Genomic DNA, 121,796 nt, shown 5'->3' on the forward strand with positions numbered 1-121,796 from the left:
GGTTGAACTTGGTCATGAACAAGAATTAATTTCAATTTTTTCCAGAAAGTGCTGCATGCCGTTCAGTGTCCTTTCCCCTAGAGCTCCAAACTGGAGTCAAGGACACGAGGGTAATGAAGTCCATAATTACGACTGGCTTAAGAGGAAACAAACTGTGTTACGAACGCCTAGGGTGGACAGCCACGTCATTTAATTTAATCTGATTTTTTTTCAATTAAAAAAAATTAAAGAATTAAAGAAAAAGACCCAAAAACCTAGCAAACGTGAAGCTTCTGAACCTCTCCTCCCTCCCCCTCCTATTCATCTATAGCCACCGTCTCCCCACAACCCTTTCAATCGTATTAACCCATTGTTTTTTACCATTGAAATTCCTTCCTTTGCATTATAAAAGTGCATCTACCATTGAATTCTTTTCTTTGTTGCTGTGTATCCTTTGTTGCAGACTAATCAACAGAAAAAGTGTCTGTTGTTCAATTTTAAACCAAACTGTTTTTCATGACGAAAAAATAATGACAGATGCTCTTAATCACCAGTAAATATAGCGAAGAACTTTGATTCGAGGGTGATGGGGAGACGGTGGCTCGGAGGAGTAGGGGAGCGAGGAGAGCGACGGAGGTTTTTAGGGTTTTCTATTTTTTTTGTTCTTTTCTATTTTTATAATTCTTTTAATTGATAAAAAAAAAAAAATCAGCTTATTTCAAATTATGTAGATTTTCACTTCGCTTTCACATTAAATTTGTGACACAAATAGGTGATAAAAATAGTATTATTCGATTTATCATGTTGTATTTTTACAATCAAGGGACCATATTAATTACATGGCATATATAATATAACCATAAACTTTTCACTCAAATGGTTTTATGTGTAAGTAGGGCTTCCCAAGTGAGCAACACTTTGTTTTTATGTTATATCTTTTCCAAATAAACGAATGCAAAGTATCTGTTTTCGATTGTGGAATGACACTTCAGATTCTTACACACTACGGAAGGATACTTATATGGAGCACAGGGACAACACATATGAGTGATATGCAGCACAAATGGTAGTTAGAATTTTTTTTCATGCGAATTACTTTGCCTGATTATTATGAAAAAAATTGAAGTTACGTCATAAAACTAATTGTCAATAAAAACATGTAGCTCGTTATAAGAATATGCAAGTTGCATAATTTTTCAACAACACTTCACATTCTCACTTATTTATACAAGTTCCACGGAATCTAAACTTAAAATTCAGCTCTTCATGTTGGTTGAATCATATTACTGTATTGAGTTGAGAATATGAAGATTAAAATTACTTGAAACCATATTATATATGGTACATCTATATTTATCTAATACAATACAATACAAGACTAAAATTTGCTACCAATTGGGTAATTTTCCCTCGCATTTTCTTTATACAAAAGGAAATTAGGTTAGCTCCCGTTTACTTTTGGTTGACCTGCCATCCATTATACACATGTTTCAATGGAACATGATGGACAGTTGGAGTGCAAAATATAAATATGCTTTATAGAAGTATATTATCAAAGTACTCGATTGATCAGATGCCTTAAGGCTTTTAAGAACTATCTAGTTGGCCATACTTTGTACAAAGTGTAGACTATGAATGATGAATCTAAGTGCCGAAATCAAACAAAGAAAAATCATCTCGCTATGTTGAGAAAGCATGCATGCATGCATCATAGAAGGGCAGGGGGGATTGTACGTACTGTTTCAATTGAAGCATGGGGAACATATAAAAAAGGGATGATTCAAGGAGAGGTTCTTCTGCCTGAAAACGTGAGGAAAATATATGTTTCACCATAGATTACTTGGCAATATGGAGAGTAATTTAATCTTTTATAAGCTCAGGCAAGATCCCTCCTCTTATCAATGTGAAACTCATTCTCATGCCCTCTCACGTGTGACGAATTTTCAAGCCTAACACGTGGACAATACAATGGAGTGACGTGGAGCATGTGTGGTCGTTTGGCTTCACACGCAGGTCAACTTGCTCTGATACCATAAAGTGTTGAGGTTCTACCATAAAACAAATTAAATATAAAGAGTACATCAATGTCTTATAAACTCATGCAAGGTTCATTCTCCTATATCATTCTCAACAAAACCAATTAGGGCCAAAGAGGGGTAGGACCAGAAAGTGGAGTAGTCGGGCCTAAGAATTTCTTGGACTCAAGGGAATGGTAATTAAGAAAAGAAAAATAAAAAGGGGTTTTTGGATCTAGGTCTAAAAACATAGGTAGTTTTTGGGACTAGGTCCACTTATCCAATTACATATTTTGATATCAATTTTGCCCCTTCAGATAAAAATATTTAAATTCTTTAATTTTTTATTATTTATTCAGTTTTTAAATTTTGAATATTTAAATACTCAAACTAAAATATTATCTAGTAACTACCTACTATTTATGAAGAAAACAAAACCGATATAATCTAGTAAATACCTACCTATTGTATAGGAAGAAAAATGCTTTATACCTACAAAGCAAATATAATCTACCTGCAAAACAAAAATAAACTACCTATTGTATTGGAAGAAAAATGCTAGGAACCTACATGGCGGAACATAGAAATATAAATATGATACAATATACCTTCATTAAAGGAACGAATTTGGAGGGAAGAACACAAAAATATCACCCATGAAAAGAAGAGACAAAAAAGAAGAGGATTGATAGAGGGAATTGTTTGGAAGAAGGAAAAAAGGTGGGATGAAACAGACTGGGGGTTGAGGTGATTATATGGCTATAACTAATCCTACAATTAAGGGATTAGTTAAACGACAAATAATCCCATAATTAAGAAAATTTGTGTATTTATTACAATTCGTAAGCCTAAAAGGTAAATATGGTACAAACCACAAATAAGCATACGTGAAATCTTAATTATTGGACCTATTTCAATGAAGTGGACTAATTCTACTAATGGCTCACAAAATTGTATCTATATCAAGTTATCCCAAAAAAAAAAAAAAAAAAAAAAAATTAGGATTCCATCCTTTCCTCACAATGTTATTTGATTGAAACCTTATTAGTTTTCAAATTTTTATCAAAGTCCTTTGACTTTGTCCACGATCACTATTTAATTTGCCAACTCAACATTTTATATCATTTTTTTTAAATAAAACAACCTAAAATTGAGTGTTTATCTCCTAAATTTAAGGCAATTAATTATCAATCTAAATTTATTATATTCTTAAATGTTACATTCTATTTCTCACTTTCTTTCTGAAATCATCTCTATCTATTCTTGTTTCTTTGTCTTCCCCATAGTTCCAACTCCCTGTGTTGTGCAACACCTCCACTTAGTACAGTCATCAATTTTTTTCTTCTTTTTAGTTTTTTTTTCTTTTAAAAGAAACTGATATTAATATTTGTTGTTTAATATGTGGTTGTCTACACTTATATATCACAGGTACAATTAAGTTTTTCTACACATATTTCTTTGGGTGCAATTTTCTTTTATTGGTTAAATTTCATTATATATATTCTATGTGTACAATATTTTTGGGTTGTTTTAGTATATGTTCCACATAATATAGGTACATTTCATTTGGTTGTTGCATTTTATGTACCCATATCCCTACATATCATTATATGTGTATTGTTTTTGGTTGTAAAATGCATCCATTTGTCAATAGATCACTTTTGGTACATTTTATCCATCTTTTATGAGGATTATAGGTAGCTTACGCATACTTTCATGGGCACTATATATGTTGGAATGTATATGGGTAATTTGTTTTCATTGATATGAGAATGTATTCATGTGGAGTTTGCTATTAGATTCTTTTTTTTTTTTTTTTTTTTTTTTTTTTTTTTTTTTTTTTAAAGAATGTCTCCATGTTTTTGGGTTTGAAGAATTTATCAATGTTTTGTGGTACATTCTTTTTGGTTGATTTGAGAATGTATCTATGTGGAGTTTGTTATTAGGTTCATTCCCATTTTTTTTTTTTTTTTTTTTTTTAAAGAATGTATCCATGTTTTTGGGTTTGAAGAGTATATCAATGTTTTGTGGTACATTACTTTTTTCGGTGATTTGATGAATGTACCCATATGTATCAATAATTTGTCTTATATGTACATAATTTTTTTATGGCAGACCATGATCTTGTAGTGACTTCTAGTTGTGGACCAGCGTTCTTCCTAGGCTAGTGGTTAATTGCGCTAGCATGATTTCTGAGGTTCTGGATTGTGAGGCTGTATTGAAGATGGCGAAGATTCTGATCATGATGATTTTTAAGTTTCTAATCTATCTTTAGCATTTCAAATCCCACAAATTATGTGTTTCGTTTAATATTTCATAAATATAGGCAATTGCAAATTATGATTTTTAAATTAAAAATAAAATAAAATAGGTGACATGTAAATACATTTACTACTAGTATGCTGAGGTGTACAAAAATCAAAGACCTTCATAAAAAACTGAAAACTAATAAGGTTTCAGTCCAAGAAAATTGATGATTAGGAACCGCATACAAAGTGTCTCTTAAGAAAATAAGCTAATTTTGTACCTTGCCAAATTATTGACTGAAAATTGATGTAATATATACTACCTGATTTAATATTTCTTCAAGACGAAAGAACTTGGACAAATTAATGCCTCATGACACTAATTAAAGACGGGATAATATTTGTATTCTTCTTTAAGGACTCCTACTTGCAAATAATATATCTTTACAATAGAAATTTCATAATAAGAACCATTCAAAATCTTAATCCACATTCAAAATCATGTCTACAAAAAATCATTGGAATGTGATATCATCATTCCTCCAAATATATCATATAAAACAACGATAAATATACATTATAAATAAGGAAAGCTAATGAAAAGAGCTTGAAAACTTTGAATTTTAACGACATGGACAAAATAAAGGGTAAAATGAATAGTATCAGGATTAACTTCTTAGTGTAAAAATGAGGTTTTTCGTTACGTGCCCTAATGCAAAAAAAAACCAAGGGAGTCTCGGGGAGACGGGTGATGATAACTTGGGATTCGCTCAACCAGGGGCAACGGAGGCTCGCTCACGTCGCTAATTGTGGATTCGCTCACACGACCAAGCCAAATGCTTGATTTTAGAAGGAGAAATCACTCTCTTCAAATGCACAAGGCAAATACAATTTTAATTCATTCAAGTATGTCATTCAAGTCTTTCTATAATATTTATAAACGTTTACCAATTAATAGACTTTAAGTTTTCATGACACCTTTACAACTCCCAAAATAACTTAACAAATTCCTAAGGAATTAAAATACAAAACCTTTGTTATTCCAAAGCATGTTAATGGTTTAAAATTGTTTTCTCTAAGTCTACCTCCCGCATCATGAACAGTATCGATAACTCATTTTTAAATAAATGAGGGGAATGAGAGAGGAAAGCAAGCATTATCTTTTATGATCTGTAATCATATTATCAATTAATGTTTGAAGAAGAGAGTGGCTAAGCTTATTGTAAAACGGGGCAGGGCCCGTAATTATTATAACAGGTATTATATTTGCTGGCATTGCTGCGCTGAAGAGTGAAGAGTGTGGATGGTGAACCCAAATTAAAGAAAGCAACTGAGGTACATGTATGGTAAGTCGATTAGTTAATTTAAGTATCCATGTGCAAATCGGAAAGGGATCCTCTCCGGATCTTTTTCCACCTAATTTATTAAGTTTGTGATCCGAACGGTTGAAATTTAATTCAACGGTTACAAATATGAGGTCCTTCTAAAAATTATAATAACTGTAACCATTTGATCATATTTCAACGATTCGAATCTCGAACTTAATGGATTAGGTGAATCCCTTTCCGTGCAAATCATACCTAATCGTAAAATTAGCAATAAAATTTTAGGTTCAGACGAAATGAGTACATGGACTTTTATATTAATAAAAATTAACACAAAGAACGAAAAAGAAGATTCGTATTTTACTTTTAAGTTGAAAGTACCTAGCTGTTGATTGCAAGTACCTACTACTTGCATCTTTTATGGGAAAATGTGTTCATTGAAGTCATTGATCCACAATCTGTTGGCTTTTTATTTTATTTTGAATATTACTTGCATCTTCGGAAAATAGGATTTTCTTCGCTTCAAATTCTCTTCTTATTTAGTTTTTCCTATTTTGACAGTGACAATTAAGTCCGTCAACATCTTGTATTGACTTCCTTATAAAAGAGAAAGACAAAAATGAGATCATGAGAGTGGGAGGAGAGGGCAGGGGAGGAGATTTGGAAGAGATAGAATTCTACTACATAAATAGACGATTCATATCAATATGTTACTTAATATTCATAATGTTGATTTATCCATATATTTAGATGCATAAATGATTTCTGATTCTCATGATTTTTTGTAGATGTGATCTTCAAATAAAGATTAAAAAATAATTAAAAGTGTTATAAAGCTAATTAGTCAGAATAACGTGTTTGCATAACAAAGAAACTTAGAATTAACATTACAAGCACAACTCTAAACCCTGCACAAATATGGTTTTTTAGGGGATGATTACTGGCGCAACGCTAGTAAAATACAGATAACTAACTTTACATGGATTCATATTATGCCATATCTAAATATAGGAAAATTAACTTAACAGTTATGTATGATTTTGTAGATGTAGAGTTACGCCTACGTCAGTCAATCAAGACTATGAGTCCTGAAGTTGAAACCGCCCTCTACATAAATTAGATTATTTTAGTACCTTGTTAAAAAAAACATATATAATGTCTTGGGAGTAAAGTGACACTTGTATTAATTAATCGGATTAGGAAAAACATCAATTTCTCTCAAAATTTCTGAATTTCTATTTTAATTCATATAATATTATATTCGTACGTTATCATATCGATCATTCTCGAGAATTAGGGCTGTCTACACCTTTTTATGTATTTACCAATAATAACTCTGCAATCTCATTCGATCTGGATCACTTAACGTACAATCGATCTGCTTATTGCTCGAAAGATCTTTGAGTAATCGTGTTTTCTAAATTTTTGCACCTAAAATTTTACAGTAGAGACAAAGCAGCCGCCCCTCCTCATTCACCTTTGGAGCGACATGGGCACGCGGGCCACATAAAGTGCATGTGGCCTACGTACTGTCCTCTACGTTAGTAAAATATGAGCAATTGCATGCGACAATGCGAGTGCGTTGCATAAAGATAAAAGTGACCTAAGTTAATTTTGTAATCATACATAAAAGCTTGAAGAAGATTATCTACATTTATTATCCTTAATTTATATGTTTGTATTGTTTTGCTTCACTAATAGGCAGTGCAATGACACTTTTGTGATAACCATTACAAGGTGATTCAGTAGTTAGGAACAAATTTCAAATCCGAATTTTACACGTTATGTTCTGAGTTTAATTTCTGATGCTGGTGAATTATATGATAGTTGTCACATCCCAACTCAAGCCTTCACCACATCCTGGGATCAACTCCACCGTAGCACGATATTGTCCGCTTTGAGCCCTGGCCACGCCCTCACGGTTTTGTTTCTGGGGCCCTCACGGTTTTGTTTCTGAGAACTCATACGAGAACTTCCCAGTGAGTCACCCATCCTAGGATTGCTCTCGTGCGAACTCACTTAACTTCGAAGTTTCGATGGAACCCAAAGCTAGTGAGCTCCCAAAAGGTCTCGTGCTAGGTAGAGATGAGAATATACATATAAGGCATTGTGTGACGGCTAGCACGCCTTGATTTTGATCGGGGTGTGTCAGTAGTGGCTAGAATGATGCTAAAATGTCTTTGTGGGTCTTTTCAACCTTCGAAAAAAGGACTATCATGATGAAATCACCAACTAGTCTCATTTTGTAAAGAAAATGGGCAATGACACTTTTGCGACTGATATATGTTGTGTGGTTATGAGTGAGTATGTAGAGTTTATCCAATCCACGTACTTTCATGAAATCAGTAGAAATAATATTGGGGGCTATAAGTATGAAAAAGGCTACGATGTATAATCTTAGTGAACAAAATAAACATAAAAATATAAATTATAATGTCACTAAAACAATGAAATAGCTTTAGTAGCATTTTTTTAATTGAATATTGAAGTAGCTTTAGTACGTTTTGGCATGATGTAAAATCATATACTATTGCTTATGATCATGACTTAAAGAGTTTTTAATTATATATGCAGAAACACAAACAAGACACTTTACTTTTTTTTTTTTTTTTTCCTTAAACAAGTATCAACCTTCAGTCAAGAGTTGTGGCTTGATGCTACACAAGGTACGACTTTACTCTGAATATAGTATGGTGCCCGGATCAATTAGTAGTAAATTATTTTGGAATTAAGATATGGTAAAGAATACGTAAAGGTCGGTACTATATATAGGCGATAAGTTAAACTTCTGCAGATGACTAGTGCAAAGTTGCAAAACAGGTCACAGGGATGTGATGTCGAAAACCAATCGTTCAGGATGAGGCTTTCTATTTTAAACTATATAAAACATTAAAACTGTTGGCAGGAGATTTAAACTTGGTGTGTAAGTGCATCACACAGCCACTTTAGAAAGCTTTTAAATTTAAATCGGTTCCTTTGCACACATGGGACTGTTTTGTTCCTCTGCACAGTACACATAGCATTTTCAATGTTGAGAAATGAGACCTGGTGATAATTAAAGTTCAAACCTCACCACTAAGAAACAATCTTAATATATTTTATCTCGCAAAGTATCGTTTCATTCAACGTGAAACTAGCTTAGCGTTGTATGTGGATTTTCTTCTTTTTTATTAAACAAAAACGAAAAGCTAAAGACTAAAGAGGGAATGAAAGTGTATGCTTCGGTGTTTATATGACAAATAAAAAGATCAAGTTTTGGAGTCCTTGTCAACCTGCACTACCGTTCAAGCCAGTAGTGATTCAAACAAATTCCTATTGACCAAGTGCATGCGCAAGCAACTAATAGAAAATGGTAAGTTTTCTTTAATTAAGTGCAAACCAGCTGGTAGGCTTGTTGCAAGGACAAATATATCGTCAAATTAGAAACAAAGCAACTGAAAAATAAAAACACTTAGAAACAAAGCCAGAAAAAAGAATGAACAAAAAAGTTGTTCGACCCAAGGCTGCTGGTTGTTATGATTTCAACATGGCATGGACTAGATTAACCTTAGAAAGTATGATGGTACGAGTGAATTTTATTGTTTTTCGATCTCTTCGTTGTTGAGAATATTAGTTACACCTAATTAGATGTAGGTGATTAGGGAAGACATACTAAACCTTGCCCCACAAATGTTTCTAGTACATATAGATAGAAACTAGTAAAACTAAAAAAAATTATAAACAAACATGCAATGCAAATACAAAATACAACTATTTAAGTTGCACAAATCTAGTTTTCAAAGAGGTAAAGTCAGTAATTGCTGTTAGTGTCTGAAAATTCATTTTTCGAAGTCGATTTTGATGAATATCAAACATGACATTTCTTGTTCTGTTGTGGAAAAGTCAACACCATATGAATAAATTCAAAAGAATGAAGAAATGAAGAGGTTTATAGAGAGGGGTTGAAGTAGATATGTAGAGAGAGCAAGAAAAAGGAAAATTGTATTCTTATTTAATGATATTCAAATCAGTCCAATACGAGGTACAGTACAAGCATATATATATAGTAACACTCCGCCTAAGCATTAAGCAAAACTCTCTATCAACTATCTAACAGTAATACTCGTGTTACATGGTTTAAATTTAGGATATCTGGGTCTATAGGGTTAGTCTTTTCACTGTCATTGTTAAATTAAATTGGTGTGTTTGTTGTTTCTAGTTTTTTTGCTTCGCATGTATGTCTTAGTTTGGTTTCGACTATCCTTATCTTATTGGTATTCTTTGACAGAATAGATATTTATAAATATTTTGCATATCATTTTGATGCTGGTAATGTGTTGTATTAATTGTTGAACACTTCTGGGTGATGATTTTGAAATATAACTAGTGTTGGCTTTTTGTCAAGCATTTTCTTCATTATGAGATGAAATTTAAGGTCATTTTCTCTGTACTAATTGACTTCTCTTCACCTTTCTTGTTGCACAATTCTTTATGTAGCGGTTATTATAATTTTAGTTACTTTTGGTTGACAAATTAAAACTTTAGTTACCCTAACAAAGGAAGAAGAATAGTGGGATTTTAATATAATTAAATTTTTAGTTTCAGGAGAAATGAGTGTTAGATATTTATCAATAATCAATGACAAATATATATGAGAAATGCTAAGGAGACTATCTCAAAGTGAAGCTCTCTATAAACTCTCTGCCACATATGTTGTTGGCACAATGTTTTATAATTTTGGCACAGAAATTGTGCCCTAAACATGAGGTAACGAAGAGTCTATGTAGAGTCCCACTTTTGAGAGTCTCCTTAGTATTTCCCAATATATATATACACACACACAAGGATATATATATATATATATATATATATATAAATTCGAATATGAAAATAAACAATAAATTGCAACTAAATATATTGACAAAGTATGAATAAACAAAATTAATATCAAACATATAAAATGAAGATCGAGACTTGCGTATCCGGAAGGTTCTTGAAACAAAAATTCACCTTTACTTTGTACTTGTAGTTCTATAAGCGTCTGCTTCACTAAGATTCAACAAATACAAACTAAGATTCCAGCACTGGAAAACTTAGTTTTTGGCATATTTATTTATGGTTCTCTTAGTATGCTTAGTATTAGAAGGAAGAGTGATTTGTGATTTGAATGATATGCAGATGCATGTATTTATAGAAGTCATATACATGTTCACAACATATATGATTTTGGGAGGCAACTGTTCAACATAAAGGGTGTGTGGCTTCATCCTTTCCTTAGACTTTTCCAAACGTTCTTAGATTTCTTTGAAAGAATTAGTCCGTTGAAAAAAAAAACGGATTAATTAAAATCAGAAAATAATTTAATAAATTAAAAACTAATTATTGAATTTAATACTAAAACTGGAGCCCAAGAGTCCATCTTTTGATAATTAAATATATTTTAATAATATATATAATTATCACACCCCAAAGCTCAAACCCAAGATTCAAGTCCAAATTTGCTATCTATAGTCCATCTTTTTAATCACTTGGTAATAGAGGTGGTTCGGTATGGCATTCCATACCGAAATTCTTGTCCCAATTCCCAAACCGAAATTTTCGGGAATCTCAAATTCAATACCGATCCCAAACCAAATTTTCGGGAATCCCAATTTTCGGAAATCCCAAAATAATTTCGGGATTTCGGGACAAATCGGGAATCCTGAAATGCTTTTGGGCTTTTGGACTAAAATTTGGCATATTATGTTTTTGGGCCTAATCTACCAATTTGTTGTTTCTACTAATCTGCCAATCAAATGGCAAGACATGTTTCTACTAATTTGTCCACTGCCCACTGCACAAATTTGACATAGTTTCATAAATGAAGTTTCAATCTGCCCACTGCCCATCTATGCACAAAGTTTCAATCTACCCACTACACATGCATGCATGCAATAAAAATAAATTAAGTACCAAATCCAAAGACAAAAATAATAGTTACAAGCCAAGATTTTAAAATAAATAAGGTAACAAACCCAAAATCAAAAAAAATTAGTTATGAGCCAAAGTTTCAATAATTAAGTTACAAACCAAAAGCAAAAAAGCAAAGCTTAAAGTTTATAAATATTGTTGGCCTCTTCGGCCCCTTCGTCCCCTTGATCTTGTTGATGCTTGTGGTTGCTCCCTTCTTGTTGGTACTTGCACTCTTCCCCTTGATGTTGATGGTTGAGCCCTTCCCTTACAATGGGTGGTCATGGAGGTAGTGATTGATTTTGATGTTGTTGAACTTCAACTTGAGGTGGTCGAGGAGGTGGAGGTGGCATTTCATTTTCTTGTGTTGTATTCTCCTCACCTCCCAAATTAGCTGTGCCTAAAACAATAAACCACAAATCATTTACATTGAATTATAGTCTAATAGATAATAAATACTAAGAAAATAAAAGAGGAAATTAAATTGTTTACTTACTTCTTTCTAAGCGTTCAAGCTCTTTGTAGAAATGGAATTCGTCAAGTGTAAGCTCCTTGTAAAAAGAAAATTCCTTTCCTCTAAGTCAGTCACTAGTAAACACTAAAGCCTCAACCGTTTTAGGTGTTAAGGAAGTTCTAAAAGGATCAACAACTCTCCCACCAAGACTAAAGGCATTCTCACTAGCAACGGTGCTGCTAGGAAGGGCCAAAGCATTCTTAGCAACTTTACTAAGAGTTGGATATTGGGCACAATTTCCTTGCCACCAATCCAAAAGATTGAAACCCTTATATGTTAGGCTTTGATGTGGATCATTGAAGTACATATCCACTTCATTGGCTATCTCATTTTGTTGTGCCTCCGCTCTTTTTCGTTGGATCTTCTTTGTCATCCTTGAAGCAACATCAGTGTCTACGATCACACCCCCCACATCATCTAGTACAACACTTGATCTTTGCTCCACATTTGAGGTAGCACTACTACTAGTACTACTAGTACTACTACTACTACTACTAAGGACCACTCCCTCCTTGTATGCATTATACAACTCAGTTACATAGCCTTTAACCCTTACTTTCTTCTCCCTTATTTTGTCCCATCCATAGCCGAGCTCTTCTAGATTTGTCTCCAACATATCAAATTTGTACCTAGGGTCGAGTGCTTGGGCTACAAAGAGAATAGGATTCACCTTTTCAATGTGACCCTAATATTTGTCAAACTTGAGCTTCATTGAGGTAGCCACACTTTGCAAAGTGGCATTAGAGGCGTTTAAAATTTGTTCTTGTATCTCCACTTGCAAGGCAATCACCGTGCTAAGTATTAAGTGTGACGTTGGAGTAAGGGTTGCACTTAATGTCAAGGTATCATAAAACTTTTTAAGAAAGTGAGCAAAACTCATTGACCTTTCCCAATCATCCACCTCCGGATGACCCACCTGCTTGGCCTTTGTTGTCACCCCATCAACCTCTTTCGAGACCTTCTCTTTAAAGTAAGCAATAAAAGAGTCACACTTAATGGCCATCTTAGAGAATACTTCTTTAAACTTGAAAGCATTATTAAGCATCTCATACGTGACATTGCACCTTGTGACAACATCAAAAGGGATACTTGACATCCTATCAAATCTCAACAAGACACAATATTCCCTAAAAGACTCCAACCTTGCCGTGGATGAGTGTATAAACTTTACACAATTTCTTATGGCATCAATCTCACAACTAAGCTCCATCATTCCATCCTGAACTATCAAATTAAGGATGTGACAAGCGCACCTTATGTGCAAGTGAGCCCCGTCAAGTAAAAGAGTACCATTTGACTTGAGTCTTCTTTTCATGTATGCAATAACGGTGTCATTTGCACTAGCATTGTCAATGGTAATACTATACACCTTGTCTATGCCCCAATCATTCAAGCAAACCTCTAGACATCTTCCAATATCACCACCCTTATGAGAAGTAACTTGGACAAAGTTTAGGATCCTCTTATGCAACCTCCAATTAGTGTCCAAAAAAGGGACCGTGATGACCATGTAGTTTATCATTTGAATTGAGGTCCAAGTGTCAGTTGTAATACTCACTTTCGACCCCTCAATCACATTTTTTATTTTAGCCTTCTCTTCAACATACAACTCCAAAACCGCCGCCGCCACCTTATGCCTATTAGGAAGTTTGTACTTTGGATTCAAGTCACGAATAAAATCTCGAAAGTCCTCTTGATCAACCACCCTAAAAGGCATCTCCGCTATTATAATCCACCTCACACATCTCCTATCAAGTCTTTTTTGATTAAAAGTGTGAGTAACAACCGGACCTCCCATCCTCGCTTGTGTCAATGTAGTTGCTTCAGATCCACATTCTCAAAAAGACTAGAACCCGGGCATTTCCTCAAATGCTTAAGAATTCCTGTCATTCCATGAATTATAGGGTGTGCCAGTACTAAGAGTTTGCAATGCTTGCATTCGGCCATGAAAGATTTCTCCCTATTATTATCGGTGATCGTTACTCTCTTAGCAACATTCCACGCCGGACTTGAACGCTTTCTCCTATTGCCCTTTTTTTTCGAGGAGGACCCTCTCATTGTCTCACTACTTCTTCTACTTCTTCTACTTCCTCTTCCCCCTCTTCTTCTATTTGTTTAATGCAATATCCTCCTCCATATCCGGATCATCATCCTAACAATCTTCATAATAATCAGTATGCAAATAAGCTTGAGGTGAGGGAATGCCTAGTTGAAGGGTACCACTAGGTTGGGTTTGTTTTCGTTTTTCTAATACCGAGTCCATAGGTGTACTAGATTGACTACTAGACTCGTCCATCCTAACAAATAAAATAACAATGCACATTAATATATCACAACCACAGTTCAACATATATCCAAATTCCAATAAATAAATAAAATAAATGGTTCAAAAATCTGAGCATTCAACATAGAAAAAATATGGTTGTGAGAAAAAGAAATCAAAATATATAACAGAAATCAAATGAAATTAGCCTATTCAATACTTTTATGGCATCTGCCCAATCTACTAATTTGACATAATTTCATATTTCCATAGCATCTGCCTATTCAAAAGCAATCTGCCAATCTGTCTGTGCATAAATCTGAGCACAATAGCATTCAAAAATCTGAGCATTCAACATAGAAATATATTCAAAAATCTGCCAATCATGTCTTGTTTATGCTAATCTGTGCACAAATATGCCAATTAAATGGCAAGGCCCAGTTAAGTATCTGCCTAGAATATGCCAATCAGTGCATAGAATTACAAAACTTGATTTGCTATCAAACATTAAAGCAAGACCATGTATCTAAGATTCTATAGCCAAAACAAAAATATTACCTGACGCAACGTGTGACTAATTTGAAGTTTGAACAGGTGGAATGATTAACTCCTCAGTTGCTATAGCAATGCTAAACCTGCTAACACTTCTCCCTGAAGACAACCAGAAAATCAGTCAGCATAGATAATCACTTGTAGTAGTGCTTAATAATTTTCTTTATTGATTAATGATCAATGATAGCAGTTTAATTTATTACGTGTAAAGGTGCACCAATGAATGCTTAATTCAATGATGTGTGTGCAGGTGTGAAGAGATTTACTTATTGTTGCAAGTAAGACTCCAAGAAAAAAGAATAACTTCAATCTATTTCTCCAGAGTGTAAACTCAGAGGTATTATTCTCATTAAACCCTTTGTTAGTTAAGGTATCGCAACTAAAGTGCAGTTCATTAAGAATTGAGTTGAAAATCTCCACTTCCAAGCTATGATATTAGAGCCTAACAATTTGAACTAGCCATCTAGAAAGTTGAAGAGTTTCCCTGTATGTATTATGTGAACATGAAATTAATGGACTAACACAGTGGGGAAACCTAGTACCAACATTTTGAATGAAGCGAGCATGATGCAACCATAAACAAAATTAGTTTCTGTTTTTAAGGATATAATACATTTCAAGGCAAAGAAGCTTGCATGTCTCATTTTATGAACTTATGACTAAGAACAGTTACACTCGAGAATTAGACTACCAGGCAGGAATCATATAAGCTAAAGTAGCAGGAAAAATGTTAAGATGTGAAAGGTTAACAGGTGAAGGCATCGTGGGACAGTATATAATACATTCACCTAAAAATATTAGGATGCCCACCTCTAAAATGCGTTTACTAGCAAATGATAAATGTCCATTTTGAAATTCAGATCTTAGAGCTTTAACTAGATCAAGAGAACCTTCCCACAACTTTAATTCCCTTACAACCCGCCAAAACCAAATATATAGCATCACACATGGTGCCGCAGTGCATCATCAATAAAAGAAACGATTTTAAAAAAAGAATGTGATAAACTCAATCAAACATCATTTTAATTATTGAATATTTGAATGACTACTAACAAACAGATGAAATGGAAGAAATGTATAAGTTATTAACACACAAAAAAAAATTGCCAATGGCATGAATAAATTAGGCCATTAGCGAGTCTATAACCGGCCTCGAGCCCTTCAACAATCCCTACTGTCAAAACACTAAATTAATTACCTAATTTGGGTGAGAGTGAGACTCAGACTCAGTGTTGGATCAAGAGTTCTGTCTATGAGAGAAAATCGCCCGCGAGAGAGAGATCACAAGAGTCGTAGATGATTCGTGAAGGAATCGTGAAGGAAGGTTGGAGAGTTCTGTCCTTGATGCTTTGGCGTGGCGGTGGTTGGGTGGTGATTCGTGAAGGAAGGATGGGCCGCTGGAGAGTCAAGACAATTCGAAAGAAGGCTGCGTGGTGAAGGAAGGCTGGCGGTGCCTGTGCTTCAAGTTCGATGGAATTGGAATCAAGGGAACGAAAGTGAAATGGGGGATTCGACCTAAAAACAAATGAACGGCACATATTAAATCTAAAACAATGAACGGTTGAAATAATTCTCTTATAATTAAAAAATAATATATATATAATATTTATTTCGGTTCGGTATGGGAATACCGAAAAAATGAAGATGCAAAACCGAATCCCGTACCGAAAATTTCGGTTTGGTTCGGGATGACATACCGATAATTTTGGGAATTTTGGTTTGGGATCGGGATTTTTTCAGTTTGGTTTGGGATTTTTGGGATTTTATTCCAGCCCTACTTGGTAAGAAGAACAAAGTGTTAAAAAATATGAGAAATTTTTTGTGGTAAGCAATGTGGGACAATGAGATAGAGTGAAGTTTCTACTTAAAAACTTCAACAATGAGAAGGTCGAAATAAAAAGGTAAGTCATAAAGTTGTAAACATTTCTAAATATATTTTCGAGTACTTTTTGTGCATTAATGTTATTGCATGATGATATTGTAAGAAATGCGGTTTTATTTTCTATTGTTAGTGTGAAACAATGAGTCATATAAATTTGGCATGGCAAAGTATTTCCATTTATAAGTGAGAGATTTTAGGTTCGATTCTAGTTAAAAACGAATTTGAACCATATTATTGCTAACACATTGTAAGATTAAGCTCAACCTGTCTTTTCCTTAATAGATAATATCGTTTGTTAAAAAAAAAAAAAAAAAAAATTATTAATAGCACGGATGCTTGCACCCTTATCTCTTCGGACCGTGTACAGTTTGGTCCATTTAGGCCCATATATAAGAGAAACCCAAACAAAACTTATTAAGAGAAAACAATTGTAGAAAGAGAGGCCGGAGATAGAGAGAGTAGTCAGAAGGGGATTTAGGGTTAGGGTTTTTTGAAGCTGTTCACTCAGTTGCGATGGAGGAGATAACTGAAGGCGTGAACAATATCACTGTCAATGCCTCCGATTCGCACAAGAAGAACCGAATTCAGGTATCGAATACCAAGAAGCCACTATTCTTCTATGTAAATCTTGCCAAGGTAAACCCTATTCTCTACCCTGTTCGTAATTCTCTGCTTATGTACGGATATTTACATACGAATACATACATCTATGTATACATATGCTTGTATGGCTAATTTGCTTTCTGGAATCATAGTTCATTTATTTCTATAAATCATATGCTTATGGCACTTTATTGATTTGCAGAGGTATATGCAACAGTACAATGAGGTGGAGCTCTCTGCTTTGGGAATGGGTATGACATTTCAGCTGTTTCCATCTCGTTATGCTGTTGAACTTATAACTCTATTTGTGTCGATATCTGTGTGTTGTGTGATGTATCAATGTACTGGCTGTGGACGTTACTCTGAAATCAAGGAAACATTCAGGTTCCTAATCAAGTTGTGGAAAATAACTGGAATGTAGCCTAATTTGTTTGTATAAGTGTTGGTTGGGTTCACTCCATTTGACAAGTTGAGCTATTAGTTTCTGCACAATCCAACATTATTTGCTTTTTTTTTTTTTTTGTCTGGTTAAGGTGGAAAGAGAATGTTTATTAATTTGTTGAGCCATTCTGTCAGTAATAACCTTCTTTCAAGTAGCGAGAAGTTGAATAGAAACATTGGAGTGTTTGATATTCCTTAGACTACTCTTTCAGATTGTACATGCTCGAATACACAAGGTTGAAGGAATTCTTTCCTTTGAGGTGGAGCTTATATTTCACTAGATGTCTTTATCTGGAAAAGTAGTCTTTTGGCTCCTTCCAGTTTGGTGGTTGCTTATGCTTTGGTTTCCTTGCTCATGTTTATACCATGGTTATCAAGGAAATAACTCTTTACCATTTCAACATATACTTAGAAACAGAACTACTTCTGATTGGGACCTAGACAACGCTTCTGGTAAATCTATTTAGTTGGTAGTTGCAAGGGAAAAATGGAAGTGTTTAGTGAACAAGTTATCTGAAGTAAAGCTATGCCAACTAGAATGGTTACTTCTAAGTTAGAGTTTATGTTGCAGAATGTGATTTCCAACTCCCCTACCCACTCCCGAAACAGGGGATTATGAATCCGGCCAAATGTTGCATTCCCAGCCCATTATTTTGCAATATTTGGAACGGAGATGTTTTTATCATGGATGTTGGAGTTCTTGACTAAAGATTTGATTTGTTTAGTATTAATGCTGATGCAAGGACTAATTTCTCATGTACCATTGCAGCTATTGCCACAGTTGTCACAATCGCAGAAATTCTGAAAAACAATGGACTGGCTGTTGAGAAGAGTGAGACTTCTATTTTCCTTTTCCACCTTTCAGAAAAGAAACTATCAAATTATTAAATTTACTTATATTATGGAATGTAAATGCAGAAATCATGACATCGACTGTTGACATAAAGGATGATTCTAGGGGAAGACCGGTGCAAAAGGCCAAGGTATGTCAATATGATATTTAGAATGAGTTTTGAATCCCATTTGAAACATGTCTATTTCGATCTTCTTAAAGAATAAGTCAGATGTATAGCAGTGAAAGAATGGAGTGTTGAGTGGAGAGATCCTTTTGCACTTATTGTTGCCCCTTTGGATTTGTTTTTCATAAACATCAGTGTGCACTTATATTGTTGGGCTATCTGTCATGTTAAAGTTGTTATCTGTACATGCCAGACTGTATTGGTTTTTAGAACGGCAGATATGTGGCATGAACGGCAAAATTATGCGGCTCATAAGTTGATGCACTTTTTTGGTGATTGCTAATTTGAATAAGGAATGTTTACTGTGTAATCGATCATGTATTTATCTGTTGGCAGTGTGCCATTGTGTGAGATTTAAGGGAAAAACTTGTCCATTCTACGTGTATTTTGAGTTTCATTCTACCAATAGGGATATCATTTCATATCTTCTGTCTGGTTATTTGCAGTTATTTATGACCTTATAGCAAAAACCTTTTTATCAAATTGTATCTTGGTATCTATTTAGTATAGGACCTATAGTTTGTTTTCTGACTTCTTCAGAAGAGTAGTACCTTATTTGTGAGGGCTTCTAGATCAAGTCGTAGAGCACTTTACGGTCACATTCATGACAAGAGATTGGAGTTCTTCCTGTCCCCTACCAAGTATTCCATATTGATTTATTCTTTTGGTTTTAGATTGAGATAGTACTTGGGAAGTCGGAAGACTTTGATGACTTGATGGCCGCTGCAGCTGAGGAGAGGTTGATTGCAGCTGCGGAGGAGCAAAGCTGAAAAAGGTTCCTTGTTCGGGGCTTCGCTTACAGTGTGTTTGGCTTGAATTATGTACTCTAAAGTTGGTTCTGGAAATAAATTTTGTTTAAGTATATTATTCAAGCATAGAATATGTTATGGAAAAGGCATTTTCTATATGCTATAACCTCTTTTCGTCGATATTTGTTCGTTTGATTGCTTTATATCTGTAGGCTAAGCTGCTCGTTAATGAGATTAGTATTTTTAAAAGTCTAATCAAAGACGCATAAGCAAGCTAGAATAACTGCATTAACAGGTAATCTTTGATTTACTTGCATTTCGGTTGGGTTGATTTAAATGCATTTCCTGGGGTGGCCAAGAAAATCGGCTTGCGGACCAAACTGGCTTAAAAAAATTTTGGTTTTAGTAAAATAAATGCATGTTTTATGATCAATCAATTTTTTGGTCAGAAATTATGATCCATCTGAATTACATGAATTGTTGCATGAGTCGAGCAATTTATGCCTCCTAATAAAGTTTTAAAAGGCGCTAGACACTCGTCAGGCTGGGGTCTAGGGCTTACTAGGGCTTAGGTGGGAATTTAGGTGGATTTAAATAATTTTATTATAAATTATATAAATTAATTAAATTTACTACATAATATATAAAAACATTGAATAATATGTTAGTTTTTAAAAAGAGTAATATGCACGTAATTGACGGTCCAACGCTTAGGCGCCACCTAGATTGATTTTTAGAACATTGCTTGCAAATGTTTAATGGACAACAACAATTGGTGTTCTATGTACAAGGGATAATATTATTTTTTTAGAAAAAAAAAAATTAGGATCTCATCCCTTGTTTACAGTGTTCTTTAACTCAAATCTTATGTGTTTTCAAATTTTTATCAAAATCCTTTGACTTTTGTCCACGTCAACATTTGACACACCAACTCAACATTTTATATTAATCTATTATCTTTCTCAAATCGAACCTGAAATTCGGTTGTTATATAATTTATTATACCCATTTCTACTTTATGTAGATGACACATTGATTGTATTTTAGGATATGTCTAGAATTGAAGAGTTAAAGATGCAACTGAGTAAGGAATTCAACATGAAGGATCTAGAGGCTGCACAAAAGATTGGAATGCGAATCAGGAGAGACAGAGAAGGGGAAAAATATGGTTGTCACAAACAAAATATATTCAGATTATATTGAAGCATTTCAATATGGACGGAGCGAAGCCAGTGTCCACTCCATTAGCAACTCATGATCAGTTGAGTGCGCGAAAATGTCCAACAACAGAAAAAAGAGTTGGAAGAGATAGAAAAGTGCCTTATGCAAGTGCAGTAGGATGCCTCAGGTATGCAATGATATGTACAAAACCTGACCTAGGTCAAGGATTAAGTATTGTTTCAAAGTATGTGGCGAATTCAGGAAAGGAGCATTGGTTTGCTGTTAAATGGATTCTTCGTTACTTGAAAGGTACAAAGAGTCTAGGAATCTTGTTTGAAAAACAAGAAAATGAAGCACGTGTGCTAGATTATGTGGATGCTAACTACGAAGGAGACTTTGACAAAAAAAAAAAAGGTCCACTACAGGTTACGTTTTGGTTTGTGGTGGAGGAACGATCAATTGGAGAGCTACTGTTCGGTTAATTATAGCATTGTCTACTACTGAAGCGGAGTATATTACGCTAGCAGATGTTAGAAAGGAAGCAGTTTGGCTTAACGGTTTAACAAGAGAGTTTGGAATTAGTAAAATTTCATGGTGATTAGATGTGACAGTCATAGTGCTATTTACTTAGCAAAGAATCAAGTGTTTCATGGGACATCGAATCATCTAGAAGATCGTTGTCATCGGATTAAGTACTAGGTAGAATCGAAGGAAGTTACATCGAGAAGGTTCATACAGCAGAGTACGCTTCAAATTACTTGACTAAACCAGCTACAGTAGACAAGTTCAAGTATTGCTTGAACTCGCTTAGATTTTACAACATGCAAAAGATTGGACATAGCACCTTCTCACTTAAGGTGCGTTGAGGCAAGAATAATTTTGCCAAGGTGAAAGTTCTTGAAGTTTTAGGAGTTGCTTCAATAGGTTTGAAGATATTATGGGATGCAGTAGTCATCTCTTGGTTTTTGACTCATCAAGTCGGAGATTGTTGTGATTTGGCTCGTCAAATATCAAGGCCAAACAGATTTAAGTTTTCAATTAGTGTTAAGAAAAGAGAAAATGAGTGTGCACATGTTATATCCCACAGGAATTGGGAAATAGTTTTTTTCTTTGTAATTCCAATCATTTTAGGATTAGGAAATGTGCTGGTTTTTCCTATTTTAAAGGAATTTAAGAATCATATACTTATAAGGTGTATAATCATCAGTTTATGTACTCTAAATAGACTTGTTGGAGGTTGATTATTTACATGCATAACAAAGAGAATAGAAGGTATAGAGTCAAAAGTTCTTGTAACCGTGTTGTTATTCTCTATAGTGGAGGTGATCTCTCAAAAGACATCACATGAGAACTACTGGTAGAACTAGGTCTAATGAATGGTTCTATTTTTTGTTAATAGTGGTCTCCAAAAACAGTCACTATTGGCAAAACAGAAACTGTAGAAACCGTGTAAATATTCCAAACAAAAGCACCAATATCGCAATTTAACTTAAAAGAAAGCCGGGGGTGCAATCCGATCCGGTCTCTCGATCTTACGGCAACACGAAGACAAGCAAAATCCACAGTGACACTGCTGCTTCTTCTTCTTCTTCTTTACCCACTCACCAAAATGTCCCTGAGATCTCTCCCCTCTAAACCCAAAACCCTTCACTCTATCTTCCACTCTCTTCTCTCACCCTCCAAACCCAACGCTCACCGCCACCCCTTCTCTTCTCTCACCCACCACAACCCGCCATCTCCACCATCACCGCACCTGGTAAGCGAGTTCTCCCGCATCCTCAGCGACCACAGGAACCCTCACCACGACTTGGAGCTCTCCCTCAACGCTTTGTCTACCCAAATCTCCACAGACTTGGTTGAGCAAGTTCTGAAACGCTGCAAAAATCTCGGGCTTTCTGCACACAGATTCTTTCTTTGGGCTAAAACAATTCCGGGCTTTCGACATAGCGCTGAAAGCTATCACATTTTGATTGACATTTTAGGAAGTAGCAAGCAATATGCTGTGTTGTGGGATTTCCTCATAGAAGTGAGAGAGTCCAAGTGTTGTGAGATTGGCCCGGAAATTTTCTGGCTTATTTTTCGGGTTTATAGTAGAGCTAATTTGCCTCGCGATTCCATTCGAGCTTTAAATCGAATGGTTGAGTTTGGAATTAAGCCCAGTGTTCATGATCTTGATCAGCTTCTTTACACATTATGTAAAAGAAAGCATGTCAAGTATGCCCATGAATTTTTTGATAAAGTTAAGAGTGGGTTTGAGTTGAATGCGAAAACTTATAGTATTTTGATGAGAGGTTGGGGAGACGTTGGTGATTCGGATGAAGCACGTAAGCTATTTGATGAAATGACTGAACGAGGATGTTTGGTTGATGTGCCTGCGTATAATAGTTATTTGGAGGCTCTGTGTAAAGGTGGGAAAGTTGACGAGGCGTATAAGATATTTCGGGAGATGGGGTCCAATGGAGTTGAACCGGATGCTTGTACCTATTCGATTTTCATTCGTGCTTATTGTGAGGTGGATGATATTCATTCAGTTTTTAGGGTGCTTGATAGGATGAGGAGATATAATCTTTTGCCCAATGTGTATACTTACAATTGTGTTATCAAGAAATTGTGTAAGAACGAAAAGGTGGAAGAGGCTTACCAACTTTTGGATGAAATGATTGAGAGGGGTGTTATGCCGGATACGTGGAGTTACAATGCAATCCAGGCTTATCATTGTGATCACTGCGAGGTTAATGGGTCTCTCAGGCTGTTATCTAGAATGGAAAAAGACAACTGCATGCCCGATCGACATACTTACAATATGGTGCTTAAGTTGCTAATCAGGATAGGAAGATTTGATAGGGCAACTGAAGTTTGGGAGAGTATGGGGAAGAGAGGATTTTATCCTTCTGTTTCAACATACTCTGTCATGATTCATGGCTTATGCAAGAAGAAACGTAAACTAGAGGAGGCTTGTAAATACTTTGAGATAATGATCGATGAAGGTATACCGCCATACTCTTCTACTGTTGAGATGCTGAGTAACCGGATTAGGGGCTTAGGGCTCGTCGACCATATTGAGATACTTGCAAGTAAGATGGAACAAAGCACTTCTTGCTCAATACAAGAGTCGGCAAACTTGATGAGAGGTAATAAAGCTTATGTAGCATCAAGAAGTGTAGAGAGTGACTTTGAAAGTGACTGATGAACCAAAGGTCGAGTATCGGATAAATTGTTAGGTGTAGTCCCATCCTCAAGCTACCACATCTCGATTTGTCTATTAATATAGGTATCTTTCTCTTGCATGTCTTTTTGTATAGGCATGCTCAATGAAACTTTTGTTAATTGGTATGTAAACTAGTGTTGCTGTTATGCTTTGGTGGTCAGTCTTACAGCTTGCTGGCAGTTACGAATCTTCCATGATATTTTGCTACCTAAAAATTTGTATATAATTTGAATCCCCTGGGTATAATCATTGCAATACTCTTGAAAAGATTATGCGGCTCTATTTGAATGTGCATGTGTATGGCATTTTATTGATTTGCAGAGTTATATGCAACAGTACAATGAGGTGGAACTCTCTGCTTTGGGAATGGGTATGACATTTCCGCTGCTTCCATCTGTTATCCATTGAACTTATAAGTCTATGTGTGAAGATATCTGGGTGTTGTGTGCCATATCAATGTATCTGGTTGGACGTTACTCCGAATCATGGAAACATTGAGGTTCCTAACTACGCACTGGAAGATAACTGAAATTTAGTGTAATTTGTTTGTATACGTGTTCGATTGCGTTCACTCAATTCGACAAGTTGAGCTACTAGTTTCTGTACAAGCTAACATGACTTGCTGTTTTGTGTCTATTTGTTATTATCTGCATTAGGTGGAAAGAGAATGTTTACTAATTTGTCGAGCCATTTTTTTGTACAACCTTCTTTGGAGTAGTGAGAACTTAAACCTATCTTGGGTGTTTGACATTCCTTTGATTGTGGACTATTTCAGACTGTAGGTGCTCCAATACACCAGGATCAAGGAACTCTTCTTTGAGATGGAACTTATACTTCAACAGCAGATGTCTTTATCTAAAAAGTAACCTTTAGTTGCTCGTTACAGTTTGGTGATTGCTTATGAATCCAGTCAAATTCAGCACATTCCCGTTCCTTTATATTTGTTTTCACTTTCCAAATCCTTTTTTATTTTATTTAAATGAGTGAGAAGGCAATTTGGTCGATTAGGGAAGACGTTGCTTTGCTTGAGGCTTGGATGCCTTTTAGTCAACCCGGTCACGGTTAGAGATTGTTGAAATAACTTTCTTTCCTTAAAATGGATGAACTGAGATGAGTAGGGAGGATGGAGGAGATTTGGTGTGAGTAGATGTGGTGATTTGAAGGGTTTTTATGGAGAAATAAATGATCAGAAGATTGGATAAGGACACATGACACTATATGAATGGTCGATAATTTTATCAAAAATATGGATATATATTATTAATAGATAATGACATATGGCTAGACAAGAGCAGTTAAAAACTTAAAAATCTCATTAAAAATTTAAGGCAAATATGACACGTTGATCCAAATTTTTTTGACGATAGAACTATTATTTGAGTCATTTTATAGAACAAACATTACCACGAAGGGGGAAAAAATAGCACACCAACATAAATAGAAATCTTTAGTATGAAAACCATAAAAACCAAAACTTGAGTTCGTGTAGAGAAATTTTTGTTGCTCCTTCTGTGTTTTGTTACTTTCCTTCTTTTCAAGTAGCTTTAAAAAACAACTTAAAGATAGTTTTTAAAAACTACTATGGAAAGGACTAAACTTTAAAAATAAGTAGGCTTATAAATTATTTACCAAACAGATTTTCGTGCTTAATTCTAAAAGCAAAGCAGTTTTTTAGAAAATGTATAAATTAAAGTAGACTACCGCTTTTTAAAATAAATAAAGAATAAAACATAAAAATAAAGAATAAAAAAGCATAAAGAAAACCGGTGCGCATTCCGGTCTGGTCCGGTCCAAGTTCCAAATCACCGTCACTGACATCCTCTCTCGATTTTATAGCACAACACGAAACAGGCAGATTCCAGAGTGCTGCTTCTTCTTCTTCTCCGCTCGTATTTCTGAGTGCCATTAAAGAGATATCCAAATCGAATCGGCAGAGTTGAGAAATGAGATGGTGGCGATTTCAGTGAAGCCCGCCTTCATCGTAGGAGTCCTCACACTCTCTCTCGTCCTCGCCGTCCTCCTCTTGTCGTCCCCCACTTCCCCTTTCTACAGAACCCCTCTCTTTCTCAATTCACCCATGTATGTGTTCGTTAGCTCTTCTGCAACTACTTATTCTTTTACTTTTTTTATCTTTAAATTTTCGACTGGTTTTATTGGTTCAGAAGTTGCAGGAAAGTTTAGATCTTGAAGAGTCTTCATATTGTATGTATGAGAAAAGAAATAGAGTCAAAGGTCTTCCATGTTTTTGTTGTATTAAAGGGTGATTTTTTTTTTCTTGGGTTTGGTATATTTGATGGTGTCTGAGTTGGGTTGCTGTTAAAATCTGAGAAACGAGAATTACGATGTGATTCGGGACTCGTTTGAAGTGTGGATTTGCGGTTACTTTGGGACAAAAACTGCAAAAAGTATGAGTTTCTGATTGACTTTGTGAATGCAGGAGCAAATTGGATATATGGAGTGTTGGGAGGATGGTAGAATGGAGACCTTGCAAGTGGTGGCTACAAGGACACCTCACTGGTACATTCCAACTTATTTTGCTTCCATTGCATTTGGCTTTTCTAGCTATAGATTCGTTCAGCCCGCCCGCCATTGGGTTATTTAGAATCTTGGATTAACAATGAGAAACTAGAGTTAGCAAGTAGTATCTCTATGATGGTTTTGTGGACTTTGTATGGGTTTTGTTTGTTATGTTAAAATGTGGACATGACAAAATTTTCAAATAGTTATGATATTTGACTGTGATTGATGGGAATAGAATTAGGATTGAGGTGAGGTGACTGCGTAGTTTTTTGATATTCTGAGTCAATCTTAATTAACTATCATTGCAGACAATTGCATTGGTTTTCTGCAGCTCTGCCATCAAAGAGTAATGGATTCATTCGAGTGGATTGCTATGGGGGCCTTAATCAGATGAGGAGAGATGTGAGTGATTGAAGCAACTTTTTGATTGCTTGTATATATGCTCGATTTTACGTTGCCACTTTGCTAAGCCTAAAATTATTTATGTGGAGTGCAGTTATGTGATGGTGTTGGTATTGCCCGTCTTTTAAATGCAACCCTGGTTCTGCCAAAGTTTGAGGTGGCTGCTTATTGGAACGAATCTAGGTAATCCGTGTTTTACATATCATTTACCGTGTGACGTCTGGAATATAACCTCCTGACATTCTCAAAATTTTGAATGAGGACATCCTTTAATATTTTTTTGAAGCAACCAAACAAATTTTGCTGTACTCAAACAACGTTATGATGTTTCTGGTCATGACCCCTTGCTAAGACTAAATGGCTACTCCACTCATTGGAAGATTTAGCATCTTTTTCATTTTTATTTTTTTGTTTGTGCAAACAATAACTTCATTTAACTCTTTGGTTTCACCTCAGTGGTTTTGCAGATGTCTTTGATGTCGATTACTTCATTCAACAGTTGAATGGATTCATCAAAGTTGTCAAAGAGCTGCCATCAGAGATTTCATCAAAAGAACCTGTCCATGTAGATTGTAGCAAACGAAAGGGCCAATTTGATTACATTGAAAGTGTTCTTCCAGCCCTGTTAGAGCATCATTATATTTCAATTACACCAGCAATGAGCCAAAGACGGGATAGGTATTTAAATATGCTCTTTGTTCTCTATGGGAGTTTGGGATTACAATTGAGTACTTATTACTGTGAATATCTACCACCCTTTTGGTGAAGGCCAATATATGTGGCCAAAAGCTTGTCATGAAGGTGTAAAAGTTTACCAAGTCTACCTTAGTTTGTTAACCTAGGGTTGTTAGAAAATTAGGTTTTATTTCTTGTTTAGTATCTTGCCGTTCAAGATTTGGAATTAAATGTTGATTAGTTATGTGAATTTGTTAAGCTTATTTGGTTCATGATCAGAAATAAAGTTTCAAAAACTAAGACACGGTCCAGAAATCTTGATTTTTAACATCTAGAAACAAGTTTTGTATTGCATAAAAAAATATTTTTTGGGATTTCAAAACTATAAAATGTAGTTGTTATGAGCTTCAACCATAGGGCTGAGCCTTGGAGCTTGAGGCATAGAATTTGGTGCCGGGTCCAAGGTCAAAGGTTTGAGATTCAAGGCGCGGGTCCAAAGACTTTGACTGAAGACTCAGTTTGTGGCTGTTTCGGACAGTAGTTTGCGACTCAGGTTTTAAGTCTAGGGCTGAAGTTTGCATCTGGGGCTCGAGGACTAGGTCTAGAGTCCCACATAGCATGGAACTAGCTTTGGTTTGTGGGGCTTGAAGAACGGGTCCAAATTTGGACTTGGAGGACTCGGCGCCTAGGTAGGACATGTCACAGGGGTAGGAGCTTGGAGTTGAGGTCTCAGGCTTGGATGTCAGTTAATTTTGGAGGGTGTTAATATACACATTGTTGGATGTATAAATGTACTACATTGTTTAGTTTCGGCTCTGCCCTTGGAGCTCGGGCAGAGTTCTCGTCTCTGGTCTGGAATCTGAGATTCCGGGCCTAACTGAGTTTTCTGTGGCTCGGGAACGAAATCCAGAGTCTGGGCCTCAGGCCTCAGGTCTATAGTGCATCATCTTGCCCAGTGTCTTGGTGTTTGGGGGCCAGAGTTCAATTCTGGTGTCCATGTGTGCCATAAGGGCTTGGGCCCAGGTTCAATGTTTGGGGACGGGACTTCGTATGTGATGTTGGTGTTTAAGTTCTTTGGTACGATCTTTTAGAAAATGTCTTTATTATGTTTTCAGGATTGCATGAGGAAATCGTTTTTTAGATTCAGTCTGCCAACACTATTGTGTAGATTTCTTGTATCTTTTTTCTTAAGAACAAAAAGTTATTTCTGGGTCCTAACCAAACAAACCCTTTTTTTATTTTATTTTATTTTTTTTATGGTTTTGACTGTGTAAACAAGTCTTTGACGTTTGATGTCTAAAAACTACAAAGTTGGCATTTTGATCTTACTGTTTGCTAATACTTAAGATGTCTTCTCCTTGTGTAGGTATCCTCAGTATGCAAAAGCTTCACTTTGTCAAGCTTGCTACAGTGCATTACGCCTCACTAAATCCTTGGAGAAGGCGGCCTCCGAGCTTCTTGAAGCCATACCCAAACCTTTCCTCTCACTTCACCTTCGTTTCGAGCCTGATATGGTAGCTTACAGTCAATGTGCATATCCATACGTTTCTCCTTCATCCATTGAAGCCATTGAGGCAGCGCGAGGAGATAGAAAACCATGGACCGGAGAGCTTGCCCAGATTTGGAGGAAACGAGGGAAATGTCCTCTTACGCCTAATGAGACAGCCTTCATACTCCAAGCGCTATCCATCCCAACGAACACAAATATTTATCTGGCAGCTGGGGACGGTCTAATGGAAATTGAAGGGTTAACTTCTGTTTACACGAATGTAGTTACCAAGTCTAGCCTTCTTAGCGGTGAGGATTTCAAAAGCATGCATGGGAACACGAAAGCAGCGTTGGACTACTACGTGTCGATTAATAGCGATTCCTATATCGCAACATATTTTGGAAATATGGATAAGATGGTTGCAGCAATGCGAGCTTTTAAGGGCTTGTACAAGACACTTTTCTTAAGCAGAAGAGCTTTTGCAGAGTTCACTTCTCAAGGTTTGAGCGGGAAGGAATTGATGGAAGCTCTATGGAAGGCCCACAGAGATGATTTTGTCATGGGGAAAGGATCAGCTTTGCCGGATTGCTTTTGTGAGTTCAAGTTATGATTTCTGATGTCAATTTGATCTTTGCTTTTCCTTGTATTGTATTATTCCCCTTAAATTCTTTTATGTAACTGCTATTAATAATAATTGGGTGTTATTGGACCACCACATAGTTCTATTTCCCACGCACATTATAATCTCACCCATTATTAAAGTTAAAAAATTAAAATGTGTTGTAGCCTATTTTATCTGACAAAGGGAATAGGGCCGGCGGCAAGGGTAGAGAAATTGAGAGAGATGTGTTTGTAGAATTGTAGGGGAATGTGTGTTATCCCTCCTACATAGTGCCTTTATTTATAGTAGTAAAAGGAGAGAAGAAATTCCTTCATCCCCAAGGAATACAAGTTGTAATAGGAAATGATAACTAGAATCAAATCTAATATAGGAGTTACACAATCACACTTAAACTAGGAAAGTTTACAATACTCCCCCTTGAGTGTGTAAATACTCAAGGTAGATTTAGCATCATGCAGAAGTTGAAGAAGTCGACTTGTCGACACTGATTCTAAGGAACAACGCTTATTCTCAATAAGGTATGAACTTGCATTAAGAAGGTCTCACTAAAAAAACCCTAAGGCTATGGCAAAAACCCGAGTAGGGACAAAATCCATAGTCTAAGGAAAAATGCGTGAGAACTGCAAGGTCAAAAGAACGTCTACGGAACATCATCAGGGATATGATCAGCCCAAGGTGGGTGCCTCGTTAAAACCTAGTTAGGTGGCAAAAACCCAGTGGGAAAAAAATGCTCCTAATCGTAGGGAAAAAAAGTACATTAAGATTAAGCAAGTATCTTCAGGATACTCTCCTTGAGTTTGACACAGTTCCAAAGAGAAATAGCAATGTTACAACTTAGAAAGTTTACGCATACCAATTTTATGAACAAGCTTCTGAAACGTCGTCTTCGGTAGTGATTTGGTGAAGAGGTCGGCCATATTGTCTTGTGAACGGATTTGCGTGACTTTAATCTTCTGATGCTCTTGTTGTTGATGTGAAAACAAGAACTTTGGCGCAATGTGCTTGGTGTTGTCTCCTTTGATGTAACCTTTCTTGAGCTGTTCAATGCATGTTGCGTTGTCTTCAAAGATTGTCGTTGGGACATCAACGGTGAGATAGAGATCGTAGGAGCTTCGAATATGGCCCACTACTGCTCTTAACCAAAAGCATTCCCAAGTTGCTTCATATAAGGCGAGAATTTCAGCATGATTAGATGAAGTGGCAACTAAGGTCTGTTTAGTTGACCTTTAAGAGATTGCGATGCCTTCAACGGTAAAGACATAACCTGTTTAAGAACGCGCCTTGTGTGGATCAGATAAAGTATCATGCGTTAGCGTAACCAACAAGGTGAGAATCGACTCGAGAAGCAAGGGGTACGACATCACTCGAGGATCCATAGGGATAGAACAAGCCTAAATCCGTAGTACCCTTAAGGTAACAGAAGATGTCTTTCACGCTAGTCCAGTGTCTGCGTGTTGGTGCATTACTGTATCTTGCCAAAAAATTAACAGCGAATAAGATGTCGGGTCCAGTGCATTGAGCTAAGTACAATAAAGCGCCTATCGCACTTAGATAAGGAATTTCAGGCTTCAAAATCTCTTCATATTCCTCTTTTGGACGGAAGGGATCTCGTTTTGCATTTAGCGGTCGAATGACCATAAGAGTACTCGAAGGCTTCGTTTTATCTTCATTAAAGCGGCGCAACACCTTCTGGGTGTAGTTCGATTGATGTACTAGGATTCCATCTGAATAATGCTTTATCTCGAGATCAAGACAGTATTGAGTTTTACCTAGATCTTTCATCTCAAATTTCAACTTCAGGTGCGAGGCAATTCTCGCGAGCTCTTCAAGAGTTCCAATGAGATTCATGTCATCGACATATACTGCAACAATTGCAAATCCGGAATGTGACTTCTTAATAAACACACAAGGGCATAGTTCGTTGTTCACATATCCATGACTAGTCAAATACTCACTCAAACGGTTATATCACATTCTTTTAGATTGCTTCAAATTGTAGAGTGAACATCTCAGCCGAATTGAGAGTGTGTTCTGGGGTTTGGAAATATTTGAACCAGTCAATGTAAGTCCTTCGGGAACTTTCATATAAATTTCCGTATCAAGATCCCCATAGAGATACGTAGTTACTATGTCCATTAGCTGCATACTCTGTTTTTCGAAAACTACCAAACTGATAAGGTAGCAAAAAGTAATCACATCTATCACGTTTGAATAAGTTTCGTCATAGTCAATCCCGGAGCGTTGTGAGAAGCCTTGTGCAACAAGATGAGCTTTGTAACACATAATTCGTTCTTCTCATTACGTTTCCGAATGAAAACCCACTTGTAGCCAACGGGCTTCACATGTGGAAGAGTACGAGCTACAAGTCCAAACACCTTACGTTTCACAAGCGAATCGAGTTCGACTTGGATTGCTTGTTTTTAGTTTGACCAATCAGTTCTACGTTGACATTCATCAACGGAGCGCAGTTCAATGTCATCTCTCAACATGATCTCATTAGCTACTGCATATGCTAATGCATCGTCAACAATCATCTCATTTTTACTCCATACATCATCTAAGCTAGCATAATAGATCGAAATCTCACGATTTTTGGGAGGAGGATTCGTCTCTTCAAGGACCCTTCCATAATCTAGAATTTCCTCATAAGTTGGATAGAATGAGTAAGCAATAGTCAGATTCACAATAGGCTATTCAGGACTTTGTGCCGTGGATTTCCTCTTCTGGGGGTGTGAATCCTTTGAACCAAGAGGTCTGCCATGCTTTTGTGTAAGGGCAGATGATTGGCTAGCCGCTAATGTATGTGGATCACCAAGATTGGCGTCCCAAGCCTCCAAGAGGGAAGTTCGTCATACATTTGGTACATCTATCTTTGCAGGCGTATTCGCAGCTGGAATATGTGATCTTGTCATGCGCGCTAGATCGTTGAAAACATCTGGCATGCTCTGAGCTATGCTCTAGAGATCTAATATGCGCTGCACTTCAGTTTCAGATTAAGCGGTGTGGGGATCTAAATGAGACAAAGTGAGGATCGTCCACGATAATTCGCATCGTTCTTCAGGAACGTTGACGTTCTTATCTCCCCCTAACGACGGGCAGATTGTTTCATAGAAGTGACAATCCACGAAACGAGTGGTAAACAGATCGTCTGTCAAAGGTTCTAAGTAACGAATAATCGAAGGAGAATTATATCTGACATAGATTCCCATCTTTCGCTGAGGTCTAATTTTTGTACGTAAGGGCGGCGAAATCAGCACATATACCACACAACCAAAAACGCGTAGATGCGATATGTCATGTTCGCATCTGGTAACCAACTGAATAGCATTACATGGTTGTGTCGCAACAGGCCTCAGGCATACTAACTTTGAGGCGTGCAATATTGCATGGCCCCAAGTAGGGATCGGGAACATGGTACGTATGATCAACGATCGAGCAATCATTTACAAGCGCTTAATGAAAGCCTTTGCCAGGCTGTTCTGGGTGTGAACATAGGGTACAAGATATTCAACTTAAACCCCAACCGAGATGCAATAGTCATCAAACGTTTTAGATGTGAATTCTCCAGCATTATCTAATCGAATAGATTTGATCGGATAATCAGGGTGGTGAGCCTTGAGCTTGATAACCTGAGCCAACAGTTTGGAGAATGCAGCGTTTCTTGTGGACAACAAGCACATGTGTGACCAACGTATGAAAGCGTTAACCAAAACAATAAAGTATCTAAATGGTCCACAGGGAGGGTGAATCGGTCCACAAATGTCCTCCTGAATCCGTTGTAGAAAAATGGGAGGATTCGAACAAATGTTGTCATAAGAAGGCTTAGTAATAAGCTTTCCCATAAAACATGTTTAACATGCAATTCCTTGGATCGAACCTAAACTTCGGGTTAGTGGATGCCCGTGTGATGATTGGAGGATACAACATATCGCTATTCGTCCAGGATGTCCCAAGCGATCATGCCAAAGTGTAAATTTCGTGCACGGTCCCAGTTGTAGGGTCGGCCACATAGTGGCATTCTATGGGGTGTATGGTCGTAGTATATAGACTACTCGGGATACGCTCCATCTTCTCTAGAATACGCTTTTAGCCATATTCGTAGAAAGTTATGCACATAAATTCAACTCCGTTTTCTACGTGGGTTTCAGCATGGTAATTGTTATCTCTAATGTCTTTCAAACTTAACAACATTCTTTTGAAACATGGAGAATAGAGTGCCTCAGAAATGGTCAAGATTGTACCATTGGATAACATTATACGTGCCTTACCGTATCCTTCTATTAGGTTGGATGGGCCTGAGAGGGTTGTCAAAGTTGCATTCTTAGGTATGAAGTTAGTGAAATAGATGCGTTCACGCAAAACTATGTGCATGGTTGCACTATTTGCCAAACAACTAACTTCCCCACTAGTCATACCTAGAATGAAAAATTAATTTGAATCGGTCACATGCATAAAAGTTCTAAAAACAAATATCAATTCAAAATAATTTGATTTATTCAAGGATGGTAATTAAGAAAACTTAATATCCAAAAACAAATCACCAACAAATAATCCAAACATAAAGGAAAATTGTTCAAAAATCAACCAAAAAACAAAGGGGAGTTCAGCCATTAGGTGGAATTCGGCCCGATTGTGCAATTTTAACTAACTAAAATTGTTTATGTCTAAGATTCTAATCTTCCATGGGGGTGGTATCCTCTTGAAAGTCAGAAACCTCCATCTTTGTAGTCTCCGGTTCGTCCACTTGCACGAAGTTTGATTCAAACTTCTTACGACGAGAATGATATTCAGCTACAACCTTCTGGGGAGCTTGGCAAAGAAGGGACCAATGGTCCTTTGAACCACAGCGATAACACATATCCGCATCCATGGTTTTAGGTGCTTTGCCCTTATTCTTGAAGTTCGGGGCCTTGGGAGTGAGGTTTGAGCGCTTCTGGGCTTTGTTTCCTCATTTGGATGGGCCTTGACTCTGTTGACCTTCGCGGGGTGGCTTCTGGCCGCCCCTACCACACCTCTTTTGGTGTTTTGGACGTTGGTTTGTGCTATAGTGTGTTTCAGGCACAGTAGTCGCTCCAGTAGGTTGAGCTTGATGATTCTTCATAAACAGTTGGTTTTGCTTTTCAGCGAGAAGTAAAACAGAGATCAAATCCGAGAACTTAGTGAACTTTTGAGCTCTATATTGTTACTACAGGACAATATTAGAAGCAGATAAGGTCGAATAGGTATTTTCCATGAGATCCTCTTCGGTCAAAGTTTCATTACAAAACTTGAGAAGTGATTGGATTCAACAAATTTTAGAATTATATTCATTCACAGACTTAAAGCCTTGGAAGTATAAATGTTGCCAGTCATCTCTTGCTTTAGGCAAGAATATGTCCTTTTGGTGATCAAAACGATCAGCCAAAGCGACCCATAGTGCATGTGGATCCTCTTCAGCAAGGTATTTAGTTTGCAAGGCGTCATGGATGTCTTTGGATAAAGATCATAGTAGTGGCTTTTTCAGCTTCGCCAACATGATTGTTCGTCTCTTCTTCAATGGCGAGACACATGTTCCTATCACAAAATAGATGGACAAGATGTGATGAGTGTAATGGAGAAAAATCAATCCATTCACATAGGAGTAGAACATACAGGTTCTAATAGACATGCATTGGTTTAATTTTGCATGAAAAAACTTCGGGTTTTCATGGGTGATGTTTTTAAAGAAAACTTCAGGTTTTCAAATAAGGCATGTTTATAAGAAACTTCAGGTTTCAAAATAATTATGAACTTCAGGTTCATATGTTCCTACAGGCAAACACAAATATATACACAAAAAGATGCAACAAAAATATGCAAACATAACTTCGGGTCTATAGTTATAATTGGATTAAGTATTTGGACTTCGGGCCAAAATTTAAAGTGTGGTGAAAGAAAAAATATAAAACCCAAATTGTCTAAAAGTATGAAACAATGAAGCTCGAGGCCCAAAAATATAAGCCAAAGCCCATGGGGGGCTGAGCAAATTTGGTCCGTGTGACCAGGCCCAAAAATTGGGCTAGGGTTTCTCGGGTGCAGGTTTCTCGAGTGCAGGCTTCAGGCTTCAGGCCAACTGGTTAAGCCCTAATATTAATAGTGGGCTGCTGGCGTAATATAGTACACTGGTTGCATAAAAGGATTCGGGCCAAAAGGGTGGCCTAAACGGGGGTCGGATCATGTGTGATGCGATACAGGGGAACATAGATGCGCCAGCAGAGCTGGGATTTGGTGTGGCACACAACGCCAGGACAGTATGGCCCCTCGGGCCAGTGTTGGGTCGAGCCAAGGATTGGGCCGCATCATATGAGCCCTGTTCTTAAATTTTTTTTTTTGTTCTGCGGGCCGAGAACGTCAGCCCAAAGATTTGAGACTTAAGGTTTCAACAAAAAAAAAAAAAAAAAAAAAAAAAAAAAAAAAAAAAAAAACACCCAAGTTGGAGCTGGGTGCAGTCACCGGGGATGAAGGCCAGTGCAGCCACTGCAGGCGGCCGTGTTTTGGGAAAAATTTCTCGATACAAGGTCATAGGTTTGACGGCAAGCAAGTTCTGGGGGATGGAGAGAGTACCTCAACATCGGGGAAAAAAAACCTAAGAAATTCAAACTGGAATTTCACCCAAATTCAATGAAATTTCTTTGGGAAATTCAATGCTATTAAATCAAAATTACGATACCATGTCGGATTTGGTCAGAAAATTGCACGGCTAAGTCGTGGTCTCGCTTTAGGTGATGTGGATTTTCTAGGTTTGGACACTATACGCGTCGGGTTTCAAGGGAGCTTGATGCAATTCATGGAAAATATCAAATTCACATAATTTAACAATTATGAATATAATGCATACACAATTTATGTAGAATCTAAAATTTGAAAAATATAAAGTTGGGTCATGCATTATAGTGAATGTTCATACTATCAGGGTTGCAAAAATATCGAGATAAAAAATGTACAAATTCAACACTTGTAGTCCTTGTTGGGACGTGCGTGTAGCAGCTTTTCGAGTGACGGAACTGACTGCATCATGAGTTTTCTTCAGGGTCACCTTCTCAAAGACTAAAATGTACCCTTTAGCATAGCTTAGCCTTCTCGGTAATCAAGCATAGTAACTGCATTCATCATTCCACCTTCTATAACCTGATATAAACACACAGATTCAATCAATTGACGAGAACAACGAAACTAATTCAAGTAAATTTACTTCTCTGTACCGTTTTATGTTACTTTTTAATTGATACAAGGCCTTTTAAGTGCACATTTTCCTTTAGCGCATCACGCAGATACTCTTGGAAAGTTTATCGGATTGCGAATCATTTCTAGACTCATGAACACTGTTGCTTTGTACGGAACAAACTAAAGCGACTGATCAGGCCTCCTACGTTCTTATCAGTTTATGAAGCCATGAAGCGATGAGGCCATGGAGCTGTGGAACTTTGGAGCCCATAGTTCGCTATATCATTTGTTTGTTACCTCTATGTTCTTATCAGTTGATAGAAGCTATATGACTACAAGTTTGTGATTTACAATGATGTTATATGGATGCTACCGGGAATGCTAGGAAAAGTAAATAGGATTTTTCATAACCTTAGGTTTTCTTGTGTCGTATATGTTTATTTTAAGGGATATTTTGAATGTGATCCTTAATCCTTAACATTCTTTGATTAAAACCTTAATAGTATTCAAAGTTTGTCAAGATCCATTGACTTTGTACACCTCATTATATTACTATTAATATTAATATTTTTATAGTTTTGACATTAATTGTTTGATATTTTATGAGATTTATAATCCTATAAATTTAAAATCCCTCATTATAATACTATTAGAAACGGTCACAATAAAAAAATTGGTACATTTCACATATAACAAAGTGGTACATTAATAAAGAAGAATGGGTACATTATAAACAAATTAGGGAACAAATAAAAGATTAAAAATTATGAGTACAAATGAATTTTTAAAAATATAGGTGCTAAAAGAAATTAATACATGGGTACAAAATAAAACTAAAAAGAAAATACTACAAATTAAAAAAAAAATGTTGCAAATTAAAAGTGGGCACACTAAAAATAGAAATATATGATACAAAGTTTAGGCATAAAATATAAATATACCATATGTAATTTTTCTATCATTTGTTAAATATACAATGTCACGTGACGGTATACACATGGGTACAAACACAAATAATACTTTAAAAAAATATGAGTGCAAAAAGAAACTAATAAATGGGTACAAATTAAAAATGAAAAGAAAATTGGTACAAATAAAAAAATATTTGCAAATTAAAAATAGGTACAAACTAAAAATAAAAATGTATGATAAAAAATTTAGCCATAAATATAAATATACTAATTGTAACATTTTTAACACTAAAGGAATATACTTAAAAATAAAAATATTTTATTATTTAAATAATTAATGATGTTATTAATACCCAAGGACCTTGATTAAAAAAATTCAAAATGAATAGGATTTTAATCAATGGAGTAACAAAAAGAAGGATGTGAACCTAATTTTCCCTTATTTTAATTAATTGTCTTTTTCTTTTTTTCTTGTTGATTTTAGTCTTAGTCAATCACTCAATTATTCAATTCAATTTATCCTTTGTTTATTTAATTATGTCTAGCGTGATTAGTTGGTTAAATTGGTATTAAAGCAATCCTTGTGGGATTGACCTTGTATTTGCACATCTTACTACAATGGATTCGTGCTCTTGCAATTTAATTTAGTTTAAATTAATCTATTATTTAGGTTAGTTTAAATATAAATCAAGTTGTTAGTGTTGTTGCCAAGAATTGCCCCCTTAATCTTAATTGTGCTTTACTTAATTTCATTTTTCCGTTTTCCATTTTTGTTTGTGTAGTTCTTTTTTTTTTTTTTTTTTGTTTTATCTTTATTCTTTCTTTCTTTCTATTGTGTTACATAAAAAAAATAAAAAAACACGGTAGTCTTCTTTTTTGTCCTATTCAATTTTTAATTGAAGTCCTTTAGTTATTTGGAGTCTTTCTGTTTGTGTTGAACTTCGTGAGTTATTAGGAGTGTAGTCTTTGGTTTAATTTCTCCTTTTAGTCAAGTAGACCTTGTTTTGTGTTGAACTTCGTGAGTTACTAGGAGTAGTAGTCTTTGGTTTAATTTCTCTTTTCTATTTGGATTGGCAGATATAGAATGATCTTAATAACGTAATTTTTCATCAGCAGACTCTTTATCCTACAAGGAAACATATCATTGCTTCAAGCGTTGGTCAAGAGTTTTTCAAAGCTAACTATAGGGCGTTTTCTGCTAGAACCCTGATAATTTCCCAAGTGGCATCCTCCGGACAAAGGCTTTGTGAAGCTTAACTTTGATGGTTCTGTCAGCAATATCAAGGCTGGAGCTAGTTTTGTGGTTCGAAATGAAGAGGGCTTTGTTATTGGAGTAGGGGCCTTCAATTTGAATGGTGCAACAATCAATGAAGTGGAGGCTAGAGCTTTAGAGGAGGGTCTCACATATATGAAGAGGAAAGGCTTTAACAAGGTTCTTATTCCAAGCTCAGCATTGGGACGCTTCAAGGGACTATTGAACCTCCATGGAATTTTCGCACTTGCTTAGATGACATTAAATGGTTCACTTCGGCTTGTTCGTCAGTGATTTGGAAGCATACCTTCACGGAAGCAAATTTTCTAGTGGATGCCTTTGCTTAGCAGATGCTTATTAGTAGCAATAGTCATTATTGGGAGTATTGTATTCAATTTTGATCGTTCTGCCTTCTTATTCAACTCTTTAGGCAATGTTTATAAGCGTGGTTTCTCGTTTTAATGCATATTTTTTTCCTATAAAAAAATCGGTGCATTACTAGGATCCGCACAACAAAACATTTTAAAAAACAATTTGACATGAGATTTTTTTCATATGTCAAAATTGGCAACAGACAATAGATTTGTCAATCCACATAGAATTAGCATATCTGTGGAGCTTCAGTCTACTTAATTTTGCTCGTTCTGCCTTCTTATTCGTTAGAGATGGTCTAATCCATATACGTTAGACCAAACCTGAACAAGAAATTTTTATTTTTGGGTGCTCGGAACATAGGTAGATACACTGTATGTCCTTATACAAGTGAAGGGACACTTGAACAAAAAAAACAACTTCTACTATTGTATAATAACATATGGCGTACCTGTATTCAACACATTGACAAATCTCTTCCAAATTTGTAAATCATATGATGTGTCACATTAATCAATACTTAAATAATAATCCAATCATCAACAACCATGTCATATAGTTTTCAAAATTTGGTTTAAAAATTTGACCTCTCTAACATTACAAAAGAAGTTAATAATATGGGGCGCTTTGATATAGATGCCTAATTTTTTAAATTTTGAGATTAAACGTTCATACTTTTACATTATATTTGGATGAGAGAATTAAACTTGAAATTTGGGTAAAAGTCAGAATTTATAAATTGACATGCATCAATTCCCTTGTTTGGATTCATAACCATAGAAATTTAGAATTTACGCATGAAAAAAAATTGAAATTTGGGACCTCCAATTCCCAAGCTCAAATTCCATGTAAATAAGTAGGGCTGGTTTTGTATGAGATACCGAATAGAAAAATCATGTCCCGATTCCCAAACCGAAGTTTTCGGGAATCCTAATTTCTAGACCGATCACAAACCAAATTTTTGGAAATCCCAAATTTTAGGAAGCCCGAAATAGTTTTGGGCTATCAGGCAGTCAAGTAGCCAGGTTTTGGTGACAGAATCCATTAGAAAAGCAACGTAAGAAATATAGATTCCAATAAAGCCAACTTATTTGATCAAGGAGTAACAAAAAAAGTAAGAAGCAAAGCAAAAGATAAGTGTGAGAGAATGTATGTTTGTGCATGTGCCCATTGTGGAGCCAAAAATAATCGAGATAAATATGGAGGCGACACGTGGATTCTAGGGTAAAAAGATAAAATTACCCTTGTTGAATATCAGAACTCCTACGTGCGAGCAGTGGACAATCAAGGTCAAAAGTGCTCAAAATAGGTAATTATTCAAAACTTATTTCATCCATCCTCATCAAATCTTCCCCACAAGGTAACCCCCAAATCATTCATTTCAAATTATATTAATTAGCTAATTAATTGATTTATTACCCAATTAATTTATTAATTAGCTAATTGATGGTGACTAACACCAAAAAAAAAAAAAAAAAACCAAAGGTGGCCGGTTCCCACTTCTCCAAAGGGGGCCGGCCACACCCCTATAAATACTACCTTGTTTTCTCCAAAACCCAAGTTGAATTCTCTTGCAAAATTCTCTAAATTCTCCAAACACTTTTTTCTCAAAATTCTAACTTTGGCATTGGAGGTTCTTCGGCCAAAGGTGCTATTTGTTTTGTAGGTGCAATTTTGTCCAAGAAGAAGAAGACGGAAATTTGCATCCACACTCATGTGTTTTTCTGTGTGAGAAACTGTAAACAATTATAGAGATAATCAATTCTAGGAGATCAATACTACTTTTATAAAGTATAATGAAACTTGCGTCCTGATCTCACTTATTGAGAATGCATACATTTCCCCATGATTTAGAACTGTACAATCTTGAAGTTAATGAAACTTCCACCTATAATCAAATTAGCTTTCTTTTAAGTAAACTAGACAGAACCTTACAAAAACAAATGATGCAAGCTCCTAAACATGCATTCTCACCAAAAAAGTTTGAATTGCTGTCAAAGGTAAATCATAGTCTGCATAAGAAAAGATATAAATGCAGGTAGAAAATAATGAGGCAATGTCCCATAAGAAACATTCAACAATAATGGAAATACACTGCCATGCATGAATTAAGCCCTGTCATTATCCAACAACAACAACAACAATAATAAAGCCTTTTCCCACTAAGTGGGGTCGGCTATATGAATCCTAGAACGCCATTGCGCTCGGTTCTGTGTCATGTTCTCCGTTAGATTCAAGTACTCTAAGTCTTTTCTTAGAGTCTCTTCCAAAGTCTACCTAGGTCTTCCTCTACCCCTTCGGCCTTGGACCTCTGTTTCGTTGTTGCATCTTCTAATCGGAGCGTCAGTAGGCCTTCGTTGCACATGTCTAAACCACTGTAACCGATTTTCTCTCATCTTTCCTTCAATTTCGGCTACTCCTACTTTACCTCGGATATCCTCATTCTTAATCTTATCCTTTCTCGTGTGCCCACACATCCAACGAAGCATCCTCATCTCCGCTACACCCATTTTATATACGTGTTGATGCTTTACCGCCCAACATTCCGTGCTATATAGCATCATCGGCCTTATTTCCGTCTTATAAAATTTTCCCTTGAGTTTTATTGGCATACGACGATCACACAACACGCCGGATGCACGCTTCCACTTCATCCATCCAGCTTGTATTCTATGGTTGAGGTCTCCATCTAATTCTCCGTTCTTTTGCAAAATAGATCCTAGGTAGCGAAAGCGGTCGCTCTTTGGTACTTCCTGGTCTCCGATTGTTACCCCTAACTCATTTGAGCCTCCATTTGCACTGAACTTGCACTCCATATATTCTATCTTTGGTCGAAGCCCTGTCATTATCCATAGGCGACAATATCAATTCACTGATACCGAATTCAATCATTGCAGCAAATAAAGATTATGAGTTAAACTCACAAATTAGAAAATAACTTAGCCACTCAAACTCACGCCACCAGATCCAAGTTCAACGAACAGCATACTTCACAGACAGTACTGACAATCCAATTACCAAAAAACTATTATAACAAGAACAAGGCACTATCATTCCCTGGAGTAGAAATTCAGTACAAATAAATTGTTTATGTATGAAAAAGAAAGACCAAAAGGCATCAAATTTATGCTTCAATTGTGACAGAAGAGAAAATTGGCAGGGTTTTAGCTCAGTCCCTGAATTGGGATTTTGATTTTATCTCCAAAAGAATCAAATTTGACAGGAAATTCCCAAGTGCTAAATTTCACAAACCCTAATCTAGAATTCAAATCCTAAATTAAATTTCAAGCCCTAAATTAAATTTCAACCCCTAAACCCTCAATATACTGTAACTTACAAGTGCTAAATATAAATTTCACAAACCCTAATCTAGAATTCCAACCCTAAATTAAATTTCAAACCCTAAATTAATTCCAAAATTTACCTGATTTGGGGGAGAATCAGTGCACAATGCATTGGAATCTGGATGAAGAAGTTGAGAGAGAGGTCTGAGAGGTGAGCGGTGCCGGTGGCTATGGCTCTGCCTCTATTTCTTGATTTGTGAAGGAAGGCTCCTCCACTGTGAGGGATGAGAAGTCGAGAGAGATTGAGAGAGAGATCTGAGAGGTGATAGTCGAGAGAGAGGTGACTTAGGTGAGTCACTTGTGTGGCCGAATTCAAAAACGGAGAGAGAAATCAGCAAGGAGGGTGGTGAGGTACTAAGGTTTGAGTTTGAGGTGAGAGAGAGTGAGTGAGTATGTCGAGAGACAGAGAGAGAGTGAGCGAGTTCTGAGTAGTTTGATTTATATTTTAATCTCAACTGAATTCGGCGGCTGTTACAATTCCAAATATATATTTAAAATTAAATTATATATGTAATTTTTTATTTCGGTTCGAGTTCGAGATTACTGAATGAACGAAAATTTGAGACCGATTCCTGTACCGAAAATTCGGGATCGGTTCGGTATTGGGTACCGAAATTTTCGGGATTTTCGGTTTGGTACTATTTCTTTTCGGCTTTGGGAATTTTTCGATTCGGTTTGGAATATTTGTATTTTTTTTCCACCCCTATAAATAATTGTTATTGCTCAATTTCTATAATTAAGAGTTTAAAAATAACAAATTCCGTATTCAATTTCATTATTCTTTTAGATTAACCAAATAAGAAAATTCACAAATTCTAGAAAATAAACTCCCTTCATTTTGAAATTCCCTAGTAATCTTAAATTTCTTCATCCAAACATAGTGTTAAAGTTTTGATTAAACATCCTCCTACAATTTAGGTGCCACATATGTATTAGAAGTAGCGTTTTTTATAATGAAAATTACCCCACTTCCCATTATATTTAATTTACGTTTTAATTCCTAGATATTATATCAAAACTCCTAAAATCTTGTAGATAAATATGCAGTATTCAATTTCAGTGAAGAGTCTTTCAAATTACCACATGAAACGTGATATATGCTCTTCTTTACACCAATGCTTTCAAACGAAATTTCTATCGTAATTCAATATAAATTTCCTTCTATATTTGCTAGTGATTCAGAGTTTTTTCAATGTTTATTTCAAATATGTGCATTTGAATTCAATCATGTGAGTATTTATCATTTTTAGCCAAAATTGGTATTTTAATATTAAGGTTTTGATAGCAATGACGGAGTATGATTTCACCCATGGTTTATTTTCTTTCAAGAAAGGGAACTTATAAATTCGATCTTAACATGGAGCATATACACTTTTTAATCGATTGCCAATAAAAATAAAAAATAAAATTTCATATGTAAAAACTTTCGACTTTTCAATGCCGCAGCTGACCATATATTCATCGGCTTGTTCTACATGCCCGCAACTGGTCCCCGACCTTTTCCATCCCCTTCCTTTTGAACAACCATGCAAAAAAATTGAAAGGGTATTAGGTTCTAGATGGTAATTAGAATTTAATTTAGAGGGTATATAAGTCTATTCAGTTGAGTTTTTTGCTATAATTGAAATTTTTTATAAAAACTGACATTTATGAATTGAGTAGCCAATTTTGGCTATAAACGATAAAAAACCTTATTAGTAGAAGAAATTGTCCATTTATTTCGTTTGGATGCTTTTCTATTTGTTCTTTGTTTAGTGCTTTTGATTAAACTTATATTTCTTCTTGGTATATATTTAGTACGTTATTTTAATAATTTTTTTGGTACATATTTGGTACGTTTGTATTTCTTTTCCCATGAAAATCTAAGTGAAGAAGTCTACCGATTTCATTTATTAATGTGGATATGGCTTGGAAGAGTCCCGTTTGTGATGGACTCGTAAACAAGTAAGGGCACTTCCGTCTCCAAACAACAGCCTAACAGCTTCACCACATTGCGATGGTTGAGTTGTGAAATCAAAATTACCTATTTAATAAAGTCCGCATTTGGTACGTTTATATATATTTTTGGTACGCTTATATTTATTTAAAATATATATATTTGGTACATGACATATATTGTCTGGTACGTATTTGGTACGTTTATATTATTTAAAAAATATATATATTTGGTACATTACATACATCGTCTGATATCTTAAAGAACATAATTTTGTATACTTAATGAATAGAGTGAGTACTGCACGTTAATGTTTATAGAGACTACAGCAACAAGCATAGTTAATTCAGACTTCTTTGGTTTATCACAAACAACTGGGCAATTTTGCTCTTTGACTTCCTCCAATTTTTCTTTTTCCATATCCGTAGCTGCAAAAAAAGAATCAGCAACTTCAGGAGGGATTTTAATGCCATTCCAAATAGAAAAAGTGCCTACAAAATCTAAAAACTAATATTATTTGCAATTTGAAAACTAAGGAGGTAAATATCAGTTTTATCTTTGAATTTTAAAATTCAAAAAATATACCCCAGAAAAATACCGAATAAAAAACTCTCTCCACAAACTAAATCGACAAATTAGAAGGCAAAAGATCATAGCTTTTCTCTCTAAAGTACTAAAAAAATGCAAGGCATTCTAATTTTCTCTATTATTGGGATGGAAGTTTAATTTTGTTTCTCGTATTGGGAAAGTGATCCTACTTAATACCCAAATCATATTCGGTCGTATTTCCTTGTTCCAAAACTACAATTTCAACTCAATAAAATTTTAACAAGTTTCCCCCGATTTTTGCCCTATAACTAGTGATTATGGGCGAACTAATTCAAATTTACTTCTCATTTCATGGGACAATACGTGTAATCTTAAACATTTAGGAGGATTTGGAGTTAAGAATAGTGAATATTTTAATCAAGCAGCTTCGGGAAAGTACCTTTGCTGTAATTTTTTTTGTTTTCTTTTGTGAACAGAGGGGCTCCTACAAGATCTGATAAAAGGTCTGATTTAGCTGTTTGGAAAAGAATACTGATTGGTTGTGATTTCGACCTCTAATTTGTTCATCAGATGCAAATTTGATTTTGAACCGTACAAGTTTCACGACATCACAATATTGAAATTTACAAAATTTATGGAAATCTATCAAAATCAATGATAAAAAACTCACAAACTCTATTTAAATCCACCTAGAATTCACTTGAAATACACATGGAGCTTATAAAACTGAATTAAACTCCTCCAAACTTTAAGGCTTTATAAATCACTGAAATTTACTCAATTGAATATAAGGAAAACTAAAAACAAAGGCTACAAAATTTTGAGTTTTGACTATGAGGACAAAATAAAGGGTAAAGTGAATAGTACTAGCTTTTCGTTAAAGTTCCCATGAATATACCCTTCTTAACTAATCAAGTGTTATATGTTTTTAACTTCCCAACATAGTTTTAATCCTGAATATTGCTACAGTCAGTCAGCCACCCATTCAAGTACGAGCGATTTAGTCAGTCCTTGAAGGTTGGCAGAAAGATTATGTTCTTACAAGTTAAGCTCTTTTTCTATTAATGGAGTTTCCATTGACCAAAAAACTGAAGCACGACTTGTTTGCATCATCCTGCTTTTATCTGTGCACAAACATGAACATCCTGAGAATGTTGTTTGGGTTTGAGGTTACAATGGTTTGTGTTTGTTTATCTGTATGTCATCCCTGCATTGATTGCGGCCTAGCTAGCGTCACCAAGTTGGTCATCCGGCGCCTTCATGGAGGGAGGGCTAAGAAATCCGGTACACTTGGAGGTTTTTTGTTTTCCTTCTTTGGGATTCGGTGTGGAAACTCTTCCCAAATTGAAGATTATGGCGGAGAATATGGAACCAATCAAGAAAGGCCATAAGAGAAGGAAAAAAAAAAAAAAAAAACAAATACAAAACATCCAGATCCAGCAGCAAATATGGAATTGCTCAAGCAAGCCTTCAAGGTAAATACTGAGATTTTCTGCTTTCAGTGGTAAACTGCTGTTATTACTTAAACTTCAATTCACACATGTGGTCACAGACAGACAGGAGACCGCCGAGCAAAAACGAAATAAAGAAAAAAATACAACACAGAAAGAAACTAGTTGCCACTGCTGACCAACAGATATCAGTTTTACTAAATAAATAAAAACTTCGTTACTTTTCTTCTTCCTATGTACTAGCTCGCGGCTAATTCCACTCTTTTCAGTTATCATTGACCACTCCCTTGTTTGAATGTTGCACATAACAACATCTTCATTCACACGCAGATACCAAACATCCTTGTTATTCGGGTCCACACTTGCCATTATAAGTGGATACGCATTATTGTGGTACATTTCGGGGTCCAAGGAACAAACCCTGTGTTCACTCAAACACAATTTCCCATCTCCTTGATTATCTTCTTCTTTCAACTCCCAAACATACAAAGTTCTCCTGACAATGTCCAACTCATACATATGCAGACGCCCTCCACACTGATCACCTAAGCACTGAATGGAGTGTTTATCCATAGGCTCATCAAATACAGTGAAACGACATTCATCATCAACACTGCTGTCTTTACTAGTGATAGTGATGTTATTGTCGTTGAACAGATCCAACCCAAGAACCAGAAGACGGCCCTCAACGTGATTTGACCAATACAACCTTCTGTTGCAAGCAAAGCCAAAGCGATCAAACATAACATGATGAAGTTTTCGCGGGCATGATATTAATGACTCTCTCCATTCTCCCGTCTCAAAAGAGAATACCTCTATTATAAACTTATCGGAGGTAAGTTCCTCATCACTAGGAGGAAGAATTCTAACAACCTTGCACCTGTACTGAGCATTAAGCTGCACGACATGTCGTCCCTCCTTATCGCCTTCCTCGTAGTTATAGTAGGGCACATCGCAGACGAATCCCACGTGTGCAATCTCGTTGCATCGGGCAGGGGCAGGAGGAAGCGCAACCCAGCTCAAGGTGTGTGGATTGCATATGTAGTACGAACGAGCAAAATATTTGTGGTCGGAGCACAAAACCAAATCATTATACGTCCCTGCCACAAATGGACCTTCTTTCAATCCGTGGAAACTCTTGAGTCTTTCAAACATCGGAGTTAGCACCCTTGACGATGACGATGATGACGATGATGACGACGGTGTCAGTCTAGAAAGTAAATCTTCTCCTTCCACGCTTATCAGAGTGCGTATGATTGGCGTTTGCTTATCAATTTGGAGACCTAGAAAGCGGCCGATGAAATAAGATTCCGAGATGAGAGTGTGCCAACGCTTGGACACGCACTTGCATTGAAAAACGAATCTATTGCTTGAAAGCCGAGAAATTATTTCCGCCAACAAAGCATCGGGGATATCAGCAATATGAGTAGCACTCATCACTTTTGATGATGGTGATGTTTTTGATAGTTTTGGGCGGACATATTCAGAGACCGGTGCTCCAACGGACGACTGGGATCTACTTCTTCTTTTCATGGCGGCACAAATATCTTTAAATCTACTACGACCTCCCTCCTGTCTCTACGCTATGTTATATAGTGTTTCAAAGACGCACAAAAACAACTAACTGGGAATATAAAAATCTGAATAGGAAACGACTTAATTTCCGAAAAGAAATACAAAAAGGGGGAAAAGATTATAAATTGGATTTGTGTTTAACGTATTTTCTTCTTCCTTAAAGTTGATATCTATGGGGACTTCTTAATCAGTTAGGACTTCTTGTTCCACGAGTATTGTACTTCACCTTTTTTTTTTTATTATTTTTTTTTTTTATAATACGACCATATATTTTACAGGGAGATGGAGAGTTAGGCTAAGCCACACAATAAGAACCTAAATCAGTTGTACTTCACCTTTCTTACTCTCCAAAGGAAATTGTGGTCATCTACCATTCGATGCTAATACGATGGTAACGGTAGATTTGTATTTTGTATTTTTTCTCTACCGTTGAATTAAATCCAACGGTGAGTGACTACGGGACTCTTTGATGTATATACAAAGCCTTTTCGGATAAATCAAAAGCTCTTTTAACCAAGTTTGGCAAAAAAAGTTGAACTTACAAGGGCTTTCAGAGGAAGCAAGCAATTGCAAGTGGATTTCCAATAAGCGCTTAAACTTTTACTTTAGCAAAATTTCAACCTTCTTATTTATAAAAGTACTCGTGAGAAAATCACTTGCAACGTGCCAATTTACATATTCTAAACCTTATGCACTAGATTTTGTTAAAAGAGACACCAAAGAATCCTGTCCCTCATAGATTTAAGATTCCTATTATGATTCTGTGATTGTATACCTATATGACAAGTATTGTTGTCTTGCACCTTACGAAACATATCTGTATATATAACACTCTTGTGTGATTGATATGATTATTAAATTTACAATTCTATAGATTTAGAGGATGTAGTCAACTTAAGATTTGAGAGGATTTTAATAGATTTTGATAAGGGATGGATTTCATAGGATTATATAGACTTCTACAAATCCATATGGATTTTGGAAGATTCATATAACACATTTCTATGGATTTTGATAGATTTTGCAGTGTTAAATCTTGACCGTCAAATAAATCAAATGGCAATAAATGTACCTAGGTCATAAATCTAAAAAATGAAGCTGCTTTCTATGCATGCTCTGGAGCTGCATTTCACGTTTCCTAATTTGTCAACTAGAAGTATCAATTACTTTGTATACATTAATCAATTTCATTACTCCATTGAATTGCAAGAACTCATGTTAGTCCAGTCTAATATATATGACTAGTTGACCGGTTAAAGTCCAGCAATAAAAGTAGGATTGTTGTGCACTAGAAATCCCAATTCAATGCCAATTCCAAATTCCAATTCCACACCAATTCCGTCTCGCCCTAAACCTCTCGCCGATTCATGCTTTGATACCTTGGTTTTGTTTTGCACTAGAAATGCTACAATCAGTCGTTTAGGTTTGTTTGCGCCGGTTTTATTAAGGCATGGGGAAAACCCATAGACTAAGGAGAAAGGTGAGAAGTATGCATAATGTCTAAAACAAATGTCAAACATGAAGAAAATAGTGACATCCTCAACAAGAGCTAGTATTCTTTTCACTTTTCACCTACTCATTGTGAATCTGCAGAGCAATTGACACGATTTTTTTAATCATATGAAAGTGACATCCTGGTTCATCGATGTTCAATAATTTGTATTACCACCTCAGTTGAATGGAGCTTTGAATGGACAGCTGTCACCCAAAATTGTTGTAAGTTCATTATGCAATGGTTCTCCTCTAATGCTGTAGTTAACCCTTTTTTTATACTGCTGGGTAATTAGCGTCTATGATTTTGATTGTTTGTTCAATGATTTCAGATTTGGTGGTGAGGAACAGAATGGTCAGGGAATAATGGCAAAGTGATCCCCATTAGATGTCATAAAATGCTTGTATGGGTAATTTAAAATATTTAATATTGATGAAACAAGTATTTTAATAATTAATTTTACATATATTATCAGATGCCGTTGATTATATGAAGGCCTATAACTTATGCAGCTTCGGAGTAACACATAAGAATATAAGATTTGCCATTGGATAATTTATTTAGTTAGGTGCTCAACCATTACAAACCGAGCGTAGTGACGTTCTAGGATTCAGATAGCCGACCCCACTTAGTGGATAAGGCTTTATTATTGTTGTTGTTTAGGTGCTCAACCATTAGTTGATCTTAACTCGAAACTTTGGTGGTTTTGAACTACTAACCTCTGGGAAATAGTAAGTGTCGTTCTTATGTCGCAAACTTGCCACGTCTTCTCGACCATTTTCTCAAGCTCTTAATGAACCACAAGATTAGAAACATATAGGGTTTATATTGCACTGCAGAATGCATAAGAAAAAAAAAATTGATGATTAACATAGTACATGCTGAATGGATGGAAGGTAAAACGAAAATTTATCTGATGTGGCCGGGGAGTGGCTTGAGAATACCCTAAATTTGGAAGATAGATAATAGGATATGCTTTTCAAACACTAATGAAAAAATGGTGGCTCAAATGTTGCTTACCCACTTGTGTATATCTGCATGCTGTTTTTATTGTTGTGTATGTTTACTTCATACATATCTGCAATTTTTCCTCTTCCTCTCACACTTTATCTTCTTCCTTCATCTCTGCAATTTTTCTATTTCACCTATGCAATTTTTCTACAATTCTTTTTGCAATTTTGTGCAATTTTTTCTTCATGGCAGAGAAGGGGAATTGGAATTGGGTTGTGAAGGAAGAGGAGTAAGAGAGAGTCGCGGAAAACAAGATTAGAGGAGTATTGACAAAAAAAAAAATAGGATTGGAGGAGAGAGGTTAGCTGGAACGGAAAAGAGAGAAGAATAAAGTGGAGAGGAAATAGGATTGGAAAGACACGAAGGGGTGCAGCTGGAGACTTTTGAGTAGTTGGGTTTTGGGATAATCTTGACTTTTTATTTTAACTTCATTTTAGTAGATTTATGATCTAGATACATTTATCACCATTTGATTTATGTGCATTCCGGGGAAAAGAAATAGAAGTTGAAAGTCTGAAGAGGATGAGGAGTTGCTGCATCATGAGCTGGATCTTGTCCTTCCGAAGTTATTACGCTTGTATGCTTGGCATGAAATCGTAGTTCTCTCTTCAGCTCCTGGAATTTGAGTGTCAGAGGAGATGCGAAGATTGTTTTGATTGCTCTAAGTTATCACACTGATTTCTCACCAAGTGTTCTGCCTATCCAAAATTTTCCATTTCTATCTCCGTTTGGTTTGCGGAATAAATTCTTTGAGAATGTAGGCTTGTTTGGAATTTCATAACTCATAAGCACTATGGTATAGTAGTATTTATCTTCATTTGTAAGTGAGAGGTCTTAGGTTCGATTCTCGTAAATGCAAATTTGAACCAAATTATTATAGCTAGCCCATTATGAAACTTAATCCACTCTAATATCTTTAATTTAAATAATATCGTGTGTTTAAAAAAATGTTGAAGTTTTTATTAAAACACCAAGTGCTTCCTAAAGAAGCATACTGAAGTTCTTGAAGCACTCAAAACTGCTTGAAGAATCAGTGCTCAGAACTGCTTGAAAAAGCATCTATGATCTATGTTCTTATGCTAAATGTAATGAGTGGTGTTTTTTAGTTGTCAGAAACCGATTGGGTGTGGACTTCCATGCCATATTGCAAGCTGCATGGAAGGAATTGTTCAGTTAAAACGTGGCACGTGTTGTATAAACACGTGTCATTTTTTTAACCTAGACAATACTTGGACAAAAAATTCGAAAGTTAAGGTTTGCCAATAAGACGTATTCTCGGTTAGACGATCTTGAACATGTGTTTTGTCCAACCGCTCAATAGGCTGCTAGCACACACTCTTCACATAGATTCACTTACAACATATTATCAACGGCTATGCAAGTGTGGATAGCTGATATGCTTGTCGATGGCTCAATATTAGGTATTCGATCATGCTATGTAGCGTGACAAATAAACCTCATTTGAGAAACGGATGTCGTGTTGAGAACAATTTATATAGAAAAAAAAATCATTGTGGCATGTTAATTCAATAATATAATGTTATTTAGGTAAAAAAAAAAAAAAAAAAAAAAACAAAAAAAGAAAACTTTCACATGATATTATTAAATTAAAACGCTAATGAAATTGTGAACTCATTCCATAGAAGTCCTGTATACGGAGTTTCGTGGAGACTTTTGATATCCAAGAGCATTAGGATTTGAAATGAAAATTATTGGGGGTGTAGTCAAACTTGGAATTGGAAGGATTTTAAAAGACTTTAAAATCTTAGTGTAGTCAACCAAATGATTTTAAAGGATTTTTAAAATTCATGCAAATCTGAGTGTAGTCAATCAAGATTTTAATAACTATTTTTAAAGTCCATCCAAATCTAGGTGTATTGAAAATTTAAAGATTTTGTAGGATTTCATTAAGTTGTGGATTTTGTGGGATTTGAGAGCAAGAAATATATATAACCAAGACCAAATAGAATCCTACCTCACATCTTAGGATTTCAAATCCAAGAACCTCTCCCACTTCCTCTTGCACTTTATCTTCTTCCTTCATCTCTACAATTTTTCTATTTCACCTATGCAATTTTTCTACAATTCTTTTTGCAATTTTGTGCAATTTTTTCTTCATGGCAGAGAAGGGGCATTGGAATTGGGTTGTGAAGGAAGAGGAGTAAGAGAGAGTCGCGGAAAACAAGATTAGAGGAGTATTGACAAAAAAAAAAAAAAAAAGGATTGGAGGAGAGAGGTTAGCTGGAACGGAAAAGAGAGAAGAATAAAGTGGAGAGGAAATAGGATTGGAAAGACACGAAAGGGTGCAGTTGGAGACTTTTGAGTAGTTGGGTTTTGGGATAACCTTGACTTTTTATTTTAACTTCATTTTAGTAGATTTATGATCTAGATACATTTATCACCATTTGATTTATTTAACAATCAAGATTCAACGTTGTAAAATCTATCAAAATCCGTAGAAATCTGTTATATGAATCTTCTCAAAGTCTTTCAAAATCCATATATGGATTTTGCGGAAATCTCATAATCCTATGAAATCCATCACTTAACAAAATCTATTAAAATCCTTTCAAATCCTAGGTTGACTACACTTAGCGCCTTTTTGTTGAAGCGAAAGCGTGCAGCGATTGTAAGAACAACTCCAGTATTGCAAACGCCTCCTAGGGCAACTCACTATTGAATCCCCCAATGAATAGTAACTGCCTTTAATAAACAGTAACTGGATTTTGCATCTCCATCACTAAACTGAATAGTCATGGCAATAGGTAATAAAATATTAGTATTTTTTATTTTATAAAATAATACAAAAAAAAATTATTTGTAATTTCGGATAAGATTTTTAATCGTTCTTGTTGCATCACATGTCACTATCCGAAAAGGCAATTTTTGGTGATAGATTTCAAAGAGATTTTTATCCAATGCCGTCGTGCCACGCGTCGTTACCTTTTCATAATCGTTAAGGATAGATTTCCGATAAGATTTTTAACCAATCACATTGCGCCATGTGTCACAATCTGTTTACAATCTTTGAGGATAGATTTCGATCAGATTTTTAACGAATGATAGCATGCCACGTGGTTTTATCTACAACCTAATCATTTCTTTTTCCTCCATATAACTCACCATCCATCCTAAGAAATTATAAATCAAAATCAAAATCTCTATCATTATTCATAGTTTCTACTTCCTTCTTACAATATCTTCTTCAAGGATGTTGTGGGAAATCGATGAGCAAGAGAAAGAATTGTTTAAGTAAGGGGAAGAAATGTTCAATCTCCAGCTAGAACACAACGTAACACCTTCAACAAGCGTCCAATTTGTACCTGCATCATTAGTCATTTTGTTGGAAACCAATTGGATTAAAACTTTGAGAGAAAGATTGGAATGTCGTTGAAAGTATTGGAGAAAATATGAAATTGTAGTGTAAGGTAGAAGATAATGAGAAGGTATTTATAGAAAAGTAAAATCAAATTTTTTATTTTTTTAATTTTTAAAATTTTTTTCTGAGTTTTTTTTATTAATTTTTTATTGACTTAATTAATTTCTGCCATTGGATTAAAAAAAATTTGAAATTCAACCCTCTAGATTGTGTCACGTGGCACAACGGTAACATTTCAGAATTAAAAAAAAAATTAAAGGTAAATAACGTGGACTAGGGGTGGGCAACGGGTCTAGGAACCGCAGGTCTGGGCGGGTAATCGCGGTTCGGGGCGGTGGTATTTACGGGGCTGGGCGAGTCCAAATCTATAGAAGCACGGGCCCCCGCCCGGCCCGTTTCTGAAAGCGAACGAATGGAATTTGCAATCTGGATGGGATTTGTTTATCGTCTCCGAGTGACCTAGCCGTCCTTTTTGTATTCCCACTCCTATCTCTCCTTGCAAACCATCACCGATTCACTACCATCGTCATCCATCATCACTGTCGCGACTATCACCACCCCATCACCGTCGTAGAAGCTCCAGGATTTCACCCAGAAAAACGGAACCCTCTGCTTCGGCGGAATTGGAGTTGGGGTCTCCGTCTCCAAAGGCAAGAAGAAGTTTTTGGAAGATACCCACAAGATTGTTTCTTGCTTACAAGGCCAAAAATCAAAGAAAGTAAAAAAATTTGCTCTCATCATTTATGGGTTTTGCTGTAATTTTATTTTTTTGTATTACTTTCTTTTTATGTTTTAATTGATTTTGTTTTTGGTGCAAATCTGTAGGCATTTTTTGGGGTGTATGATGGACATGGTGGGAAGAAGGCTACACATCTGGTCGTAATCTGCTTAGTTCTGCTATGGATGGTGTGTTGGAGGAGTCGCAATGGTGGTGGGGAAGCGAGGAGGAGCAAAGGCGGGGTTGTTAAGGGTGCTGAGCTGGCAACAGAGAGAGGAGGAGGATCAAGGGAAAGGCCCAGTAGCGAGGGAGGTAATAATGGTGGGAAACAGGGTGGGTTTTCGTGGGAAGGTGAAGGCGTTGGAGGAGACGCTGGGGAGGGAATGAAGAGGATGACGAAGACCAGATAGGCGTGAGTGAAGGCTTGGACCCGTGGGGACCCATAGGAACTGGCCCGTTTCAACGGTCCGGGTTAGGTCCGGATCCCATTTTGAAAAATCCAAAACCCGCGCCCGCCCCGCCCTGTTTTATTTATAAGCATGTTTGATCCGGTTCCTTCAATTTTGGGCCCGGCCTGGCCTATGCCCATCCCTAATGTGGACCGTTGATCTCAAATCCAACGGACCCCAGCGCCTAAAAAGTTGTCGGGGACGCGTGCGTGTTTTGCACACGCCTTTTCCAGCTTCACTTAACATGACCAGAATAATTCTGACATTTTGTGGTTATGTTTATTGCCTCCTTTTCCAGATAAGAAAAATGCACTCAAACAAATTGCAACATGTAAATGATTATAATGCTTAGGATTTAGGAATTTTAGCTAAAGCTTTCTTTGTGATTAAACAGTAGGCCATTTCGAGGGCGTGTCACGATTACAAAGATCAAAGCTCACCTCTCCAGTTTCCCCTGCCATGGACTGAAAACTGCCACCAATAAGCTCTATCCACACTCCTCTAGGCTTCTTGAATAGACTTTATTGGCGCCTCTTTTCTGTTCAGCCCTGCCCTGGGAGTTTGATTTTGAGTGTAACAGGGAGTTTCCATCCAGATATACACGTGTATTTTGTTGTATTGTGACGGTATACCTCTAGAGCAGTGACGGTGTAGACATCGAAATTTCGGTGAAATGAATGTTAACCAATAATTAAAATTTCAACGCTCACGTGTCACATAAATTTTACATGTAGCGTGTGACTCAACGAAAAATCGAAATAAATTGGAAAGGTCATCAAATAGGACACGTGTCAATATCTGGCAGAAATGATTTATTTCATCTGATTATTTAAATCCAAAAAATCAAGTTTTGGAATTCTATAAATAGGAGGCCAAGGCATTCATTTCCAGGGGAGGAAAAAAGAGAAAAGAAAGAAGAAGAGAAAGAAAGAAGGGAATTTACATTACACCAAAACCTTGAAGCCTTGAAACTCTAAAGCTCTCAAGCAAATCCCGAAGGATCAAGAAAACATTCTTCGTTCTTCGTCAAATCCTCCTTCAAGATCAAGCCCCAACGGCCCTTGAAGAACTTCCACCAACTCAAGATCAAGCCCCGACGGCCCTTGAGGAAAGTGTTCATCGTTCATCATCCATTCATCCTAAGATCAAGCCCCAACGGCCCTTTGGATCAACAACCTCAACAAATCCACACATACACTCAGTCTTCAAGATTAGGCCCAAAAGCCCTTGAAGATCCGTTCATCCATCAACCTTCAAGATCAAGCCCCGACGGCCCCTTGAAGAAATCCAGACACCCAGTCTTCAAGATTAGGCGCAAAAGCCCTTGAAGATCCGCTCATCCATCAACAACCTCAAGACATCTGTTCAGTCTTCAAGATCAAGCCCCGACGGCCCTTGAAGAGAAGTGTTCATCGTTCATCATCCGTTCATCCTAAGATCAAGCCCCAACGGCCCTTTGGATCAACAACCTCAACAAATCCACACATCCAATCAGTCTTCAAGATTAGGCCCAAAAGCCCTTGAAGATCCGCTCATCCATCAACCTTCAAGATCAAGCCCAAAAGCCCTTGAAGATCCGTTCATCAACTGTTCATCCCTAGATCAAGCCCCGACGGCCCTTTGGATCAACAGCTCATCCACAAACCTACACCCTACGAAGATAGAATCAGAGGATCAAATTACAAAGAGATTGTAACCCCAAAATCATTTAAACGTAAAATATATTTTGTACGCGTTATTCTTGTCTCTTGTTTTCAGGAATTTTTCGTGTTTACAAATTTGGCACGCCCAGTGGGACCATCTCTACCTCTCATCTCTATCCTCCAATCATCGAAAAACGCAAATGGCATCAAGAAAGGATCAAGCTGTTCCTGCAATCAAAGCAAAGAACAAGAACATCATCGCCGCAAGTGGTGATATTTCGGGCATCATAACCCGAAGTAAGGCAAGAGCTCTTTTTGCCGCAGCTTCCGCCCCTGCATTGACTCTGTCAAAGGAACAAGAGCACCTGAGGTACGAGCCTGTGATCACCCTAGCCTCGCTAAAGGCATCAAGGGGGGAAAGCCCGAGGAAATACTCAGAGTCCCTACTCTCCGACGCTGATTCGAGCGGCAGTACAACCATGCAAGTTATGACCACTGGAGCAACTTCAATCGAGGAGCAGCTAGCTCAGATGAATGAAGCAATCGCAAAGCTCACACGGACTGTGGAGGAGAAGGACTTGCAGATTGCCGCACTTGTCAACCAACTAGATGCGCTGCCCGACGTGAAAGTCGACCCAAATATTGGCCTATTAAAGAAAGAAGACGACGAAGAAGAGGAGCCACCAGTGGAGAAAGTTGAAGAGAAGCCAAAGCTAGACCAAGCAACGGCATTCATGGGATCTCTCTCTATCCAGCAGCTACAGGAGATGATCGCAAGCACTGTCAAGACACAGTACGAAGGAAGCTCGCATGACTCCGTACTGTACTCAAAGCCTTACTCCAAGAAGATTGATGCTTTGAAGATGCCAAGAGGTTATCAGCCCCCAAAATTCATGCAGTTCGATGGAAAAGGCAACCCGAAGCAACATGTCGCCCATTTCATTGAAACTTGCAACAATGCTGGGACAGAGGGAGACTACCTCGTCAAACAGTTCGTGCGTTCGCTGAAAAGTAACGCTTTTGACTGGTACACTGACCTCGAACCTGAGTCTATCAACAGTTGGGACCAGCTAGAAAGGGAATTCCTCAACCGTTTCTACAGCACTCGTCGTACTGTAAGCATGCTAGAGCTGACCAGTACGAAACAGTGGAGAGATGAACCTGTCGTCAACTACATAAATAGATGGCGCTCCTTAAGTCTGGATTGCAAAGATCGGCTTTCTGAAACCTCTGCCATTGAGATGTGCGTTCAAGGCATGCACTGGGGGTTACATTACATCCTCCAAGGCATAAAACCAAGAACATTTGAAGAGCTAGCAACTCGTTCCCACGACATGGAGCTGAGTATCGCTAATCATGGGAAAAAGGAGCCAATTACTAACTTCAATAAGGAGAAAGTATTCGCCCCAAATGTAGACAAGACCGGGAAGAAGCCCGCTAAGGAAGCTTTCACCGTCAACACTACCCCCATCAAGACCTCTTCTGCCCCCATCAAGACCTCTTCAGCGCCCATCAAGACCTCCTCAACGCCCATCAAGATCTCCTCCAAGAAGAAAGCGAAGGAGATAAAGACAAGTGAGCCTTCTCGCACCCAAGACAGATACAAGAACACCTTGAGAGAGTTGGAACAGAAAACGTACCCTTTTCCTGACTCTGACATGGCTGCCATGCTAGATGACTTGCTGGAAAAAAAGGTGATTGAGCTACCCGAATGCAAGCGTCCTGAAGAAATGAATCGCACAAACGATCCTAGGTACTGCAAGTACCATCGTATTGTGAGCCATCCTGTTGGCAAGTGCTTCATTCTCAAAGAACTCATCATGAAGCTAGCACAACAAGGGCAAATTGAGCTCGACCTTGAGGACACGGCCGCAACGCATACCACTACAATTGCGTTTGGATCGCTTAATCATGTGCCTCTCCAAATGACACCTGACCGTTCCCGTGAATGCTTAAGTTGCACGGCACCTCCTACACAACCATCACTGGAGAGAAGCGACCAAGATACACATGCTAATGATGAAAAAGGATGGATATTGGTAACCTACAAAAAGACAAGGAAACCAAGACCACAAGTCATACAGCCAAAGGTGGAACAAAGAAGAAATCACCACGGCCGCAACAATGCGAAGCCTAAGAAAAACATAAAGCATAATAAAACAACATATGCTAGGGAACCTATGGAGCAGGAGCCACGCATTCCCGTTTCCTTGCGTGAGTACTTCCCGAATGACTTTTTCCAACAGTGCACTACCGTGGCCTGTCACATGGTTGAAGTAGAAATAGAAGAGCCCTCAAAAGGCAAAGCTATCGCCACTGAGGTAGAAAAGACCCTTACACCTGGAGAAGGTCTGCCAACACACTTTAGCATCGAGGAAGCGCTACCATTGCCAAAAAAGATGCGAAGAGCACTAACAGCAGTCTTGGCAGGTCCCGACGACCACGAAGTGCAAGAAAGTAACGACGAAGGCTCGAAGCTTCAGCCACATGAATATGCCACATGTTGTGCCACCCATGACGTAATTAACTTCACTGACGAAGACCTACTGTTGGGATCAAAGCCTCACAACCGTCCTCTCTTCGTCTCCGGGTACATAAAGGAATACAAAGTCAACCGCATGCTTGTGGATGGTGGGTCGGCCATAAACATCATGCCAAAATCAACAATGACCATAATCGGCATCAAGGTGAATGAACTATCCCTGAGCCGTCTGCTGATCCAGGGTTTTAACCAAGGAGGACAAAGGGCGATAGGCATGATCCGAGTAGAGATGACCATGGGTGAGCTCAAATCAAGCACGATATTCCACGTGATTGATGCAAGAACTTCCTATAGCTTGCTCTTAGGAAGACCTTGGATCCACGCAAATGGGGTAGTGCCGTCCACCCTTCACCAATGCCTAAAATTTTACCGAGAAGGAGTGAAGGTAATCCAAGGTGATACCAAGCCATTCACCGAAGCCGAATCACACTTTGCAGATGCCAAGTTTTACATGGATGAAGAGACGGTACCCGAAGCCCTTCCGGAAGAGATCAAATCCACGGGCAGAGCAGCACCTAAAAAGCAGGAGTGGCAAGCCATGCCTAAAAAGCAAAAAGAGCAGGCCGTGCCATCTTCAAGCAAAGACGATGACGAGCTTGCTAAACCTGCAACAACCAAAGGGAGTAGGATGCCGTCAGAAGGACCGAACGCACCCATATTCCGGTATATCCCGATGTCAAGAAGAAAGAATGGTCAATCTCCATTCGAAACTAGAAAAGCCGACACACAGTGGCACACGGATAACGTGAAGTTGCTCAAGACGAATGCAGTTTTGCCTCTGACACAGCTAGGGGGTGCTAAGGCCGCAAGACTACCACAAGGCTTCATAAAAGCTCTACCAAAGAAGGTGGAATCAAGCTTTCTTCCAACCAAGAGGACCGAGGAAGGTTTCGACCCTAACGCCTACAAACTCATGTCAAATGCCGGGTACGACTTCGCTTCTTCTGCGGTGGTTGGAAAGAAGGTTTCAAACACTGTCAATGACGAAGAACGTAACCTCACCAAAACTCAAAAGAAGTTGAAGGAGCATGGTTACGGAGTTGACAACAACAAAGCCGGACTTGGTTTCACACCAAATGCACCTGTGATGATTTCAAACCAAGCGAAAAACACTAGCACTCAATATGTCAGCATGAGCATTAAACAAGACCAAGAAGAGCCTAAACCCTCCCCTCGGACGTCGGTCTTCGATAGGATGAGCCAGTCAAGCTCCAGAACTTCAGTGCTTAATCGCATTGGTGGTCAAGACCGAACCTCTGTCTTCAAGAGGCTTAACGCGCCGACATCCCAAAGCTCTGTTTTTGAAAGGTTGTTAAAGCCTAAGAAACAAAGCAACACAGTTATCTCTCCTCTGCGACGATCAGCTTCAGAAAGGTTTGAAGATAATGGGAAGCCTTTTGGAAAGAGGAAGACAACACCAAAGGAAGAAAAGCTCAATGGGTTAGGAGAAAAGGACGACGTTCGAAGCTTGATTCCTTCAAGGATGAAGCGCCAAGCAATCCTAGAGGTTGACACAAAAGGACCACTAAAGGTAAGGAGGCGCATTATCGTCCACACTGGCAAATCTTCATGCCAACAAACCCAAGAGAACGGCACTGAAGATGAAATCCCTAAGAAAGATGTCACTTCTGGCTCTTTCGACTCAAAGTCTTCACCTCAACCGCTGGGGGCATGCTCCAAAACCATGTCAGTCAAGTCAAGTGAAGATGAAGGATGGATTCATGTCACTCCGAAGAAGCTGCACGAGAAACATATGTCTTGTCCACAAGTTCACCAATCGGAAAGGGGGCAAAGCAGCTACCGTCAACCTTCAAAGCTACATGAAAATGTTGAGGATGATGAAATTACAACACAAAGATCGTTCATGCGGGATCTTTTCTTCCTCGAAGATGTCTTCAATTTCTCGATCAAGGCTCCTTGTTATGAAGATTGTGAGGAATGCATTTCGAAGATCGTTTCGAAGAAATTGGACAAGCAGCAACCATCTTGTCCACAAGTTTATCAGTCAAAAAGGGGGCAAAACAGCTCCTGTCAACCTCCAGAACCATGTGAAAGTGTTGGAGATAATGAAATTTCGACACAAAGATCGTCCATCCCCATCACAATGTGCGACCTCTTCCCAGAAGACTTCTTCAATTACTCGGTCAAGGCTCCTTCCTATGAAGATTGCGAGGAACGCCTCTCCCAGAACACCAGACAATCCTTATGCCGACAAGCTCGAGAAGACAGCACCGAATAGGAGATCCAAGATGTTTTCCACGTCACGATTCAAGAAGGTAAAGAAGACGAAATCCCCGAGGAAGATGTCACTGCTGCACCACCACAGCTTGAAGACGGAGGGCAAGCCACGATCGATGATCTCAAGGAACTCAACTTAGGTACAAGCAAGGAACCAAAACCTATCTTCGTAAGTACATTATTAAGTACATATGAGATAGAGGAGTATTATCAGTTGTTGTTAGAGTACAAAGACGTCTTTGCCTGGACCTACAAAGAAATGCCCGGCCTGGACCCTATCATCGATGTTCATCATCTTGCGGTCAGGCCTGGAACACGGCCGATAAAGCAAACTCAAAGACGCTATCGATCTGAGCTTATCCCACAAATCGAGGTCGAGATCGACAAGCTAATCGAAGCAGGCTTTATTCGAGAAGTGCAATACCCCAAGTGGATCTCCAACATCGTCATTGTCCTTAAAAAATCAGGACAAATACGTGTTTGCGTAGACTTCCGGGATCTCAACGATGCTTGCCCAAAGGATGACTTCCCCTTGCCAATCATTGAAATCATGGTGGATGCAACCACTGGCCATGAGGCATTGTCATTCATGAATGGCTCTTCTGGGTACAATCAAATTCGCATGGCCCTCGAAGACGAGGAACTAACAGCCTTTCGTACTCCAAAAGGTATCTACTGCTACAAGGTAATGCCCTTTGGTCTAAAGAACGCTGGAGCTACGTATCAACGCGCAATGCAGAAAATCTTCAATGACATGCTACACAAAAACGTAGAATGTTACGTAGATGATGTGGTGGTTAAGACGAAGAAAAGATCAGAACACTTGAAGGATCTGCGAATAGTGTTCGAAAGGCTGCGAAAATACAACCTCAAGATGAACCCGTTAAAGTGTGCGTTTGGCGTCACTTCTGGAAAATTCCTCGGCTTCATCGTCAAGCACCGTGGTATTGAAGTAGACCAATCAAAGATCAAGGCCATTCAAAGCATGCCCGAACCAAGAAACCTGCACGAGCTGAAAAGTCTACAAGGACGGCTAGCCTTCATCAGACGCTTCATCTCCAACCTCGCAGGGCGTTGTCAACCGTTTAGTCGCCTTATGAAGAAAGATGTTCCATTTGTATGGGACAAAGCATGTCATAATGCTTTTGAAAGCATAAAGAAATATTTGTCAAGTCCACCTGTCCTGGGGGCACCTGTGCCCGGGAAACCACTCATATTGTATATTGCTGCTCAGGAAAGTTCAATCGGAGCACTCTTGGCGCAAGAGAATGAATCCCAAAAAGAAGGAGCACTTTACTACCTCAGTCGAACTCTCACCGGCGCTGAGTTGAACTATTCCCCAATAGAAAAGATGTGCCTCGCTTTGGTGTTTGCCATTCAGAAACTCAGACATTACATGCATGCTTACACCATCCACTTGGTTGCTAAAGCCGACCCTGTCAAATACGTTATGACTAAGCCAGTCTTGACAGGGCGACTCGCTAAATGGGCTTTGCTTCTTAATAAATATGAGATCATCTACGTCCCAGCTAAAGCTGTCAAGGGACAAGCGCTAGCAGACTTCCTTGCCGATCATCCAATCCCGGCTGATTGGAAAATCTCAGACGACTTGCCTGACGAGGAGGTGTTCTACATCGACATCTTCCCGACATGGACGATGTTCTTCGACGGATCCGCACGAGCAGACGGAGCGGGGGCAGGAGTAGTATTCATGTCACCACAAAGGCACATACTACCTTACTCCTTCCAACTGAATGAGCTATGCTCCAACAATGTTGCTGAGTACCAAGCGTTGATCATCGGGCTCCAAATGGCGATCAACATGGAGATTACAGCTCTTGAGGTATATGGCGATTCCAAGCTCATAATCAATCAACTCTTAACTGAGTATGAGGTGAGGAAGGATGATCTCGTCCCATACTTCCGGCTAGCAACCCAACTGCTACAAAAGTTCGAAGCTGTGACACTAGAACATGTGCCAAGAAAGGAAAATCAAATGGCGGACGCTCTCGCCAATCTAGCCTCGAGTATGACACTAGGAAAAGATGAAGTTGCAGACGTGCCAGTTTGCCAAAGATGGGTGATTCCGCTCGTTAATGAAATGTCACTAGATGATACAAATGTCATCTCAGTACTTCCAGTCGATGCTGAAGAATGGAGACAGCCGCTGATCGACTACTTAGAGCACGGAAAGCTTCCAGATGATCTTAGACACCGTTCCGAAATACGTCGACGAGCACCTCGCTTCCTTTACTACAAAGAAACACTCTAGCGACGCTCTTTTGAAGGACTGCTCCTGAGATGCCTAGGTGAGGAAGAAGTTAATCAAGCCATGGAAGAAGCACATTCAGGTGTGTGTGGGGCACATCAATCTGGACCAAAGCTACATTTCCAGCTTAAAAGAATGGGTTACTACTGGCCGAGCATGGTGAAGGACTGCCTGGAACACGCCAAAAGGTGCCAAGCCTGCCAATTCCACGCCAACTTCATACATCAACCGCCTAAACCATTACACCCTACAGTTGCTTCATGGTCGTTCGACGCATGGGGATTGGACGTTGTAGGACCAATTACGCCAAAGTCATCTGCAGGGGAAGCTTACATCCTAGCTGCAACAGATTACTTCTCCAAGTGGGCTGAAGCCATACCTTTAAGGGAAGTAAAAAAGGAAACTGTTGTCCGTTTCATCAAGGAGCATATCATCCATCGATATGGGGTGCCTCGCTACATTATCACTGACAACGGAAAACAATTCTCCAACCGACTCGTGGACGAGCTTTGCGACAAATACAAGTTCAAGCAGCACAAGTCTTCCATGTATCATGCTCCGGCCAACGGCCTTGCGGAAGCATTCAACAAGACGCTGTGCAACCTCCTGAAAAAGGTAATCGGCCGAACAAAGAGAGACTGGCATGAAAGAATAAGTGAAGCACTTTGGGCATATAGGACTACACATAGGACTCCTACCCAAGCTACACCTTATTCTCTCGTATATGGCGTAGAAACTGTTCTACCGCTTGAAAGTCAAATCCCCTCACTAAGGATAGCTATACAAGAAGGCTTGACTGATGAAGAAAATGCAAAGTTGCGCCTTCAGGAGTTGGAAGCGCTGGATGAGAGAAGGCTCGAAGCTCAACAACACTTGGAATGCTACCAAGCACGGTTAGCCAAGGCATTCAACAAGAAAGTCCGCTCAAGGTCTTTCCAAGCCGAAGATCTCGTGCTGGCATTGCGTAGGCCTATCATTACAACTCATAAGACAAAAAGCAAGTTCACATCAAAGTGGGATGGACCCTACGTAATACAAGAGATCTACACCAATGGCGCCTACTTAATCATGGCAGAAGACGGGTTGAAGATCGGCCCCATCAACGGCAGATTTTTGAAGCGCTACTACCCCTAAAGCAAACGCACCACGCTCCTGGCCCGCAAGAGCATAAACTGTGTACGGCAGAATCATCATAAAAACCATCACTCATTTGAACTACGTTATGACTTGATCTCTTCTTTGGAAGAGTACGTAGGCAACTTGAAACTTCAAAACTTCAAGTACAGTCACATCAAAATAAATAAATAAATGTTTCATTAAAGAAAGTCAATTTTATTACAAAAGAAAAGAAAAAAAAATAATAATACATATGTTACTAGGTATTAGAAAAAAAATATATATATTCTCTACTCAAAAAAAAAAAAAAATATATATATATATATATATATATACATATGTTATAATGTATTACAAATAATAATAATGGCGGTGGGCTGGATTGTTGAGGATAAAGCCCAAAACCATGATTGGGCTGGATTGTTGAGAATAAAAGCCCAAACCGTGGGCTGGATTGTTAAAGATAAAGCCCAAAACCGTGAGTGGGCCGGATTGTTGAGGATAAAAGTCCAAAACCGTGAGCCTATTGGCATCAGCCCAATGGCGTCCTTCTTCTTCCTCGCACCCATGCCCAGCAACCTCTCCACTACCATGGAAGTGAAGCATCAGCTTTGCTAACTCACTCCGCCAAACCCCACCTGCTACACAGGGTGCGCACACCCGGAGCAAGGTGGCCTCCACCGACTTGGTCTCATCCCCCTCACCTCCGACCGCGCCATGAGCATGCGCTTCTCACGTGACTGCGACGCCTGCGACGGCGACGGCCAGTGCGAGTTCTGCTCCGTCGAGTTCCACCATCCGCGTTTCCAGAGCCTCCGACGGCAAAGATCGGCACAGCAAGGTCTGGACTTCAAAAGGGTTGAGAGACCGGAGGGTCCGGTTGTCTATAACCACCGCCATTCAGTTTTACGATCTCCAAGATCGGTTAAATTACGACCAGCCCAGTAAAACAATTGAGTGGCTGATCAAAGCCGCTGCCGATGCCATCGCTGAGCTCCCTTCTCTGAACAATTCTTCGTTCCCTGACACGCCTAAGCAGCTCAGCGACGAGAAGAGGGCGAGCTGCAAGCGTGGAGGGTTTGATTCGGCAGAGATTGAGTTCGATCAGAACTACAACCAAAATCAGAACCGGACCGGGAACCAAAGTCAGCACCTTTCCTTGTCGAAATCCGCTTGCTCCAGTACTTCCGAGACCAGCAAGGGATCCGTGTTTTTGAGTTCTGGAGGTGAAAACACACGCACGACCTTCACGGACCACCTCTACTGTACATTAGAAGGCCAGCGATTCAACGTCTTCATGTACGGAGACGAATACGATTGCAACCTAGAAAAAAAGTAATAGAGCTATACCAGAGTACCTGATTCAAGAAATCGAAAGGTCTAAGGTTGCCTTGGCACGTCTTCTCAAGAGGGTATCCGGAGTCCGCGTGGTGTCTCGAGGAGCTGGTGAAGATCATGGAGTGCAGAAAAACACTGGGTCAAATGGTTTTTCCAATCTTCTATGATGTTGATTCCTCAGATGTCGTGAACCAGAGTGGTAGTTTTGCACAGGCGTTTTAGAAATATGAACAGGAAGTTAAGGAAGAAAAGGTACTTCTCTGGAGAAAGTATGGTCAGAAGCCGATCAAGGGCTCGCCTTACCCAAAACAGAAACCCAAGTCCAGGAGTGAGTGACGCTCCCGCGGGAAAGCAGTAGTCCCGTGAAGTGAGGTGGATGGAGTGTTGACAGGATGTGGTTTGTTAGAGGTTCAGCGTCATCTTCATGCTTGCGATTCCAAATCGATGCGCGCCTTCGCCACTCGGATGAAGAGGTAGCGCATCTTCTCCACCGTATCCATCAACGGCCGATCTATCGACAACATGCTTTCTGTTTGGCATCAGATGCAACGTATAGTTCATTACTGGTGGCCCTGGCATCAGTGGTGGACCGTTGATTCCGTGGAATTTCTGATGGTGGAAGACGACGGTGGGTTAATACCAGATCTGTGCGATGACTGAAACTATAGCCCGAATCAACGAGTTTGATGAAAGGTTGAAGTTGTCTGAGCTTGTGTGACTCGTTTGAATTGCTGAATGCGTTGAAGCTATCGGAGGAATGGCATGCATAACGTTAGCATGGGCTCGGTAGGAATTCACGAGGGGGAGTCTATTGGCTGTGATCTGCCCTCTACTCATCACCTAGCGTCGCTGCAATTCCTCCACTTCAGGCTTGACGCCTTGCACTACCTCGAGCTCGTCATTCTCGCCACCATGATCAAAATCAACGAAGAGCTTCATTGACCGCTGTCAAACGACTAGCCGGTCTTCAAACTCGACGCCTTACACTCTGCCTCAAGATCTGGCTGCGTCTGTACATGGCTGCTGCCTTTGAATGTGATCAACAAAATCAAAGTTTGTCAACTCACACCCAAAGATCTCATCCGTCTGCTTGCCTCTGCTGCTGCCTTTGAATGTGATTGACAAAATCAAAGTTTGTCAACTCACACCCAAAGATCTCCTCCGTCTTCTCTCGAACTCGGCCCGGGTTTTCACCCACAAACTCAACCTTGCAGATCACCATATAAAAGAAAAAAAAAATGATGGAATCTGGCTGGACAGCACCATGCACAAAAAAAAAAAAATATATATATATATATATATAATAAAAACAATGATGGTGCTTCTGGAACCATGTGCAAAAAGAAAAAAACATATATATATAATAAAGAAAAAAACAATGATGGCGCTTCTGGCACCATCTGAAATATATATATATAAATGAATGGTGGATCAGTGCCACCGAAAGCAAAGGAAAGTAAAAAAAAATAATAATAATAAATAATAAAATAAAATGAAAAGGAATGATGATGGACGGTGATGTATATGTTTTATCTGTATTTAGCACAATACACTAAATAAAATAAAGCATGTCCATTAATCTCCAAGAAATTACAAGCGTGTACAAAAAAAAAAAAAAAAAAAAAAAAAAATGGAGCTTTCACAAAGGGTGTTCACGTGAAGCCCCATTACTTGGCAAAACTCTCGGAGCGGGAGGCATTGGAGCAGAAGGTATCGGAGCAGGAGGCATCGGAGCGGAAGACATCGGAGCTAGAGCATTCCAGGCCTCAATACTTGGTGGAACGCTGGATGACCCAGGAAAAAGGTGCCTCTGGAGATAAGCCGCAAACCTTTGACGGTCACTTTGAATCCGACCTTCAGATTCTTGCAGCTCATCAAGCTTCCTCTTCATGCCCGACGAATAGTTATTTGCAAGCACGTGCAAACTTCTATTCTCGTACTTAAGCTGTTTGATCTCCTGCTTAAGATTTTCCATCTCTGCCATCAATGATTCCACTTGACGGGACCGAGCAAGCAGGCGTTGGCCCATGTTGGACACAGAGCTCGCACACTGAACACTAAGAGCGAGGGACTCTTGAACGGCCAACTCATCGGACCGTCCTGACAGCAGCCTACTATCTTTCGGAGTGAGGAGGTTTCTAGCTACTATTGTAGCTGTTGTGGCATCCTGCATCACAGAGTCTTCACCTGTAAGAGGACCGTTAGAAGATAAGAAAGAAGGGGGCCATACGTTACCTTGACGCGGCGCGCCCGTATCACTGCTGAGACTCAATTCTAAGCTAAGGTTCGATGGGTTTGTCATTTTTCAAAGGTGTTCAGAGAGAAGGGGTGAATGGAGATAATTCTCAAAAGGCCGGAGACGATTTTCAAGAATGGGCAACTTTCAGAGTGTGTATGTTGGAGTGATCGATACCTCTGTAAAAAGCCAAGCGACACGACCACCGATTCAAAAATCCGGCTTTTCAAAAAACGCGTTCAAAAATCCGGCTTTTCAAAAAACGCGTTCGCGGCTTTTCAAAAAACGCGTTCAACTTTGTCAAAATATATCTGACAAAGTCGAGAACACGTGGAGGCCATCATCGCAACTACACGTCTTTAGCCGACAAGCGCAAAGTTCGGCGACGCTTTCTCTGCTTTTCAGAAAACGCGTGCAACTTTGTCAAAAGTGGCGCTCGTTCAGAAATCGAAGAGGCGTCGTTCAGAAATCGAAGAGGCGTCGTTCAGATATCAAAGAGACGTTTGTCGACAAGGGTAAAAGAACGGTACCACCACTTGCTATTAAGAAATCCCTATATGTGTCGACCTTCGTCTCTTATGGCAAGGCAAACCTGAAGAAAATGCCCAACTCTTCCTCACCTCTGAGGGCGCACTCCCAGCAAAGCCTCTCGAAATACACAATTCTTCTTCTTCCTTTGAGAAAACCTATTCAACCTTTGAAGATACCAGATGCCTGGAGTACAGATGACCCAGGAGGAAACGATAGATTGAAGCATGTGCTGATTCATTCACCGCTTCTTCAAAAGCAAAGGTATCTCATATCATCAAGGGCGAAAGCAAAGGTATCTCATATCATGCTTTTTCCCTATCTTTTCCTTTGCCCTTGTTCTCACCTGCCAAGACAAGGACAGAGAAAGCAATATGTCGGAACCTCCACTCAAACCAGTTGCCACCAAGAAGTGAAGCACCATTTAAATGCAAAGGTTGCATTCAACTCCTGCATCGAAGGACAAATACTACAAGAGAAGATGTTAAACCTGCATAAGGAAATACCACTTCTGCAAAGGGGAGCAAGTAAGGCAAGTGAAAATGATACATCGAAACATGTGGAGACAAGCACAACAAATATATGTGTTGATTTATTTGCTGCTTCTTCGAAAGCAAAGGTATCTCATATCATGCTTTTTCCCTGTCTTTTCCTTTGTCCTTGTTCTTACTCGCATGGCAAAGTGAAAGAAGCAATCAGCCGGCACTTGGAGTCAGTCTTCCGATCTGGAACCGACTACCTGGAATCTATTCCTGATTGCTTACCTAGTATTGCTCTCAAGTAGTCATCTTCAACGGTTGATACACTGCCAGATAAGGGACAAGGAAACTTCAATCTTTCCGATTCGTATTCAATACGAATTGGAAAGATTGAACAAAGAAACAGGTCAGCACCTCCACCTCGTACTTGCCTGCCATATCCTGAAACCGCTCGTAGACCTTCGGGGGGAGACCAAAAGAATCCTGCTGCCCAGTTCAAGAGTAGCACAAAGGAAAATCAACGAGCGGAGGAGACCAGAAGAATCCTCCAGCCCAGTTCAAGATCAAGCCTCAATGGCCCTTGAAGAAATCACAAGTCCGATTCAAAATCAAGTGTTCACCACCCTTGAATCAAATTCAACTCCAGATAAAAGGAGTAAGTTCAGACCTTCGGAGGAGACCAAAAGAATCTTCCAGCCCAGTTCAAGATTAAGCTTGTGGAAAATCAACGATTGGAGGAAACCATAAAATCTTCCAGTCGAACTCAAGATCAAGCCTCGATGGCCCTTGAAGAAATTTCCAACTCAATTCAAGATCAAGCCTCGACGGCCCTTGGGTTGACATCTACATTAAGGGACTTCAAAACGCATCTTCTACACGTGACAAGCACATGTCAACGACGCGCCTTGAAGTGGGGGCATTTGTAGACATCGAAATTTCGGTGAAATGAATGTTAACCAATAATTAAAATTTCAACGCTCACGTGTCACATAAATTTTACATGTAGCGTGTGACTCAACGAAAAATCGAAATAAATTGGAAAGGTCATCAAATAGGACACGTGTCAATATCTGGCAGAAATGATTTATTTCATCTGATTATTTAAATCCAAAAAATCAAGTTTTGGAATTCTATAAATAGGAGGCCAAGGCATTCATTTCAAGGGGAGGAAAAAAGAGAAAAGAAAGAAGAAGAGAAAGAAAGAAGGGAATTTACATTACACCAAAACCTTGAAGCCTTGAAACTCTAAAGCTCTCAAGCAAATCCCGAAGGATCAAGAAAACATTCTTCGTTCTTCGTCAAATCCTCCTTCAAGATCAAGCCCCAACGGCCCTTGAAGAACTTCCACCAACTCAAGATCAAGCCCCGACGGCCCTTGAGGAAAGTGTTCATCGTTCATCATCCATTCATCCTAAGATCAAGCCCCAACGGCCCTTTGGATCAACAACCTCAACAAATCCACACATACACTCAGTCTTCAAGATTAGGCCCAAAAGCCCTTGAAGATCCGTTCATCCATCAACCTTCAAGATCAAGCCCCGACGGCCCCTTGAAGAAATCCAGACACCCAGTCTTCAAGATTAGGCGCAAAAGCCCTTGAAGATCCGCTCATCCATCAACAACCTCAAGACATCTGTTCAGTCTTCAAGATCAAGCCCCGACGGCCCTTGAAGAGAAGTGTTCATCGTTCATCATCCGTTCATCCTAAGATCAAGCCCCAACGGCCCTTTGGATCAACAACCTCAACAAATCCACACATCCAATCAGTCTTCAAGATTAGGCCCAAAAGCCCTTGAAGATCCGCTCATCCATCAACCTTCAAGATCAAGCCCAAAAGCCCTTGAAGATCCGTTCATCAACTGTTCATCCCTAGATCAAGCCCCGACGGCCCTTTGGATCAACAGCTCATCCACAAACCTACACCCTACGAAGATAGAATCAGAGGATCAAATTACAAAGAGATTGTAACCCCAAAATCATTTAAACGTAAAATATATTTTGTACGCGTTATTCTTGTCTCTTGTTTTCAGGAATTTTTCGTGTTTACAGACGGATCCAAGATCCCTATGTTGATCTACCCCGTCCAGACGTAGTGTTTTAGCTTATTATGTAATTTCAAACCATATATATGCTTTCCCCAAAGTTTTTTCTGTCTATTTTCACCTTGGATTTTTTACTGTCAAAATCAAATTAAGTTTTCCCTTACGCTTTTAATGAGCAAAAACGTACATGAGCATGCGCGTAATCTCTTTGTAAAGTTGTCAAAAAGAACGTTTCTATCCATGCACGTATTCCTATTTTTTTTTTCTTTGATTTATTCATAAATTTCATTTCATGTGTACCCAAAAAGCCTTAAAAAAAAAATAGCATAATGATTCAAATTTCAACTATTCAATCTTTTTTGGGGTTTTTTGATATGGGTCCAAAGTAACTAAAAATTGAACCTATTTTAAAAGTCAACAGTCACTAAAAATTGGACCTATTTCAAAAGGTGGCCTATAAAATTGGACCTATTTCAAATTTTCCCATCTTTTTTTTTTTTACATCTAATGAGTTCTTGGTTTTTTTGTTTTACTTGGTTTATTTCCTTTTCATTTTATTATTTTGTGCTCTTTTCTTGCCATTCTCTTTGCTTGTGCAGGATTTATTTAACAAGAAGTGAAATGGTGGGGATATTCTTACCATGCTCGGTTTCTTGTGCAGCAGTTTCTGGTCTCTCATTTGGAATTCCATTTGGCAGCTGACATTGATTTTCAGCTAGGAAACCCTCCTTGCCCTTTGGTCTTGACCCGATGGTGAGAGGCACTTCCATACCATATAGTCACTTAATCAGACAAATATTTAAGAGCAGAGGTTAAGAAAAAAGATAAACGATGGACTAGAAGTTCAAGCCAACAATCCCCGTTTGTATTTACAATTTTCACAATTGTACATAAATTATTATGATTTTTCTCAAATTTGCACTGAAATAAAAAAACAATGCTCATGATAGTTTGGAGGGTTTTAAAAATCTAAACGACGTTGTAACCATCGTCTAAGTGTAGAACAATTACGAGCGTTTGTATATTCTTTTTTGTTTCACATTTTTCACGCTTGCACATTAATTATCAGGAATTTTTATTTATTTTGAATTCTCCCAAAAACAATGTTCGTGAGGGTATGGAATGTTTTAAAAATCCAATCGACGATGTACCCATCGTCAAAGCATAGAGGATGAGATCATGAGTGTTTGCATAATTTTTTTTTTCACATTTTTCACGTAAAAAATTAATTATTTTTAATTTTAATGTGCTTTGGTATTTCGTAGGAAAGGTCAAATTACATTAAAACATTCATAATGTTTAATTTATAAGTATGAAAAACATGAAACAAATATGCAAACGCACGTGATCACATCTTCTACGATTGGACGATGGATACATCGTCGTTTGGATTTTTAAAACCTTCCAAACCTCATGAACAGTGTTTTAGGGGAGTTGAAAATGTGTAATAATTCATAATAATTAATATACAAATGTGAAAAAATTATGTGGACACTCGTGATCCATCCCCTTCATTTTGACTATGGTTACATTGTCATTTGGATTTTTAGGGTTAAGGTTTAGGGAATGTAGATACTAATCTAGTGACAACGTGGTATGTAGATATTAATTTAGTATGACATTTTTCATTTGATTATTCATTGAAGTAAAATGTAATTTTGCTTTAATGGGTAAGGAGTTGGGTCATCTTACCCGTTAGTTTTAACAGGTCGAGCTCATGTCGGGTCATATTACTCGTTCATTTTAACGGATATGACATGACAAGATCCATTAAGATATCGCATATGGCACCAAAACAACATCAACACAATAAATATGATATGGTCACTAAGTCGAAGATACTTAATTTTTAAATACAGCACCGCAGTCTTTCTTATTTCTATATATTTTTCTCAAACAGCAACGTTTATGCATGTGGAATACTGCAAAAATGTTAAGTTTATGATTTTATCATGGAACAAGCTCCACTAAATAATTTCTTCTTTTTATTTTCTATTCTTTTTTTTAGGAAAACCAAAACAACTTAATAAATCAAAAAATAAAATAAAACATGAGTGGCTTTGTACACACCTAAGTTTTAACTTTGGACACCAAACAACTTAAGAAATCAAATAAAATAAAACATGAGTGGTTTTGTATACACCTAAGTTTTAACTTTGGACAGCCTTGTTTCTCTAAACAGCCAAAAGAATAAAATAATTTAATAAACTTCCAAGAATACCCTTCTTTTACCTTTTATGAATTTATTTTTCTCTCAACACCTATATTTTTATAAGTATAGTTGAAGATACCTAATCTAGTACAGAAGATCTTGAACTTAGTAGTGAACTGCATAACCACCCTAGGCTGAGAGTGTTTCTTCCTCGGCCAGAGTCGCTCAGTGCAAAAGTCCATATCGCATTTTGTCACCATATCAGCACATCTATTCTACTCACCCGACCGAGCTTGAGATTAACTCTTTGATTTAGTCTTATTTGATTAACTCTTTGAGTTCCACTGTATGTTATGATATGATATACGAATATATGCACATAAAGCACAATGTCAAGAAGCCCGAACAAACCGAATAGGCTGAACTGGTCAGGCAAAACAAGAACAAAAAGCCTGACCTGAATACGAAACATACAAGTTAAATGCTACTTACGGTGTATACTAGGTGGGCAGGCATAACAACACTGCAAACGCTCTCTCAACGTGACATGAGTTCAGCAAGAGAACTCTGTTGTGCTGTTTTCAACATCTAACATCCTAGTCACACCCATGGGCCCCAACGGTGAGGTTTCAATTATATTGAATGAGAAGGATGAGATTCCCTCTTCAGTCCTCTATGTATGAGACTGCAAAGTCCTTAATCCTTTCCTTAATGTGCTACAGGAACACGCGCAAATATTCACAACACTCGTACAAAAAATTAAAAGGAGAAATTAGGTTCTCATCCTTCCTTTTGCTACTCCATTGATTAAAATCCTATTTCTTTTCAATTTTTGATCAAGGTTATTGGGTATTAATAACATCTTTAATTATTTTAATAATAAAATATTTTTTTATTTCTAAATATATTCATTTAATGTTAAAAATGTTACAATTAGTATATTTATATTTATGACTAAATATTTTATCATATATTTTTAGTTTTAGTTTGTATCCATTTTTAATTTGTAATTCTTTTTTAACTTGTGCCAATTTTCTTTGAAGTTTTAATTTGTAACCATATATTAATTTCTTTTTGTGCCCATATTTTTTAAAGTTTATTTGTATTTGTACCCATATATATTTTTTTATTTGTACTTTTTATTTTGCTAAATGTACCCATGCTAATTATATGTACCCATTCATGTAAAACTTTTTAATCTTAAAATGTACTCATTCTTAAATATACCAATTTCTTATATGTAAAATGTACCCCTTTTATATATATAATCTATTTAATTTTTTTGTAATCCATTTTTAAACTTATATGGGTACAATTTTTTTTGCTTTGATTTTAAAATTTATCCATGTCAAGTTTAATCGAAGAAATTTACTAATGTTATTAAGCCTAATATCTTTTTTTACAATTTACAATTTCTATGAGAAACTCCAACTACGACGAGGAAAGAGTTAATCACCTTCACTCTTCATGAAGTACCACAAATATTCTTTTCAGCCTCTTATGTTTCTGCAAGCGACAATATTATTTGAGTCAAACCGAAAAGCTCAACAAGATAATATTAGTTATTAGTGAAATAAAAATTAAACCACAAGTGTTAAGTTTAAAGTTATCAGTAACAAAATCAAGAAAAATGATTCTGAAACACTTTATGCATTGTAAATACTCTTGAAACAAAAAACAGAAAGAAAAATAACATAAGTATCTAAATACTTTTTTTAAAACAATAGTTACCAACACCACATCACTAGCAACACAATGTTAGCTATTTATATGATCATAGTATTTGTCTCAAATATTTCCTTATTCATCAAATACAGGATTGATCCAAACACATGCACTACTGAGCTTATGGGGTGAGCTGGGTAGACCAAACTTCAAAACTTAAAAGATGCGTTCATCTAAAAAGCTTCACTGTTATATCTATTCAAGCCAAATTGGAAGACATGCAAACAACACTGGGCTAAGGGAATCATGAAAACAAAAGTAAGTACAACTTAAATTGAATAATCAAAATATTACATCTGACCAAGAAAACAGTGAGGCAATGTCTCGCTGAAAAACTTCATAGTTCAATCGTCTACAGACTCTATAGAATATCAAGAACAGAGCATACCGTTCCACATCGACAATATGATTCCTTCAGCTGCCCCAAGATGTTATAAAATTTCTCCGTGCCTTGAATAGCATAATCAAGGTCCTTTCCTAGCTTTTCAAACTCATTCCTACATTTAGAAGGAATAATTGTTTTGAGACACAATTTTGGATGAAATCAACACAAACCAATTAATCAAACAAGTATTAAAAAAAGAATCAGCATTGCCTTTAAAAGAAGTGAAAGGAATCTTCAAACTATCTGTAACTCTCTAGGGCTTTGTTCAACGAGCAAAAGCTATCATACTTATCACGATATTCTTGCACATACTCTTTGTACCTAAGATAAGAAAAGGAAAAAGTATAATGTAATTCAGATGTCAAAAACCAGGATTAAATACAACAAGGCCAAAGCCTGGTCAGATGGTTTTCACTATTGTAAAAGCTTGAATAGGTTCACTTACTGATAGAAATCTTTTATTGGTCCCTTAAGCTCGGGCTCATTCTTCTCATACTTAGAATAGCAACAACTATTCTCATCTGAAGAAGAATCCCTCTTTTTTCTATCAGTGTCATTGCCGTCTGCCACCATTGATTTCTCATAAGAAGCATGGAATAGGATTATGATTTTCGATATATTTCATTCAACAAGGAGGTTTACAGCTTTATACAATGATACAATCAATAGGATCCTAAACTATCGCCTATAAACAAGGCTTGATCAGAAACTAAACAAGGAAGTAAATAACTACAATATCAATTTACAATATTGACTAATTAATAGAGATATCTTCCTTAAAACTCCCCCTCAAGTTGGAGTGTATGTTAATGACACCCAACTTGCTAAGTAAGACTTCAAACTGCATTGAACTCAACGGCTTGGTGAATATATCAGCTGGTTGATCACTTGTCCTTATGTAAGCTGTGCGTATTATTCCTTCTTGAATCTTTTCTCGTACTAGGTGACAATCAATCTCTATATGCTTCATTCGTTCATGAAAAACAGGATTTGAAGCGATGTGTAATGCCGCTTGATTATCACAAAATAACGTGACTGGTCGTGGATGATTCACCCTTAGATCCTTCAAAGTATTCTTCAGCCATATGATTTCACAGCATGTGGTGGCCATCATACGGTATTCAGCCTCTGCACTAGAACGGGATATAGTTGTTTGTTTCTTAGTTTTCCAAGAAATGGGTGCTTGACCAAGCAAAATACAGTACCCCGTTATTGACCTTCTAGTATCTCTACATCTAGCCCAATCAACATCACAAAATGCTTTGCAATAAACCCGTGGAAGGAAGAAAAATTCCTTGTCCAGGTGCTTGTTTAATGTACTTGAGGACCTTGTGTGTAGCCTCAAGATGTGGTTGCCGAGGTTTGTCCATGAACTGACTTAGCATGTGAACAGCATAAGCCAAGTCAGGCCTTGTTATGGTCAAGTATATCAACCTCCCCACAAGCTGTCTATATGATGAAGGATCATTCAACACTTTTCCTTCCATTTGTGTGAGAGACAAATTTTGATCCACAGGAAACCATGAAGGCTTAACTCCTAGAAACCCAGCATCATCCAATATTTCTAGTGCATATTTTGGTTGACATAGAGTAATTCCACGCTTTGAACGTGCAACCTCTATTCCCAAGAAATATTTGAGTTGCCCCAAGTCTTTCAGCTTGAAACGTTGAGAGAGAAACTGCTTGGTTTCTTCAATTTCATGCAGATTATTCCCTGCTAATAAAGCAATGAAGTTACCATGACGACTTCGGACAAATAGTGAATAGTCGGACCATGATTGATGAAATCTAGCGGCCTTGAGAGCATTGGATAACTCAATGAACCATTGCCTCAAAGCTTGCTTTAAACCGTAGAGAGATTTATTTAACTTGCAGACTCGAGTCTCCCCCTTTCGTCCAAAACCAGGAGGCAAGGTCATGTAGATATCCTCGTCGAGATCACCATTTAAGAAGGCATTGTTCACATCCAGTTGATGGAGGTGCCAACCTTGTATAGCGGTAACACTAAGAAGCATGCGAACTGTGGTTAACTTAGCCACCGGGGCAAAGGTTTCACGGTAATCAACACCTTCAATTTGACTGTAACCTTTGGCAACGAGGCGTGCCTTGTACCGTTCGATACTGCCATCAGGTTTAAGCTTAATCTTGTAAACCCATTTACATCCAATGAGACGTTTATGCAGCGGCAAAGGCACGAGTGTCCAGGTATGATTGGCTTGAAGAGCAGCAATTTCATGTTGCATGGCATCGCGCCAGTTTGGATCTCGGACTGTAATAACCCTTACCCAAATAATCTACAATTTTATTGGGCCAACCCAGCCCCTTTTTGTGTTAACTTAAGGCCCAAGGTTAGGTCCAATGACCCGCCCTATCCTCTTCCTTCCTCATTTTCTGAAAAACTTAGTTTTCTCTCTCTCTCTCTCTAACTCTCAGAAGCTTCCACTCTCCCCAGAGCTCTGAGAGCTCTCGTTCCCTTTCCTTTTCGATATCTAAACAAATCCAACAAACTAACCACATATCTAGAATCCTTACGGCTTGTGGAACTCAATTATAAACCTGCATGTGTCATTAGAATACCTCTGTGCATTCTGCCATTGAAGCCGAGAGCTTCAACTCTCTAAAACTCGAACACAGGTGAGGTTCATCCTTACTTTTTCTTTTAAATTTTTGGGTTTGCATGTTGGGTTTATAACTTCGTGTGAAAACTAAAGTTTGAACTTGTGGTTTTTCTATGTTCTAAACCCCAGAACCCGACAAGAAATTCCGTCAAAGCTCGTACACGAACTCGGCCAATCTTGACCCCATTTGATCCTATTTGTGGTAAAATCTTGTTTCCCTTCTCCCTTAACATCATTTTTATGATTTTAACTCCTTGTTTTTACTTAGTTTTAGGTCCAATCGGAATCGGGACAAATCCCGATCACAATTTTCTGGCGTTCTTCTCCGATCAGCATGCAGGCCTTCAGGCCGTTTAGGACACCCACGGGCTTTGGGCTCGTAGACCAAACCCAGCCCATTCTATTTCTTTTTAATTGATTTTTTTGTTATTTATTTCAATGACCCAAAGGGTCTTGGGCCGTTTTTATTTAGAAAATGCTTAAAGCCCGGCCCCGTGTGTGAGGCCTTTGGGCTGTGCAGTGCATGAGTATGTGCGTGTGTATGTGGACTGTGTGTGTGTGCATGCCGTGCATGCGTATACATGCTGTGCACGTGTGTCCGTGTGAGTGTGTGTGTGTGTGTGTGTGTGTGTAAGCATGTGTGAGTATGTGTGGTGCACGTGCGTGTGTGTGTGTGTTGTGTCGTGCGTGTGTGTGTGTTGGTTTGGGCTTAAGCTCAAACCACCCCTTTTCACCCTACCCTTTTTAACCAAAAACCTTAGGACCCGAAAACCCAAAATCTCTCCTAAGCCAATTTCGATGTTCCAAATCCGTTTTTGGTGTCCATTTCCTAGAATTCTACCATTTGGGCATAGTTTGATAAATTGTACATTTTTGTGCTTAGGTGAACTTGCTAGTGGGGATTTCCTTAATCCTTTTCCGCACAACTTTGCTGCTATGGAGTATCTGTGAGTGGACCCCTTCTAAAATTACATGATTTCATAGTTTAATTGCATAAATGAAAAGCATGCCTTACGAGTTTATGGATTGATTTTATGTTAAGCATGTTTATTGAATGTTGATTATCGTCTCGTTATTTTGTAAGGAATTAATTGTTGGCCTATATTGAGCTATATTTTAATATATCGTATTTTCCATAAAAACCATGAACTGGTAGACTATCTGATGGATGATGATAGGATGCTAGAACATGTTTTAGAAACCCCTCTTTATAGTATAGATGATGGATGACTTTATACTATGAGGTGGTTATTTATGAGAGGCGTAACTATTTGTGCGTACCTAGTGGACATTATTCTGCCTGGGACGAGGATCTGGTGTTGGCAGTTAGGCCGAGAGAAATAATCCCTAGCTACGGGCTGAGGGACACAGAGCAGGCATTGGGCCGGGAGTTGGTAATCTCTGGCTACGGGCGCAGAGACCACGGTGCTAGCATAGGGCCAGGAGTTATATTTATTCAGTGATCTTACTAGCAGCACACCGCGCTTACGAGACGATCTGTGAGACGATTGATATTTTGATTTCTGCGATATGTCTTTTGAGATGTTTATGGCATGGTAGGGTTTTCAGTAAACCTATCACTTATTATGCTAGTAGTTTCTTTATATAAACTGTGGGGGTTAGTATCTTGATAACTATTTTATTATTATTGTATATATGAACCTGGTCCACTCACCTTTGTTTTGCACCCCCATTCAGGTCTTAGAAACGAGGACTACGACACAACGTATGAGGCATTTCCCTACCAGTAACGGCCTATCATTCACTTGTGTGATATCTTGTAATGATCTTTTCTTTATGATCTTGTTTTAGAGTGTATTCTGTGCACTCTAGCTATTTTCTTAAACTCTGTTTAATTCACTTAATTTCCCATATGATTATTTATTCATGTATATTTCCTCCTAATCATTACTCTTGTATTCAATAAATGGCTTTCATCACCCTCGGGGGTCGGCTAGCACATGCCTATCCGGGTATTTGGGGAATATCGGGGTCGGGACGTGTCACAGACAGCCTGCAAAAAGCTTGTTGGTTCTTGGAGAGGGTGAGATTAGTGGTATAAGCTTTATGGTGAGGTGAGAGATGATCATAGGATAAATAAATGGATAGAGGATGGGAAGTACCTGACAAGGACTGGACCACTTTCGTAGAAGATGTGGGAGCAAGCCTGGACGGGAGAGAGACCTCAACATGAAAGTCCTACAAAAAGGTAGAAGGTTTGGTAGGTCGTGTTCCACGGCGGGGTGGAGTTGGTGAGGCTGGTTGTGGTGTGGATGGAGAAGGTAGGGTTAGGGTTGGAATGGCTGGGGATGGGGAAGACACAAGGATATCTGAAGGTGGGGAAGGTAGGGAAGGTAAGGGTGGGTTGTCGCTTCAAATCATTTTAACCTTGGTGGTGAATTGGGTTTCGACCAAATGGACAAATTGTACAAGGAGGTGTTGTGTGTTAGATTTGTGTTTCATCAAATAAATCCATGTGCTCCTGGTGTAATCATCAACAATAGTGAGAAAGTATTTTGTAACAGAAAATAGAAGGAACATGATAAGCGCCCCCCACCCCCCCAAAAGATATCAACATGTATCAATTCAAAACATGATTTAGTGGATATGGAACTCAATGAAAATGGTGTTCTTGTTTGCTTGGCTAATGGACAAATGACACATTTATTAGAATCGTAATATTTGTGTTGGAAAAAAGGAAATAACATGGAAACAGTTTGTGATGGATGTCCTAGGCGTTGATGCCAAAGATGATGGTTGGATGTTTGAATGGTGTTGCATGTTCCTTTCTTTGGTGGATTGAGATAGTATAGTCCTCCCGTTCAATTCCCATCCCAATCATCTTCCCTGAGCGTAGGTCCTGTATAACACAAAATTGTTTTAGGAAGATGGTAATATAGAGGGAATCATGTGCAAGCTTGCTAATGGATATCAAATTTAATTTTAAAAATGGGACACACAAAACATTATCAAGCACAAGGTTGGGAGAGAAGACAACTTGTCCAATGTGGGTGACCATGGCAAGAGAACCAGTGGGTAGTTCAACATTATGGTTTGTAACAGGTCTTGACGTCGTGAGACAATGAGGGTTGCAAACAATGTGGTCCGTTGCACCACTATCCAAGATCCAAATATTTTTTATGCCATTATGCATGAAGGAAAAAGCTTTACCTGAAAGTTCTTCATTATTCGAGGAATTACCAACTTGATTTGCAAAGGAGGATCTGTTTTTGTTCAACATTGCGAGTATCTACTTGCAATCTTCCTGGGAAAAAGGGAAGTTTCGCATCCCATCATTTTTGTCGTGCATGGCAACTTGGTTGCCCTTGGAAGTGGATGAGTGGCCTTGTTTAGTTTCAGCAGCCGCTTTGCGTTTGCGGCAATATTCGAAGGAATGACCTTTCCACCCACAAAAGGTGCACTTGAGATGAGCACGGCAATTTTTGGTGCTATGATTTGTCTTGTTACATTTTCCACAGCAAAGACCACCATCCTTTGGTTTAGTTTCTCGGCCACCATTCTTCACAGCAAAAGCTGTCGCTTCAGGTTGGGAAGCATACTTTCCACTTGAGACTTCTGCATGTCTCTCATGGCGAAGGACAAGAGAGTAGGCCTTGTTCACTGTAGGTAAAGGCTCAATAAGGAGGGTATTACTACGAACAGTGGAATAAGAATCATTTAAACCCATGAGAAATTTCATTGTTTTCTGGGTTTCAACATAAGAGATGATTTCCTTCTTCGTATCACAACTACATGCAGGAATAGAACATAGCACGTCATGTTCGTCCCACAAGCTTTTTAATTTGGTGAAATATGAACTCACTGTCATGTTACCTTGCACATGGTCATGAATCTCGTTTTCTATGTGAAACAATTGAACAATATTCACATGAGAAAACCTTTCTTGCAAATCAAGCCACATCTGCCTTGCATCCTTGCAGTTGATGACGCTACCTGAGATTTCTTTTGACATGGATCCTAAGAGCCACGTCTTAGCCAGATTATTGCATCGATTCCATTGCTGCAATTCTTCATGTTCATCTTCACTTGGCTTCTTGACTGTCCCATCAACAAGCCCTAATTTGTTCTTGACCGTTAAGGCCATGGTCATGGATTGAACCCATGTACTATAATTGTCTTCCACTAATGGCTGCGGCACAAGGACTGCACCAGGTTGGTCCGAATGGTGGAGATAAAGTGGATGATTAGGACTCTCCCACTTTGGATGTGAAGTCATGCCTAAGGAGGTTGACTTCGTGTTTGCGTTGTCACCCATGGCTATGTTTTGCTAGGGTTGTTTTGGTGTCTGTGTGTTTGCTTTTTATTTTCCCAGATATCAATCGCTCTGGTACCATCATAAGAAGCATAGAATAGGATTATGATTTTCGATATATTTCATTCAACAACTAGGTTTACAGCTTTATACAATGATACAGTCAATAGGATCCTAAACTATCAACTATAAACAGGGCTTGATCAGAAACTAAACAAGGAAGTAAATAACTACAATATCAATTTACAATATTGACTAATTAATAGAGATATCTTCCTTAACAATTTCTTTCGTACATCAGTCGAATCCACCATTATATTGGATGCACGTCTTTTACTTTCTTGTATGGGGTGGCAAACTAGCCCTCATTTTGAGTCATGCTGCTGAGAAGCACTTGGTCTTGCTTTCTTATTGCTTTCTCCATGTTCAACCACACCAATTGCTTGTCTGCCTCCAGCTTCATTCTGTCTAGATTTAGAACTAAGACCCACCGTTTTGCTAAACGGACGCCCAACATCAGGATGATCTACTCGTGATGGGTGTTGCCACTCAGACTGCACACCTCTGTGTTGAGAGCTTGTTAAATCCTCAATGATATCTCTGTACTTCTTCTTTTTATTCAAGCCTTCCTGATTACTTGGAAACTTAGAGTTTAAATCTGGCGAGGATGGCCTACCCGAATCAAAATTTGCCTTTCCTGCACGTTTCACTTTACTGAATTCAGAAACCCTGTTTTCTGAAGTGCTCATTTTGTTATCTGACTGCTTCAAAGAACTTTTTCTCTCAAATTGCTTATTAACTGTCGTTTCCTCAGGCAAGGGCTCACGAAGCTCATCCAAGTCTGAAAACTCTCTTTGGAGTTTACTGCCTCTGCCAATAACGACAGTGGATGCGGCTGCACCATTTCTGCTGTTACCATTTGGTGAAGGACCCAATAACAGGCTGGAAACTTGTGCACTTCCCTTGATCTTTCCAGCCATATCACCGTCTTTCTGATAGTGGGGATCCAAGGGCACTGACTGTTTGCCTCGGGTACCACCTTCCTTAGAATTTCTTGGAACCTTTCTCTCATTAGCATAACCATCCTCATTTTGAGTATCTCTATGAAATTTATCTTTTTCCAAGAGGAAACCGTCATGCATTTGAGAGCTCCTTTCAGAGTACTTCCCGCCATGCCCTAAACTCTCGGCATATCTATCTGGTCTTTCTGCTGAATCAGGAACATTTGTCTGTAAATTATGATCAAAAGGCTTCCGACTTGATTGTTTAAACTCTGAAGTATATCTGCCAGAAAATGCTTGGTTGCATGCCTTTAGTGATCCAGATTCAATATTCCCATCCCTACCATCTCTATCCATCGTTTGAGAGACAGGGTCCTTCTCAGAACCTTCAACAAGTCTATCACGAGACAAATTGTGAGAAGCCTCTCGGAGATGGACACCCTTACCAGCAGAAACAGAAGGTTGCAGTGATATTTCTGTTTGTAATCTTTTTTGTGTTCAGATTTCTCATCAGTACCTTTTGATATCCTCTCAGAACTATCAGATTGCTCATAGCTGAAGTCATCCTTGGCTGTACTCTCCCCTCCATACACAAGGTCTACCAAACTTTGGCGGCCTTGCAGCTCACCATGCTCAGGTGAAAAGGGTTTTATTTCTTCTAGAGGTTCACTTTTATTACGATTAGAGTCATTAACTACAGCCAATTCAGCAACCTGATCAGCATGAAGCAACTGTTTTTCAATCTCAACTGCTTCAACTTCATGATCATCTTGCTTCTCATCAATCCCACTCTGCGCATGCTTGCCATCAGGAGTTCTCCATGGGCAAAGTAGAAAACCCTGGTTCAGAGCCTTGCAATTTATGCTTCAGTTCTTAGTCATCGTCACTTGCCATAAAATCCACATCCTCATCAAAACCTTCCTTGCTATTGATGCACACTTTCACCATCACTACTACTCCCACTCCCATTTCGTGCTGGACTTTTGCTTCTGCTATGACTTCCACTGTCACTTCCAGTATCGCTGCTGTCACTATCACTGTCACTGGCACTCCCAGTATCGCTAGAGCTTCCTACTCGTGCTTCATTATAGTCGGAGCCCCTTTTTTCACCAAAAAAATCAGGGGAATGCTGTTGACTATCAATTTTAACCAATGCACTTGAATCCTGACCGACTGTAGCATTCAATCATTCGTGAACCTGCTCGTCCAACTTATTAGGAGAAACTTTCTCCGCAAAGCGTGGTGCAGGCAATTGATCACGGTTACCATCAGGAGCAGGTTTCTGGCGAAGTTTCTCCTCGGGAGAACTGAAAATAAAAAAATGCACATTATGACAGACAGAGACCGACAAGAGTGATCAAAATATAATACACCGTGATATACTTGCATCAATATATATAGTAGAAAACCCTTGCTTGATCCACTGTTAATCAGTTTTTATAAAAGCAGATACAAGTACAACCACATTAGACTATAAATAAAAACCATAGTCCGAGGATCTTTATTGGTAAAGGTTCAGCCATCAAAGTAAATGACAAAAATGTACTTTTGAGATTCGAAATTATCCTAGGTAAAGGAGTTTGGGATCAGAATATGTCGAACAAATTGTACAAAATATGAAGGCACTAAAAATCTTTAAATAGGGAAATAGAGATGGCATAAGGATATAAAATTCAAAACACTCAACTACAACTTCCAGATTAAGAATTGAAAACCATTCAGATACAAAAACTTCATAAAACTTAGATATACAAATCAGAATGATTGGAGTTAGCATGCAACAGGATATAAATAAATTCTGTGTGATAAATCAAGGAGATAACTCGTAAAGCATCTCTAGTGATATTATGCATGCTCAAAGAGAATTTGAACAGCCTAAAGGATGCCCATTGTCCTATATTTCTACAAATTACTTTAATACTATTGTGTATCAGGAATATATTTATTCCTTCTACATTTCTTAGATATTTTGGCTTATTATTGTGTCAAGTCATCTATTTCCTGAGGACCAAGATTCCGTACTAGCTAAAAGACAGAGTAACAGGAAAACAAGTTTGCCACCAATTGACTTGATCATGCAGAATAAGCCTTTGGACAAAAAAGTAGATTACCATCCACTTTCTGACACAGGTTTTTTTTGAGCTTTCTAACTCCACCCCTGATTTCAAAACGTATCTCCCTGGAGCTTGATAATTAGCAATCTGATGTCAAAATTGAATGAGAAGATATAATATCACTTAATGTTATTAGAATAATAGCATCCAGGATTTCTAGCACTTACCTTCTTAATAGTGGGCTCATATTTCTTTATAGAGTTGGGATATGAATCTGCAATAGCTTTCTCAAAATCCTATTAAAAAAGCAAGATTGAGAGAGATAAGTGGCAGAAGTAGAAACCAAGACACTGTATGATTTTATAACAGGGTTGGATTCTTTAGAATTCCAAATGCACTATCACAATATCCAAAGTTATTTGATCGTTCCCCTCACCATTTCTATTTAATATAATTTAGCTTGGAGAAAAAGTTTTAAATTCTCTCTCTCCTAGCTGCACTCTTACACCCTCCTAACAACTCGCATTCATTCTTTTCCACTCATCTTGTGTGAATTGGTGGGATGTTTTAAAAGGCTCGCCTCAGGGCACGCCTAGGCTTCCTCTGACTGCTGTTTAACATGGTTCTTAGTTGACTCATCTAAGATCCGATGCACATTAACTTTGCACCACGCAAATCCTGATCCAACTAGCAAACCATTTCCACCTTCACCACTTTCACGCTCTTCATAAATGTCACAGAGGTCACCAACGTCCTGGTCCCATGTAAATGTAAATTCCTTCCCACCCAGATCAATAACCTGAAGCAATATTGGACCATTCAAAGCAATGCTAACATTAAGATTAATCTCTGCATCTAGATTAACTAGTATTAACAAAATTTCCAAATATTCCAATGGAGGGACTTAAAAAAACTCAAATTTTATTATCTGGGCAGGTAAACTATAGGAAAAACTCCGAAATCATCAACCTTGCCAAAAGAATAACTTAAGAAACCAAATTAGTGTACAAAGTAAAAATTCTGCATAAGAGTAACAAATTGCCCCAAAGGGAACAAAATTTCAACTATAAAAGCAACACCAAACCGAAAGTACAATTTCCACAAGAGAGCTCAAAGTTCCCAAGAAAAAATAAAAATTAAAAACAAACGACAATACTCCCAAGTGAAAAAAAATACCCCTCAAAATTAAGACAAATGTACAGAACCTAGTGAAAAATTGAAGAAAATAAGCAATGTCCAAAATTTCTTCTCTACGACACTTCACAAAGCAACAAGAATAAAACAACGACACCATGCCGAAAACCTTGAGCAATGCACAGTTGAAGCACAACCCAGAGACGCACACAAGCAAATCACAAACACTACGAAATCCAAAACCCAACAAAATTAGCAAAATTTAAGCAATCCCCAGTTCAAATACCCCCAAGAAACTCACATTGCCGGGGAGTTATTAGGCGCTGGACCGAACTTGATGCGGGGCGCACCACCTTGGTCTTCGACGCGCTTGATCTCTTCCACCAAGCCCGGCGCCATACGAATGATCGCAGAGAAACCAAGTGGGTTACGCCCGGCGACTAAACTGAACTGCTCTTCCACTGCCGGCGGGGCGGCGGCTGCTGACGTGTTGGAGCCTGAGTTGCGGCCCCTGGGATTGGAGCCTCCCAGGGAGAGGCGGAGGGATGGAGGCTCGGCCAAGCTTGGCGCTTCCGGCTCCGCGGCCTGAGCCGCCGCCGCCAACTCGGCCGGACTTGGATGAGTACATTGGCGAGAGGTTTAGGGCGAAACGAAATTGGTGTCGAATTGGAATTTGGAATTGGCGTCGAATTGGGATTCTTGTGAATTTCCTTGAGTCTCAAACAGAGCGCGCCAAGGGGAAAAAAAATTAAATTAAATTGAGTAACATGTTCCTTTGATCCCGTGTTTATGAGCCAACGTCGTCGTTTAGTTATAGGGCTTAAGAATTGAATTTCTTATTTCGAATGAGAAAAACGAACCTGAAGCGAGTTTACTATTATGTGCAGAAAAAATTGCATATAGCAACGTTATTGGACAAAAAAAACTACATAGCGATGAATTGGTTTCATATAATTATTCTTACTTAGAAGAGGCTAAGGTACGAATACTCTGAATTGATATCATACCAAACCGAAACCATTTGGTGTAGGGGTGACCGGGTCTTGAAAATTACAATATCAAACTATCTCGCACCGGTCAAAATTTTCAATACCAACACCGGTTCCAACAGCATATGATCTATCTTGTAAATGTTTTTTTCCAACACACAAATTAGGGGTGGGGATCAAACTGACCAAAACCAAACTTAATCAATTAATTTTGGTTTGGATTGATTTTGACCAATAAAAATGTCAAATAATTCAAAAATTGAACCGATTTCTTTTTATTTGGGTTTGATTTTTATACTTTTAAAACCAACTAAAACCACACTGAACTGACTATATATTTTTATATAAATTGCATTAATCACATTTAAAGTAATTTCTGATATCCAAATGGTGTGACATAATTATTGCAAGTGCAAGAGCATCTCTAACGAACTCTCTCTAAATGAATTTCTAGCTAAACTTTAGAGAGGATTTTGAAAAAGAAAAAAAAAAAACATCTCTAATCACACCCTCTAGTCACGTCTTCAGATAGGGATTTTCCAGATATCATAAATCAAGCTTCTAGCATTGATTACTAATATTTTAAACAAAAACTCTATTCGTGTTGGTAGTAGTAATTTTAAATACGTAATTTCGCCAAAGTAGAACAATATAACAATGTAAACAAAGATTTTGGTAAGATTAGTTGCACAACCATCTGAAATCAGTAAAAGAAGTTGTGTGGAGTCAGCGATGGAGTACAAGAGGGCCAAAGTTGGATGTGAGACCCTTGACGTCACCGTCGGACTTGAGCTTACTCAGAGCTAAACCAACCACATTGCTCCACGTAGCCCAAACTCATCAATCTCGCAATAAACAGAAGGGAGCACAAGTCCTTGGAATGGTCAGTGCCCCAGGGAATCCACCCTCTCCATTTTCTGACACGAGTGCCTCGCACGTGTGATATTCTGTTATGAATTCAATCATCTCCCGCTCTCTCTCTCTCTCTCTAAAACCATTTCAGACTCTGGAACTTCTGCTTCGCGCTCTCTCTCTCAAAGAAATGTCCAAGAGGGCCAGAGTTGGAGTTGGAGTTGAAGCTTCAGGAGCATGCAACAAATCAGGTAATTTATCTCACCTCTGAAACCTTATAAACTGTTGATTTTTCGAATTGAAAGAAAACCGATTACTGCTCTGAAATCGTTCGCGCTCTCTCTCTCAAAGAAATGTCCAAGAGGGCCAGAGTTGGAGTTGGAGTTGAAGCTTCAGGAGCATGCAACAAATCAGGTAATTTATCTCACCTCTGAAACCTTATAAACTGTTGATTTTTCGAATTGAAAGAAAACCGATTACTGCTCTGAAATCGTTCGCGCTCTCTCTCTCAAAGAAATGTCCAAGAGGGCCAGAGTTGGAGTTGGAGTTGAAGCTTCAGGAGCATGCAACAAATCAGGTAATTTATCTCACCTCTGAAACCTTATAAACTGTTGATTTTCCGAATTGAAAGAAAACTGATTACTGCTCTGAAATCGTTCTTTCTCTTTTCATTTTTTTTCTTTTTTTCGGTAATCCTCTGTGAAATTGTTCTTTCTTTTTTTTGGTAATCCTCTGTGAAATTTTTCTTGATTTAGGTAATATACAGTTGGTACGCACATGCATTTGATGTTTGGTTTGTGAGATTCGATAGAAAATGAACTGTGATTGAATTGCCTGATTTCTTGGAAATTTAGTAATTAGTGGTCTGTTTGGCTGCCGAGAAAATGGAGCTAAAGAAATCGATCACTAATTTATACACATTTGATAAAACGAGCTTGAATGAATTGAATAATTAAGTTCTTGGTAATTCAGCTGTAACCAGAGAATCTTTTGTGCTCTGTTTGGCTGCCGAGAAAAGGGAGCGAAACAAAAATGTTTACTGCTATATTAAGTTGTTCTTTTCCTAGGTAATATACACATTTGATAAAACGAGCTATGAATGAACTGCGTGATTAATTTCTTGGAAATTGATCGGTAATCAGAGAATCTTTTGTTCTCTGTTTGGCTGTTGAGAAAATGGAGGGAAAGAAAATGAATGCAGTGAGTCAAGTTAGTGAGATTAGGTTTGGATGGAATTGGATTGAGCTTCGGCTCTTTTGCAGTAACTTTGAAGACTGAGAAAGTTATGAAAGTTTTGGATTTTTTTTCTTTTTTCCATTTGTTCATTCGAATGCCAAGTAACGCTGAACTGATTAAAATTTCAATCTGTGAGCTAGTTAACATGCCTACAAACTTTGTCCGAGATCTGCATGCGTTTCTCAACGGAAACCCAAGAGGCGTGACCTGGGCGGTTAATGGAAATGGATTCCATCTGGACATATCCAAGGTTTCGCTAGATGTGTTTCAAGGGCCTCTCCAGCGTTCGATTGCAGGCTTTCAGAGCGAACTGATGAGATGGGTAAACTTGAGTTTTCCTTTTTGTTTTAAGTTGTTGAATATTGCCACTGTGTTCAACTGAGAGGAAACTGAAAGTTTAGCTTTCTAACTTTTCAGGGTATTGGGGCGCAAAGCATTCATTACAGGCACAGGGATGATCTCTTCCTGAGAGGCCAGCCAGAGTTGGTAGATGGTATAGTTCGTGACCCTTCCCCGCCTGCTTCTCCTCCAGCTAGTGCATCACCCCAGCCGGTTGCAGCAGTTGTCGTGCCTTCCCGTCCAGCACCACTCCACCGTGCTCCTCCAGTTGCTGCCGCTGCAGCAGTGCCACTCGCTATTCTACCATCTTGGGGGCGCAAATCCCAGCGAGGTCCAAAAATTCCACGAGCAGAAGCATGTGGATGGGCACCTTTTGAGTCGACTACTGCTATTGCACCAGGTTGGGGAGTTCGCATGGCCAGGACCCCAAGATATGAGGTCCTTAGACCCCATGTATTGGATGTGGTGATGGAGCTATCTTGCTCGATTTGATTAGCTTCGGATTCAGTTTAGAAATATTTCTTGGTCTCTGCCACTCAATATCGCAGCAATTTGACCAACTTGCTTTTGCAAAAGTTAAGTGGTTGTTTCCTGACTGCATATTGCTTGAACCGTCCATACAAAAACTTCTTCCCATGAAGGTTTATTGGGTTCCACAGGTGTGGCTTCTTGTATAAACTTTGTGAATTGAGAATTAGATGGTCAATGTTACTTTGGCATTGTTTCCAAGCCATAATGTATGCCCCACAAAACGAAAATTGAAAATAGTGAAAAAAGAAAATAACGGAAGAGGACTTTTTTTTTTTATTTTTATTTTTTTTTTATTTTTTTTTAAGGTATGACGACATATTTTCACACTAAGGAGAGAGAGAGTGTTCGGCTAAGTAACTTAATTTAGTATCGAATTTATCTACGAGATTTGAACAAGAATTTACAGGAATATTTGGAACATTTCATTTCTACCTCTCACTTACAAGAATTTACTAAATGACAACAAAAGAGAACTACTTGACTGGAAAGAGAAATTAAACCAAAGGCTACTGCTCCTAATAACTCATGAAGTTCAACACAAACATAAAGACTCCAAATAACTGATGGACTTCAATAGGACAAAAAAGAAGACTACCGTGCTTTTTTTTCTTTCTTTTTTTTTTAAATAAAACAGAAATAGAAAGAAAGAATGAATGAATAAAGAAAAAAAAAAAAAAAAAAACTACACAAACAAAAATGGAAAACGGAAAAATAAATTTAAGTAAAGCACAATTAAGATTAAAGGGCATTTCCAGCAACAGAGCCAACAACTTGATGTATATCTAAACTAAACTAAATATTAGATTAATTTAGGTATTTTTTATTAACACCCCACTTAAAAATGTAATACTAAACAACTTGTAACTCTAATATGAAATGACTATTCAAGCCCTCATCGCTACTCTTACTCTCCATTGTAGAACAAAACCCTAAAAACACAAACAAGTTGATGAAAAAATATCTTTTGACGAATAGAATAAAAAATAAAGTTTTGTTCCTCGTTCATTCGTTGGTTTTCACATTCAAAAAATTATTTAAATAATGGAATAAAAATTTAACTTTTTGCAAAGCTCTGCTCTGATTGGAATCCAAGAAATAAGAACAAAACTGGAGAATGTTGACATTTTAATATGTAATTAAATATAATATTCTCGTGGCTGTTTGATGATAAAGAAAAACAATTTTTTTTTGGCTAGTTGGAACTAACTTGACCTTATAAGAACAATTCCTACCATTGGCCCATCAGGCTTAGAATCCAACGTGATTGTTCAAGAAAATTTGACGGATGTTTATAAATTAAGCGGCAAGATGGAGATTTTATACAACAATTTAATTCATCTTTCTTGTCTTTAAAATGTGGATTATTCTTTTGTTTGAAAGAGATGAGGAGTTTGATGTGTGGTTAATTAGTTGATGATTGTGGGGTGTGTGAGATGTGAGGTGTAGGGTGGATAAGATGTGAGGTGTGAGGGTAGTATTGAAAATTACGTGGGGTGTGTTAAATTTAAAAAGTAAATGTGGGATGTAGTCAACAAAATATGGGGCGTTAATAAAATAACCCTTAATTTAGACGAAATTAAATTCGCAACGCAAATACAAGGTCAATCCCACAGGGATTGGTTTAACACCAATTTAACCAACTAATCACGCTAGACTTAAATAACAAACAAAGGATAAATTGAATTGAATAATTGAGTAATTGATTACGACTGAAATTAACAAGAAAAAAAGAAAAGACAGTTAATTAAAATAAATATACGACACAAGAAATCCTAAGGTTATGAATTCACCAATATAATTCTTATTTACATTTCCCAGAGCCAACTACTATCCAATTACCATGTCAATGTTAAGGGTTGTGTCTTTTTCAGGTATGAATTAATCTGTAGTCTAGCATCAATTATCTCTATGTGATAATTATATCCTATTAGTTAGGCATAAACACATAAAAACCCGTTAAATGTAGAAGAATCATGCCAACCAAGTAGGACTAGCTTGATACTAGTCATCCTCACTGGTTTGTCTACTATTCTTAATCTTAATTCCAATAAACCTAATTGATTGGTCATCCTTATAAATTTATCTAAATATCTAGATGAAAAATTCCTAAAGGTGATTAGTAATTAGAAATCTGAACCTCGAGTAAAATACGCTCAAAGATTAAGAATATTACATGACATATAATCATTTACTAATTAACAAAGTCCTTCACAAATATTCATGTCATGGCTTCATCATAAACCTTAGAAAATGACTTAGTTACACATAGAAATAAAAATAAAAGAAAGATAAAACCTAGAGTCCATGGCAAAGCACGTCCCTAAGTGCTTTTTCCCGAATTGCGGAGATGGTGAATGGTAGTATAGCATGGGGGATGTTGTGTGAGATAGGGATCTCTAGAGAGAGAATAGAACTCCTTATTTATACTAGAAAAACCCTAAAAGGTATGGGATGCGGTCCCTAGTTACTAGTATACAATGATTGAAACCTTATTAGTTTTTAGATTTTGATCAAAGTCCTTTGATTTTGTACACATCAACATATTAGCATTAATAAATTTCCATGTCAACTATTTTATATCTTAAATAAAACATTATATTAAATATTGTAATATAGACATCCTTTAAAGCAATTTTTTTTTTGTCAGAACATTTAAAGCAATTAAATAAATAAATTGCCACATTTTACAGGTATAAAATCCCATAAGATTTGAAATCTAACGTTTATGGGATTAAACAACAAAATCCACCCTTAGAAAACCTTAAACCAATGAAAAATTAGTGATTAAAATGTGGAAAATAAGTTATGAAAAGAATTGTTTTTTTTTATTGAGTGAAAATAGTAGTCGTTGTTGCAATCCTATTGAATTAGGAATGTCATTGTGTAAATCCTAGTGTATCTAGGAGTATCTTGTATATTTCCTTTAGTAGTTTAATTCTTATTAGAGATGTAAACCTATTAGGGTAAGGATTCTACCAATCATACTACTATAAATAAAGGCATAAGGAGGTGATACAACACACACCTCAGAATTAAATTTCTCTCTTCTCTCTTTGTTGTCGTTGGCCCCTCTCCCTCTTTGTCCTTTATACAATTTAGTCAAATAGGCCTACAACACGTTATCAACACACTCTTACCAAAAGCTAAGGAACTGAAGGATCGTAGGAGGAGGCTATCTTCTACAAATTCAAGGGCTTCCCATTGTTTTCTGCCAATCAAGGTCTTCTAAAATAAATTAAGATATTTGAAAAAACCTTGAAGCATGAAAACATTCCCCATGATGCACGAACCCCTTATATTTATATTTTACTTCCAATTATATATATCATATATATGTTCATATATTTTGTCAATATATAATTGTTCATGTATTATGCATATATGCTATGTGGAATTGTGAGTCTAAGAATCGAAATTAATTTAGAAGCACTTCGGGTTTTTAACCCTAGAATTCGGAAAAAAAAAAAAAAAAAAAAGAGGAAAATTTGGGAATACTTTTGCAACACCACCGTGCGTGGTGATAGATCTTGGGACGGAACGATGCCCTAGACCTTGCACGCAACCCTTCTGGGTTTGCTACATCTCTCGAACCTAACCAGGCTTTGGCCTAGGTTACCTGCTCCACGGGCTTGAGGCCTCAGGTCCAAACCCGAGTCCAAACCCACATGCTTGAAGCCATGCTGGACTTGCCCATGTCTCGGCCCAATCTGCCAGCACAGCTTACAGCTTGCTGGGCTTGAACTCGCCACGACTCGTGACTCCAGATGCTAGCCCAGATGGCTGGGCTTGTCCCTGCGGCCCGAAACCCAGCCTCGGCTGGGGTTTCCTCACAACCCCGCAAGCTTTTGGGCTTGCCTCGTCCATCTGCATTGGCCAAAAACACCAGCAGCAAAGCTAATGGGCTTCCCAACTCTCGACCCATGGTTTGAAGCTATACTCTGGGGTACGGCTACCCGATGCTAGTTTTTAGCATTATAAATAATTTTAAACTGAAAGTTATAATTATTTTTGCTTCTACGATCGACAACGAATGGCTCACTTTTTAAGATTAACCATTCAATAAATTATTTCGTTTTTTTTTTTTGAACCGCTGACTAACTTTCGTAGTCCCGAATCACTCACACTTGGGTTCCTGAAGCAATCCATAAACCCACTACACTTTATTGTATATTGTATTATGTGTTCTTGCAGGTACCCCTATATATATGCACTAAATGTTCATAACTAAATCGAACCTGTAGTTTCGAATTTAGTGCCTTTGAAACCTGAAGTTTTCATTCAAAACTTACCATATGAAACATGTAGCTTTCATGCATAAATTAAACCAATGCAGTCAATAGAACTCGAATGTTCTACGATATATGTCTAGCTTTCCATATGACTAACCATGTTGTGTTGTTCCCTTTGTTTAGGGACATGTCGAACTTGAACAAGCTCGATTTCACCACTCTGGAAGTCTCCTGAAGAAACTACTTGAAGTGGGTTTAAGACGTGAAGCTCCACCTTATTGCAAAGAGTCTTAGAGCTATTATTAAGGAACCAACCAACGATTCACCCGTCGACGAAGCTCAGAAGGCTACTTCTATGATCTTTATCTGAAGACACATCCATGATGCACTGCAGATCGAGTACCTCGCAAAGAAGGATCCCCATACCCTCTGACTTGCTTTGGCGGATCACTTCGATCACCAGAAAGACATCTTCTTGCTTGAAGCAAGGCACGACAAGCAGCAATTACACTTCCAAGACTTTAAGTCTGTGAATGAATACAACTCTGAAGTTTGTAAAATTCGATCACTGCTTAAGTTCTGTAATGAGGACTTAATCGAACAGGATCTCCTGGAGATTACCTATTTGACCTTCAATGCCACCAATATTGTCCTACAACAACAATATAGGGCACAAAAGTTCACCAATTTTTTTGATTTGATATCTGTTCTACTTCTCACTGAAAAACAGAACCAGTTTTTGATGAAGAATCACCAAACTCGACCTACTGGCTCGAATACCGTGCCTGAAGTTTATGCGACAAATTCTAGCAACCATAACCAACAGAGAACTTATCATGGCTGTGGAAAATGAAGGCAAGGCCCACCAAGGGCCCAAGATCCACCAAATAAAGGCTCGTCCAAGGCAGGAAACTTGGCCTAGAAGAGCTAACCCCTTGCCAGAAAGCCCCAAACTTCAAGAACAAGGGAAAAGCTACATTTCAATCGGATTCCACTGAACTAAACATGTGCTACTGCTGTGGATCAAAGGATCATTGGTCACGTATATGCTGAGCTATCTTTGAGGCCATTGCCAAGTTTCATTCTCACCGCGAGACTAACTTTGTGCATGTGGAACATCCTGAAGATACTACTACAACCATGGAAGTTTCAAATTTTTAGGAGGCATTCGCTCCTATGGAAGAGTAATTTTTAGACATGTTTTAGGGTGTTTAACCCCTAGTGGTTGAACCCACTAGGAGTGGGCGAACCCTTATATTTTCTAGGTTTATGGTTTAATTTTCGGACAATTTTTCTAAGTCTTTGGAATTATTTGTTTTGAACTTTGGATATTATTTTATGGATATTATTTCTCGAATTGATTAATTGAATGAATCGAATTATATTTATGAATCGAATTGATTAATTGAATGAATGGAATTATATTTTTGAAACCATTAAAGAGGCATTCTATTCTTTATTTTCAGAAGAACACTGCTGAGTTTTAGAGATATTTGAGATAATCAATATCATGTTGAAACCAGTGAAGATCTAAATTTCTTTGTATCACTTCTTACGTGTATGGCCGGAAGCATATTCATGGGAAGCTAGAACGTCTCCTGAGTGGGTTGTACATAACAACCATTCGAGCCGTATAGACACACCACGTGGCCAGCCCTATGGCTGGGTTCGAGGACACTTTGCTGCTTTGGCGTGATCGAATGGGACACCCTGAACGAGATATGATGTGCCGTATCCTTAAAGTATCTCATGGGCATCACTTGAAATCTTATCTTGGCCATCCGCTTTGCAAAGCATGTTCCATGGGGAAGTTGAATATTCAACCCTCAATTACAAAGATTATTCACAACCCCTTTAAATTTCTTTAGAGGATTTAAGGGGATATTTGTGGAGGCATCCGCTCCTATGGAAGAATAAATTTTAGACATGTTTTAAGGTGTTTAACCCAGACCTAGGCTTGTTGATTGGTAAACTTCACTGAGTTCCTCAGCTAACCCTTTCATTCCCGAATGGAAATATGGTACAATTGCTACAGACGATCCTTTAAGAATGTAAATGAGGGCACATAACGATGCTGGAGTTGACGGTGTACCGGTCTCCACGCGGCATATTGTACAAAATCTATAACCTATACCATCATTCGTAGAGCTAGCGACAGATTCTTTAGCACTCGTGCTTTCATTATGGATTAACTAGCACAAGTAGTGACTTCAGTTTCAACCACTACGAGTGGCTGAACCCATTAGAAGTGGCCGAACCCTCATATTTTCTAGGTTTATGGTTTAATTTTCGTACAATTTTTCTAAGTCTTTGGAATTATATGTTTGGTTTGGTTTGGTTTAAACTTTGGATATTATTTTATGGATAGTATTTCTCGAATTGGTTAATTGAATGAATGGAATTGTATTTATGCATGTGACCGATTCAATTAATTTATTTCTAGGTATGACTAGTGGGGAAGTTAGTTGTCTGGCTGATAATGCAACTACGCACACCATATTGCGCGAGAAACACTATTTTACTAACTTCATACCAAAGATTGTACCTCTGAAACCCCTATTAGGCCCATCCAACTTGATAGAAGGATACGAAAAGACCCGTATTGCCCATCCAACTTGGTTTGGTTTATTGATAACACACATGCTTAATCAATATCAAAGAGAAAAGATACAAAAACTAGCACTATAATATTCATAGTTAAAAGACTGGAATCAAAATTGTTTGAAAGAAGAAAATTCCAATATTTGTGCACATAATTGCTTGCTTTCCAACCCATCCTGGCAAGCTCCTCCATGACCAAAACTGAAATTGTCTGCCCCTTATACAAATACTTAAGAGTCTCATGGTTCCTCAGAGATCCATAACTGCTATTTCGGTTTTTACATGCTAAAATTTCTGGTTGCATAAGCAAAATTCAAAAACTAAGGTTGAGTACATGCTAACAAAACTACAGAACAAGCTGCAGATGGTTTACATGCCGGATGATGGATTTTCTTGTTTTATTTGAAGGAAGAGGAAGTGAGTGTTTGGCAAGTCATCCTCATTCATAAACAGATGAGGCAGAACAATATCGAAATTCAACATGAAATAAAGCCTTACTAGTATAATATCTATCATTATTGCACCCCCACAACAAATATAACAAGGAAAGAAATTAGAATGAATACTCAAGCAAGCATGACACCAAGTTAAAAACAAAATCAACAAAAGGAACTTGCATCAATATTAAAAACAACAATTTCCCCTGCATGAATGGGTTCTTTACTCATGTGCAAGAACAAAATGTCCCCCTGCAAAGCATATCAGTTCTTACCATTAGTTAAGCAGCACAAGTAACTTAAGTAACATAGATATAAAATGATAAACCACATTGATGAAGAAATGAATCCATGTACAACAAAGAGGAGTATCACCGATTGCTTCCTCAAATATGGATACCATAAAATAAGATGAATCCAGATATACAACTACTGGTGATGAAAATATTATTTGGTACCAATCCATTGAAACATTCAAGCGTTATACTATCTCACCCTTTTGAAACATGGTTCCATACTTCCAGACAAAACAACAACAACGGGAGACTCATTGCCGGTAACACACACATACATTAACGCCTTCCATACGCAGATGTGACAATCATACCTAAAACATAAATCACAAACAAAAAAGAACCATATTAAGTATTTGTCGAAAAGTTATGAAACCACAACAACTGATCGTTCTTCCAAAATCCAACTATGATAACAAAGTGAGATTATCATATATAAACTACTGAGTCGTAAGAACTTGAACACATAAATTAAAAAGAAAATTGAAGAAACCACAATAATTGGCCTTAGTTCTAAAACAATTGGCATTATGTAATCAATAAAACCCACAAATAATTCATTCCCAACAGTGATTATTAAGATATATCATTTAATTATGAATAATCTTAGTAAAGTGTCAAGCTTTACGCTCTTAAACCCCAGAAGACAAAACAAATAAGAGGTAAATATTGAAAACATCGCAATTTGATTGCCACCCACATTTTCTCATCACCCAAACAAATAATAGAAAGTATGAAGTCTGAATCATAAGACCCATAACGAGAAGACGAGAGAGAGAGAGAGAGAGAGAGAGAGAGAGAGAGAGAGAGAGAGAGACGTAGGCTTAAAGGATGACAAACCGAGACTGACGGAAGAAAGCCCATCGGTTGTAAGTGGATGCTTCATAAGAAGTACAAATCAGATGGTATTCTAGATAAGTTCAAGGCTTGACTTGTAGCTAAGGGTTATACTCAAAAATCCAATATAGATTTTGTGGACACTTTTACATCCATTCGTATTCTTATGGCAATTGCTGCTAGAATGGATTTAGAACTTCATCAGTTAGATGTCAAAATAGCATTCTTGAATAAAGATTTGAAGGAAGACATCTAAATGATTCAACCCGAAAGATATCATGTCAAAGGACATGAAAACAAAGTCTATAAATTAAGAAAGTCGTTGTACGACCTTAAACAATCATCAAGACAATGGTAGTTAAAGTTCCACCAAGCCATTATGGAAATGGGCTATAAAATAAATCCATTGGATCATTGTGTTTATTCTTGGAAGGGCCAAGATAATTTCTATATGTTGTCACTATATGTAGATTACATCTTACTTGCAGGTAACTCTATAGATATGATTGAAAAAACTAAGTCATGTATGGGATCCAAATTTGAAATGAAAGATAAGGGAGAAACATCTTATGTTCTAGGAATTAAAATTACTAGGGATAGAGATGCCAAAATGCTCTATTTGGATCAACAAAATTATCTGGATAAAACATCTTATGTCCTTTAGTTATTTGGAGTATTTCTGTTTGTGTTGAACTTTATGAGTTATCAGGAGTAGTAGTCTTTGGTTTAATTTCTCTTTTCAGTCAAGTAGACCTTGTTTTGTGTTGAACTTCGTGAGTTATTAGGAGTAGTAGTCTTTGGTTTAATTTTTCTTTTCTGTTTGTGTTGTCAGATATAGAATGATCGTAATAATGTAATTTTTCATCAGCAGACTCTTTGTCCTACAAGGACGCATATCATTGCTTTGAGCGTTGGTCAAGAGTTTTTCAAAGTTAACTATAAGGCATTCTCTACTGGAACCCTGATAATTTCCCAAGTGGCATCCTCCAGACAAAGGCTTTGTAAAGCTTAACTTCGATGGTTCTATCAGCAATGTTAAGGCTAGAGCTAGTTTTATGGTTTGAAATGAAGAGGGCTTTGTTATTGGAGCAGGGGCCTTCAATTTGAATGGTGTAACAATCAATGAAGTGGAGGCTAGAGCTTTAAAGGAGGGTCTTGCATGTATTAAGAGGAAAGGCTTTAACAAGGTTCTTATTCCAAGCTTAGCATTGAGACGCTTCAAGGGACGGTCGAACCTCTATGGAATATTCGCACTTGCCTAGATGACATTAAATGGTTCTTTCGGATTGTTTGTCAATGATTTGGAAGCATACCTTCACGGAAGCAAATTTTTCAGTGCATGCCTTTGCTTAGTAGAGGTTTATTAGTAGCAATAGTCATTATTGGGAGTATTGTATTCAATTTTGATCAATCTGCCTTCTTATTCGACTCTTTAGGCAATTCGGTCTGGGACACCGAATAGAAAACCATGTCCCGATTCCCAAACCAAAGTTTTCGGGAATCCTAATTTCAAGGCCAATCACAAACCAAATTTTTGGAAATCCCAAATTTAGGAATCCCGAAATAGTTTTGGGCTTTCAGCCAGTTAGGTAACCAATTTACAGTCATAGAATCCATTAGAAAAGCAATGTAAGAAATATATATTCCAATAAAGCCAACTTATTTGATCAAGGAGCAACAAAAAAAAGTAAGAAGCAAAGCAAAAGATAAGTGTGAGAGAATGTTTGTTTGTGCATGTGCTCATTGTGGAGCCAAAAATAATCGAGAAAAATATCGAGGAGACACGTGGATTCTAGGGTAAAAAGACAAAATTACTCTCGAGGAATACCATAACTCCTACGCGCAAGACAATCATAACTCAAATCAAGATCAAAAGTGCTCAAAATAGGTAATTATTCAAAATCTATTTCATCAATCCTCATCAAATCTTCCCCACAAGGTAACCCCCAAATCATTCATTTCAAATTATATTAATTAGCTAACTAATTGATTTATTACTCAATTAATTTATTAATTAGTTAATTGATGGTGATTAACACCAAAAAAATACCAAAGGTGGACGGTTCCCACTTCTCCAAAACCCAAGTTGAATCCTCTTGCAAAATTCTCTAAATTCTTCAAACACTTTTCCCTCAAAATTCTAACTTTGGCATTCGAGGTTCTTTGGCCAAATGTGCTATTTGTTTTGTAGGTGCAATTTTGTCCAAGAAGAAGAAGACGGAAATTTGCATCCACACTCATGTGTTTTTCTATGTGAGAGATTGTAAACAATTACAGAGATAATCAATTCTAGGAGATCAGTGCTACTTTTATAAAGTATAATGAAACTTGCTTCCTGATCTCACTTATTGAGAATGCATACATTTCCCTATCATTTACAATTGTACAATCTTCAAGTTAATGAAACTTCCACCTATAATCAAATCAACTTTCTTTTTCGAGTAAACTAGACAGAGCCTTACAAGAACAAATGATGCAAGCTCCTAAACATGCATTAAGTCTATTCAGTTGAGTTTTTTGCTATAATTGAAATTTTTTATAAAAACTGACATTTATGAATTGAGTAGCCAATTTTGGCTATAAACGATAAAAAAACTTATTAGTAGAAGAAATTGTCCATTTATTTCGTTTGGATGCTTTTCTATTTGTTCTTTGTTTAGTGCTTTTGATTAAACTTATATTTCTTCTTGTTATATATTTAGTACGTTATTTTAATAATTTTTTTGGTACATATTTGGTACGTTTGTATTTCTTTTCCCATGAAAATCTAAGTGAAGAAGTCTACCGATTTCATTTATTAATGTGGATATGGCTTGGAAGAGTCCCGTTTGTGATGGACTCGTAAACAAGTAAGGGCACTTCCGTCTCCAAACAACAGCCTAACAGCTTCACCACATTGCGATGGTTGAGTTGTGAAATCAAAATTACCTATTTAATAAACTCCGCATTTGGTACGTTTATATATATTTTTGGTACGCTTATATTTATTTAAAAAATATATATTTGGTACATGACATATATTGTCTGGTACGTATTTGGTACGTTTATATTATTTAAAAAATATATATATTTGGTACATTACATACATCGTCTGATATCTTAAAGAACATAATTTTGTATACTTAATGAATAGAGTGAGTACTGCACGTTAATGTTTATAGAGACTACAGCAACAAGCATAGTTAATTCAGACTTCTTTGGTTTATCACAAACAACTGGGCAATTTTGCTCTTTGACTTCCTCCAATTTTTCTTTTTCCATATCCGTAGCTGCAAAAAAAGAATCAGCAACTTCAGGAGGGATTTTAATGCCATTCCAAATAGAAAAAGTGCCTACAAAATCTAAAAACTAATATTATTTGCAATTTGAAAACTAAGGAGGTAAATATCAGTTTTATCTTTGAATTTTAAAATTCAAAAAATATACCCCAGAAAAATACCGAATAAAAAACTCTCTCCACAAACTAAATCGACAAATTAGAAGGCAAAAGATCATAGCTTTTCTCTCTAAAGTACTAAAAAAATGCAAGGCATTCTAATTTTCTCTATTATTGGGATGGAAGTTTAATTTTGTTTCTCGTATTGGGAAAGTGATCCTACTTAATACCCAAATCATATTCGGTCGTATTTCCTTGTTCCAAAACTACAATTTCAACTCAATAAAATTTTAACAAGTTTCCCCCGATTTTTGCCCTATAACTAGTGATTATGGGCGAACTAATTCAAATTTACTTCTCATTTCATGGGACAATACGTGTAATCTTAAACATTTAGGAGGATTTGGAGTTAAGAATAGTGAATATTTTAATCAAGCAGCTTCGGGAAAGTACCTTTGCTGTAATTTTTTTTGTTTTCTTTTGTGAACAGAGGGGCTCCTACAAGATCTGATAAAAGGTCTGATTTAGCTGTTTGGAAAAGAATACTGATTGGTTGTGATTTCGACCTCTAATTTGTTCATCAGATGCAAATTTGATTTTGAACCGTACAAGTTTCACGACATCACAATATTGAAATTTACAAAATTTATGGAAATCTATCAAAATCAATGATAAAAAACTCACAAACTCTATTTAAATCCACCTAGAATTCACTTGAAATACACATGGAGCTTATAAAACTGAATTAAACTCCTCCAAACTTTAAGGCTTTATAAATCACTGAAATTTACTCAATTGAATATAAGGAAAACTAAAAACAAAGGCTACAAAATTTTGAGTTTTGACTATGAGGACAAAATAAAGGGTAAAGTGAATAGTACTAGCTTTTCGTTAAAGTTCCCATGAATATACCCTTCTTAACTAATCAAGTGTTATATGTTTTTAACTTCCCAACATAGTTTTAATCCTGAATATTGCTACAGTCAGTCAGCCACCCATTCAAGTACGAGCGATTTAGTCAGTCCTTGAAGGTTGGCAGAAAGATTATGTTCTTACAAGTTAAGCTCTTTTTCTATTAATGGAGTTTCCATTGACCAAAAAACTGAAGCACGACTTGTTTGCATCATCCTGCTTTTATCTGTGCACAAACATGAACATCCTGAGAATGTTGTTTGGGTTTGAGGTTACAATGGTTTGTGTTTGTTTATCTGTATGTCATCCCTGCATTGATTGCGGCCTAGCTAGCGTCACCAAGTTGGTCATCCGGCGCCTTCATGGAGGGAGGGCTAAGAAATCCGGTACACTTGGAGGTTTTTTGTTTTCCTTCTTTGGGATTCGGTGTGGAAACTCTTCCCAAATTGAAGATTATGGCGGAGAATATGGAACCAATCAAGAAAGGCCATAAGAGAAGGAAAAAAAAAAAAAAAAAACAAATACAAAACATCCAGATCCAGCAGCAAATATGGAATTGCTCAAGCAAGCCTTCAAGGTAAATACTGAGATTTTCTGCTTTCAGTGGTAAACTGCTGTTATTACTTAAACTTCAATTCACACATGTGGTCACAGACAGACAGGAGACCGCCGAGCAAAAACGAAATAAAGAAAAAAATACAACACAGAAAGAAACTAGTTGCCACTGCTGACCAACAGATATCAGTTTTACTAAATAAATAAAAACTTCGTTACTTTTCTTCTTCCTATGTACTAGCTCGCGGCTAATTCCACTCTTTTCAGTTATCATTGACCACTCCCTTGTTTGAATGTTGCACATAACAACATCTTCATTCACACGCAGATACCAAACATCCTTGTTATTCGGGTCCACACTTGCCATTATAAGTGGATACGCATTATTGTGGTACATTTCGGGGTCCAAGGAACAAACCCTGTGTTCACTCAAACACAATTTCCCATCTCCTTGATTATCTTCTTCTTTCAACTCCCAAACATACAAAGTTCTCCTGACAATGTCCAACTCATACATATGCAGACGCCCTCCACACTGATCACCTAAGCACTGAATGGAGTGTTTATCCATAGGCTCATCAAATACAGTGAAACGACATTCATCATCAACACTACTGTCTTTACTAGTGATAGTGATGTTATTGTCGTTGAACAGATCCAACCCAAGAACCAGAAGACGGCCCTCAACGTGATTTGACCAATACAACCTTCTGTTGCAAGCAAAGCCAAAGCGATCAAACATAACATGATGAAGTTTTCGCGGGCATGATATTAATGACTCTCTCCATTCTCCCGTCTCAAAAGAGAATACCTCTATTATAAACTTATCGGAGGTAAGTTCCTCATCACTAGGAGGAAGAATTCTAACAACCTTGCACCTGTACTGAGCATTAAGCTGCACGACATGTCGTCCCTCCTTATCGCCTTCCTCGTAGTTATAGTAGGGCACATCGCAGACGAATCCCACGTGTGCAATCTCGTTGCATCGGGCAGGGGCAGGAGGAAGCGCAACCCAGCTCAAGGTGTGTGGATTGCATATGTAGTACGAACGAGCAAAATATTTGTGGTCGGAGCACAAAACCAAATCATTATACGTCCCTGCCACAAATGGACCTTCTTTCAATCCGTGGAAACTCTTGAGTCTTTCAAACATCGGAGTTAGCACCCTTGACGATGACGATGATGATGACGGTGTCAGTCTAGAAAAGTAAATCTTCTCCTTCCACGCTTATCAGAGTGCGTATGATTGGCGTTTGCTTATCAATTTGGAGACCTAGAAAGCGGCCGATGAAATAAGATTCCGAGATGAGAGTGTGCCAACGCTTGGACACGCACTTGCATTGAAAAACGAATCTATTGCTTGAAAGCCGAGAAATTATTTCCGCCAACAAAGCATCGGGGATATCAGCAATATGAGTAGCACTCGTCACTTTTGATGATGTTGAATAAGAAGAGTATCCAAGATAACTCTAATGATCCCAAGAAGAAGAAAATAGAGCACACACTTAAAGAAAGCTCACAAAACAAACTAATTAGCAAAGCTTTTCTTCTTTAGCTCTAGGCTTTGTTTTTCTTTGAATGATTTACAATGCTTGAGAACTTGGGTATTTATAGCAAACCAAATGATTAAACTAAGATTATTTATTACCACACAAAACACATTAATTGCACCTAATAATTTTTATTCAACCATACCTAACATTGCCTAACTTTCCTTGCCTAACTTTGACATTGATTTTCAACACTCCCCCTCAATGTCAGCTCTCATTCTTTGCACTGTGCTGAGCAGACAGCGAAAATTTTCGAGCTTGCCTGTACTTAAACTTTTTGTGAACAAGTCCGCAACTTGATCATTCGTCTTGACTTGTCTCATCTCAATCTCTTCTTGTAGAACCTTTTCTCTGATAAAGTGGTAGTGCACTTCCACATGTTTAGTTCTTGCATGAAAGATTGGATTTTCCGCCAAGCGAATGGCCGATTGGTTATCACAGTACAATGGTACTGGATAATCTACTGGTTGATGTAGATCACTCATCAACTGTACCAGCCATGCATTCTCTTGAGCTGTCATTGCTGCTGCTCTATACTCTGCTTCTGTGGTTGACAAAGATACCGTTGGCTGTCTCTTGCTACACCAAGAGATGGTTCCAGAACCAAGCTTAAACACATACCCAGTTGTTGATCTCTTGGTGTCATGATCTCCTGCATAGTCAGCATCACAGTAACCAACTAACTTGCAGTCTTCACCTTTCTTGTACAAAAGACCATAGTCAATTGTACTCTTCACATATCTCAGTATTCGTCGAACTGCTTCCAAGTGAGGCTTCTTTGGATTTTGCATGTACCGACTCATCACACCAACTGCATAAGAAATGTCAGGTCGAGTCAAGGTTAAGTAGATCAGACTACCTACCAATTGTCGATACATCGTCGCATCTTCCAAATCTTTTCCTTCATGTGCACTCATTTTGACATTTGGCTCCATCGGCATAGAGATCAGCTTGCATTCGAGCATTCCGAACCTCTTCAATAAATCTTTGGAATACTTCTGTTGACAGAGAAATATTCCTTCTTGTGTGCGATCAACCTCTAGACCAAGGAAGTGCTTGAGTTGGCCAAGTTCCTTCATCTGGAAACGGACTGATAAATTCTCCTTCGTCCGAAGAATTTCTGCCTCATCATCACCGGTTATGATCAAGTCATCCACATACACTAGCACGACAGCTAGCTTTCCTTCATTGGCTTTGACAAACAAGCTGGAATCTGCAGGTGTTACTGAATAACCACTTTGTGTTAGAAACTCTGCAATCTTACCGTACCACGCTCTTGGTGCTTGTTTCAAACCGTAGAGTGCTTTCCTTAACTTGCACACGTACTCAGGATGAGCTTCGCTTTTAAAGCCCATTGGCTGCATCATGTAGATCTCCCGATCTAGCTCTCCATGCAAGAAAGCATTCTTCACATCCATCTGCCACAGATTCCAGTCTTTGTTGGCTGCAAGTGCAAGTAAGACTCGTACTGTTGTAAGCTTCGCCACTGGACTAAACGTTTCATCATAGTCTAGTCCGTACTGTTGAGAGAAACCACGAGCTACCAATCGTGCCTTGTACCTCTCGATTGACCCATCTGGACGACGCTTTATCTTGTAAACCCACTTGCAGGATATGGGTTTCACATCTCTTGACTTTGGCACGAGATCCCAAGTCTGATTTTGCTGAAGTGCATCAAGCTCTTCTTTCATAGCTGTCATCCACTCAGAACTCTGCGATGCTTCTTCGAACGTCTCAGGTTCTGTTGCAGTTGTTTCTTCAATTATGGCTGCAGTGGCGTATTTGGGATTTGGCCTTCGTACTCTTGTTGACCTTCTTAGATGTGCTTGTGGAGTTGATACTTCCACTTCACTAGGTCTAACTTCTTGTGGTTGTTGGTACACACCTGTTTGCCAATGACTCTTAGGTACTTCTTGCTCGACATCGTCTCCAGCAAGCAAATCTTCAGGCTCATCTGGACTTGATTGGATTTGGGCAGCTTGGTCTCCCAGTTTCCCTTGCAATGTATCTTCTAAATCTTTTGGGTCGGGCAACGCTTCATTTTCTGAGCACCAACAAGATGATGCTTCTGCATCCCATTCTTCCTCCAGGGCTAGAGATGCAACGACATCCCAATCATCTTCAATTTTCTTCTCTGAGTTGGCGACGTTACTTTCTGCAGGCCTTTTGAACCAACAATCCTTCGCCATGTGGCCATTCTTTCCACAATTGTAACACTTGCCCTCAAATCTTTTATTATTCTGGGACTGACCACGGTTGCCGTGATACTTCGGAGCTCCTCCTGGCCGAGAACTCCCTCCTCCTTGATGACCTTTTTCCTTGTCACCATTTCTTTTAGATCCACCACCAGCGTACCGCTTGAAGGTGCCTTTGCTTTTGTTGGTGTAGAGCGCTTCCTCTTCACTCTTCAGTGAGACTCCTCCCATTTGCTTGGCCATAGCTTCTTGACTTGCAAGCAAATTTTCAAACTCAACAAGCGATGGTTGTGTTGGCCATCCTTGTATAGCGGCAATGAACCCTCGATATTCGGGTCTCAAACCATGGATAATTATTCTCTTCATCCTGGTTTCCCCAATAGGAGCTGTTGGATCTAATTCTGAAATTTCGCGGCATATCGACTTCACCTTGTGAAAGTACTGGGCAATCGTCATGTCGCGTTGTACCATCGATAGCAGCTCATTCTCGAGAAGTTGCAATTTTGTATCGTTCCTCTTCGAAAAGAGTGTAACAAAAGTGTCCCATGCTTCCTTTGGCGTTTGAGCATCCCGAATGTGCTCCAACATTTCTTCTTCTATTGTGGTCTTTAAGGCAAACATTGATTTGCCTGCTTTAATTTTCCACTTCCGCAAGACGCCGTTAGCATCTTCCGCTGCCGGTTGTGTAACTTCACTACCACCGACAACCTCCCACAAGTCTTGACCTTGAAGGTAAGACTCTATACACGTTGCCCACGTGTTATAGTTTTGGTTGTTGAGCTTCTTGATTCCTCCAACAACTTGAAGATCACCCATCGTATCAGCAAGACTTTGACTACACCGAACAAGCTTGAGTGACTACCGTGCAGAGTAATACACTACTCTCGACACAAAGAAGCTCCCTCTCAAGGTTTGTGATAACCCCAGCAATAATCTCAAGAAACCTTTTCTGATGTGGAAGATCAGTCAAAACTGCAACCACAGAGCATACTCGGAATTTCAAGAGACTTTACAACCAATGCTCTACCAAGAACGATCCCTGACCGACTTGGCTCTGATACCAATTGTTGAATAAGAAGAGTATCCAAGATAACTCTAATGATCCCAAGAAGAAGAAAATAGAGCACACACTTAAAGAAAGCTCACAAAACAAACTAATTAGCAAAGCTTTTCTTCTTTAGCTCTAGGCTTTGTTTTTCTTTGAATGATTTACAATGCTTGAGAACTTGGGTATTTATAGCAAACCAAATGATTAAACTAAGATTATTTATTACCACACAAAACACATTAATTGCACCTAATAATTTTTATTCAACCATACCTAACATTGCCTAACTTTCCTTGCCTAACTTTGACATTGATTTTCAACAGATGATGGTGATGTTTTTGATAGTTTTGAGCGGACATATTCAGAGACCGGTGCTCCAACGGACGACTGGGATCTACTTCTTCTTTTCATGGCGGCACAAATATCTTTAAATCTACTACGACCTCCCTCCTGTCTCTACGTTATGTTATATAGTGTTTCAAAGACGCACAAAAACAACTAACTGGGAATATAAAAATCTGAATAGGAAACGACTTAATTTCCGAAAAGAAATACAAAAAGGGGGAAAAGATTATAAATTGGATTTGTGTTTAACGTATTTTCTTCTTCCTTAAAGTTGATATCTATGGGGACTTCTTAATCAGTTAGGACTTCTTGTTCCACGAGTATTGTACTTCACTTTTTTTTTTTTTTTTTTAATACGACCATATATTTTACAAGAAGATGGAGAGTTAGGCTGAGCCACACAATAAGAACCTAAATCAGTTGTACTTCACCTTTCTTACTCTCCAAAGGAAATTGTGGTCATCTACCATTCGATGCTAATACGACGGTAACGGTAGTTTGTATTTTGTATTTTTTCTCCACCGTTGAATTAAATCCAACGGTGAGTGACTACGGGACTCTCTGATGTATATACAAAGCCTTTTCGGATAAATCAAAAGCTCTTTTAACCAAGTTTGGCAAAAAAAGTTGAACTTACAAGGGCTTTCAGAGGAAGCAAGCAATTGCAAGTGGATTTCCAATAAGCGCTTAAACTTTTACTTTAGCAAAATTTCATCCTTCTTATTTATAAAAGTACTCGTGAGAAAATCACTTGCAACGTGCCAATTTACATATTCTAAACCTTATGCACTAGATTTTGTTAAAAGAGACACCAAAGAATCCGGTCCCTCATAGATTTAAGATTCCTATTATGATTCTGTGATTGTATACCTATATGACAAGTATTGTTGTCTTGCACCTTACGAAACATATCTGTATATATAACACTCTTGTGTGATTGATATGATTATTAAATTTACAATTCTATAGATATAGAGGATGTAGTCAACTTAAGATTTGAGAGGATTTTAATAGATTTTGATAAGAGATGGATTTCATAGGATTATATAGACTTCTACAAATCCATATGGATTTTGGAAGATTCATATAACACATTTCTATGGATTTTGATAGATTTTGCAGTGTCAAATCTTGACCGTCAAATAAATCAAATGGCAATAAATGTACCTAGGTCATAAATTTAAAAAATGAAGCTTCTTTCTATGCATGCTCTGGAGCTGCATTTCACGTTTCCTAATTTGTCAACTAGAAGTATCAATTACTTTGTATACATTAATCAATTTCATTACTCCATTGAATTGCAAGAACTCATGTTAGTCCAGTCTAATATATATGACTAGTTGACCGGTTAAAGTCCAGCAATATAAGTAGGATTGTTGTGCACTAGAAATCCCAATTCAATGCCAATTCCAAATTCCAATTCCACACCAATTCCGTCTCGCCCTAAACCTCTCGCCGATTCATGCTTTGATACCTCGGTTTTATTTTGCACTAGAAATGCTACGATCAGTCGTTTAGGTTTGTTTGCGCCGGTTTTATCAAGGCATGGGGAAAATCCATAGACTAAGGAGAAATGTGAGAAGTATGCATAATGTCTAAAACAAACGTCAAACATGACGAAAATAGTGACATCCTCAACATGAGCTAGTATTCTTTTCACTTTTCACCTACTCATTGTGAATCTGCAGAGCAATTGACACGATTTTTTTAATCATATGAAAGTGACATCCTGGTTCATCGATGTTCAATAATTTGTATTACCACCTCAGTTGAATGGAGCTTTGAATGGATAGCTGTCACCCAAAATTGTTGTAAGTTCATTATGCAATGGTTCTCCTCTAATGCTGTAGTTAGCCCTTTTTTTATACTGCTGGGTAATTAGCGTCTATGATTTTGATTGTTTGTTCAACGATTTCAGATTTGGTGGTGAGGAACAGAATGGTCAGGGAATAATGGCAAAGCGATCCCCGTTAGATGTCATAAAATGCTTGTATGGGTAATTTAAAATATTTAATATTGATGAAACAAGTATTTTAATAATTAATTTTACATATATTATCAGATGCCGTTGATTATATGAAGGCCTATAACTTATGCAGCTTCGGAGTAACACATAAGAATACAAGATTTGCCATTGGATAATTTATTTAGTTAGGTGCTCAACCATTACAAACCGAGCGTAGTGGCGTTCTAGGATTCATATAGCCGATCCCACTTAGTGGATAAAGCTTTGTTATTGTTGTTGTTTAGGTGCTCAACCATTAGTTGATCTTAACTCGAAACTTTGGTGGTTTTGAACTACTAACCTCTGGGAAATAGTAAGTGTCGTTCTTATGTCGCAAACTTGCCACGTCTTCTCGACCATTTTCTCAAGCTCTTAATGAACCACAAGATTAGAAACATATGTTGTGCTAGGATAGCACCAAAATCTTTTGGAACCAACTCAGGCTAGCCCACAGAAAATATATCAAATGGAAATGCAAGAACAAAATATAAAATGACACAAAGATTTTAACGAGGTTCCTCCACAATCAATGTAACTGGAGTACGTCCTCGGAGCAGTAGGAGCTCACCCAATAATCCACTATCAACCAAATGGGAGTTTACAAAGTGTTGGCAATCTCACAACCCAAATAACCCAATACACCCAATAGCTCTCACACACCAAAGAAACAAATAGAGGAAGAAATATAAAGAATAATTTCTTCTCTATACATATAGCTCAAAGCTATTACAACAACAACTACTTTGGTGGATGATTACTAACCAAATGAAGCAGCAGCTTCTTCTTCCTTTTGGGCTCTCTGCAACTCTCCTTGATCTCTGCAGAAAAATGAGCTCTTTTCTCTCTTTCTACCACACAACCGACTTGAGGGAAGAAAGCAACCAAACCCTCCATTATGAAGGAGCCAAAACTCACGGGTGGTAGACAAAAGAAAAAGCAACCCATATTTTCTTCCCCAAAACAAGGAAAGATGTTTCCCTTTTTTGTTTGTTAATTCTAAAGTATGGCCACTTGGCCACTTATTCAACAATCTCCACCTTGGCCAAGTTCCGAAAAACGCCATGATAAGCCAAACAACACAATTAACACACAACATCACTCCCAATCACTAGCAAGAGAACAACTCATGCCGAGCCAAATGCTCCAAAACTCCTACTGCTCAACGCCTTCTTTATATAGGCAAAATGTGAGCCAAGTTCAAGCAATGAACAAACTTGGCTACACCAACAACCTTAGTCAACATATCAGCGGGGTTGTCTTTAGTTGGAATCTTCTGGAGAATGATTTCTCCTTCACCAACAACTTCACGAACAAAGTGATAACGCACATCTATGTGCTTGGTCCTCGCATGATGAACCTGATACTTAGCCAAATAAATGGCACTCTGACTATCACAATGTACCTCTACCTGCTTCTGATCAACCCCCAAATCTCTAATCAGTCCATGTATCCAAATGGCCTCCTTTATAGCTTCAGCAACTGCCATATATTCAGCCTCTGTAGTAGACAAGGCAACAGACGACTGCAAAATGGACCTCCAACAAACTGGCCCTTTAGCCATAGTAAACACATAGCCTGTAGTAGACTTCCTTCCATCCATATCACCTGCATAATCTGAATCAACATAACCAACAGCAAAATGACCAATACCAGAGTCATCCCTCTCAAAGCATAAACCAACATCTCGAGTACCATGGAGATACCTCAATATCCACTTAGCTGCATTCCAATGCTCTTTACCAGGATTATGCATATATCGACTCACCATGCCAACTGCATGAGCAATATCCGGTCTAGAGCATACCATTGCATACATCAAACTACCAACCAAATTTGCATATGGTATATTTTTCATTTGTAGCTTCTCTTGATCAGTTTTAGGACATTGTAGAGAACTCAATTTAAAATGAGGAGCCAAAGGGGTACTAACCGGTTTAGTTGAATCATGAACTCCAAACTTCCGAATCAACTTCTCAAGGTATTGTCTTTGATTCAAACAAACCAAACCCTTCTCTCTGTCTCTAGTGATCTCCATGCCAAGGATCTTCTTTGCTTCACCAAGATCCTTCATCTCGAACTCATTCTTCATTTGCTTCTTCAATTTCTCAATCTCTTCGACATTCTTTGAGGCAATCAACATATCATCAACATATATCAATAAATAAATGAAAGACCCATCTTGCAACTTCTTGAAGTACACACAATGATCATATTGACTTCTAGAATAATTTTGGCCTCTCATAAATTTATCAAACCTCAAATACCATTGTCTTGGAGATTGCTTCAAGCCATAAAGTGATTTCTTCAACTTGCAAAACAAATTTTCTTTCCCTTTCACTTTATACCCATCCGGTTGACACATATGGATCTCTTCATTCAAATCACCATGTAGGAAAGCCGTCTTCACATCAAGTTGCACAAGTTCAAGATCATATTGTGCAACAAGAGCTAACATAATGCGAATTGATGAGTGCTTCACAACTGGAGAAAAGATTTCATTGTAGTCAATGCCCTCCTTTTGTGCATACCCTTTAGCAACTAATCTTGCTTTGAATCTGATATTGTTTTTCTCAGCAACATCTTCCTTCTTGGCATACACCTATTTGCAACCAATAGCTTTCTTACCCTTAGGCAATTTAGCTAACTCCCAAGTCTTGTTTTTCATGAGAGAATTCATCTCGTCACCCATGGCATTGCACCACTTCTCCTTTTCCTCACTCTCAATGGCTTCCTCAAAATTGGATGGAATCTCATCAGTGATTATAGGAAGAGCAAAAGCAACATAGTCACTATACCGAGCTGGCTTGGTAATTTGTCTTTTTCCTCTGTTCTTGGCAATAGACTCTTGAGGTGAAACTTGCTCTTCAACTTGAATAGAATCTTCAAGTTCAACTTCTTCAACATCCTCATGGTCTCCCACTTCTTCACTTGTAGTGGCTTCGACATCAGCGGAAATAGGATTTGAAGTACTAGAGGCAACTTTCTCAAGCTCCACCTGTTGGACATCTTTCACATTCTTTTCAGAGTCTCTGAACATATTTTCTTCATCAAATGTCACATCTCTGCTGATTACAAGTTTTTTCATCTCTGGGCACCACAACCTGTAACCTTTGACACCACTACTAAAACCAAGAAAGATAGCCTTTTTGGCTCTAGGATCAAGTTTATTTTCAGTTACATGAAAATAAGCAGGTGAACCAAAAATACGAATATACTCATAATCAGAAGAGGGTTTTCCAAACCATACCTCCATTGGCGTCTTACCCTGAACAGCAGCTGAGGGTAATCGGTTGATGATGTGACATGCATAAGTAACTGCCTCTGCCCAAAACGACTTGCTCAAACCCGACTGAGACAACATGCATCTAACCTTCTCAAGCAAGGTTCGATTCAATCTTTCTGCAACTCCATTTTGTTGTGGAGTTCCTCGGACACTAAAATGTCTCACAATCCCTTCCTCTTTGCAAACTTTAAAGAAAGGGTCGGATGTGTATTCACCACCATTATCCGATCTCAAAATCTTAATCTTTCTCCCAGTCTGGTTCTCAACCATTTTCTTCCAACCCAAGAAAATGCTCAACACCTCACTCTTGTGCTTCATAGTGTAGACCCAAGACCTTCTTGAATAATCATCAACAAAGGTCACGAACCAATGTCTACCACTCAAAGAGGGAGTCTTTGTAGGACCCCAAACATCCGAATACACATAATCAAGAATGCCCTTCGTCTGATGTACAGCAGTACCAAACTTCACTCTAGTTTGCTTCCCCAAGACACAATGCTCACAGAAATCAAGCTTACAAGTCGTGGCACCTTTTAGAAGACCTTGTTTCACAAGCCCTTGTAGAGCTTTCTCATCGGCATGGCCTAATCTCATATGCCACAGTCTAGTAGTATCAGAATCGGATGTGCCCATATTTTCTGAGACTACAGATGCTTCACCTGTCACAATGCTTCCTTGCAATAAATACAAATGGCCACATCGAGGAGCTTTCATCACAACAAGTGCACCATAAGTCACCTTCAATGTCTGCCCATCTGAATGAAACCTGAAGCCCTTGGCTTCCAAAGTTCCCAAAGAAATAAGATTTTTCTTCAAATTCGGTACATACCGAACACCTGTCAACTCTTTAACCATGCCATCATGCAACTTCAAATGAACTGTACCAATCCCTTTTGTTGTGCAAGGATTGTCATCTCCCATGAACACAACACCGCCATCAAACTCTTTCAAGCTTGAAAACCAATCCTTGTGAGGAGTCATATGATGAGTACAACCCGTATCCAACACCCACTTAGTAGCACAATCAAATGATGAGGAAGTGGTTAAAGCAAAATCAGAAAAATTTGTTTCAACCTCAGCAACATTAGCTTCAGAACTTTCTTTGCCTTTGGTCTTCAATCTAGGACAATCTTTCTTCCAATGGCCCTTATTACGACAAAAGGCACATTCATCCCTTTCCAAAGGTTTTCTACCTTTAGAGTTTCCTCTAGGTCGAGACTGTGATTTTTTCCTGCTAGAAGAGGATCTCTTCTCCGATGATCTACCTCTAACAAATAAAGCTTCAGAGGTACTATCATGATTTTTATCTCTATGCCTCATTTCATAATTCATCAAGGCATTTGACACATCTTCAAATTTCACAGTTTCTTTACCATGCATAATAGTGGTAACAAAATGCTCATAAGAGTCCGGCAAGGAATTCAACAATATTAAGGCCTTATCTTCATCCTTAATATCCTCATCTAAATTTAACAAGTCGGCAATCAACTTATTAAAAGCATCAAGGTGTCTAATCATTTTTGTACCTTCTTTGTATTGGAAGCGGTAGAGCTTTTTCTTCAAATGTAGCCGGTTCTCTGCACTCTTCGTCATATACTTGTCTTCCAATTTTTGCCACAACACACTTGCCAAAGTCTCCCGCATCACAAAATACTTCTGAGTTTTTGCAAGGCACAACTGAATTGAAGAGCAAGCCCACAAATTTAATTTCTCCCATTCCGGCTTCGACATAGCTTCCGGCTTCTCTCCCAAAGCGGCAAGTAGATCTTGTTGAGCCAACACATCTTTGACCTCACATTGCCACATCCCAAAGTTGTTTGTGCCATCAAACTCTTCCACTTCGAACTTTGCATTTTGCACCGTAGTTCTTGCAAACCCGGAGCTGCTTCCAAAAGGATTCTCATCTTGCCCGTCTGACATCTTTGGCAACTAGACAGTACCCAAGAGCAACCAGTGCTCTGATACCAATTTTTGTGCTAGGATAGCACCAAAATCTTTTGGAACCAACTTAAGCTAGCCCACAGAAAATATATCAAATGGAAATGCAAGAACAAAATATAAAATGACACAAAGATTTTAACAAGGTTTCTCCACAATCAGTGTAACTGGAGTACGTCCTCGGAGCAGTAGGAGCTCACCCAATAATCCACTATCAACCAAATGGGAGTTTACAAAGTGTTGGCAATCTCACAACCCAAATAACCCAATACACCCAATAGCTCTCACACACCAAAGAAACAAATAGAGGAAGAAATATAAAGAATAATTTCTTCTCTATACATATAGCTCAAAGCTATTACAACAACAACTACTTTGGTGGATGATTACTAACCAAATGAAGCAGCAGCTTCTTCTTCCTTTTGGGCTCTCTGCAACTCTCCTTGATCTCTGCAGAAAAATGAGCTCTTTTCTCTCTTTCTACCACACAACCGAATTGAGGGAAGAAAGCAACCAAACCCTCCATTATGAAGGAGCCAAAACTCACGGGTGGTAGACAAAAGAAAAAGCAACCCATATTTTCTTCCCCAAAACAAGGAAAGATGTTTCCCCTTTTTGTTTGTTAATTCTAAAGTATGGCCACTTGGCCACTTATTCAACAACATATAGGGTTTATATTGCACTGCAGAATGCATAAGAAAAAAAAAAAAATTGATGACTAACATAGTACATGCTGAATGGATGGAAGGTAAAACGAAAATTTATCTGATGTGGCCGGGGAGTGGCTTCAGAATACCCTAAATTTGGAAGATAGATAATAGGATATGCTATTCAAACACTAACGAAAAAATGGTGGCTCAAATGTTGCTTACCCACTTGTGTATATCTTCATGCTGTTTTTATTGTTGTGTATGTTTACTTCATACATATCTGCAATTTTTCCTCTTCCTCTCACACTTTATCTTCTTCCTTCATCTCTGCAATTTTTCTATTTCACCTATGCAATTTTTCTACAATTCTTTTTGCAATTTTGTGCAATTTTTTCTTCATGGCAGAGAAGGGGAATTGGAATTGGGTTGTGAAGGAAGAGGAGTAAGAGAGAGTCGTGGAAAACAAGATTAGAGGAGTATTGACAAAAAAAAAAAAATGGATTGGAGGAGAGTGATGATACCGTTGTTCTGAATTATCAATTACCTTTCAAGCACAACTGGGGAAAGCCACCCAATCGATATTCACCGGACACAACGAAAGGCTCTAAATATCCCATTGCCAACTATGTGTCGTCACAGAAGTTATCAGAACCCGGCAAAGCTTTTATACAACAAATATCCAATGATAGCACACCAAGTTCATTGAAGGAGGCACTATCTGACGATCGATGGACCAAGGCAATGGAGGAAGAAATGGTTGTACTCCAGAAAAATCAAATGTGGGATTTAGTTCCACTTCCCCAAGGAAAAAAGAGAGTTGGGTGTCGATGGGTGTACACCATCAAGTACAAAGCTGATGGGTTTGTTGAACGATATAAAGCATGATTGGTAGCCAAGGGATACACTCAGACCTATTGTGTTGATTATACAAAGACATTTGCCTCGGTAGCAAAGATTAATACGGTAAGAGTATTACTTTCATTGGTGGCCAACTTAGATTAGTCATTACAGCAATTTGATGTGAAAAATGCTTTCTTACACGGTAATATTAAAGAAGTGTATATGGATATTCCACCTAGTTATGCATCGGTTTTACAACCCGGAGTAGTGTGCAAGTTGAATAAAGCATTGTATGGGTTGAAACAATCACCTCAAGCATGGTTTAGTACGTTCCAGACGGCTATGAGGAAATATGGGTTCAGGCAGAGCAATTTTGATCATACACTTTTCTTGAAATGTCGAATGGGGAAATTGACGGCACTTATCATCTATGTGGACGATATGATTGTTACGGGTGACGACAAAGAGGAAATCTCAAGGCTCAAAGATTACCTAGCAACTGAGTTCGAGATGAAATATCTTGGTGGTTTGAAATATTTCTTGGGGATATAAGTAGCTCGATCTAAACAAGGAATATTTCTGTTTCAAAGAAAATATGTTCTAGACTTATTAGCTGAAACTGGAATGCTTGATTGTAAACCGGCTGACACCCTTATAGTCCAAAATCACCATCTTGCCGTGCACCCTGATCAAGTTCCCACTAACAGAGATCGTTATCAAAGGTTAGTTGGGAGGTTAATTTATTTATCTCACACCAGGCTTGATATTGCATACGCAGTAAGTGTTGTTAGTCAATTTATGCATTCTCCAAGTAAGGCACATATGGGTGCAGTTGAACGCATCTTACGATACTTGAAGTCCTCAACAGGTAGAAGCATCATGTTTTCCAAGAATGATCATTACCGAATAGAGGGTTACACTGATGCAGATTGGGCAGGCAACATTACTGATCGTCGGTCCACATCTGGTTACTTTTACATTTGTGGGAGGAAACTTAGTGACTTGGCGGAGTAAGAAATAGAAAGTGGTTGCTTTTTCAAGTGCACAGGCGGAATACAGGGGTATGGCAGAGGGAGTATGTGAACTATTATGGCTTCGGAGGTTACTTGGTGAACTCGGGTATCCTTTGAATTCAGCCTTAGATTTATTTTGTGATAATAAATCAGTTATCGATATCTCACACAACCCAATTCAGCATGATCGCACAAAACACGTGAAAGTTGATAGACACTTCATTAAGGAGAAGTTGGATGGGAATATTATTCAATTCCCGTTCGTAAAGTCAGAGGATCAATTAGCGAATATCTTAACGAAAGTTATTGCAAGTCAAGCGTTTTACAACTCTCTTGTCAAGTTGGGCATGAACGACATATATGCACCAACTTCAGGGGGAGTGTTGGAGAGTTGACCTTTTCTAATTAGTTTAGTTACCTATTTGAGTCCTTATAATCAGATTGTAATTAGGTTATTTGATGTTTATTTCTTTCCTTGTAAATCACTCTTGTACATTATATATTTTCCTCATTGGTGAGAAGAATGATATCAGAAAATTAAGACCCAAAGATAAGCTCTAATTAGCAGTTTATTGGAATTAAGATTAAGAATAGTAGACAAACTAGTAAGGATGACTAGTATCAAGCTAGTCCTACTTGGTTGACATGATTCTTCTACACTTAACGGGTTTTTATGTGTTTATACCTAACCAATAGGATATAATTATCACATAGAGATAATTGATGCTAGACTGCATATTAATTCATATCTTAAAAAGACACAACCTTTAACATTGACATGGTAATTGGATAGTAGTTGGCTCTGGGAAATGTAAATAAGAATTATATTGGTGAATTCATAACCTTAGGTTTTCTTGTGTCGTATGTTTATTTTAATTAATTGTCTTTTCTTTTTTTCTTGTTAATTTTCTTAATCAATTACTCAATTATTCAATTCAATTTATCCTTTGTTTGTTTATTTAAGTCTAGCGTGATTAGTTGGTTAAATTGGTGTTAAAGCAATCCCTCTGGGATCAACCTTGTATTTGCATTGCGAATGTAATTTGGTTTAAATTAAGGCTTGTTTTATTAACACCTCATAATTTGTTGACTACACTCCACATACTTAATACACCCCACATTTACTTTTTAAATTTAACACACCCACGTAATTTCCAATACTACCCTCACACCTCACATCTTTTACACCCCACACCTCATGTCTCACACACCCCACAATCATCAACTAATTAACCACACATCAAACTCTTCATCTCTTTCAAACAAAAGAATAATCCACATTTTAAAGACAAGAAAGATGAATTAAATTGTTGTATAAAATCTTCATCTTGCCGTTTAATTTATAAACATTCGGCAAATTTTCTTGAACAATCATGTTGGATTCTAAGCATGATGGGCCAATGGTAGGAATTGTTCTTATAAGGTCATGTTAGTTCCAACCAGCCAAAAAACATTGATTTTCTTCATCATCAAACATCCACAAGAATATTATATTTAATTACATATTAAAATGTGAGCATTCTCTAGTTTTCTTCTTATTTCTTGGATTCCAATTAGAGCAAGGCTTTGCAAAATGTCAAATTTTTATTCCATTATTTAAATAATTTTTTGAATGTGAAAACCAACGAATGAACAAGGAAGAGTAGGAGTAGGAGTAGCTATGAGGGCTCGAATAGTCATTTCATATTAGAGTTACAAGTTGTTTAGTATTACATTTTTAAGTGGGGTGTTGATAAAAAATACCTAAATTAATCTAATATTTAGGTTTGTTTAGATATACATCAAGTTGTTGGCTCTGTTGCTGGAAATGCCCTTTAATCTTAATTGTGCTTTATTTAAATTTATTTTTCTGTTTTCCATTTTTGTTTGTGTAGTTCTTTTTTTTTTCCTTTTCTTTATTTATTCATTCTTTCTTTCTATTTTTTTTTTATTTAAAAATAAATTAAAAAAAAGAAAAAAAAAAGCACGGTAGTCTTCTTTTTTGTCCTATTGAATTTTTAATTGAAGTCCTTCAGTTATTTGGAGTCTTTATGTTTGTGTTGAACTTCATGAGTTATTAGGAGTAGTAGCCTTTGGTTTAATTTCTCTTTTCAGTCAAGTAGTTCTCTTTTGTTGCCATTTAGTACTACGGATGATGATATTACTCTTCACCTGTAAGTGAGAGGTAGAAATGAAATGTTCCAAATATTCCTGTAAATTCTTGTTCGTAGACAAATTCGATACTAAATTAAGTTACTTAGCCGAACACTCTCTCTCTTTTTAGTGTGAAAATATCTCGTCATACCTTCAAAAAAAAAAAAGTCCTCTTCCGTTATTTTTTTTTCTCACTATTTTCAATTTTCGTTTTGTGGGGCATACATTATGGCTTGGAAACAATGCCAAAGGAACACTGACCTTCTAATTCTCAATTCACAAAGTTTATACAAGAAGCCACACCTGTGGAACCCAATAAACCTTCATGGGAAGAAGTTTTTGTATGGACGGTTCAAGCAATATGTAGTCAGGAAACAACCACTTTTGCAAAAGCAAGTTGGTCAAATTGCTGTGATATTGAGTGGCAGAGACCAAGAAATATTTCTAAACTGAATCCGAAGCTAATCAAATCGAGCAAGATAGCTCCATCACCACATCCAATACATGGGGTCTAAGGGACCTCATATCTTGGTGGCCATGCGAACTCCCCAACCTGGTGCAATAGCAGTAGTCGACTCAAAAGGTGCCCATCCCCATGCTTCTGCTCGTGGAATTTTTGGAC

At 37.9% G+C, this 121,796-nt stretch overlaps 5 protein-coding genes and 3 pseudogenes across 6 annotated transcripts; 4 read left to right on the top strand and 4 right to left on the bottom strand.

Moving 5' to 3' along the window:
* Positions 1-12,022: 12,022 nt before the first annotated feature.
* On the bottom strand, positions 12,023-14,413 carry LOC148689610 (zinc finger BED domain-containing protein RICESLEEPER 1-like; annotated as a pseudogene).
* A 2,701-nt stretch (positions 14,414-17,114) lies between these two features.
* LOC137707607 (uncharacterized protein At2g34160) lies at positions 17,115-19,696 on the top strand. The gene is made up of 5 exons (XM_068446514.2): positions 17,115-17,340; positions 17,510-17,558; positions 18,518-18,580; positions 18,667-18,731; positions 19,442-19,696. The coding sequence occupies exons 1-5, from the start codon at positions 17,218-17,220 to the stop codon at positions 19,535-19,537; spliced, it is 396 nt and encodes a 131-aa protein (XP_068302615.2). The 5' UTR covers positions 17,115-17,217; the 3' UTR covers positions 19,538-19,696.
* A 2,464-nt stretch (positions 19,697-22,160) lies between these two features.
* Positions 22,161-24,892, top strand: LOC137707606 (Pentatricopeptide repeat (PPR) superfamily protein). Its single transcript, XM_068446513.2, has 2 exons — positions 22,161-23,898; positions 24,661-24,892. The coding sequence occupies exon 1, from the start codon at positions 22,287-22,289 to the stop codon at positions 23,862-23,864; it is 1,578 nt and encodes a 525-aa protein (XP_068302614.2). The 5' UTR covers positions 22,161-22,286; the 3' UTR covers positions 23,865-23,898; positions 24,661-24,892.
* A 767-nt stretch (positions 24,893-25,659) lies between these two features.
* On the top strand, positions 25,660-29,683 carry LOC137708527 (O-fucosyltransferase family protein). 2 transcript variants are annotated; one of them, XM_068447623.2, is made up of 6 exons: positions 25,660-25,964; positions 26,323-26,402; positions 26,737-26,807; positions 26,902-26,990; positions 27,264-27,485; positions 28,849-29,683. In XM_068447623.2, the coding sequence occupies exons 1-6, from the start codon at positions 25,834-25,836 to the stop codon at positions 29,579-29,581; spliced, it is 1,326 nt and encodes a 441-aa protein (XP_068303724.2). In that variant the 5' UTR covers positions 25,660-25,833; the 3' UTR covers positions 29,582-29,683. The 2 variants fall into 2 exon arrangements, with proteins under 2 accessions (XP_068303724.2, XP_088545753.1); XM_088689627.1 differs by having other exon boundaries at positions 25,668-25,964; positions 26,714-26,807.
* A 16,985-nt stretch (positions 29,684-46,668) lies between these two features.
* On the bottom strand, positions 46,669-48,123 carry LOC148689611 (F-box protein At5g49610-like). The gene has a single exon (XM_088688511.1). The coding sequence runs from the start codon at positions 48,121-48,123 to the stop codon at positions 46,669-46,671; it is 1,455 nt and encodes a 484-aa protein (XP_088544637.1).
* A 10,031-nt stretch (positions 48,124-58,154) lies between these two features.
* Positions 58,155-67,020, top strand: LOC148689612 (uncharacterized). Its single transcript, XM_088688512.1, has 6 exons — positions 58,155-61,020; positions 61,642-63,174; positions 65,559-65,692; positions 65,833-66,321; positions 66,432-66,573; positions 66,904-67,020. The coding sequence occupies exons 1-6, from the start codon at positions 58,192-58,194 to the stop codon at positions 67,018-67,020; spliced, it is 5,244 nt and encodes a 1,747-aa protein (XP_088544638.1). The 5' UTR covers positions 58,155-58,191.
* A 7,133-nt stretch (positions 67,021-74,153) lies between these two features.
* Positions 74,154-87,615, bottom strand: LOC148689613 (uncharacterized; annotated as a pseudogene).
* On the bottom strand, positions 81,348-82,649 carry LOC148689614 (uncharacterized; annotated as a pseudogene).
* Positions 87,616-121,796: the final 34,181 nt, after the last annotated feature.

The sequence above is a fragment of the Pyrus communis genome, chromosome 17 (genome assembly GCF_041283825.1).
Source record: "Pyrus communis isolate YQ-2024b chromosome 17, ASM4128382v1, whole genome shotgun sequence".
NCBI classification, from domain to species: domain Eukaryota; kingdom Viridiplantae; phylum Streptophyta; class Magnoliopsida; order Rosales; family Rosaceae; genus Pyrus; species Pyrus communis.

Bases quoted from the DNA above. Each gene is read 5' to 3' on its own strand.
- LOC137707607 (XM_068446514.2), top strand. From the start codon at position 17,218: ATGGAGGAGATAACTGAAGGCGTGAACAATATCACTGTCAATGCCTCC. The intron at 17,559-18,517 runs GTATGACATTTC...GTACCATTGCAG, and splicing joins GCTCTCTGCTTTGGGAATGG to CTATTGCCACAGTTGTCACA. The intron at 18,732-19,441 runs GTATGTCAATAT...TTTTGGTTTTAG, and splicing joins GACCGGTGCAAAAGGCCAAG to ATTGAGATAGTACTTGGGAA.
- LOC137707606 (XM_068446513.2), top strand. From the start codon at position 22,287: ATGTCCCTGAGATCTCTCCCCTCTAAACCCAAAACCCTTCACTCTATC.
- LOC137708527 (XM_068447623.2), top strand. From the start codon at position 25,834: ATGGTGGCGATTTCAGTGAAGCCCGCCTTCATCGTAGGAGTCCTCACA. The intron at 26,403-26,736 runs GTACATTCCAAC...GGTTTTCTGCAG, and splicing joins GCTACAAGGACACCTCACTG to CTCTGCCATCAAAGAGTAAT. The intron at 27,486-28,848 runs GTATTTAAATAT...CTCCTTGTGTAG, and splicing joins ATGAGCCAAAGACGGGATAG to GTATCCTCAGTATGCAAAAG.
- LOC148689611 (XM_088688511.1), bottom strand. From the start codon at position 48,123: ATGAAAAGAAGAAGTAGATCCCAGTCGTCCGTTGGAGCACCGGTCTCT.
- LOC148689612 (XM_088688512.1), top strand. From the start codon at position 58,192: ATGGAGCTGAGTATCGCTAATCATGGGAAAAAGGAGCCAATTACTAAC. The intron at 63,175-65,558 runs GTCAAGGGACAA...TATTGGCATCAG, and splicing joins TCTACGTCCCAGCTAAAGCT to CCCAATGGCGTCCTTCTTCT. The intron at 65,693-65,832 runs GTGGCCTCCACC...CCGCGTTTCCAG, and splicing joins GTGCGCACACCCGGAGCAAG to AGCCTCCGACGGCAAAGATC.